Raw genomic sequence first — 144179 nt, forward strand, 5'->3', positions numbered from 1 at the left:
GAAAATTTAAAAAAATTGTTTTTATGATTTATAGTATTATGCTATTTATTATTAATGAAATGTTTATTCCCTTATTCATATAAAAATTATGATAAGTAGGCTTATGCTAATGTAGGAAATACTTAATAATTAATGGGGTTCGTTATTTTACGCGAAGTGTCTTGGAACGTGTTTAGAAACTTATTGTTTACTCTCTTCCTCCTTTACTTTTATTATAGTGTTTCCAAGAAAGGTCGTTCCAGCTTTCTATCTCTGATTGGAAACAAATATAAAATTTTGGCCATTTGAGGTTATTCGTAGATGTAAGACTTCACTTTTTATGCTATTTTTATTTTTACTCTTTCCTCCATGAGGACACTAGGCCCACCATTGACCGAATGGATAAAATCACGCTTGAAGGTTCACGCTTCTCGAACGGGCTGGCCACGTGGAATGTTTTGGGTTTTCTTCACGTTAATAACATCTAAAGAAGGGCTAATTTCCCTTAAGAAGTCCTCCCGGGATGTAACCTCCCCTTCGACAGATCTTCCGATCTACCGCGTTGGTATCCGTCGAGGTCCGTTACGTTGCCATATGTAGATAAACAAACCAGGTGGCACAGTAAAAGGGCTTTTTTCAAACCCTCCATGGGGTCGGCCAGGCCCTCAATGGGCATCTGTATGGTGAGGGCGACTACCTTCCGAAAAATTTCTGGCAATTTCGACATGCCAGATTCGATCTTTGGTCTCCAAAGCGGTGGGCTAAAGTCTTAAACGCTTCGGTCATCCGGTCGGCACTATTTTGATATTTTAACCGTTGACCTTATAAGCCAAGATGGATGCAACTTAAAAATTTTAAATGGTTATCCGTATTTTCTAGCATGTCTTTTTAAAGGACTTTTAATGCTAAATCCGATCGTTCAGAAGTTAACATATAGAAACAATGTGCCGAAGGATAATAATTTTTACCTTAAATATCAGAATATCAAAATAAATGAAAAAGTATTGTTTTTATATCTATTAATACTCTCAAGCTTTTAAATTTCTATGTCCAATAAGACCAGATATTGGTTTTTCTTGAACACGCTAGAATAGTTTAAAAATTGAAATTCAGAATATAGAGTTTAATTCTCAAAATCTTGTTAATTAATGCAAAAATATAAAAATTAAAGAATATAATCTGCGGATAATTCTATTTTTTAACGTGCAGACACGCATATCTCACGTTGTTAGCAAACTAGATAGGTGAACGTGCTCGACGTCTACCCCAGAAAGAATTTTTCAGTTTCTTCAATGATATATATACAATTATATTAGGAAATTTGACAACGTAGAACTTGTTTATTTCTATTCTCTAGATTCAAAATTTATACTGGAATTTTTTCAAATTTTCTTGTTTAAACGAACGAAGAACAATAAATGCATTACGGATCTTTAAATTACTATCATCTTTCAATAGGACAGGGCTAGAATGAAAATGTTTATCGAATTATTCTTCGCAGATGTTTATTCGGAAAGAAGACAATGAACAAATACTAATGTCACATTTACTAGACACGGTGCTATATTTTCTTTACCTCATTTCACTCTTCTGGTTGTCAGACGAGGGAATTTGTTTTCGCCATGAGATTTGTAATCTACTTTGTCTTTTTAAGAAGTTAGATCCATACGTTCTTAATCCTGTTATGAATAAAAGTTTGAAAATCTTCGCAGGTACCTCGGAAAATAACAGTGGGAGTGTTTTCGTTGGCCGACGATCGATAAAAATTACAAAAATACTCTAGATACCTGCAGAACTAACACGGGAAACGTTGGCTTACTAGAGGCGTTAAGAACCCCCTCGAACATCTGGTTCGAATCTATAGAAGGACATAATGGAAGCTGACATCAGACTATTCTACTTCTGTCCGATTTCGGTGGAAATGTAGCGGAGAGGTAGAGAAGACCGAATCAAAGTGGACAGTTTGTACACAACATCCATTGTCACTTAGTCCGAGATACAGATGTCGAGTGGGACGATGTCAAAGTCCACCAACACCGTCGGGATTCAAAGAAATAAGGTTAGACAGCCGTTTTTCGGTTAGATAGGGCGTAAAATCGCTAAACCGGGGATAAGTCCATCTTTAATTCATACGACTTCCACATTTTCATTAATATATGATAAAATCGTTTTTTAAAGTACGTCGAGAAAGAAGATAAATGTTTAAATAGTCCAAAATAAGAATCGAAGGAGGAAAAAATGGAGCCATTCATATTCAAAAAGTCAAACGGAAGACGTTTTCCTCGACGGATCTCATAAATTAAATTGAGGGCAAAGAGGAGGCATCCATCTATTTCTCTCATATCAATCGCAGACTACAATACGAATCTTGGATTCACAAAAGGGAGAAGAATTTCTACGTGGAAATACAATCTTTCTCGGATGGTGACAGACATCGAGTCGTTTGATAGATAACACTGACAATCACTACCGAGGTGAAGATATCAATAAATGGGTTCGCCGAATGGAAAAAGTGATGGCTTTTGTCATTTTCACTAAATCCTTAGTATCAACCATTTGGATGTCACGCCGCACGCAAAATGTCCATTGGGCCGTGAAAATAACTTTTTTTCTTTCTCACGAAAACTATTTTGACAAAGATTGCCAACATTCTTCTCAATTAGGACGAATTGGTTTGGAAAGTTTTTCAAATTCGAGAAAAATATTTTCCGCAATTTCTTTACCTTTCGACAGAGAGGATAATCGATAATTTGCCACGGAGTGTGCCAATCTATTTCCTTTTTAGCTACATTTATCTAATAGAGATCTATGACAAGTCGAGACGTATTTTACATTTTTTATTTTTCTGTTTATTACTTTGCAAATAGTCCCCGGGGCGAAATTTACCGAATTCCAAACGCATTAAGGGTGGAAGTAAATGAAAGAAAGAGGTTGAATAGGGTATCGACGATTCCGGTAATGCCACTAAAAGGAAAGAAAAATCGTAGGAAACCACCAAATCGAAATTTTGGTCGTCCACGTGGTTCCCTTCTGCACAATATCCGAATAGTGGTCTTTGCAATCGTGTCCGGTGGTTCTGCTGTCATGCTGATTGTGAAACTCTTCTAGTAAATGGCCACTTTGTCCTACTCTAATGTTCGCAGTTAATTGGAGTTGCCTGCAAGAATGGAAAACTTCTGAATGCCTTTGAGTGACAAAGATCCAGAAATCATCAATACGACTTCCATTTTGTATAGACACGTCCTTACAATAGTTAGATAGATGGAGTTTCTTTTACAAGAAATTTCCCTTTTTTCTTTTTAAATTATATAAAGTTGAAAAATAAATTAATTTAACAATTATTATTATGAAATCTCGTTAAAATTTTTAAAAAATACGAGAGAATTTTGACTTTAAAACAGTTAATTTCGATACAATATGTAAATTTCCTTGCGGCTGGATACTATGAATTTTAATGTTTTTAAGAGGATTTTACGATGTCAAAGTGCAATTTCACTGTTGAATTAAGTCAAAAAGCGCGTAGAAATGAACGAAACACAGAAAATTGGATATAATGGCGAGCATTCCAACATGGTGATTTCCAATATAGTTTCATTTCGAGCAGAAACATCGCTAGCGAAAATATATCGACGAGATATTAATATCGAAGGTAGAATTTATGTAGCTTTAATATTACGAAATTATAAATGTGCACATTTTGGAACAAATAAGAAAATTGTGTAATAATATTGGTGACAACGTTACCATGGAAATGATGTTTAGTGAATTGTTACTAAAATTCACTCATGTAGGAACAATCAAATTTAATTTGTTGATGTCGTACGATGTTTGCTGTCAGCAAGTATTGTACGTTCGATCTTTAGGTATAGAAGTTGTTACAGTTGATGCGTTTGTATTCTGTCGATTCACGAAATATTATACTCTAACCTGGAATGAGATTAGCTGATTATTCATTCGAAAATTGCTAATTATGTTTCGTCCGTGAGAAGAAACTATTTAAAGACAGAAAAAATAAAAATAAATCGATGGTAAGCGAGGGAGATTACCATAATGGCAATTTTGTATTGCCAATTTTGGTGTTTACAGATAAATCAAAATGTCATCAAGTGGCAAAATCGCTGTGGAAAACCACTTTTTCAACTATAAATTTCTAGGTTTCGGAAGACTTTCATCTGTCGTTCGTTAAAAGTAAGAAGCCCTTTAATCCAATTTATTCGTTTTGACTAAAACAGATACAAACAAAACCCGAGAACAATCCACTTAAATTAAAGAATTCACCAAGGAATTTTTTCTAAATCTGAATTTTTGATTATGTCTTCTCTTCGGGGAATTTCAGCAAATAATCTCTTCTTTTTATATATACATCCCCCTTACGAGGACAGTATCAAATAGCATTAAATTAAAAAAAAAGGTAAAGAAAAACGTAGGTAAAATTGATAAAAATCCAAGTTTTAAATATTGTTAATTAGTTAAATCTTTTATGAAATTCAATTTTCGGTTGTAATTAATAGGATAATAATTTAATAATACTTTTCTCTTTCCGGTTTAAAAAGTACTTAACCTAATTAACGAAATTATTTAATTTGATCATTTCATTTTCTTATCACTTACTTTTACACGTGCAGAAAAAGAAAAAAATGAGAAAAAAACGAAGTTAATGTACAAAAAAATAAAACATTTTTGTCTTTAATTTTATTATAGGAGAGGAAAAAAAAACACTAGTTAATACATTACAGTTGTAATCGAAAATTATCGAAAAAAGCCTTCAAAATTAGATGTTGGAATTTTAATATCACGTTAATACCTGAAAAGAAATTGAATCTTTCTGGTATTTTTTTTAAACCGTGTATAAAAATAGAGAAATTATAATGCTGCAGCTTAAACGTAATGAGAATCTCCAACAAATCAACTATATTAATACATTAATTTCCAAAAAACACGTGTTATTCCTAGTTAAATTGATCGGTTTCCACTTCTATAAAATAGGTAGAAAAATAAAAAAATGACAAGAAATAAAGATGTCACATGGTTGAAGGGGCATCGGATGAGTCCTACTTTTGTTTCAGCACTTTACACTAATTGAATCATGTGATCGCCAACCCTCTATCCACGTACAAACTATCACAAATGGGTCCATTAGTGATATAACACAACCATCTTCATTTCTTCCTGACTCCCCGTTGTTTTCATCTAATGTGTTTTCCAGTTTAGCAAATAAGGAACCAACAATAGTTAAAAAAAAAAAAAAGAGAGGAAGACAAAACTATTAAGTTGGTGATTACACTTTGACCAAGGTTTCAATTATATAGCTACAAACTGCTTTATAATTACTATTCTTTGTGTGCTTCCGAGTTTATCCGTTTCGTGAAATTAGCGTGAAGTTCGTTTCGTGAAAATCGATATCTTCAGAAATTTCCAAGGGGTTAAAGTTCTTCTTTCCTCAAAAAAATCTATAGAATCGACTCGATAAAGTCTGCAAAGGCGCTGTTTGGTTTCAATTAAACTAAGAATTCTTTGAAGTTTAGAACCATCGAATAAAGAATAAATAAATAAATAAAATGTCTCTTTTTTTTAAATTTTTTTCTTCTAGAATTTCTTAGATAAATAGACGAAACTAATTTAGCATTCGCTCTTCATTTGAAATTGTAAAAATCCAGTATTTTTACAGCATAAATTTCGTTTGAAATTGTAAATAAATAAAAATATAAAAGGTAATATTATCACCCGAGGATCAGTAAAGGATAAGAAGACAATAGGAGAAACATTAAACTTCACTTATACCAGACAAGGTTACAATTTATTTTCTTACTTTCAATCGATACATTTCCATAAATCCCGAAGCGTATCTTTAAAAAAAAACGCGACTTAAAAAAATCTTTTAAATTTTATTTCTTGGAATGGCAAATTTGAAATTCTTTTCTTTTCTTTTTCAACTTTAAAATATTAAATGAAGTGAGTGAAGGTAAATTTTTCAACCGAAGAAAAATTAATACATTAATCTTCGTGCTTAAGATTTAATTTATAAACATTCCTAAATATATTATAAAAAAAATTATTTGATAAATAGTTTTCGACTAAACAATTTTTGGAGTTGCTTTATCGATGAAATATATTTTATGTTTCGTGTGGAATATTTTTATTTAAATTAAATAATTTATATCTTTTCGTAAACGTTATTTGTAAGATGTTAATCAAGTGTCGAAATAAAAAAATTCGTATTTCCAGGATTTGTGACGAAAATTCTCTAATTACTGTCCTCTAATTGCTATCCTTCTCTAATTATTACACTCTAAATTCCGTTTTTTTAAGTATGCTTCCTTAAGTACTACTCAATAAATACCTCTTCGTATATCATCATTTTAATTATTATATTCTAAATATTATTCTTTAAGTGGAATCTAAACAGAATTACAAATTTTACGCGAAAATTGCTGGAAATCCTATAAATCCTACTGCAGAAAATGTTTCTAAATAAGATTAAAATTATATAAACCATATACTTTTCGTGTTTCTATCAAATTAACCTTCAAAATTCGACCAAGTTTTCTATAGATTTACCATCGATCGCGATCTACAGTTTGAAAACTTTGTCCTAAAAGGATGAAGATTTTGAAAAAGTTGAAGCTTGTGAGATAGGATTTAAGAATTTTAAACATTCGACTATCACTTTCTAGTTAAAGTACACATCATCTTTTAGGGAAGTACTCAAAACATTCTACCGTGCGACACCTGTCAAGCAGGCGTGACACATCAACGTATGCTTGTTTGACGTGGAGCGTATCGTGTCCTAGATACGTCACGTGATAGTAGTTGGTCCCTTTGCACCCAGCGAGAAAGGGAGCGTGAAATATCTATGACTACAGAAAGTAGAAAAGTTTGTAACATTTAGAGAGATTCGTACCACTGCTTGTTGCTCTCGAATATCCACCATTTGCAAGAAGATTGCAAATTCTATGTAGTAACTTTCGACGTAAACAAGGATTAAGTTTATAATATTTCGGACAGTTATGTTGATTTCTAATGGAATTGCCATTTTCGATGTTAATATATCTTAAAAATTAGATAAATAATTTCGGATTTGAAGAACATTTTCCGCTATTTCAGTGTTTCTAGATTATAATCTAGAAGCATTCGAAGTTCGACGTTTATTTTTCTAAAGATAATCAAGCGCTAAATATATTTTAAATACCGTATATATAATGTGGAGATAAATATTATCAATAAAAAACAACACACTTAATTTTTGCGCAAATTTTGTAATTTGCATAAAATTCATTGTTTTCTCATTCATGTAAAACCAGATTATGATTCATATATAATCTGCCGATAAAACGCCGCAAAAAAAGTAATAATAATAAATGCAAATTAACTAATTTGCATAAAAATTAATCTAAGGCGCATTCGTTTTATGTAAATAATGTACACTTTTACGTCAAATTGACGTCATCATCACACTTTTATCGTAGAAAAACCACAAGAATGACGTTAAATTGACGTAATAGCTCAAATTATTCGAACAAAACGAATGCACCAGTAGATAATTTGGGTTAAACACCAGAAAACAGTTAATTTTTATGCAATTAGGTATCGAAAATGATTTAATTCTTATTAATAAAATAGGAATAAATTCTTCTAAAATTATGATTCATTGAGTAAAAATTCTAATAACAAGCCCAACAAATTTATTTGAATTACATTTAAAGATAAAAAAATTAATTTATCAACGTTTAATACTCTAAAAATATATATAATATATAATAATATATATAATAATATATAATAGTTAAATTTTACTTCAAACGAGCTAATTTTCATGAAAAACGAACCTAATTGAACCTACGTAATTTGGTTTAAACACTAGAAAACACTTAACTTTTATGCAAATTAGGTAGCGAAAATGATTCACTACGAAAAAATAAAGCAGAAGCTTGTAGAAAAAAAAACAAGAGTCATTAAATAATATAAAATTTAAAAAAGAACAACAACGAATTTATTTGAAGATAAAAATAATTTGAAATTATCATTTATTATACCGGACTCGCAACCGTTTAACGAATTAACCTTTTTAGTTATAAATAAAATTTTAAAGTTCTTAATGGTTTTGTGTTCTTATTTAATGATCGAGAAATTATATTTTCGAAATTTCAAACATGTTTAATGGAAAGAAAAATGTTTACAAACAAACACAGCTTTAGGTAATGCAGAAGTTTCGTTTAACGATTGAAAAACGTTTCTCTTCCAACTAAACAAAACGTTCCAGACAATCATTTAAAAGTTTTTTGGTGTATTTTTAGAAGAAGTTTCTATTTAAAAAAACAGCTTTGAAAATAAGTACAGTTGACAATTATTTGATAAAAGGAAAAAAAAATGCCAAACAGATAAATTATACAATAATATCTTAGTTTAACACACGTTCGACGGGACATCATTTTTAGAATTTGGATGAGGAATTTTTAGAAACGAAAATAGAAAATGCATTTCCTCGATTTTATGTAGTTAATGCGTTTCCATTAATGGCTATTGATTAACAGAAGCTGCAGATGTTTCTTTTATATTTAATAAATATCTACAATTTCGATAACGTTTATTTGAAACGTTAACAACCAGAATAATAATAATAAAAAAAACAATATTTCTCCTTTATACCTTCACACTTAATTGGCATTTAAAGTTAATTAAAGATTTAACTAAAAAATTAGGGAAATTAAAGTAGGATTGTTTAGAGAAACCTTAAAAAGATAATACCGAAATTAATAAGTGTATAAAGAATTATTTCATTTCAATAAATATTTAAAAAATTTAAATTGTTGGAGAACTCAATTAAATTTCGAAATGATTCAATTAAATATTTAAGACAGTTAATATCGCAATTTTAAAATTTTATTACTTTTAAATTTTAAAAATTAAAATTTCACTATAGTTAAAGATCAACAACAATTTGGGAAAAATAATATACAATTAAATATAGTTTTATTCTTAAATAAAGCTTTAAATAAATAACGTTTATTGTAACTGATGTATCATAGTCTTGTTAGTCTCTTTGTCAGCAAACTGTTTGCATTTTTTATGACAGAACTTCTGACAACCCCGTCTGAGATCATATTGTGAAGTATTGCTTAGGTTACTCCTCACACTAACCCGAAGCACTAAGCTGAATCAATTTTGCATTGTCTTATAAATGTTATAACAGCTTGGATAAACAACAGAATTATATGTGAATCGATATCTTGAGATTGAAAAGTTTAGTCGAATAGAAAAAAAAACAATTATCGAAAAAAATATATTTTCGATAATTGTTTTTGTGTTAAAATCTTAACTATTGTTTGATTACATTTCGTTCGGTAAATAATCGAGTATTTTTAGTGTACGATTACATCTGTGAATAATCGAGTGTATTTAGTGTTCGATTACTTCTGAATATTTAGTGTTCGATTACATTTAGTTCAGTGAATAATCGAGTGATTTTAGTATTCGATTGTTTTTAAGGGTTTTTTTTTATTTTAGAAAATATCATTGGTTATAGAAAATACTTGAGTAGTAAATAATATTAAACACCGAATTATCTCTTTTCAATTTGAACATTCATTAACACGAAACGAGATTTTGTCGGTTTGTTAATTATCTAACAAATCTGTAGAATAAATGAAGCTTTAGTAATAATTCGGCTATAAATTATAGAAAATGAAAAAAAAATAAGTAGAAAATTACTATGGTGAAAATTTTAAGTATCTCCAGGCCATATCTACTTTATACACTTTTAAACTTTATCATAATTCCATTTTCGGGGTGAACCATTTCTCGTTTCTATCACTATTATTTCTGTCGAGTTTCTTTTTAAAAAATCCACTTTGTTGTCGTAAATTGCGGGAACTCAATTTTCATTTCACTTTTATCATCAGCCGCTCTTTCTGTTATCGAAATTTCACCCTCGAAAAAATTCAAAATATAATTTTTTTCTTGTAGAACCCACACAACACATTCCATCGATATAGGTAAGGAGTATTTTTGGGAAGAAAGAGCTTGTCAAGTAACAAACAACGATCGATATAATAATATAAAGTAATACTTGTAGCATATTGTACATAATGGCCAAGTGACAAATTCACACAAAGTGAGAGATCCTCCTAATCTCCATAACAAGGAGTCACTACCAAATAAGATATTCAACTAATTCTCATTAGTTTCGCGGTGCCTAAGGGAATAATATTCTCCGTTAATCAAGTGGGATTTATTTTATTTTGATGTAATTTAGTTTGAAGATGTTAAATGGGCGCGTGTTTACGCTTTGTAATAAATAAGCTCAAACAATAAAATATATGAACTTTCTTTAACTTCATATTTTCTTCCTTTTCTCGGTGTTTTTAATTAGGAAGAATTAGTAATTCTTATTAATTCCTAAACTTATAAATAATTCTTTTTAGTATGGTATAAGTTAATAAATTTAACTGGGAATTCTTTAAAAATTCAATTATATAAAACAAAAAGATATATTATATGTAATAAAATAAATAACAAATTATTCTCAAAGTTATAATCAATAAAAATATTTTGTACTTAACAGAATTTAATTTTACAATAACAATAATCTTTTATTAATTTTCTCCATTGACTTTTAAACTAATTAATTAATATAATTAATGTTTATTTTTTAAAATTCATTTTTAAAACTTTATTTTGTATATTAATGATGTTTAATAATCAATTTTCTATTTACTTAATATTTGCAAGATTAATTCAGTGAATTATTTTTGTAAATTTAATAGAAAATTTACATAAAATTGATAAAATTTAAGTGAAATTTTCCAGGAAATAGGCGGAATATTTTGCAGTTTTCAATCATAACAGAAAATTTCCTAAGAAAAATAAAGAGTTATTTCCATATCTAAATATATAGAAGCTTTATAACTTCTTCCTGTGAGCTATATATCTAAAAATAGTGAAGCTGTCCCGAGATTTATAAACATATTTACCCAATAGTGTAAATACATTCGAGCAACTTCCGAATTTTCACAAAGTTTATGAAAAGGAATAGATTTAAAGGATTAGAAACTAACTTCCCTATTCAAATTGTAAAGGGAAACATATTAATAAAGCTAAATTAATTAAGTTAAGTAAGGTAAATTCGTGTGGAGGAATATAGCAAATTAAAATAAAGATAATAGAAGCAATATACTAATAAGGATGAAGTCACATAAGAGTAAATAAAAATAATGTACTAAAAAAAAAGACATTACTAAATTAAATTACTTATATAAAATAATATAAACAGAATAAATGAATATGGATAAATAAATTAAATTCGTAAGTGTAAATATTCTAAGATAAAATAAAGCGATAGAGACGATACATTAAATCAAAATAAATTAATAGTGTAAATAAGAGGAGATAAGTAGGATAAATTCATACAAGTAAATTAGTTAAAGGTAAATTAAAATAAAGGCAACGTGTAAATAATATTTTAATAAAGAAAAATTAATTAAGATGAATACGTATGAGGTAATATAAAGTTAATTAATAAGGAAAAGTAAGATCAATTCACAAATAATATCAATGTAGATAAGGTAAATTTATAAAAATGAGTTAAAGATGAATTAATTAAGGCAAATTCTTTAATAAAAATAGTAGCATATAAGGTATTGTAAATAAAGGAAATTAATAAGGATAAAGAAATGAATAAATATGATAAATATAACCTCATAAAAGTGAATTAAAAGTATATTAAAAGAAAGACACTGAAAATATATTAATAAAGATGAATCAATTAAGATAAACTCTGCAGTAAAGGTAGTATATAAAGTATATGTTATATGAGATAAAGGAGAGAATTCTGTATATTTATACTTAACTTATTTATATTACCTTTATATAAATAAGGTAACTTAATTAGGATACGTAAAGTAAATTCATAAATAATATAAATTTATAACGATGAATATAATAGATTAAAATAAAAGTAATAGAAGCTGTATATCAATAAAGTTAAATTAGAAAAAGTAAAATAAATGTTAATAAGCTATATTCTTGTTAGTTAAAGTATTAAATAAAGTAGATAAATAAGGGTAAATGATGTAAATTACCAGATCAAATAAATTCACAAGGGTAAATATCGCAAATTAAAATAAGACTATAAGAGCCATATATTTATAAAGCTATATTAATAAAGATAAATAAGGAAAATTCGTAAATAAGGGGAATGTTAATAAGGTAAATTAAAAGTAAATAAAAATAGAAACAATAAAAATAGTATATTAATAAAATTTTGTCTAATTAAAAATAAATTAATAAAAATGAAGTAATTAAGAAAAGTTCTGGATATATTACAAGTAAATTAATAAAGGTAAATTGATTAGGAGAAGTAAGGTAAATTCTTGAAAGTAAACTGAAGATAATTTAATTTAAAACAAAGATAACAAAAGCAATATATTAATAAACAATTTTTTTTATCGGTAAGGATAAACTGCATTTATAAAGACATAAGAATTATTATTCATTTAATAAAATAAAATTTAGTTTAAGCCCTTATTAACCTGTTTACGAAAAGATCGAGTTACTAAAAATGAAAGTCGATAAATTAAACGGAAATTTTTATTTTAAAAGTTTTAATAGTTTTAAATAACAATAAGGAACTATATAGAAGAATAAAATATATAATCCGCTTATTGAATTATCCTTTATTATGTTTGACTTAATCGGAAATTGGATATGTCCACTCGTATAGATCAGTATCGTTAAAGCTAAGAAATAATCTCAGTCTAACGATATTGATTGTAACTTGTTGGTTAACTTACACAATTATTACTTACTTATTTTTATTTAGGCTAAATCTATTGCTTAACTTATCAATTACATACAATAAAATATTCACGCCTAGAAATAATCCAGGTTTAATGGTCTATAACCCCATTAACTACTGATTAGTTATTCTTACTTAAGAAAAACACCAATGTTACGATATTGATCCGTAACTTACCGTATAAGTTAAGCGTTTAGCAACACGCTTACTGTTAATTTATACTGTTAACTTAAGGTAATTGTATTATCCTGTCGGTTACTATAAGAAATAACGTTATAAGTAAGCGTAACGATTTCCAGGGTATAAGTTACGTTTTCTTATAAACGTTTATCGTCAAACTAACAAGTAAATTTAGTTACGTTCGTCAAATTACGAATTATATTTATCGAGAAGATCAACAGCATCGCTATCATCTGCAACGATCCAGTAAATAAGTACACCAGCAAACTACACAAATAAATAACTAATAATAATAGCGAGCGACTCGTTTCATGCCAAAAAATTTCATATTTAATTTAATAAAGTTGTAAAACAATTTCTAAAATCAACAAGAGGATTTAAGCCGTTTTATACAGGATGCTATTGGAGCGGTTGTGTGTTTTAAGGGAATAGAAAAGAGTTTTTTAGGAAAAGGAACTGCTATGATTTGATCGATCTATATCTATCATGGAAATAGGTTTAGTGGAGATTGCATTCTGAAATCAAATTTGTTGGCACGGCTGACTAATCGGCAGAATATATATCCATCAGCTATTCCCCAATTGCTTTTGAATTTTTATCGACTGACAGATTTCCAACTGATGAATATCTGTTTATATTCTTCTGATGGAATACAGATGGATAAACAGCATAAACACAAAATACTTTATATAGTTTATATACATTGTTATTTTTTGATAAGAGCACTTTTTGGAACTGAAATATTTATTGTTTTTTCTTGTCAAAAATTGACGGATTATCGAGCCATCAAAACACAAAAACAAATCGAATTTTTTTAAAATTCATTTCCATTTAAACAATATTTTATAATTCGAAAATAATGACAATTTATATCATTTTTTAAAATCGAATCCTTGCTTATATAAACAGGATTTCCAAAAGTCAGTTAATTAACTGTGTTTTGTTTCTCGTGTTCCTGTTACTGTAAATCAGTCGATATGAATCGTAAATTAAGTTTAGCCCAAATCTGAACGCAGTAAAAATATGATTAACTGTCTAAATGGTCGAACAAGAGTGTAATTTAGTCTTCTCGACGGCTAACCGGCATTTGAACCAGCTTGTCTTTCTTTCTGTTCTGTCTGATGAAGAATTTCATTAAAAATTTACTTCTGTAGAAAATAAATTTTACGAAATAATTAAATTCCCTCAAATCATTCTTACGTCATAATTGAATTCTGTGTTAATTCTAATAAATATCTTTCTTTCTCTTAATTGAATTCTGTCGAATTTCGCTTTATTATGAGTGTTATTGCGGCTTATAATCGATTGTATTTCATTTAAAATTATTACGTTTCGAGTTTATTTCCTACCAAATCAATATTACTTCATAATTAAATTTAATGAGATTTAAGTCAAATTAAACTGAATTAACCAAAATTATTAATTGCAAACGTAACAAAGGATAAGCGTATTATACAAGGTACAGTGTGTGTGTGTGTGTTTGTGTTTTTTAGAGAGGAAAAAAATAAAATGGACGTCGTCGCGTCTGCAGACAAAATTGTGTTTTTAGAAGAATTTCATAAAAATTATCGTTTACGTCACACAAAACATTTTTCTACAAAACTAATTTCTGTCAGTAATTGAATTTTGTCATCGTTTAGACAGAAATGAAGTTGGAAATTATTGTTAGTCCGCCATTAAATTTCCTGCACGTCATTAAAAGTAATTAACGTTCGAATGTTTTACCCAATTCAGGAATTATTTAAATTCTAAAAAACTCTTTGTAAAAATTTATATGTGTGTTCGAAAATTAAATAAACGTGATTAAAAATCGAACTCGTCAGTTTTGAGACGAAGGCATTTCTATTTTAAAATGACAATTCTATTCACACTCTGGAAAAGTATTAACATTTTCAAGAAGTAGACATGCTTTTTTATAACAAGAAAATTATCCAGAAGGAATGAAATTAAATGTCATTAAAATCTGAATTGTCGTCATCTATATCAGTTTTTAAATGGTATGTTTTTAGAAAGACAGCTTTTACTTTTAGAAGGTTTTAATAGGCACAAAAAATAGACATCCTTTGAATATTTGTCTTATCCAATTAAAAAAACCTGCGTGTCTTATAAAAAAAATATATAAAAAATTTCCCAAAAATAGAGAAATTAAACGTGTTCAAAGTCAAAGTTGTTAATTATGATATCAATTTTTAGATGATGTATTTTTACAATAATAAATCTTATTCTGTAAGGATATTAACATGTTCAAATAGTACACTTGATGGAGTGTGAATCAATTCTTTGGAAATATTCAATTAAAAAATTATAAAATAAGGATAATTAAAGGCAGAATAGCTTCGATAAAATATATATAAAAAGGACATTTTATATATAAAATACATTAATACAAGATTTTAGATGATTTTAAGAATATGAGGAAAGTGAAGAGGAAGAATTGCCTTTGAAAGAAAGACCCCATAAGTATATAAAAGAGTTAAAAGGTTGAAAAAACAAACATGGCAAAGTTTTGGGTCAATTCTTTGCTACATTTAGCAGAGAAAGTTGAATTCCAAACATCATTTAAAGTAGACTAGAGATTCGATTCAAAGCCTGTTATGTTGTTTCAAACGACTTTTTGCAATCAGTAGAGTATTCCTATAGTGTCGACTCCATCCTTAAATCCTCACATAGACCATACACATATTCCCTATGGGTGTTTCTTAAGCGATTTGGCAATTCTCATGCGATCTTTCCTTTCACTATCCCTACATTTGGCAAGTCGAAAATATATCAATTTTCCCCACATCACTTAGATTATTTATGAATCGAATTATATATTTAAAAAAACTATCAAAATTTCATGTTTTAACAATTTACGGTGAAGACGAAAACATAAAATTGAAGCGTGACAAATTTCGAAATAAACAATCGACGGGATTTTATTACTTTTATTTCGCAATTTTATATATAAAATTCATACGGAGCATATCTTATATGACGTAGATTTTCATCACACGTGCGTATAATTTTTGGATATTTCACTTAAATGTGACAAAATATTCGAGATTCAATTCTAGCGTGAGATGAAATTCAAATTAGTTATGGCTCTTTTTTGCATGTCACGTGAGGAATTTTTCTAAAAAAGCACGCATTTTGTTAAACATAAATCGCGAAATCTATTGAAATCCTCATAAGATTAATAATTACTGATTTATAGTTTAAAAGTTATTTATTTATGATTAAAAAATATATATATATATATATCAAAATTTAAAAGGAAAATAAGATTTTCGAGAGAATTCATTGGAAAATCGTAATATAATATGCGCCTAAAATATCGATTCTAAAAAAATCCTTATCATAAAAATGTTTTATGCGCTTTTATAATGAATTTATATATTAAATATTAATATTAAAGAGTTCGTTATAGAAAAATTCTTTAAGCAGATTATATTATAAATTAAATTAATATAAACAATCTTTCGCTTATTTGGCACTTTTAGAAAATGAATAATTAAATAAATAAAAATAGGAAAGTTTTAAAACCTGAATTATACATAACACGAATTCACTTAAACAAATCAATATTAATGTTGAAAAAAGGCAAAATATGTCCCAATAAAAGTGAATTATTGGAATTATTTTATAGAAAAATTTCATCTAATATTCATGTTAAGATGCTCCTTTCTATAAATTTCATATAAATTAAGTCGATATTTATACTTTACCAATTAAAAAGAGGATTGGAATTTTTTTAAAAAGCCAATCTTTTGGAAGAAAGTACACTTGAAAAAACCGAAATTTAGTTGGGTTTCCACTTATTTATTTTGTTTAACTTCATATCTTTGCAAAGTTTAAAGTATTTTTTTTATTTATTTTTTAAAGTGGATGTATAGAGGGAAGTGATTTGCTCTAAGTCAATATCAAAACGAAATGATAAGTTGGCACTCGGAGATGTACCCAAGAGGGATATTTGAACTAAGTCTCTATTGAAGCAGTGAAGATACTTCATCAACGTGATGAGCACGACTCCCTCCGGAGAAAAGAGAGAAATCATTTATCATTTTAACTTGGAAGTTACTAAAGGAGACTCGTGCTAATTGCGTGGGACACTCTATACGCTCTTATATTTTAATATCAAGGAGACAGAAGCAACTAAAGGTCATATCACCTCCTGTCTGCAGTCCTTGCTATTTCTTTATATTATTTTAGGTTTAAAAAAAATATGATTTAATTATCTTAACACGTGTTAATCATTATAAAAGATTAAAAGAAAAGCGTAACTTAATGAAAATTAATGTAACATTTCGTGACGTTTTACGACGCATTTTGAATAATAAAATGTCTGTCATTTATTTCAATATTCGTTTATGTCATAACGTGATTTTATTTGGCGTGTGACAAAATTTTTTTTCCTATTTTTTTCATTTGACGATGTCCATAATTTTGCTGCGAGAGTGACATAAATTCAGTCACGAAGCTAACTATTTTGGTAGAAACGTAAACGTATCGAGCGTAGCCGAGACGTGATTTAGAATTAAGGACGATATAAAATTAAACAGTGGCATAACATTGATTTTGGAAGAGAAATGTCACCAAATTTAATTACTCAGTTAACAAGATTTTGTACCAAAAGTGTTATTATTCCGTATTCAATTAAGTTACCTTCGAGATTTTTATTGAAGTGGCAAAATTTAATTGTGATCAGTAAAGATTTGTTTACCAATAAATCATATTCAAATTAGTTAAAATCGTATAATTTTCACGCCTTACAACTCACAAAAAATCGATGAAATTAAGAACCGAATAGAAGATAAGTGAATTAAGCGATGAAAAATATGATTCTTCTAAGAGGAAACGTCTTAAATCTGTAAGAAAAATATGAGCAACAGTTAATTGATACAGTAGCGGGAGTGTTATAATTCAGTTATCAGCTCGTTAGTACATTTAAACAAAAGGAAAGTAAAGAATAAAGAGCTAAAGACGTCAGAAATCTGTCTTTTAGCAATTCATCAGCTCGTAAGTAGAAAGAAATGATGTGAGCTAGAATTTCCGCCTCTAGGATTAAGCCAGAAAGTAATAAAATATTAATTTATTAGCACTAATGGAGTCAGATGTTGTACACAAATCTTAGAAAGAAGGAAATCCCTGCAAGCGTCATAATTAAAACTAAAGTCATCTTGTTTAGAAGTTTGCAGGATTAGAGAACATCGACGTTTCCTCTTTCTAATTGGTATTCTTTTTAAGTAGCCAACTTACTTATTAAAGATTTCTTATGGATTCTCTGTGGTTTGGGACCTAAGTCGATTAAAAATGACTCGTTTGTTATGAATTTAATTATGCTAGTAATCGCGGTTTTTATCGATTTGTTTCCTCACAGTTTATCAAAAAAATGGAAGAAAAATCCACTAATTAAAATATAAATATTGTTACGTTTTAAAAATAGAAGAAAATTCGATACAAATTGAGGGGGATTTTATTGTTTTTTTTAGTTTTGTTTGAAAAAATTAGTTGAGAAGTGATAAAGTTAAATTTGCAATTAAAAAAAAAAAAAAAACAGAAAAAGAAAACGTTCAAAGTATGGTTTGAGATCTCGAAGTGTAGGATTTTGCGATTCGTGCGTGTTCTTCACGCGTGAATCCACATTAATTGGATATAATGTAACATAAAGCTAAAATTCCTCAAGTTTATACGGTGAGCGTGAAGAATCACAAGCTGAAAAAGTGCTAAGTAAGCGTGAATCTTTATTTTGAATAAGCGAAATACGGATTCGCCCTTTCTAAAAACGTCTTCCACTCATACCAAAGCGAATTTAAATCTGTTAAAATCTTAAACTATAACATATAAGAGGCCCTTTTAATAATAATAATAAGTTTAAAAACACGAGACCCTAAATAGTTTAGTGTATGTATAAATCCAGCGCTGGCTCACGCGAACTTCTATGACTTAGACTAGATAGGTTGGAATGCATTTAATGAACACATACATAAACCTAAATAATTTTTGAACTAATCTGAATATAAAAATGTAGAAAAAAAATGTTATTTTAAAGCCGAAATCGATGGTGAGAAGTAGGAAGCTCGTTTGTTCGAAATTAAATCTAAACGTTTCTTCATACACAAAACAAAGTTCTTTTCATTAAATACGACCGACTTTTTAATAATTTTGAATAAAAAAATTTAAGAAAAACTAAATTTTAATTTTACATTTTTAAAGACGAAATATTTAAATGTATATATATAAATATATCTTTCTTTTTTTTTCGTTTAGCATCGATCAGAAATGACTCGTCAAAGCGAAGACATATTCGGTAATAAATATAAATAAGTGTCAACTGTGATTTATTACTTTTAATTAACAACAATAATTAGAAAGTTTTGCATCCCAAGAACGTGACCGAAATAAAATTTCATCCCTGATAAAAATATAATTAATGTCAAAAATAAGCATGGTAGAAGAGATCGATACAATTACATTTGATGTAAATTATTCCAGTGCAGACAAACGAAAATCGACAGAAGAAAGTGCAATTTCCAACACCCATTTGTTGATCTTAATAAAGGTATTTCTCGTCAATTGAATTGATACTATTGTAGAAGAAGAAGAAAAAAATTCGATTATAATTAATGCAAAAATGATTATTTGATCAATTATATTAAAACTTAAAATTTATAGGCGTATATAAATTATTAAAGTTAAAGCTAACGGTACAAATTATCTGGAAATAGCAAATGTCTGCTGGAAGGAAGTTAAGAATCGATTCTTAATTAACAGTGTTTCGGACAAGCCATTGTTTAGCCACGTAAAAAGTGAGAAAAATATTAATTACAGCGTGATAAATGAACAAAACGATGACATTATATCAGCTCGCTCTTCAAGGTATTTTTCATTTCATTCCAATAAAGTTTGTCAGATTAGAAGAAAAAGAATTTTCAAACCTATTAGAATTACTTATACCCCCCTATATATATATATATATGTATGTATGTATAGTTCTAGTCATTAAGGCGAATAATGTATAGCCTTGTCAACTACCGCACACCAACGAGATTTTCAGAAAATTAAAGATATCAATATTATAATTCTTAATTTCTTGATGGTTATTGGGCGTCCCGAAGACAAAATAAGACTTTTTTTTATGGTGATTAATAGGCATTTTTAGGCGATGAAAAGAATATTTCGCGAATTAAGAAATTCTAGAAGAATGTTATGAGAAAAATTGAAATTTTCAGGTAATAAATAGGAATTTTTTCCCCTAAAGAAAAGTAGGAAATTTTTAAGTTATTTTTTGGGTGACAAATGAGAATTTTCGAGAAATTTTCAAGTATTAAATACGAATTTTCATGGAAAACTTTCGGGAAAAAGTAGAAATTTTTTAGGAATAGGAATAAGAATTTTGGGAGCATTTTCAGATAACAAACGAGAGTTTTTCGAGAGATTTTTTCGGGGGACAAGAATTCTTTTAATGTCTACAAACAGAAGTAATTGCGTATAAAAGTAAGAAATTTCTTTAATTTAAAATAGTTTCGAATAAATGAAGTATTGGAGAAATTTGATAAAAATTCATTAATGATTAGTACTAATGAATGATTCCTTTAGGTGCATGATTTTCATCAACAAATTCGCTAACATTGATTGAGTAGAAAATTGAGTTATGGCGTGATTAGTTGCGGATATCTGCTTTATTGAACGCTTAACTTCTACTCGAATCAAAGAAATTTCTTACTTATTTCATTCATTTTCTCTATTTTTAGATTATTGAACGTAAGGAAGTCGTCATATTTATTAAATGCTAATTACGGAAGAATATATAAATTTACCGTTAAAAAAACAGGAAAAAAAAGAATTCATTTCTGTTGTTCTTTAAAGAGAAATGCTTTAAATTCCAAAAACGCAATGCGATTTTTTTTTTTGATTATTTAAATTTATGAGGTTTTTCCCTTCGGTGTCGTCTTTCCGTGTGAGTGAGTTGGAGAAGCACCAAGTACATAATATAGACACTAAAACATTTACATAACTGTTTTATCAAAGTAAGAATGCGCTCTTCCACCTTCCGTATGGCTGACTACAATAAAGTAGAATCTACTAATCTACAACATTAATTAAAATACTCATCTTAAGATAAACGGTTTCGACGAGGCATAAATTTATTAGCAAAGCAATTTACCGAGTTGTTAGATGTTTAGAAAATTGCTTCCTTTAATACTAGATAGAAAAAAAAAATGGCGTACGAAGGATTAGTATTAAGTACTAAAACTCGAATTTGGAATTAAAAAATTGCCACTTTTAATTATTTTTTTCGAGGTTTTTATTCTTTATATAGAGAATTTAAATATTTTCTTCTTTCGCTCTACAGAATTAGATTATTATTTAAAGATATTTACCTTTGTGTTATTGGAAAACATGGTAAACGAGCATTTTCTTTGTTCCGACTAAATTCTTAAGTGGATTATGGCAAAGTAATCTTAAGAAGATCTAACAAGAAGACTGATTGAGATGGAACCGAAGACAAGAATGTGGATAGATTGGTGATGATGTTGGCTAAAACGGGATGTCACCAGAACAGCTCTTAATCTGTCACCATTACAAGCAAAAAGCACTTAAAAGATAGTAAGATGACTTAATACTAATAAATACCATTACGGACGATCGCGTTACAAGAAAAATAGATTTTTACGGATGACGAGGACGGACAAACGTACAAACAAAAAATAGCAGATACTCTAAGCTACTTTTCGGTGAAAAATCTTAAACGTTTTAACTCTAAATACTTTAAAAGTTAAGCGAAATAAAAGAGGAAAGGAATACGTTATTTTCACGATGTTCATCTTCAGTTGTCACGAGTTCACTTTTGACACAAAGTGATAAGCTACATGTAAGAGTTAGTTGCGTGATTGTTGAAATATGTCTACTATATTGATTTTCTATTAAAGTAGATAGGCTTGCTTTCTTTCGTGTCACAAGAACTTTCCTTTTTCACGAAATACTTTTACAAATCTTTACTAAAACGATTAGAGAATTACTAAAAGGACCAGTCAAACATATTGGATTTGGTAAATGTATAATAGGATATTCGGGTTTACTCGGTGAATCGGGTAGAAAATTAAGCAAAGTAATAACTAGATAATAAATAGCAGGTTCCTATTTTTATAGAGTATGAATTGAAGTTATTTTACGAGCCATTCAATCCAGAGAGAAATACCGGATATGAGATTAACTCTAGAAATATTTAATTACTGTATATCATCCGCTGACTGACTAAAAAAATACGTATTTTTTTAAAAAGTCGTATAAAAATAAGAATCTAATCTATTTAAAAATAGAATTAATTATAAACTTCGACTTAATTAGTATTATTTTTGTAATAACTCAATAACACGCAGCAGCAACTCGAAAGATAAAGACGAGGAGAGAGAAAAAAGTGGAATTTCTAAATAAGGAGTCGAAAAATTGATCAGAAAAAAATCGATAATCGATTTTTCGTTTATAAACTTAAAAGATAAGAATTTTGAAAAAATTGTATTCGTGACCCAAATGACGAGAGAGCGATTAATTTAGTCGAAAGATATAAAAATTGTATATTGCAATGGCCACGTGTTAGAATTGCAAAGCGTATATCTTAGTACAAACGATAGTTTTATGACAAAGAAGCCTGCCTTGGTAGTGAAATTCAAGCCATTGGGAGTGTTGATTCTTAGATAAAGCGAATCCGCGCTATAATTACGCATGTTGCAAATGGAGAATCAACTGCCGGTTGCACAAAGATTACAGTTGCCAACCCGTAGCGCACTCATTTGAACAAGATTGACCAACCGGTCTGGCATCGATTTTCTATTAAAACCCTTTCCCCGGCTAACTTTCTTCGCTTCTAAAAGCTTCGACATATGTTTTCGATACGCGTAAGGATCGAGCAACGGTTTGCCGGTTCCCTATTCACTCCGTTCGCCACTTACCCAAATCTGCTCGTCATCGAATATTAATGATTACGTTGCGTGAACTCGGTAATCGCGAACACGTTTAAAAGTCTAACATCTGGATAAATGAAAGTCTGATATAATTCTTTACCTCACCAAATGCCCAACTCCAGCTATTTAAAATTTTTACAAGAAGGCGTGAGGAAAGAGAAGAAGAAGAAGAAGGAAAAAAAGCGCGAAAATGCTATTACCACCATGCCGTCAGGTGCTCTAATGGTGTCGCTTTTAGGTTGCAGGAAATTACGTGGACGAGTCGATAGGAGAAGTTGTCAAAATTGATCTAGAATTAGATCCATAAGGTAATAGCCTCATTGGTTGTCGACGCTATCCAAAGTTGTTGTGGACAGTAATAGCATCATTTGACGAGCGCGTAATGAAGAAAGTTGGAAAGTAGTAATTTGGTTACGCTATTAACTTATCTAAAGAATGCGGTACGGGGGAATTCGAGAATTCAAACTGTATAGCGATTTGTTTTCTTACTTTATTCGCAACAAAGAAAAGTAAGAGAAATGAGTTCCTCGCAATGCTCCTCCAATAAAGTCCTGGGATGTACCGGTAATAACGATAAATCCTTATATTCTGTCAGGTGCTAAGTATGGCTAGGAAGATAGTGTATCAGGCACGCATCAGCATCTTTCCCTTCCGATATAATCCTACCTGATGGAGAAAGAAGAAAATTATAATATATAGCCTTATTATAACTCGGTATTAAAAGACTGCACTTTTCATAAAGCAAAAAACAGTTACCGAGTCGAAAAACTTTGTCATTAATTTCTTTTTTTCTTATCCATTTTATCAAATGGAAATTCTCGTTGTAGGCACCAGAAAATAAATGGACTTTTAAAATATTATTATGCCTATAATAATTACACGAATTTATTTATTTCTACTTTTTTTCCCCTCTTTCTTTTTACGACTGGCTTCTTCGAAGGGGGAGAGAGAAAGAACTTTCGTGCAAATTCGGTTTCTTCGCATTAATAAATCTTGTTAATTACCGATTGATTGTTCATATTTAGAATAATGCAAAGCAATTAATTTGCAGAATTACCGAATATCTATGTATTAATCAAATGTATTCAAATTTCGTAGACATCTAATCACAATCACTATAATTTACTCTCAAGTTATTAACGTGCTGCGTTCTGAAATCGCGCTACCGATACTAGTCATTAAATGAAACTCTGATAGTAGACTACTAACTTACTTACTGCCCTGGACACCAATAATATCGAGTGACGTTATCGATATAAAAACCGAATACGAAAAAACACTCGTAATGGTTCTCAATTTTTCTTATGTTCCCGTTACTTAGAAAATTATTTCTCCTTTAATTATTTCGGGAATTTCGAGGTCATTTACACAACTTTTTCATTAAATATAACTCTCTCCAATGTATTGCGAATAAGCGGATTTTATGATACGATCCGTGAGTATCTTCGTTTTAAGCATGAGGCTCATTAAAGGATTTATAACTTTAATTTATGAGATAAAATAAGAAAATTTGCAATTTTAGATTCAAAATAAATCACGTGTTATGACTTTTTAGCATTTTTTGCTTTGCAATAACTTTTTTTGAAGCGTACAAAATAAAGTAATAAATAAATGCTCGTACTTATACTTTCTCTGTTGTTCTATTTTGCGTAATAGTTCTATTTTAGATACTCGATAGGTATTATTGTACCAGTATATAAGTATTCTACAGGTATTCGTGCAAAATTTCCATACAAAACTAGCAATTTTATAAAATAATCGAATATAGAATTGTAAGAGTCATTATTCTAAAAATATTCTATAGCTCGTCATTTATTCTAAAGCAGTGTTTCTTAATATTTCCTTAGAAATTGCCCTTTAAAACCTGTTTTCATTGAATATTTTTTTCTAATCTAACAAAATTTAATAGTAGGCCTAATTAGTTTAAAATTGTTATTATTTATTCTCGATACTTAAAAATGAGTCATCACTTATTTATTTGTTATATTTTATTTGATAATGTCACTTACACTTCTGGCTGATATCATTACCAATAGTATTTTGCACCTAAAACTAATTTTCTCTCCCTCGAGAAATCCGTTTTCACCTCTAGGAGAGCGATATCGTCCCCTTGAGAATCGCTATTCTAAAATGTTCTTTATAAACTCTACCATTCGTTTCGGGTTTATATACTATTTTATATTAGAATTAAAAGTGAGGAAAGAACGGAATCAATTAAGAAAAAGTTCAAGCACTCAAAAAATAGCATTTCTTGATTTAGAAAAAAAGTACTTTTGGGGTCGAGATTCTCTAAAGAAAGTGCAGTCTGTAATAGTAAATACTCTGCACTATCTTTTCTATTAGTGAGATATTCAAAACACAAATTAATTTTCAAGAACAAGTCGAGGTGAGGCTCTTACAGTTGTTTTAAAAAAAGTTAGAGGAAAACGTATGCGTAGGTCCTACTTTACTTATCAATACACAATCAGGAACCGGCGACCCCGCCTCCAGCTATCTGTCTCAATTAAGGATTAATCAATACATCGTCGATCTGTCAGGACACGATTGTTAACAACCTCCAATGATTGGAATATAATCGAGTTGGGTGATGCCATGTTTACAAAACTTCACCTCAAACTTAACCGACATCTATCAAATTTACGTCATACCTCGTCGCTTATGGCCAATTGATTTAAACAGCAACAAGACACAGAAAAAATGTCTTCAATAAGTTAAATTTTCGATCGTGTGTACGTATCGGTTAGCGTCATTCTCGACTCGATTTCATAATAATGACTGTTACATATAAGTACTATATCCAATTGCTTTATTTAAGAAGTCTGAAGGGAGATTCCGTTCGAGTTGTAGTAATGTCTTTTGATACGATTTTCCTTATCTTACTGCTAATGAGAAATCGATAATACCACATCGTATGTCTGGTGATGAATGAAAATCTAATTTTGGGTGGACCGACTAAATAGCTACGTGTGTTATTGGCCTTCCAACAATCTGCTCAAAATTGGCAGACGAAGGTAAAGAAGACTTTTTTCTTCTTCCCTTTACACTCCAATTATCCGTTTAAAAAATATCGATCTTACGTCTTCCTCTAGTTACAAAATTGCCATTAAATAATATTTTAACATTTATTAATTACATAAATAACTTTTGCCTAACGTAAAATAATTTAATATTACATAAATTCTCGAGTTTATTATAAAATTTATAAGTTTGGTTAGGCGAAACATTAAAAAGTTACAAAGTTCGCATTGGACACTTAGAAAACTCATTAGAGGGTTGAGGAGTTGCGTGAAGAATAATTACCTGATGGAACTAAGCCCGTAAAGAAGTTAAGAACTAAGTAAAAAGTGAGGAAATATTCTAGTTTAAGTGAAAGAAGTGTAAAGATGACGAAACCGAGAGGGTACTATCTCACGATACGAGCAAATAAACTACAACTAATGCAAATGGCATCTGCCAACGACACCCAACAGACTGTTGTCAATGAAGCGTTTAGGTGTAACGATATTTTTATACTCCGACATAACAAGAGTGTTATCGGATATTTTTGCTCCTCTGTTGACACTAATTGTTGTCTGATGGAAACATACGCTGCATCTATACAGAATAACTTCATTGGTCCTCCCTCCTCCGGCACCTTCTTTAACTTGCACGCTTTTTTTCCGAGGTAGGTAATAAATATAGCAAGTTACGGTATGCAACGTCAGAGATTTTTGTTCCCTGCAAGATATATCGTCACGTATTGGAAATGGTATACTTAAGAGGAAAATATCTGACATAACGAAAGTATGCTTGTAAATTATGCTAAAAAACGAGAATATAAAAATATGTAACAATGTCGAAGAGCCTCCATACAGTCCTTTTACTCAAAAAACACGAAACTCTCATCCTCCTTAATTTAATGAATATTTATAATAAATCTATGTAAACAATATAACGTCATTTAATTTCATTAAAATTAATCATTTTTGAATAAGATTTGTTTAAATATTTACAAAACAGATGTTTGCTTTATTTAATCAAATCAGGGCTGTGGAGTCGCTAGATTTTTACACGACTCTGACCAGGGGCGGACTTGTTAACAAAGTAGACCCAAAAATTCTGACGTCATCACATCACCTCAGAATATTAGCATCAATAAATATAGTTCTAATAAAGATAAAACGTAGAAACTTTTTTATTCCAAAGCTAAAATATGTCTCTGAGTAATGAGTCAAAACGATAATTTTTACTTTTCTGTTGTTATATATAACAGAGGATCGTTCAAAAAATGACCCCACCCAAATTTTTGCATTTTTGGACTCGGGGCACCTCGAAATTTCGAGATATGCAAAAGATTCGGGTTTTTTTCCTGTATATACGAATGTTAAACTGTATGGGAGGCACGATTTTGAATCGGAGTCAGATGGTTTAACACAGGAGTTATTAAGCTTGAAAATGGTTGAACTAAATCGGTTGGTACACATTCTAACATCCGTTTGCACTTGTCTACGTTTCGAGGCTTTCCGAGTCCAAAAGAGTAAAAATCTGAGAAAGCCATTTTTTGACTGATCGTCATTCTTTTCCTTTGTTATAGGCCTATACTGTATAATAGCCGGGAAAGTAATAATGACGACGATTCTAATTATTTTTTAAAAAAATACAAAATAAAACGATTTTAAAAAATTAATTAAACATTAAAATTTGACACATCTACCGAATATATAAGTTCACATTTATTAACTCGTTTGATGATGGCATTGGTATTTGGTAAGCGTGTACGAATAAAAATAGTAAAACATTCTTATACAAACAAATTAGTTTAATAAAAATGTTGTACAGTACATAATATTACGAGTGTATTCGGTAATATATAAGTATACAGATACATTAAACTAAGTCAAGAATGAGAAATATAACATTTAGACTGATAAAAAAGAGGTTACTTATTTTGCCATGTTGATTAATTTATTATTTTTCATCTCTGTTATAAACTGAATTACTCCTTACAAAAAAAATCACTTCTATTAAGTCAGCGTTCACCGAAGCTCTTAAATCATATTTAATAATTTTAAGAGCGGAAAATGAACACACTACTGAAACTTGGTTGGTGACAATGCTGTGACAATCAATGTTGTATTTTGGATAATGTCTGGATAGTGCAGTATTGTGGTTTTAACATCCAAACTCGAAGAGTGGTCAATGTGATTTATTTTTTCCAGTGCATAATAAATATTATCTTCAAATTTTGTAAGATTTCCTTTTCTGTCTGTATCTGTACTCATATTAGAACTCAAGCTTAATTTTGAAGATAGAGACGAGTTTTATAAGAAAAAAATAAAAAATAAAAAACTAGCAGATGAGCCAGATGTTGCTCACGCTAAAAGTAACTGTAAAAGTACTAAATTAGCAAATGAGTTAAGGTGTTTTAGTAATATCGCATTGCAATAGATAAATATTATCAAATATTAAGTATTTATTGGAATAAATCATTAATTATAATAATAAAGAGAACTTATATTCAGAAATTTCATCGAAATTCTGCGAAGATTATGGATTTTTTTCGATATTTTATCGGATGGACTTGGGATCATCGTAAATAATATGTAAACAGTTGGAGAAGAAATTGCTTTATGATTTTGTTGTTCATTTTGGCATTTTATTAGCAATAAAGTTTTGTGTGTTTAGAAACAATATTGTGACGTGAAGAAAGAAATGTAGCGACAAAACATATTTCTTCAAATACAATAACCGAACAGTTATTTATAGATTTTTTTAGACTCACCGAAACAATCTCTTTAATAAATACTAAAATTTTTTTGATGATGGCTTAAGAAATTATTTTTTTATGATTTCAAAATTGATTTAAATATGAATTTACGTTATCATTTATCATTTTTCTTTTTGATATGTTTAAAAAATACATTCGAATTCTCCATACACAATAAACTAGGGTATACAACTCCGAGAAGTATTCTTTTTATTTCTTTGTTTATATTTTATTATCTTTCTATTTAATCTAAGAAAAAATATTTACTCATCCTATATTTTTATTCTTATATAAAATTTATTTATTAAAATGATTTTTATAAATTAATATTTAATTTTGATTAAACTGTAACTATGCTCCTCAAATATTTTCCAATTACTGTATTTTAATTGAGTTTAAATAGTTGCAATTTTCTTACGTATAATAATAAGTTAAATTTATAAAATTCTAGTTAAATAATTTAATATTTATATAGTTTTTTTTTTACTGTGGTAAGATATTGATAATGGGGGATGAAGAAGAGCTTCAGTGTGATCGTATGTGACCTTCATACTTATAAAATACTCAATAAATTGATGAAAATAAATACTATTAAAGTGAAAACAATTTATATCGAGTTTAAAGGTTTTTATAGCTTTCATTTATGTTCAAAGGATTTTTGCTAGAGCAACCATTTACCAGATAGGAGAACAGGATTTGCCACAAGAGCAAAAATCAACCGACCATCATTTAGGATTAAACACCAGTTAGGATGTAGGAATAAAACTTTTAATACTCTTATAATACACTCGGTATACACGAATAAAGGAAGATTTTGTTTTAACATTTTTCCACTGAAATCTTTTTTTACTTCAACGAAACCGTTAAGAAAGAAATCTATAAGATTAGAAAGTGCGCGAGTGTGCGAGTGAGGTCAATGGTTGGATTGGATACGATAGCGAAGAAAAGATAGGGTTTCACGTACAATGAGAAAAGAACCATCAATTTTCTTAGAAAAAATAAGAAAAAACGTTTTTTTTATTTAAAAAAAAGCAAAAGATAAAACGAAGATTCTTAAACGCTTGATTTTTCTTTCTCTATGTCACATTCCTATGGCGTTTGGTGAAGAAAGAATTGGCTTACTTAAGAATTGAAAATGATCAGCAACACTTTGTGAAAAGAACATTTCATGATTTTCTGCAAAAGACTATACAATTTTCGGATATAAAAAAGAGCAAAAAATGTATATCAATCACCAAAAACTTTATCTACATTTGATTTTCTTTCAACTGATTCAATGGAAATCCTCATTGTTCAGATTATCGTTATGATATTTTTAGAATAATTAACTTTCTTTCAAACCATTAATAAATATATTTAAAGTCTAACAACAATAATATTTAAATACACATTAAGTTTTTTTTTCTAAAAATTTCATTTAAATTAAATTTAATTGAATTTCTTTATAAATTACTAATTAAGTGTAGCTGATATCTCTTTCCATCATCAGTTTTTTTTATTATTTCTTTTATTAAATTGAACATAGATAAAGAAAAAAATTAAAAAAAGTAAAACCTTATTTAACTATTCAGTGGTTTTTATTCACATTATCATATTTTTATGATGGATTTTATTCGGGGAAACCTGCTTATTTTCTTGATCGATAACCACTTTCCAGATAGGAATCTTGCATAAATCTCATCTTTTCTGACAGTTGACAAGATACAAAATTATAATTTTGTATCCTGTCACAGCCCCCCGAAAGAAGTTTTCCAATTGTAATAATTGCGCATACCAAAAAGAATTTAATAACTGAAAAAAACGGTATTTTTCCAAACTGATTGATCGAATTACATCCTCATTTGAATTATTTATTAAATAAAGTTGCAATTCAAAGGTTTTTTTCGAATATATTCTCCATTTTTTTTCTAAACGTATGCATCGTTTTTCTGAATATTTGCGACATTTTTTGAAAAATTCGCGCCACTTGTTTAAAATACACGCGCGGTTTTTGAATATTTTCACTTTACTTTTTAAAATTTTTTGAATTTATGCCAGAGTTTTTAAAATATAAACTAGTTTTTAAATATATCTCTAGTTTAATTTGAATATATGCACTGTTTTTTAGAATATTCCTACGTTTTTGAATACGAGCGAAATTGTCTTTTTTTAGAACATATTTGCGAACTTTTAGACAAAGGCGTTCAAGTTTTTTTAGAAAATATTCGTTTTTTTTCGAACATAAAAGCCATTATTTGAAATATATTCATTACTTTTATTAAATGCATAATTACAATTTTAAGAGATATTAGAATTTGTGAATGTGCGGGTCATTTTTAGAACACATAAATTTGTCTGAAATCTCTTTAGAACAAATTTTAAACATATCTCACGTATTTCAATACATGCTCCATTTTTAATCGAGAGTATGATCTTTTGTTTAGAATATTCGCTTTATTTTTTTAAATATATGCACAAAATATTTACTATTTTATGAATTTATTCGAAAGATTTTTTAGAATATAAATGCGAGAAATTTTAGACAAACATTCTACTATTTAGAACATAAATTATATGCCTTTTTTCAGATGTATTCGCCATTTTTTAATGCTGTATTTTGAACATATGCATTAAACTTTTGAATTTTTTAGAATATATGCGCTAATTTAAAAACATATATTTCGTCACATATTCCATTTTCTGAAAGTATTTAGCATTTCCTGGCATTCATGGACAATTTTTTGAATTTATTCAGTCTTTTTTGCACGTTTTTAAAAATATGCTCTATTTTTTACAACATATTTGCTGTTTTTCCGGACATTCGAGCAATTTTTTAGAATACATTCGTCATTTTCTCGAATATATATGTGAAGAATTTGAACGTCTACACTACCTTTTGAATTTTTTTCAGCGAAAGCAGCAGTTTTTTAGAATTCATTTGCCATTTTTTCTGTTCCATAAAGTCATTAAATACGCAGAAAAAAGAATGATTCGCTTAAATATTTACGTCTCTAATTAGAAACAATTAATTAAATTATTTTCTCAAAAAATGATCTTTAAAGCAGCTAAATCAAGTCGAAGGTTAGAGATGAAAGGAAGACGAATGCTCAACACACGACACTAAACTAGGCACTTAAGTATATTTTAATTACGAACAGTCGTCAAGAAACTACTCACCGAATAGAAACAATTAAAGATAGATTTACAACTGAAACGATTCGATAATTACGATTATTTTGTTGATAATCAGATATAATTTCTTTTGATAATTTCGTTCTCTCGAGCGTACTTAACGATATCTCTTACCTTTCATATATTTATTAGATTAAAATGGAAAAACAGGTAAAAGTTCCATTGGCTAATTATACATATTAACAGTTTTAGGAGGGGGTGAGAGCGCCTCACTAGCGGCTAATGATGGAATTGTACGTCCATTTTCTCCACCTGCTTAAAAATATAGTTTTCGTACGAGAAGGTTAATCGTGACACAATGAAAAATCTTCATTTACTCTCTACTTTATCAACTCTACAGCTGAAAATGACGTTCATTATCAAAATAATTTTCCATCTTTACCAAATGAGATCTTTTTCAGTCAATACATTTTTACTAATGACTTGTGGGATAAAGGTAATATCAATTAACGCTGACGTTATGAATCTATCTAATAGTTTATAAAGGAATATTTACTTGCCATTTACTCTATATTTTCATTTTTATTTGTTCCTTATTACACTTTTTCTAACTCGTTTTCGCTCGTTACAACATGAATAAGCTGTGATTTCTCCCGTTCATTAGTCGAAGTTTTTTAGAAAATTTTATATTAAAAAATTGTAAAAATTTTTCTTTTTTAAATTATTAATTTTTCTATTGCTTAAGTCGTTAAAAAGTTATCGGTTTGAAATTTATTTTCTGTTTTTCGCCGATTTATTTGCATTTAAAAATTGTGCCGAAAATTATATTAAAATATAATTGAAATCGCGAAAAATATGGTTGAAATTAAATGTAAAAATATAATCGAAATTATGCAAAAATGTGGTCGAAAATCGCGAGAAAATAGGCAAAAATATGTTCGAAATTACGAGAGAATTACTCAAGTTACGTTCCATATCAAGCAAAATATGTAAAAAAAAAAATGATACAGAACATATAATGAAATATAATAGGAAATCCATAAAGTCGATCGTCCCTTATATACTTTTTGCCATTTTTTACAACTTTATTATCTGGTAGTCGCGTGCGGATGCAACATACATGGAGCATCGACGAGGCGAGGCGTTAATCTGATTTTACAGATAGAGATATACTAGCAGTTAATCACTTGTGCACATATAAATACACTGTCTTACTCGCTACTCAAACAGATACAGTCACAGCAACGTTGCGTATAAATTTATAAATGCTTAAAGTACACAAGAATAGGGATAGACAGCGGCAGAAGATAATCTTCTACCAGTGAAGAAACATTATCCGAAACGATTCAGTTCGAATTTTTGAAAAATCCAAATATCAGTTTCTGTAAAAATCCATAAAAATATCTCATCTGTATACAGTCATGACTGAAAATGCCATCTACAACTTTACAGTTTTCGAACCGATACGTAAAACGATTACTTTCTAAGGACACGTTATTGAATTTCCAAGTTCGTATAGATAAAGAAAAGATGTTTCTTAGATTTATTTATAGGAAAAAAAGGGGTAAAGATGAGATGAAAGGGAGGATTTTCGGGTGTCAGAAAGGCTCGAGTAGATTGTGATATTCTTTAAGTCATTTAATTGATTAATTCAGTATTTATATAAAGAGAAGTGTGTTGACATTAAGCGAAGGATATCTGTTATTGTATATAAAAGAGATATTTATGTATGCAAATTGTAATATTCTAAGTTTGTAGGAGTTACACTTGGGACAATAATTCTACGATTATAATTCTCGGATCACATTCGTTCTGTTTATTAAAGTTATTGTTGTGTAAATTGTATAGTAAGAGTAGTCAACCGTGAGATGTGAATCAAATCCCAAGTCTATATTCAATTGTTGAAAATTAGTTTCTAAACAAATTAATTTGTAAATGAACGTTTATCCAATTAAAAATAATTAATACATTTCTCATATAGAAATCTCTAATTTACATATATTTTCTTTTTGAATACATTTGCATTTGAATCAATGTTTTTAAACAAATATACGAAGAGTTAATTTAATTATTTTCATTCTATTTGCTAATTATCACCGTCAAATTTATAAATTTATGAAAAAAATATGCTTTTATATCACAAATAATTATAGACTAGTATTAAATTTAAGTTTAAAACATGTTGCATTTTAAAACGTTTGTTTTTGATAAGGTGAAGAAAATTCTTCGAATATATAATTAAAGCTATTTATATTAATTATGATATTTTAAATTTAAATAAAAATTAATTTTTTTACAAAAATTAAAGTAAAATCTAATTAAAATATATTACAAATTATCTACATTTGTATTCATCATAAAGCTTCACAACACTTAAAAGCTGTCGGATTCAAGAAGTACAGTACAATTAATTAAATTTTCTTATTACCAAAAAAATTAATATTCTTTAAATTATTATAAACATTAAAAAAATAAACTGTACCTAATAATAATTTAGTAATTGTAATTAAATTCATTTCTAAAATGATTTTTGTACGTGAGTAAACTTGTATATTATATACGAAAGTTGTAGAGGAGGAGTTTTTTGATAGTATTATCAAGCAAGAAATCAATAAGAATAAAGTTTTGCCAGAATATTTCGCAGTTTAAGTGCTGTTGATATCAAACTTAGCAAAGCAGATATCAAAGTGAGCAAGTTCTGTCAAGCGGGAGAGATGGTTGTCGGTGATTTTGGTCAATATTAGTCCTGACCAATATTTGGCCTAAGTCAGAAACACAAGATTCAATAGCATAGCCAAGCAATATAAGAGATTCCTGCACATATGAACAGATATTTCAAACTTCAATACTTTTTTTGATGAATAAAAATCGATTTTTTTACCTTCCTTCCCTTGTGTTTTAAGCTATACTTTCTTAAAAACTTTATATTTTTAGAGTAAGATAATTTTATTTTATTTGTTTTTCTTTTTTTTAGATTTTAGAAAAGTCAAATAATTTTTACCTTCGATTTTTTACGATAATACCAATCTAGAATCTGTCATTTTGGTAGAGGTATGGACGAAAATACGACAACAACATCGAAATGGTTTCAGGTAAAAAAGAGAAACTTTTTAGCGAATGGTTGTTCGAGTAGAAAGTTTGTTTCGATTTATATCGAAAATCGTGATATTCTTTAAGGTATTGTATGATTGAAATTTATGCTAGAATTATTTTAAAACTTGGATTTAAAAAAAGAAGAAAAAAACAGGAAAGTATCAACCACTTGGCTTTATCGTTCCTCTATGGATTTACTATATTATATAAGATATGGATGTGAAGAAAAGTTTAGTGGAGATGCACCATTAGAAATGGAAAATTCCACATTTTTTCGAATTTTATGGAAGATTTTCTTAGAAAATATTCTTAAAAATATGTCTGAGTTGGTGATTTTTTAGAAAAACGTCACTCGTTCGGGTAAATTCAAGACTATAATCTACGTGCTTATTCAAAAAACTTGTGTTAAATAATCGAAAGAATTGCCCTTTTTTATCATTATTGATACACTTTGGGCGTTGTTTGCTTGGTAACAAATATATTGAACAACAAAAATTACAGATAAGTCAGTTCGAATTCCATTCTTTGGATGCTCGAGTGATGTTTTCGAGATTTTAATTCACTTTATGTCTCGAAGGATTTCTTAGAACAGAAAGGAATTTATAGATTTTGTTTGTTTATCCTTTTCTTTATTTATTAATACGTCTCGAGTCGGACAACTGTTAAAAGTTTTGGCAATCGATGCTATGTCGAACATCTGTGTGGTAGTTCTTCGAAATGTTAGTCGATTGACTACCGTATTTACTGATGTATTGTCGTATTATCATTAAGTGTATCAGAAAATGGGCAGTTAGCAGCCAACATATGCTACCGATGAACACAATAGGAGAATGGAATGCATACTACGCTCCACTTTCTGTTCTTTAGCCAATGGCGATGCGCTGAACTGGACAACAGAATATTGGCTGTATTAGATAACTTTAGGACATGTGAAAGTATCCGGAATATTTGAGAAAACCCGTCGAATGTTTATATTTTATATAAAATAATAACCAATAGGAAGGGGTGTCTTGTCTTAAATATTCTTTCAATTTATCGCCCTTTATAAGTACTTACATGATTAGATTTATGACATAAACAGAAAAGAAAGTCCTCGCTAGCTGATAAAGGATACTTATCTTCTTCGATACTCTGCAATGTCATTCTTATCTGCACTACCTGTTCCGTTTTCAATTTATTTTGCTTTTGGTGTCTGGTAAGGAAGCTGTCACTTCTAAGCAACACCTGTCAAAATCTATAAGACGATAAGTCTAAAATACTTACCTGATGTCTTCTAGATTGCCTTCCACAATTATTAATATATAATATAATTCCGCAGCGTTTTTAGAATCTAAAAAAGCAACTTGGACGTTTACGTTAATGGAATTAAGTGATTTTTTAAATTTCTGTCTTTTTTAGATCCTTCGTGATGTATAACTTAAGTTAACTAGGTGAAAGAAATTTATTACTTTTACATATGGCAGCTTCGAGTAAATGACTCCGGTAACAAATTACAAATAGTTGCGAGTGGTAAGCGTATAGATCACAGGATTTCCTGAAAATCAGAAGAGTATTAACACCAAAGTGACAGTGGATATATAAATGTTTACATTATATTATCAAAAGAGGATGCGCTACGTTATGGCACAGTTTGAAATAATAAGATATTATCAAGATACATCACTTTATTCCTCGCTCTCACTACTGATTTGCCAGAGGTTGTGTGTAATAAATTGGCTAAGTAGTGTAATAATTACAATGTTAACACTTATGGACATTACAGGGTTATTGCTCGCTGCTGTGAAAATATTTACGTTTTAATAATGTAAGGAAGTTGTTATAATTTCGAAGTTATAAAGCGTTGTCAAGTTTATCTTAGAGCATGTTCTGGTTTATTATAAGTCGACAGATTACAAGAATATTTGAATTGTATTAGTCGTTGAGGTATTACTTTGTTCATAACATAATTGCCGTACTTACCTTATACGACAATAAAATTAGACTTTAGTAAGTGTAAGTTTCGAAATTTTAGACTAAAGTTTTCGTTGAAGAATCGAATTCGAGTAATTTTACAACCTACAAAAATCTATTCTCCGTTAACTTCTTCTCCGATAGATCGATACTATGCAAAGTTTAACAAGACTTTTTTTGGAGAAGAATTGATTTTGTGTATAAAAATTACATTAATTATCGAATATTTGATGTAAATAACACAAATAAGACAATATTGGAGACGTAAAAAATGCATTTTTCTTTAATGTTTGTCAAATTGTAAAAAGTTAATTATACAGAGAAGGAAAGAAAATCATCAAAAAATCTCGTCTTTTTAGAAAATTTACAATATTATTATTATCGATCATCTTACATAAAATCCAAAATAGTTCAATCGTGAATTCTTTTCGTAAAGAGTCATTTTAGTGTCAATCAATGACAAGTCGCTGTCACATTGTCGTTGATGCATTAACTGATTTTCTTATCTAATTTAACTTTTTAAAAGAATCATTTTGTATAATTCATAAGCATCTCATTATAAAGAATCATCTCGGTTCTATAGAAAAAGAATATTTTAAATATATTAACTTCTCTGTTACGTCATCCGAGATACTAATCGTAATGAATTAAAGTTATACGTTTCCATTGACAAATTATATTGAAATGTCACGCGGGAGTTAAAAAAAATAATGCTTAAGCTCTACTTTTGACAACAGATAAGAATGATATTAAAGAGAAAGGGTAAAAAATTTCAACGGAAGGATTTCATGTAATCCGTGTATAGTTCTTTGAAAAATATTTACAGTGTCTTACGTCTAGTCTTATTCAAGAGTGCATGTTATACTAAGAAGATTAACATTTTTTCTCTTTTTTTTCTTACTATTTCTTCAAAGATTTTAGATATGACAACTCACCAAACTCAAGAGTTTCGTGTTGAAGAAAGTGAATTATTTTATTTTCATGTAGATAGTTTATTTGAAATTTTTTTTTTTTTTTGGACCGTTGCAACGAAATATTTTAAAACCACGCACGACAGTAAACAAAATGTCTCTTGGATTGGTTATTCTATTTTTTTTTTTTTAATTCTACTTCATTTTATTCTATTTTCTTCAATTTAATCTATTGATTTTTATGGCTCTTGATATTCTTTTTTTTTAATTTTGTGGTTAACGCTTTTTAAAAATGTATTTAATTAAATTGAAGTGTTTGTTGAAAGGTTTAATCTCTTTAGGCTATTTTCTTACTCTGTGTTAAAGAATTAAATATATTTTATGATCTATTAGGTTTCTAATTCTTATAAACTTTTCTTTGTTTCGTTTAATTTCAGTTTTATTGATGCAATTCTGATGGAATTTTTTTAATTTATGTACTTTCAAAGCGTTTAAATTACAAGTCTCTTAGTCTGTTTATATAAACAGCTTTATTATTCAGAAAGTTTCTTAATAAAAAACTTCAATAGTCTTTAATAGCAACAAAGATTCTAATATCCTACCGAGCTCTTAATCATTTTCTAATTTCAGCAATTCGTAATGCCAAGAAAGGCTCTGGTTTTAACAAAGGCTTTAATACTTTGATAGTCTCGTAAAACAGGCACTAAAGGCACTAATTACATCAATAGCATCTATCACTACTACAACCTATAATATTAACCTGATAATTAATATCTTTATTGCTCTAATGTTAAAATCGGAGCCTTTTTTACACTTTCACACTGCTTAAAAATGCTCTGCTGAAATTAGAGCTTGTTTTATGCCATTTTTGATATTAAAGGCTAAAAATATAAAAGACTTTCTTAGCATTAGAGCCTTGAAAGATATTAAACTTTATTAATATTAGAGCAATCACGAATATGAGAGACACACATTGTCCGTTTTTAATTAAGAATTAATTTAAAATATATTTTTATGTGCTAGTATTTTAAAAAATTCGCATATAGTTCTTTACATTTATATCTACAGGAATTAAAATTTTAAAGACAAAATAAATTATCCAATAAGAGTCGTGTTTAAATTATAATTTAAAACATTTTATTTGTATAAAATGTAATAAAAAGAAACTTTAATGAGAGATAAAATTAAAAGTTATTAAGAAAAATTTTCAAATGATTTAGATATATTAAATTCTACTTTCCCCCATCATATTTAAATTGTAAAAGTAGATCCTCTGAATGTTCTAATCTAATTATAGAGATACGACATTATCTTCATCCAATTACAACAAGTAAGATTACTTAGAAAAATCCTTTTGGTATCTTTTAAGAAACGACGATCATCATCTGTCAAATAAAGCACAGTTATCAATACGATTTCGGTTGCAAAGATCAAAATAGAAAATGCAATTTTTCCAACATCCCATTTGGTCTTTTTGCCGCTTGGCTAATTGTAATCCACTTTTGTGTTCCAGAAAAAGAATAATTTCAACAATAAGGAAATTCCGTATTATCTGTAAAGTTCAAGTTGCCTACCAACCTAATACACCCCCCCCCTGTATAAATTGAATAAATATAGTATTGGATTAGATTTGCTCTGGCAAATCTCATCAACCAAATGTGCGTAATCATAGCTTTAGGCGTCATAAGATAGAAATTACTTTACTCACCGAAATTCAATGGAGAGTGGCTTGTCAAGGTTGACTAAAAAAGAATCGTCGTATCATTATTTTCCAAAAAAAATATTTAAAAGTCTTCATGCCTCTACACGAAGTTGGAAATTGCATAATAATTTTTCGTAGTTAAAAGTTTTTTTTATATTATTATTATTATATTTTTTTTATTAAGAATAATATCAACCAGACGTGAAGTTGGCTTTTTTTTATTATTTATCGTCTGGAAAATTTGAAATAATTTAATTTTTTCCCTTCTTTGCCTATCAAACGTAGTAGTTTATAGAGTAGTCTATATAGTTTATGTATATATAGATGGAAAGATTCGATGATAAAAAGTAAATTTAAGTAAAAAGCAGTTGAATTTTAGATTGCTCTAAATTTACCAAATTCTTCTAGTAATGCCAAATAATATTCTATGGGTGTCGAATCATACATTATGAATGAGCATTCGATAAACTTTGCATGGCATCCTACACTGTAGAGGAGTCGTATAGAGGAATCTGTACCTTTAAAGAGAACGTTGTAGATCCTGAATGATTTCTTTGAGTTGTAAATAAATATAAACGGATCCATTTTTATAGAAGATAACGTTATCGTCACCGAGAATCATTTCGCGGTCTTCTGTCAATACAAAGATGAAGTGAAAAAATAAATAATTGTTATATCGATTGATTAAAGAATAAATTAGATACTTTTATTTGATTTTTTGAGGAAACGAAAAGATAAGTAGACTTTCATTGATCTAAATAGAAAGACAAAAGCTGTTGAGAAAGAGAATAGCTTCACTGATAAAGTAATTTTAAACACTTTAAGGATTCTTCATTGTTGTTTAACAATGTAACATCGATATCAGTTCTGAAAGTCTTAATTTAAAGTTTTTAAATGATATTATTTAACTTTAAAATTTCATTCAAACTGAAAATAAGTATCTGATTATGCATTAAACCATTTATTTTATATAATTCTTCCATTTAAAAAAGAGTAAATTATCAAAAAAAATAAACGAGTTCCATTCATAAAAATTATTTTCTTTTTTTTAGAATTAGAAAAAAATGGACGTTGGAAAAACAAACGTGTAAAGAGACGAAGTGATTATGCATAAATGTTTATTGATTAAGCTTCTAAGATAGTCTTTAGCCATTTTATCAAGATAAAAATGATAATGAAGAGTAATTCATCCAGTCAATTTGATCAAAGATATCGATCGAAGGAGGAACGAAGTAGGAAAAGGAATTTTTCTATTGAATAAGATATATGTAAATTATTAATATAAAATTATTTTTAATAAATTATTAATGAATTCCATCTCCTCTATATTTTAATCTCGTCTTTTAAGTTTATCGTCTCCAGTTAATCTCTAGAGGAAACTTTAGATCGACTTCGATTTAAACGTCACGATATATCGTTATTACCAGCTGATGTATCGGAAAAAATCGGTTATAACTCGATATAAAAAATTAATTATTGATTAAAAAATGAAAAATATACACATTTATATATATAAATATAAAGGAAAATATAAAATAATAAAAATTTCAATTTTTATAGCACAAGAATGTAGGAGATACAGTATCTAATAGTTTTATATGCATATTTCGTATGGCTAGAGTTATGAATAAGTGAAAGCAACTGGGATGTTGGTAGTTTTTTACTTATTTTACGCGTAGTATAAGAATAACTGTACTATTATGTCGGCTTGTTTGTAATTCCCGTGAGGTAAGGCGTCAAGTTTTCTCACGTCTAGTCGTGTTTCACTTTCAGTAAGTCGACATTGCTGCTGGACTAACTTGTCCCTCGAGACAATCGTAATATACTCACTGTTCTGGAAATACCTCACGTTCTTCACTTTTACTCCTCAGATTGATAGCAGGTTCGTTAAAAAGTCGTTTTTATATTTTTTTATATTTGCACTTGTTCGTCTTTATTTTACTTCTGTGAACTATTTCAGTTATTCTTTACTATTTCAAGACCGTTGAAACTGTAACGAGGAGAAGAATTGTTCTCCTCCTCTTCCTCCTCCCGCTCCTCTTCTTTTTTTTAATATGAAGATTGAATGAGAACAGAGGACGAAAAGATTCTTTAGAATCAAATGGATGGAAAGTTATTTTTTAAATTATGAAGAGACCGGAACCATTTCTGCCCGGAGGAATTCCAAAAAATGTTTTTAATATATAATTATGAAACCATCTTGTTATAAATATTATATATTTTAATATAGTCTCTAGTTTCGACGATAGTAAAATATACATACGGAAAGGGGGAAAAAGGCCTTTAATTTTTAATATATTAAAATATCTATCTATAAAATTAGGTAGATTTCGAATAAACGATCCATGAATGGATCAATAAGAGACTGAATATAACATATTATTGAGTATCTGCGGAACACGGTACAGAATATGATATCGAGCGTTCTGAGGTGAATAATACAAAGAAATCCTCGCAAATATATAAAATTAAATTGGAATTTTTTCATTCAAAACATCTTCGATGTTTTCCTTGTTAAATTTGATGTCTCTCATTAAAATCATTCAAGTTAGGAATAATCTTTATTAAAATTGTTTCTAGAATAACGCTCATCAAAATTATATTTTCAACATGTCTTATCAGAAATATCGACATTTACAACATCCCTCCTTATTAGAAAATTAATTTGGCCATCCTCCATTAAATAAATTATTTTAAAAAATATTATATTACAAATAGTTTTTATTAAAATTATTAAAAATTTCAAATAATTTCCTTAAATATTTCTTAAATATATATATATATATATTCAATATTTCTCGCCGTTAGAAAATTACATTTAGAGAATCTCCCCTTTAATTAATTTATCCCCCTTTACTCACCCAGAAATAAATTGTATTGCAAATATTTATTATTATTTATTTCATTAAAATTACCACAATTCTAAACAACCTTCTTGAAAATACATATTTGTAAAATTTCCCCTCATCTGAAAGATATTTTTAATGTTCCTCCCCATAAAAAGCTGTTTTAGAACGTTATTTCTCATCAAAACACGTATTTAGAATATACTTTCTCATAAAGAAATATATGCTTCACACATTCTTCTTCACCAGAAAAACACGTTTCCTCATCAATAAATATTTCGAATATTCTTCCTCACAGGAAAAATATTTTCCCTCTTTCCATTTCCAAATATTCACAGATATATATATATATATATTTGTAATATTCTACTTTATCAAAGAACATACCTGGAATATTCTCTATTAAAATATAGAAATTTAGAATAGCCTTCATCAAAAAAGTCCTTAGAAGAGTCTCATCAAGTTATTAGGAAAATTTAAAGATGAATAATTTTATCAGGTTATTCGATTCTCTTTAATGTTCTCCACGCATAATTATATCGACTAAAACAAGGATTCGAAACTTTTGAGTCGCCGCTTCTCATTAAGAATTTAACTCCATAAATTGGAAGCTCATCACATGGTTAAACTTATAAAGTGCAGCAGAATCCATCAGATATATTTAAAGATGCACGAATTAACGTTTTGGTGACAATTTACAAATCTATTCTGCACTTTTCCCATTTTCTTTAAAGTGGTTTAGGTCTTAACAAACGGAGAATAACGAGATAAAGAATCAAGTTAGTTCAATGTTAATAATAAATTATAATAATAATAATTATTATTATTATTATTATAAAATATAATTAAATTGAGAAATTACAAAGAACGTTGCCTTTGAAAACATATAGGTCTAGACCTTTATGAATGAGGATAACTCGCCTGTCCAAGTAATTTATTTTAATTTTATAAATATTTAAAAGGGAACTAGACATTAAATATGATTTATTACCAACTAGTTGAAATTTAATCATATTTTATAAGTTTAATTAAAATAATTTTTTTAGTGAGTTAAATTGAATATATCTATGCGTAAAGAGGGGTGCTTTTTTTTAAAATAGAAAGTATCATTATACAAATTATTATAATGCTATTTTTAGTCTGAAAGATGCTCTTTTGAATTAAGGAAGTTCGCACTTAATTCCAAGTTTGGCAAACCAACATTGACATCTATAGACACTATCTTTAGTAATGGGGTGGATGTTATAATTCAGCCACGTGATTGATGTATTTCTTACAAAGTAAGGAAGAAGTAGAAGAAGGATAAAAAAAAGTTAAATTACAAGCTTCATTGATAAATTAGTTCTGTCGATCTAATCGATTTAATGATGAAGATTTTATAATAAAGTTATTTTGGTTCTCAAAAGTTAAATTTTCTTCTTTTTTCCATTTTTTTTTATTGTAATTATCGTTGAAAATATAAAAGAGAAAAGTGTTTTTTAGGAGAAAAATATTGAAAGATTGTCAATATTTTAAGAAACGATTTTATAGATGCGAAAATATGATTCATACTTTCTAAAATAAAAAAAAATCGGTGTATTGTTTGAAAATTTTCCAATAATCGATAGCTCTGTGCTTTTAAAATGATCACGTGGATTAAATTGTTTTAAGATAATTAGTTACTCTTCTATTTGGGGGTGAAACGAAGACCTCTAGCTGCTTCTTATTCAGTGGAAGTAGAAGCGAAAAGAGTTGTTAAAAGTATTTTATATGTATACAAACGACTTCATGAAGAATACTTTTAATTTTCAAAAGTATCTTCCAACAACGTGCCGTTTTTAAATTCAAAGTATTTTTTTTTTTTTCTTAAGAAACGGCATTGAAACCAATGGCTTAATATAGTAACTAATAAATTCGCCTCTCCACTCATCTCACGTTTTCCCATCTCGTCTTGGCATGATATTAACAGCTATTTGTAAAACCAAACAGGCAAATCCAAATTCCGAAATATCTGTAAACACTCGACATTCCGAAACCATTCTTCAGTCGAAACTTTAACAATCTGAAGAGGCAGAAAATGCATTTAAAGTATGGCATTAAGTTTTAACAATTTCTGCGAAAAGAAAAAGGAAAAGAAAAAGCAAAGAAAGAAAAGACAACAGTCTCCAATAAAAGACAATTTGACTGTAAGGCGTGACTATTCCAAATCATGTGGCAAAGGAGACCAGCACGAGAGGAAACGAATAGTTCCGGTATCGGAAATGAACGGTGGCTATAGAACAATGCATTACTTCCACCTCTTCTGGACTGTCTAGCAATTTTTCCTTACCTGTTTCTCACAACTGTCTGAAAGATAGTTGGCTAGAGATAAGGAGAAAATGATCCCTAGAGCCAAACTAACAACATTCACACAATATACTATGTCGATAGGAATATCCATTTATCATGTCGACGACAACCCGAAGTAGATTTAAGCTTAAGTTTTTAACACCCTCTTCTTCTTCTTCTTCTTTATATATATATATATTGTTCTTCTTATCCGCAAGCAACGCTTCAAGGATATAAGCACTTTTGTAATTAAGTAAAGTTTAAATTTATAACTCAACTAATTTCTATCGATTTATATTAAATCCAAACAGCGGTTGAGTTAGAGTTTGTATGCAAAAGATACTCATTTGAGCCTTTTTATTATTTTAAGTGATATTGATATTTGTGAAGTTCGATGCCAGATTGTTTTCATTACTCGAATTGAGCAATAAGAAATGGATCTATAGCCATCTTCTCCGACAATAAATGTCTTATTCTAATGAATTTCTGGAAGTATATCGATGGGACTATAAAGTTGATCGATTGTTTTTAACTTTCCAGTTTTCTAACTACAGTTATTGTTTACAATTCATCGCGTTTTATAGACATCGATTCCCTTTCAAGTTTTAAAACTTTCCATTTAAAAAAAAATATATATATTTAAACAATTTTTTAAAACAAATTTTCCATTCGATATTGCTAAAGTCGTAGAGAGAGTATCGCTTTATGACCCAATTTAGAACGAGCCGTTTATATTGAGTTATATATAAAACAACATTTTAATAAAGGAAGGAGTTTAAAAAAATTAAAAATTCGGCATTTATCTAAAAAAAAGAAAAAATCAGTAATATCTTTTAGATTTTTGCATCAGAAACGACGTCTTTCTATTGATTTATACATCTGAACATTGAACTTTGAGGAATTTCTATATCGGAATAAGTTACTGCAATATGTCGAAAAAGTGTCAATCTGTGATAGCAATACTGTTTAAAGAGTAGACAGGTAAATACTCATAGCGTACTCGTCCTACCTGTACAGATCGATTTTGTTGCAAAGGTTTAGTATCAGTGCACACGCCGTCGTTTTGACGATCTGTAAACATTGCTGCACAGCTTCGTATAAAACTAGATGTGGATCCGACACGAAAATTTTCACCTAATAATTCCACACGATTTTATTTTCCATTGGAAATCGTTATATGTGTACATTTGCTACGAAAAACTTGTTAATATTTGCTTAGTCATTAGATAGAAAGCTCCAAGGATGATGATAATATGTTTGAAAGCTTTAATGGATGTCTTACTTCCAAATTTGATACTATAATAAAATATGTGAATGGATTTTTAATTGTAACTATACACATTATAGACCTACATAAACGAACAAAGTTCTTCTTAGAATTAAATAAGAATTAATTATTTGTTGCCGCCTTGTAAAAAACTGTATTCAAATGATTACTTTTTCATTTACTCGCTTGACAACTTAGAAGTCATTTTATTAATTACTTATAAATTAATTATGAAATTTTAATCCTTAAGGAACATATATGGAGTAGAAGCACGACGTTTTTACGTGATGTAGTAAATTACTATAAATTAATATTATTAATGACAGTATAGTAAATTATGGAACTTCGAAATTAATGTTTAGATATTTAAACTGTAGACACACGAACGTAATTAAAACATTAAAATTAATGCTAATGCCTGGAGTTACAACTAAATGTATACATGAATATTTTTTCTTCCAGTGAATTACTGTATATTAAGGGTAATATAAAGAAAAAATCGATTTATTGTACTTAATATGATCCAATCACATGGACAAAGAAATTACAACTTTGCTGAAAAGTAATCGAGGAAAGAAATTAAAACGGATTCTCCGTTTGAATTAAAATAATAACGTCCAAGTTAAATTCAAAGAAATTTATTGTTTTAAGAATTCCTCTTCTTAATTAAATTATATCGGAATTGTCAACGGGAATAATTTGTTTAGTATCTACAATGCGAAGAACGTAAAAAAATAATTCCCTGCAATTTAAAACCCCTCTTTGAATATGTTTTAAAAAATAATAATTTTTACAAAAATTCAATCGATTATTTTAAATATTGAAAAATTTTTAAGGTTTCGTGATTGATTTTTACATGTTTTTTACATGCGATCGACGTAAAAACAAGAAATAAAAAAAAGACTTATCTATTAGACGAAGGTGGAAGAAGCACCTTTAATTCGCAATCAACAATTGAACATCAATTGCTTCCAATCAGGAGTTTGTACACAAAAATAACGTTTCTGTCCAAGAGCCTATTGGCTAACACATTGCCCATCATGGTTCAATTTTCCAGAACATGCTTCGTTAGTCTCATTCATATCTGTGATATAACGGCATTAACGAAAAGCCTGAGGGACTTTACTCTGGAGAATAAGTTTCTCTAACGTCTGGAAACACGAAGAAAAAAATTAGTAAAATATCTTTGTGAAAATTTTCAAATTTCACTTATTTAAAAAAAAATTAAAATTTCAAATTTTAATCGATTTTTTTTTCCATTTATATCCGACTGTAAGAAGGAGAATGCGGTCAAGAAACAGTATTTTCTTTTTAATATTTTGGAATATAAATCGTTACAACAGTTTCGTATTCTTTACATAAAAAAATATAGTTTTAGTGTGTAATAATATCTGCAAATTTTGGATAATGAGTGGCACAACTCGGACGAAAACGATATTTTAATTAGACGATACAAAAACCGTTACAACTGCACGACTAATTCATTTACTTCTTACTTCAAAAAATAAGTACTCGGTATATGAAAATATTACTGAAATTTTGCTTAATGAATACCGTAACTCGAACGAAGATAATGTTTTCAATTTGAAAATTAATTAAAAATATTTAAAGACAATTAAAATTAGAAACTTTTAGTTTTGTAACTAAATAATTTGTGTAGTTAAATGAAAATTTTGCGTACTGAATGGCATAATTATGAGAAAATAATGCCGTTAATTAAATATTTTGCATACTTACAACAAAAATGAAGCTTAATATTAACAAATTTCGAGTAACGTATGGCACAGTTCGAAAACAATATTTTATCGAACGAAGCGAAAACCGTTACAACCGAACGTATTGTACCGTGCGTAACTAATCGTATTGTTACGTTATAAAATCGAGCTTGGCTTAGTATACGAAAATATTAATAGACTTTGAGTAACAGTAACACAAATTCGCGTAACTAATTATAAAAAAAGTAAAGCTCAGGTACGAAAATATTGGTAAATTTCGAAGAGCGAATGGACACAATTAGCAAAAGAACAATAGTTTCAATGGAAGAAAAGGAAAACAATAAGGACCGCATTCGCGTAATCGAGTAATTTGGCAATTTCTTAAAGAAAAATGCACAAAGTAGGGTATATGAAAATATTAGCAGATTTCGTATAGAGAATGGCACAAGTCGAACGACGTTAGTATAAATAATTCAAGAAAATTAGCATTAAATAAAGTTAGAAGGAGGCGAAGGTCCGACGCAGCAGATTGCGACTCCACCTCACCTGAAGCAATAGACTAAGCCGGTAATGCAGGCTGAACGGTTCGCCAGCAGACACACAACAGCTTTTGCCACAACCGGACGCATAAGTTCTCACTCAGCCTTCGTGACAAACACTCCAATTGATTGTGCCCTTCGACGATAAATACTTATCACCCGACTCGAAATGTATCCGAGACAACCCGTCAACTGCGAAAAGAAAAAGGTATTTTTTTCTAACCGCTATACCAAATTTTCCTATATATATGAATAGAACCTTAAGGTTTAAACGTAAAAGAAAGCTTTTGTACCTTAGCGTGTCACGTGGTCACCTTTAATTGTTCTCGTACGTCATTTTTCACGTTTATTAATTTACCGAAGTTTATTTAATCTTCGATAAACGTTATATACGACATTTTTAAAGTCCATAATATAGTCCTGTCAATTTTCAATGGGAATAAGACGCGTCGACAATGGGGTAGACATTAATCATTTTGGATAAGGCGCAAAACTAAGAGTGGTACACTTCTGCCTTAGGCATTCCCGTGATTAATGTCGTGAAATTGTGGGAACGACATTATTGTATTCGGTTCCTCCGCTCCTATTTTTCCTATCCGATTCTATCGATAGGCCAAATGTATGGCCTATCAACTCGATAATTATTTTTCGAAATCGATAAAAGTACGTGCCTGTATTTAAATATGATTATTTAGTTTAACGTACTTAAGAGAAGCGGAGTACTTTTCAATTATTCTCTAGAAATTGAATGATTTAAATGAAGTATATTGTTTAATTTACCGGATTGTATCGAAACCGATTAATTTATTCCACGGCACAGGTTAACCAATTCTAGAAAATAATATTTTCCAAGCAATATTTTCTATAATATCATCAATTATCTATGCAAAACATAGTTTGCTTCGGCCGTATATCTAGGTCGAAACAGTACTGTTATTATTTGAAGACGTATCGTATGATAGATTACATTATTTTCTCTACCACAAATAAGTTTTGGAATCACTTCTTTCGGAAATACATACAAATATTATTGCTTTTTAAAAAACATTTATATCTTGGAAGAATTAAAAAAAAGAAACGTATTTATGGTATATTTGATAATAGTCTGGTGCAATTAAAAGCGAAATTCATCTAGAATAAGGTAGAAAGTAAACTTTTATGAAGTAAATTTAATTGGTCGTCAATCTGGAAAATCTCGGTTGTATTGTCTATTAAACTAGAGATATTTTAGCGAAGTATCGACTTTATTCTTTTAATCTACTCTATACAAAGACATTATAACCCGTAGACTCCCAACTTTACAGTTTAGTTCCTCTGATGAAACAGTTATTGAATTAGTCAAGGTGGGAGTGGCAAATTTATAGAACTATTCCTCGCCCCGTTGTAATCTATCCGAGATGGAAAGTTACTTTTATCCCATATCCTTAAATCTTTCGACCGCTCTTGGCTACTCTGATTTATAATTATAGTATGTGCTTTCTTTAGACGAAGATGCTACTATATGTGATGACTCTCTCCTTCCTTTACGTATATCCTACAATATGATACATCGAGAGAATTTGCAGAAAATAATATTCTTTTCTACATTTATAATTATTTTTTAAAAAAGTTAATACATTTTTAACGAACAACAAATACAATTAATGTATTTTCCTCTACGAATTTGAGGAATACAAAATAATTTATTACTTCGAAAACATTTATTTTTAGTCAAACAAGGACATTAATATTCTAATCATAAATGTTTTTGAATTAAAGGACAAAGAAAAAAATTGTAGAAAATTGCATTTTCTTCTTCTTCTTCTTCTTCTTCTTTTAAATCTTTATCTTAGTGGGAAATTTATTGAATAAAATTCATAGCATCCGAACATTAAGAATCGCTTTTTGATAGAGTTGCTGAAAGAAGCATTTGGTGGAATAACGTGTCTCTTAAGATTAATTAGACTATAACGACATTTTAAATAACCCAGTTAATTAATTTAGCATTACAAATGTATTCGAAAATGAATATCAAGTTAGAAATGCACTTAACTGGATATTTTTCGGTGAGAGAAGGTAGTTTGCATCTTAGAATATATATTCTTGTGCGTATCATGTTTTCTAATGCTTCGCTCGGTTTATTTTCTTCTAATTTCGTTTGCGAAGATCGGAATAAATCCAATTTTTTGTTGCTAAGTCATATCTGTAGCTTTTTAGGTTCACCTCGGAGACGTGGCCATAAGGATCGCTTCGGTTACGTTCTTAATATCAGACATCGAGCCAATAATAGGGAGTTATCGATGTTACGATCGGGAAAATTGGCACTGGATGTCATTCATTCATATATGTCTCATTAGAAGATTTTTGGGTGGGGTGTGAGGACGATTCTCTAGGGATGGAAAAACGGAAGTGCTGGCGTGTATCTGGATAATGATGGGATGTGAAATTAGCTCACGTGACGGGAAATAGAGACACCATCAAATATCACCTGGCGACCCAATTGATAAACCTGGAAAAGTTGACATCATTAAATGTTATATCGGAATAATCTGGATTCTGTGGAGAGACTATTAAACGAAATATAGTATAAATGCAAAGAAATTCGCTACGCAAAGTAGGAAATGATTACTCGAATTTCTAAACACGGAGCGTTTAAATTACACATAATTGAAGTTAAGAAAGCGAAATACCATTTACCAGTTTACCAGTTAATCTGTTTTACACTCGTTTGAAAATATTTAAATGATTAAATTTACAATTTCTACCCGAAAAGGTCACGTAGAAATGCTAGCTACACTAAATGAATTGCGTATGAATTTTCTGCAATCACCTATCAACCGATGCAGGTGATGGAAGAAAATTGATGTGAACTCGCGTGTTTTTATAGGCAAAGGAGGAGCGGAATAATTAAACAAAATTCGGTTTATTCGACACGCTGTAGACTACTGGCAGTGACATGCGGTACGAATACTCGGTTTGCATCGCCTCCACATGAATGTGACATCTGACGAAGACTTTATTAATTATTAACAATGTATAGTGTATTAGCTTTGTAAAATGTCGAATCTGTTAAAGGCTTTATTAAATTTTGCTCGAATCGCATGAATTGAATTTTATAAATCCATATTTAGGAACAAGCCAGAAAGAATTTAAGATTTGATCTGAATTGACTAAGAGTCAATTCGCCTCAAATCTAACTATTCCTACATATAAAAAGTCATTTTCTTCAAGAAAAACTGTCAAAATTAATGTATTGTGTAAAAGTAATTTCTCTTGGCTGCAAATAGAATTTCCTTTTCCATTCTCCAAGCAAAACGCTTTATCATATTTGCGCATTGAATTTGGTTGGCAGCGTGGCACAGGAAATGACATCCACCCCCCTTCTGTAACTTTCCTCGCTTCTGTCATCCTGTACTTTTCCTCCAAAATGTTTAATATTTCAACTTCTGTTTCCTCCGGCTGCTTGCATTGTTAAATGCCAACAGCTTTGAATTTTCTGCTTGTTGCTGCTATCAAAAGAATTCTTTGCCCCTTTGAAACTTTCACACCTATTCAAGATATCTTAACTGTTCGATATTTGAATCATAATTAGATATCAACAAAACACCAATATTTAAAAAAATAATTTTAAAACTTCGATACTTTTCTTTTTTATATATATAAAATATAAACTGCGCCCAAAGTGTGTGGTATATATTTTGACACGCGAAAAGATTTCGCGATGGAACCTTAAATTAATATAAAATGAAGTCTTTGGAGATCTGAGGATTTTTATGTCTGTAATATAAGAGTTTGGCTGTTTCGAGTTTTCAGGAAATATCTTTGTCCAGCTCCTGCAACAAGATAGTGATCCAATGTGAAGAACCTTCTCCCCTGGGAGTCTCTACGAATTCAAACTGATATCGTTGGGATAGTTATTATCCATTGTATGCTTCACAATAGCGATATTATATTCTTGATTACAAACACCCCCCTTCATAATACGAAAAAGAATTCTTTTAAAGTATATCAACTTATTCCCAATTTAACAGACAAATAACAAAAATAAAACGTTTTGAATCAGAAGTCTTTATTTGTTATTATTATTCTTTCTCTTTCAAAACAATCCTCGAAGATAGGAAAAAAAGAAGAAAGAATAAAATGAATTTATTAAATTATTTATTTATTTTTACAATGATAAAATTAAATAGAACTTATCCAATATAAATTGAAAAGGAAAATCAATTTACGCTAGAAGCTCTGTAGACGAAAATAATAATAATAATAAAAAAGAAAAGCAATATTCACTTCTTTGGGATTTATTTCAATAATTAATTTCGATTTTGTAGCTTTTATTTTCCAGATTTCATTTTTAAAATGGAAATAAATTTTAGAAAACGAGAAGAAATTTTTAAAAATTTGAGTTGCAAAATGTCAATAATCTCAATAAGTCAAACATGATAAAGTGGTGGAAAGTTAAAGACAGGTTTTTGGATATCTAAAAAATAAAACCAATCTATTTATTCTATTCGTTTAGCGATTTTTAAATTGTTTGGTTGAATTTTTCCTGTTGGTACTCGAGAAATGGTTACGTTGTAACCAATAAAAATCCAACGGTAAAAAAAATCAATGGCGTAGAAGGGTCAGGAAACAGACCCATATTCTTATTGAACTGACCAGCAAACTTTGTCTAAATGTCACCAATGAAACTACTAGGTATACCTTTCCTCTACTCTATTGATCATAAGTTTCTGCTAGATTTTCTTCCGATTTCTGCACTCCTATCTCAAACGTTATTTATGGAAAATTTTAGAGTGAAAAGTTAAGAAAATTATTTAAAATCGCCCTCTGGACTTTTTAAATATTTAAGAAATTGAATTACACAAAATAATAATCGGAACTTATGTTAAAGAAATTGAAAGAAAAGAAAAAAGATTGGTTCGACATCCGATGCAATCATAACATAAACAGATATAAAAGTGCAGATTAAATTATTTCGGATCGAAGTAATAAGATTTTAAAGTAATTTAAAATGTAATAATCTAAGTTTAAATATTATAAGAGCGGAAAATGAAGAATTAAAGTAAGAAAGAAAACAAACTGGGCACTTTCAGACTGTCACCAGATTGTCATTTCGTAGCCGAGAGGCTCTTCATTCCAGTTTACTTTAATGAGAGGATATCAGAAAATTGTTGAAGCATGCAAAAAATGACTCCTAGAGAGAGAGAAAAAGAATAGTAGAGATCTTCTCGATCGGCTTTACAACAGAATCGCGGTTGGTTGCTCTACGTCATACACTAACAAACTACTTATAGAAAGTTAAAGAAGAGTCACTGACCAGATACAATAACACCTGGCAGTTTTGGGTGGACCGAGGTATTAAACTTTGCAGAGAGAGAGAGAGAGTATCGAATTTTTGCACGTACGAAGAATCGTTCTCCCCATAATATAAATAAAGCCGGAGGTTCTTCCGGTTTAACGAATAAATTCGATCACGTGATCACCGGACGAGTTATTCCTCGAAAAATCGATTAAAAGCAATTCGAAAAAGTCATAGGGGGGCTTAAAAACCTTGCCTATTGGTTAGCATTTTATGTGCCATTTGGGAATTTAGGCAATTAATTTAGCTACTGTCATTATATCGGCTTTTGCATGGTATCGAGTGCTGTAAAACGGGTTAAAAAACGCAACACTAGTTTAACTAGTCGTGTAATCAGTGGTTAAGACGACGACTAAATTTTTATTGCTCTCTGTTACACGAATAGAACTAGGGGCGGTTTGCTCCTAACCTCCGAAACGATTAAAGAAACAACTAAACTATTTTATAGGAGAAGGGAGGAGTAAGAGGAAACTAGTAATTTTCATAATAGATTTCTCTCGTTTTTTTAATATTATGAGCAATTTTGTATCGTTTCTAATTATGCAGATTGGAATTTTTTTCCGAGTTTTAATCCCGTATTTACTACTTAATCGTATTTTAAATTGCTTCCGACTAACTGATCCCTTCGTTTTTTTACCATCCTTCTCCAATGACCATTAAACAATTTCTCTGGCCATATCGGTCGTTAGCCTCGTATAAGAACCTTCTAAACCGAGAATAATCGTAAGAAATTAAAGTTTTTGATAGTAGTGAGAGGGGGGATTACTGCAAATGTGGTGCCATCTGTTGTTTAAATTAGAAACACTTAAGTTTAAATCTTGTTAAGTACGCTTTGAGAATGTTTAGCGATAAAAAATTTGTCTTTAAATTAAAAATTTGAAAATAAATCTTAGCTCTAGAAAGATAGAAATTAATAAAATTTTATCCAATTTAAATATTTTTGAATATTATTTAATTTGTAATAAAATTTTTATGTGGGGATGCGGAAGGAGAGCGATGAATAAAAGGAACGAAATCAAAATTTAAGTGCGAAAATTGTACTGTAATATGTCTTTAATTGGGAGCGTATGAGGGCTGAAGGGCCGCATATTGAAAGCGATAATAAAAATTGATTTATCTACGCTTCCGTACATTGACGATATTTACCAGTTTCGTCTTATGTGGATCGTAAAAATTCCTTTGACGTTCAATTGGATTGTAGATCGGATTTAAGATACGATCAATTCAACTGTAGGCTCTTAAGAAGGATCCTCAAGATCAATTGGTCTCGTGCGTCACAAGGACACTCTTATCAACATCAACCGGTGATTTGTGCCGTGTTCGGCTCGACACTTGCACTACAGTTGTCAACCTTATCCAATTGACTTAGAAGTGTTGTAAATCTTCCGCTACTATGGAAACTCCGCTATCAAATGAATATTCAATGGCCAACGAGTTACAATGGCCATTTACACCTTTCAACATTGCATTCCTTCAGAAAAATAGCGACAATCTCTTCCAGGCTAAACCAGATAAAGAGCTCAATATCTGTGAATTTACTGCTGAAGATTTCTAACGTTTCCAGCATATATTATGGAAAATACGTGCGCCAAACTTTTTCCAACTTCTTTTTTTTTCTACCTTCTAACTTCGAATTTCGTATTTTGAGCACAAATCATTATTAAAATTGAGTTTAAAATGTTTGTAGAAATCGCTTAATTAAATTACTAATGGTAATAATAAAATTTTACTTCCGTACACCAGCTTAAAGCGTAGGAGTAATAAGTGAAATTTGAAAAGTATATCTTTAATTATATCGTAAACTATTGTGTGAAGTTTTGGTGAAATGTTTGTAAATCCGGTGACCAGCTATTTCGTTCGCACCATTTGCAAAATGTCTCTCCTATATACTCGACGATTGGACAGAGCTTAATGGCCACAGTAATGACTGTAATTATTATATGGAAGAATGGAAATTCCTATTGCAGATTACGTGTACGAATGAAGATAGGCAGCTTAATTGCAAGCCGAATAAAATCGTTGCCAGTTTTTTTTCCTTCTACCTCTCCGTTAATTAAATATATTAAGTTCTGTTGTATGATATTCAATCAACGAGAAAGATTTCTCTCTCGAAAAGACCCTCATCGCCATCGTCTTGTTTGCTGCACAAACTACGATGGAAAAGTAGTGGATGCTACTCTCTGCAACAGCCAGTTCTTAATTGGTTACAGCTGCAACACTCTCTTTTGCAGGTCCCGCATCGGATAATAGCCACGCTGCCTAATTCTCTCTGCACACTGCACTCGGAATTAGGAGGTCGTCTTTAGTTAAGATAAAATAATTGCACCTATCATTGATGTGAAAGATAAGGATTGTTAACTTGTGCAGTCTTTTCAAACTGTAATGACCATCAAAATGTTCTCGGCCGTTTACCGGTTAATTGATTGATTATCCAACGAATTATCTAAGATAAAAGTGGTTTTACTTTGATGGCCACTACCATACTTAATGATTTTGATAGATTTTCTTATTTTTGCCAATACCTACAAATTTTACTTTTGCTTTCTAAAACGTGCAATTTATTTTCAGCACTGTACTGTACAGTACTTATTTGTCGCAACGTTATTTAATAAATTTATAGTTGTTTATTGTCGATTTTATATCTGAATAGTCTCTTCTGATCCTTTTCGATACGAAATTTTCCCTTTTAGCACGAAATTTCCGTTTTTCTAGCATAAAAACTCTTCTTTTTAGCGCAAAAATTTCTCATTTTAGCATGAAAATTCCTATTCAGCACGGAATTCTCTCTTTTCAGTACAAAATTCTTTTTTCTCAGCACGAAAATTTCCATTTTTCAGAATGAAAATTTTCGCTTTTTAGCACAAAAATCTCTTTTAAAGGAGAAATTTTCCCTTTTTAACACGAAAATCATAACCATTGCTGATCCATTCGCGCATCGTGAAAGTAAAAGTTAGCAGGATGGCTAAAACATTTAAATTATCTAATAACAGATATGAATAAAATGATAATGATAGCGGTTGTTATAGTTTTAATGCGATTTTGAGAAAAACCGGATAAAAATAAAGAGCTTGTAAATTATTAATGTATACAATTAAGTCATCCCGAGTGCAACTATTATTTTAATGATGCAGCTTTTCTTATAATGATTATCTTTATGCTTCATCGTTTCTTATTTTCATTCATTAACTTCTAACAGATTTTTCCCCATTCTGTATACGTTATTTAAAAAATAACTACTGCGTAATAATAATAAAGGATACAAAATAAATCTTTATTATTAAATACCTACAATTTTTAATTTTATATTTTAGAAAAATACGAATATAAAATTTTACTTCGCTCATAGAAGAGCGCGGTAATGAAGCGGTCGATTTTTTTTATTATTATCTTACTCTACTCATTATTATCCATTATCCTTAAATATATGATACTTAATTGAGCGATAATTTAGTATTTTAACATAATTAATTACCAGTTTGCTGAGAATTTTTTTAATTTTTTGACGATATTGTTTTGTTTCCTCTACACTTCTAAACGTCTGGGTGAGCAGTACATTAATCGAACATAGATTTGCTCTCTGCATAGGAAGTTTGCGCCGTGCTTTCTACATCTACAACAGATCTAACAAAGTAGAAACACACACAAAGAAGTGTTGAACGTGTCAAAAATACTTTCATTATAGCTATTTAACATGTTAATTAAAACCCGTAGCGTTTAGTGTGAGTAAAAATACTACTCAGAAGAGTTGATTAAAGTTGTGTTTTAATTTTTAAAACAAAGACACGAGAAAATTAATAAAGCTAAAATTAGCTTATACCTATTGAAATTGTTTAAGTTTTTTTTTTTTTTTTTTTTTTTTTTACTGGTGCAGCTAAGAGACACTCTACCTTATGTTTATGTAACTATAGAGTTAAGATAAGAAGTGATGCATGGCGTGACTCGCAACGTTGACTGGCAACTATTAGTAGAGTAAAGACGACAAACTACCCTCGGTTGTCACCTCTAGCCCACCTCCAGTTCGTCAACGTCAAGTAGGCCAAATCTAGACATGTGTCTTATCAGTAGGCGACTCTTCATTGTCTCCAACTGGCGCCTACCAGAAAAGAAGCTTAAGAGATGTAATTCAAAAAGAGAAATTATCCGAATTATTTTGTTAATTTAAACAACTGAAATTTAATAATTAAACAAACGGAATAATCTTACGATGTAAGTTTTAATCGCCTTAAACATCAGTAATATTCTTACATCGCTTACGAAGTTGAAAATTTATCGAAAGAATGAAAGCTTTCTAGCGATGTTTCTCTTAAATAACCATTTTTAAATTAAAATAAATTTAAAATTATTTAATTCTAAATGGATCTATACTCAAATTTTAAGCTTTTTAAGTGTAGAATTTAATAAGATTATAAATTATACACATTTGTAAAATTTTAATACGTAAAAGTTAACACTTTCTAAACGCTCTTAATGAACAGAAATTTATACATAAAAATTTATTTTACGAAATTTGACTTTTATTATCATTTTCGAATAAAAATAAATTGCTATTTTCTCCTTATTTTGTGAAAAATTTTGAGGAATAACACAGCTTTATAAGGATATAAAGGTATAAAAATTCTGACTTAACATTTGGTCCTTGGGTCTTTAGAGATTTCTCATAGATTTAGACATTCTACACATAAATCCCAAGATAGAAATCTGAGTCAAATTAACTTAAGTGAAAAAAATTAACAGAAATTACAAAAAATAAATAGATTTTTCGAAGAAATGAAAGGATAAAATTTAAAAAAAAATAAAAATAAAAGACTATAAGTTTGCTAAACTCCAGCTACCGGGTTGATGCGAGTCAGCCATCTTTTATTTATAAAAAATATTCTGCAGGAATTGGAGTGTTTTTTTTATAAGTTGTGAAAATTGCACCCTTAAGAACTACTGAAAAGCATAAGAGTTTCATTTGTGAGACTGAAACACATCATTAAAAAAATGGTATCCAAAGGTATTTAAACTGCAATCGAGGAGTTGCTAGAGACGAAATTAGAAGAGAATTAATGGGAAAACATGGTTAGAATAATAAATAGAATAATTGAGATGGACAAAACCCCGGGAAGCTTCAACTGACATATTTATAGAGATAATTATAAGAAATTATTCCGTTCTTTCCATTTTTCCTCTTTGCAAAGATAGAAATTGCAACGCATAAAATAATCATTTATTTAAAATTATTCTGTAGAAATGTATGAAAAATAATTCATTGAAAAAATTAAAATTCTCGTAGTGTTCCTCATCGAAAAAAGTATCTCGATATTAATAAAATTATTATTAAAAAATAAAAATAATAAAACTAAAACTTTCCGTTGAATTTATTTTTAAAAAGTGAGATTTTCACCCTTTGTATATATTGTGTATAACAATTTCAGATTCTCACCCTCTTACGGCGCGTATAAGGAAATGAGATTTCACACCCCATACGGCGCGTATAAAACAATGAGATTCTCACTCCGATATCGTGGTTTAGAAAAATGAGATTCTCATCTCCCATACGGCGTGTGTATAAAAGAAAAGTGATTTTCTCACCCTTCTAAACGCTGTGTATAAAATAATGGAATTTTCATCCCCAGATGGGGTATATAAAATGATACGATTCTTATTCCCACACCGTGTGTATACAAATTCAGATTCTCATCCCCCAAACGGTGTACATTAAAAAAAGAGGTTGTCGGCCCCATACGAAACATGTATAAAAAAATAATAAGATTTTTCACTCCTTATTCGGTTGAGTTACGGAATCGTAACTCATCCGTATATGAGATGAAAAAAGTTTTAAAAATTAATTTGGCTGAAAATGTTTAGGAAATTTACGCTAGCGCTTAAAGCGAGAATTTTCATTAAAATAATAGTAATAATCGGAAGGGATAAAAGTTGTGATTCAGTGTTTATGTTAGGAGATGGCAAACAAGCGTTAGAAAGAACACGTAAGAGACGTTTCTCCTTCAAGTAACATTATTACCTGACTGGATGACGGCTGCCATGCTCATGTAACCAAGAGATTGATAGCTTCCCTCTACAAATTAAGCGCGTTTTTCCTGTCACACCCAACCTCAATGTCTATAACTTGAATTTAAACAATTTCTCACAGTCGAGGTGTTGATTTTATTACTTTTTGAAAAATTTACTTTTCTCATATGTCAACTTAAACGCGAAAGAATTAATTAAAGGAAGTTAGATAACGTCGTGTTTTCGTGTTTTCGGTGCTCCCCTCCCTTCTTTTTATACACATATATATTTAATTTTAGTGTCGTGGATCGTGGTAGAAAAATAGTGACGAGGTCGAGTTACGTCGCACTCGAACTGTTTCAAATTTCTCTGTTGACCACGGCCATTCAACTACACGCTGGTTGGATATAAACAAAGAGTTCTTTCAAATGCATTAGATAATGAAGTTTATTCTTTTATTTTAAGAATATTTTCATTATATAAGGGAATATATCTACTTTGAATGGTGTTATATTTCACTACGCTATCTTAAGGTACTGTATTTATCAAGTTTTAATGTTGATAGCCAACGATTTTTCTTGTTATTAAGTGGATATAGTTAAGTGGATGATATTTTCTTTAGAAATTTAAGCGAAAAAGTACCAGCTGTTCGTACGGTAAAAGATAATTTATCAATTTTATGCAAATTATTTTCCTCTGTAAATTTTCTAATACATTTATTTATAAAAGAATTTAATCATACTTTAAATATAAGTTTTAATTCTTATCATACTTAAAATTTAATCAGTTTAATGAATAAGAAAATTGCGGAAGCTTGCAAAATTTACTTCTCTTCTATATCCTCCTTTCTATACCTGCATCTTTAATACTAATACATAATAAGCTCCATACCTATAATTTTATATTATAATATACCGTGAGTTTCACACTAATATTAATTAGTATATAAGCTTCTCACTTAGTTTAGCTAATGCATATGTAATTTCATTAATTTTGTATGCTGATATATATGCAAGCTCCTCACTAATTATGTATAATAATGCACACGTAAATTCCCAATAATTTTATATAGGTACTGATATATACGTAAGCTCCTCATTAAGTTTATACACCAATATAAGTGTAAACTCCTCAGTAATTTTATATACTAATTAGTATGTAAACTCTGAACTAGTTGTATTTACTAATGCACGTGTAACCTATGCTCTCAACAAGTTTATTAACATACTGTGAGTTCTATAATTATATTTTTAATAGTAATAAACTCTAGATTTCATAGTTTAATATTTAAAATGCTGTTAAATTTAAAAAAAAAAAAACACTAATAATGTAAAAATGACTCTAAATTTAACAAAAGTTTTTAGTTTTTCTAATTCAAATTTATCAGAGAAGATCTTCATTAATGCTATTGATTTCAGAATTATAAAGAGAGAATGGAATCTTAATCGAAACAAATGACTAATTTATTAAATTAGAAGTGACAGGATTTCTTTTTCCATTTTTTTTCCGAAATGAAAACACGAAAATAATTGATGTAAGTTGATTTTTCGCTAATTTTTTCCTTATTATTTGTTTTGCGGAAAGATTGGATTCGGTTTAAGAAAATAAAAGCAACAAGAGAAATCAATGTTTTGGACATTCCCTTAGAGAACATAGTGTAAATTGGTTGGATTGTGTAGCAGAGGTGGAAATGCCAAAATAATGAGAACATTGTTGGCAAAGAAAGCATTCAATCCACAGAGGAAAAGTCAAGACTTGACATTTAAGAACTGTCTTTTCAAATATAAGGTAATGGTATTGTTTTGATTAGAAAATCAACAAACTATTTTCTTTTCATTCACATTTTTTTCTTCTTTCCTTTTTAAAAAATAAAATTAATACAAAATGTCTCGAAAAACAGAATATTAAATATCTGCGAGATATTCTAGATTTAAACGTTGATAAATTTGTTATATCAGAAAAGTATTGTAATATGTATGAATCGTCTTTATTATTGTTTGAAATAACAAAATGTATGATTTAATGCCGTGTTTCTCAACCTTTTTAAAGTACTAGACTTTAATATTACTAGGGAATATGATTTATAACATTACAGAGTCGCGATTTTCCGGTAGTCTCTAGAACAGTGTTTCCCAACCTTTTTTGTGCTATGCCCCACCTAAGCCTTTCTAAATTTCTTATGCCCCCCAACATATATGTTGAACTCTTTTGGAAGGTCTCTCGTTGCCATGTTTGTTGAAGTTTTTTCTTGCACTTAATTGTCACACTGTTTTATTGTAACCACGATAAAACTCAATCCTTTTATCAAAGTCTCTTGCACTTTCCAGTCATTGCCAAACGCGACCTGGAACACCACAACTCACGTCTGCCCACTTTGAGGTCTGGGCGAAGAATGTTCTTTCTTCTCTTTCACCGGCCTCAGGGCCTCGTTCATCTCTTTGTTCTCAGTGGTTCCCAGAATTGTTAATCCCACCCCAAGGGAAAAGAGTTATAAAGGAAAGTTCTAGAAGGAAAGGGAAACAAAGAAAATTAAAACTAACTTAAATCAATATTTACAATAAATATGGCATACAGCAGCTATACGGTTAACTTAAACTCTGAATGAGTTTCAAATTGCCCCCTTGTGGGGCGTGGGCCCCACGTTGGGAAACACTGCTCTAGAACTAATCATAGAACAATGAGATATAATAGACTTAAAATTTGACAAATTATGTTCTATCAGGAAATATATTCGAATAAAAACTACTTTATTGGTTACATTTTGAGATAATAAAATGGAAACAATGTATAACAATTTTCTCAATTATTATTATTATTATTTTTTTAAAGTATTGAAGATTTCGACAGTATTTTTAAAGACCCTCATTAATTTTACACACTGATGCAGAAATAAACAGCTAATTTCTCGCTAAACTTCTAATTTCTTGTCGCTAATTTTAAATACTAATGAACACGTAAAATCCTCATTAAGTTTATATAATAACACACAAATAAGCTTCTAATTTTATATATTAATTTACACGTAAGCTTCTCACTAAGTTTATATACTAATGTACAAATTTCTCGATAATCTTATTTACGAGGTATTAACAATATTCGAGAATTTGGATCGCGTTCTACCTGTTGAGTAACTTCTTCTAAACGTATTAATATTTTTATTTAATAAATAACTTGTAAATTTCTTATATATATTTTTTTCTTTTTGAAATTTTAACTGCTGCAACTTTATATTTTAAATTCTCGAAGTGAAGTATCTGTACATTGTAAACACCGAAGATAGATCTTTATTTATATACACTATTACTGTATAACCTACGTATCTATACTTGGACTGTGAAGATACAGAATTCGAAATACTATACTATCTTCACTTATACACGCTATAAAAATAACGAAATGGACTTCTCATAGACACGAATTTGACGACAAATATGAAAGCTTACAGCTTTATACCATAAAGTAAGAATTGAATTTCAAATGTCTTCTTTTCTTTCTCATCTTCAATCCTCACTACTTTATTGAACTTTCAACGTTAAAATCACGGATATAAATAACATTATATAGCAGATTTAACTTAGAATATTTAGTACTATTTTCATGCTATAGATTTAACAGTTTAACTTATTAGTTTATACAAGTGTATATTTATCATCAATTTTTTTTTCTTTTTTTTTTTTGTATTATTTTCATTCTAGCCCGATTTAGAAAAGGGAGTAAAGAAGAGGCATTATCTCTTGTTGGTCACAACTGTATGTGCTTGCTATTATAATGCCCTAGAGTGTGGTTTTGTGTTTGATGACATGTCAGCTGTAAAAGATAACAAAGACCTAAGGCCAATAACACATGTCTCCAACATCTTTTGGAACGACTTTTGGGGTACACCAATTATAAAGGTGAATATTTAAAAAGTTTTTTTTTTTCTATTTTTAAAGTAAAGTTTATTGTTTTAATCGATACTTCACTTTCCAAACTAATATTTTTGAAGAGAAGTTTGTCAATGTGTAAAGATATCCATATGTGAATTGCTCCGTGTCAATACTTATTATCATTTTATTGACGATGGAATGTTTTATGATTGACATTTACTATATATATTTTTTTTATTTCATTAAAGTTTTCTGAATCGTTTTTAAGAAATATCTTCACTACATTTGCATGATATTGGAAGCAAATTCTTTTTATTTTTTTATTTCTTTTGGTGGCAATTTTCAATTCAATGATTTCTACTCATTAAATACGGCTTTATGGAGTGCAAAAAAATGAATCTCGATATTTTTCTATTTTCATACAGATTTATATTGTCTTCCTTTTAAAAATTTGCTGAATTTGCTAAAGTTTTGAATAAAAATTCAACTGTATTTTCTTTTTTAAAAATATTTTTTCTATCTTTTATAATCCAAAAATCGATAGGGATTTCATAATTACTTCTAATATTTGTATTTAATTTAATGAAGAAGATTTTAATTATAATAAAAAAACACACCCTAAATAAGTTAATTATTTGAAGATTAAGGATTATTTTTTTAATTTTTATTAATTTACTAAATGATATATATAGCCAATATATATCTAAGTATATCTCATTATACTGTAATGCAATTTTTTTGTTGCTAGTATTCACTTAAATAGGCGTTAATACTGATATTTAATGCAAGCCTTAGGCAATTGCCATTAGCTATATCTAATGTTTATTTCTAAGTATTTATTATTAATAATTTTACTCATTAATTTAAATGTTTATTATCTTTCTATTCTTCTTCTCAATAAAGTATCCATTTTTTTAGTCTCTAGAAAGTATTATAAATAAAGAAAAGTATTTTAAAAATTCTATTGGATTCTACATAAAATATATATTATATTCTTTCCAGTATATTGTATTGCAAAAAATAAATAAAGAAAAAAGTTTTAGTATTTCAAATTCAAAATGAAAAAGATGGAAAACTTTCTTGTCTATAATATATCTAATTTCACATTCAATGCAGAGAAAATTCTTTATATAGTGGATTTAATACTTTTAGTGTATTTAGTGAAAAAATATACTCCATAGTTTACATAGAATATAAGATTTTTAAAATCTTATATTGTGTATACTCAATGTTCTCAATTGTTTGAAAGAAACCAATAAACCCAATGTTCTCATAATAAATTGTAAAGAAAACAGTAGGGAAAAAATGAATTATGAAAAACAATGAAGAAAAATTGAGAAGAGAATAAATTTTATAAAATCTGTAGTTCTATTTTCGGTCATTCACTTTCGTGATTTCAAATTAACATAATAATTAGAGAGCATCCATCCGAGAATCGAAAATTGTTATAAATTATCTTCATTGAAGTCGTAGATAACACGCGAATCGTTGAATTTTTTAACACTAATAATAAATAACTAACTGAAAAGTTTTATCAGATTATCTCCTTCCTCAATTGCTTGACCATAATTTCTCAATTAAGTCGATTAAAATGTAAAACTAGAGGCATTTTAATGTATATGATATAAATTTTATTTTTGTAACTTCAGACAGCGAAGAAAGATTCGTGTATATATATATAAGGTAAAAAATAAAATAAGAAAAAATGTATGTGAGGCAAAGAAGATGTCACTTCACATCCGGAGTACAGATAGCTTGTAAATGAAATTGGTAGCAAGTAAAGTTGAATGTTATCGCTAAACGTCATGCAACTTTCTCTTTTCTATCAATGCGGAAATTGATAATGCCCTAGGCAGGTTTTCGTCGACTAATTTCCCCGTTATCTCCATATAGCCTTACATAGTTACGAGCTAGTTCATGACTCTTATCTCAACCTGGTCGCTAAGGTCTCTCTTTCCCTCTCTCTCCCTCTCTCTCTCTCTACATACCAAAATCTTACCTCTTGAAAAATTTGTTTAGAAATATTGAACTTTTATTATTTTAAATCTTTGATAATTACTTAGATTAACCGACAATTTAATTAGGCTGTTTTGTTAAATTTAGCCATTACTGTTTAGATTTCCAACCGGTAGTTCGCGATCAACACACCTTTAATTAATAAAGCCAAGTTTCCGGTTAAGAAAATTAGTTTGAAAAGGTTTATTACACGATAAAGTTATTTTTGGTGTGCGGTTTTAGTAGTTTTGTTGGCGAGGAGCTGGAAAAAAAACTTTAAAAAATTTGAAAGTAGATGAGACTATGCGAAAATGATTGTGTAGCGCAACTTCTAAAATACTTCGGATCCCGATGCAAAACCAATATGCCAATATAAAGTCGTATATTTTGTCTAAAGCCGTTATCGTATCTTAACTTTTGGTATCGTATTATGATTTTTGAAAAGTATCACTCTTCCACTTGTATCTTATTGAGACCAAATACATGATATATACGAAGAAAAGTCGCAAACATAATACTATATTATAAATCACTGTAGAAAATAGTGGAATACTTGAATATATTTGAATAACAAGATACGATTCCTGTATTTGTTTTCATACGAAACGAGTCCCCAAAAGTGAGAATACTTTTATTTGATTCCTAATTCATAAATTTTATTTTACTTTTTTCGAACCCGCAAAAATTCCAAAGAACAATCCATTATTTCTCTGTTCTTAAGTTATTATATAAAAAAAAAACTATTCAAAATAATCGTATAGAATCATATTATCATCTCAGAAATCATAAAAACTATAAATTTATTACTTATAAATCATCTAGAATTATCCTATCATCAAAAAATCATATATAATCTATAACTTATTATATAGAAATCCTTGTTTTTTTATCTAAAATAATCTGGAATTATATTATTTAAAAGCGTATAAATTTATTATTTTACATGTAAAAATCACATGAAACCGTCATCTTACTACCTAAAAACTTAAGTAGGCCGTTTCTTTTCGGGATATCGAACTCACTAGCGTTTAAAATTTCCAAAAAAAGAAAGGCAACCGGCATATGGCACAACGTATCGAACATCCGCTCTTTAATAATATCCATATAAATAATACGTAACAATGCAATATTTCGTGATCATAAAATTATGCCCTATATTAATACATAGAAAGCACGCTACCTTATTTCTTACCATTGGAAAAAAAAAGGTAAAGTTTTGCAACGTTGCATTGTAATAATTTCAAGTAAATTATAGATCTATAATTGCATCCACAATGAAGCAATTCAAATCTCGGGATTTTAATATTTTAAAACATCTCTTTAGCGTTAGGAAAGACATAAAATAAGAATTAAAAGCCTGCAATCGGAAGTAATGACGAGTAATAATAAAAAACTAATGTAGAAATTGGAGATTTTTATTATATATCACGAAAATTATTATTATTATTTCTCCTATTATCCAATTGTATGCCTCTGTATAAATGATCTGCGGTTCAATATACGAGAAAAAAATTATTATTCTATATATTATTCATGCTAATTTCTAGACATTTTTTTTAAAAAACATTATAGTAAATAACGCTACAGCATAGTTATAAGTTAGTAATAGTTTTAAATTGAGTTTATCAACCTGGGGTTCTCGATCGACATTTTCTTCTAATATATATACATGAAATAAGAAAGGTTGAAAAGCATTATAATAAACAATTCTAGAAAGTTGTTTTTTACGTAATAACTTTTATATGTAAAAAGAATCTATGGCTCAAACAATAATGTGAGGATTAATAATATATATTCTATTGTCTAAGGTATAGATGGATTTTTTAGTGTTATTTTCAATTAATGATATGTTTAGAAAAGGATATAATACTGAAGGATAATTATAGTTTTATTGTAGTTTTTCAACTTGGGGTTCTCGGGCGAGTTATTTTTCTATTAAGTGTGAAAGAAGTAAGAAAGGTTGAGAGGTGTTAGTATCAAACCTTTATATTTGTGAAGTTAGGTATGAAAATATATATGTTTTATAATAGGAAGAATTGCTACTGACTGAAGGGTATTGACGAAAGTTGGAGTTATTTAAAATTAGTGATACGTTTAAAAAAAAAGAAAAATTTATAATATAACAACAACAATAGAACGTTTCTACAGCAACGTTTTAGTTTATAAGTTATCGTAAATAATATCAAGATATAGAACTTAATATTTCTGATGGTCATGCAACTTGGGATTCTCGTGCGACATATAGTAGAGAAAGTAATAGAACAAGAAGGAAAGATTGAGTAGCGTTAGTATAAATAGTTTTCTATCCTTGATATATTTGAGAAATAAGGCACGAAAATAAAATTTTAGTTTTATATTTAGAAATAATTGCTATTGTTTAAGGCAGTGTTTTCCAATCTACGGGGCGCGCAGCTTTTGCCAAATTATCACTTTTTAATACAAACAAACAAAAGAAAAGTCAAATCGATGTGGAAAAAATGAATCAGCAAAACGGTTATGCCAAATTCACAACCCTCGTCCGAATGACTCGAATACGACCGCTAAAAATCTATCCACACTCTTGCAGAAACGTCTCGACAAGAGTCGAATCCCGGGAACAATATACTTTATTCAATAAAGGTATATTGTTTTGTAGGCCATTAAATAAATTATGAGGACAAAATTTATGAAATTAGATTGTTACGAAAATTGAGGAGGCGCAACAATTTTTTTCTGAAAAAGAAGAGGCGGAGGCACAGAAAGTTTGGAAAGCATTGGTATAACAGACTCGTCGGTGTTATTTTCAATTGGTGATATGTTAAAAACAGGAGAATTTATAGTATACAACAATAGAAATATATCAAGAATTCTCTGGGCAAAATGATGGGTTTTAGGTCATAAATTTCTGCACCAATTTTACTTTCAAGAGTTTCTTGTTTTTCTCATTTTTACGGATTTACAACATTTAAAAATCAGGCGACTCTTATTGTTTTACTCGTGTGATAAACAATATAAATATACAATCCAATTTACTTAAAGTAATTCTTTATATAAATTCGTAAGTGACATTTCTGTCTGTTTAATTTTCATTTCGGCTTTTGTCTTTAAATTGTTATGGGAATAGACACGAAAGCTTTGGGAATAATAATAATGCAGTTGGATAACTGTGAAAATTAATACCATATACTGCTGGGAATTTAAATTCATAATAACGTAGATTAATTTAACTATATGCCTTCAGATTGTATAAATATATGTTGATATGGATATGCCTGAATAATATTTAAATAGTAGTAAACAGAGAAAACAAATGTTTATTCAAATGACTTGTGTTTAGTATACGAGGATATAAGCCCGAGTCAATTATGGCGCATTTATCGTGAGTTTTATGCTATTCTGTGCATAATTACGAGTTACACTCGACATATCTTGCGTGTGTTTGATAATCGTACGCTAAATACGGCTCTTACACTTACATGTAAGGCGTTAAACGTGGCTTTATGGTATGTACGATTCGTCAGAGAATATCAACTCTTGCGTCAATTTTACGTCATTTTTGCACTTAACTATTTAAAAAAAAAGGTGTCACTTACCACTTTTACGCCATTTTTGCGTTATTTTGTTATAAAAATCTCACAATTTGACGGAATTTTTCCATTTATCCTTTTAGAGAACAGGAAGAATAATGTCAAAGAGAAATAAATTAATTCTGACATAATACAACACTCAGAATACACAATAAAAGTTAAGCAGCTTTTTTAAATGGAAGCAGTAATTCCGAAGAAGAGCGAAAATTTATAAAGTTAACATTATTGTTTTTCAGGAACACAGCCACAAGTCATACAGACCCATATGCGTTCTGACGTTCCGCATTAATTATATGATCGACGAACTCAACCCTCTAGGATATCATTTAGTGAACGTTCTTCTCCATGCCCTAGTTTGCATACTTTACCTCAGGTACGTGCTGTTTTCCGAGGATTAGTGGCTATGACAAATAACCCGGAAAAAGCAATTTCTTCCATAAATTTGTAACATTTACAACCTTGATGATGAAAATAATTAATAGCAACAATTTTCCATCTTCTTGATCCCAGCAAACAAATTTTCTCTGAAATTCTGTCAGTGTGTTACATCAAGCGGATTAAAAATAATTGATGGATAGGTACTTTCTCTTATAGGTTATGTTACATGTTTCTACCAGCGGAAAGCAGTTTAGTGGCAGCCATGTTATTTGCCGTACATCCTATACACACCGAAGCGGTAAGTATGATTTAATTATAATTAACTGTTTTGAATTTCTAAATGGATACTTAGCAGACTTATTCTTTAAAATTTGAAAGAATGTATTTAAAATATTTAAAATACTTTCTCCTAACTTTAAATTTAATATTTAAAACTACAGTAAAACTTTACTTCATTAAGTATTTACTAGTTGAAACGTATATCAAGTTAAACATAGTCAAATTAAACAGTAATGATGAATTGTTACATTATCTAGCGGAAAACCTCGCTTATTCTGTAATTATACCATATTCTGGGTCAAATAATACATCATAAAATTTCATAATATTCATATTTACGACGAGTCTTTGTGTTTAGAATAATTGTTTTTATTGAAATGACTTTATATACTTTCAAAGTTTTCGAGAAAATAATTAAAAATATAAGCATTATCATCAACGATACAATTACTTTATTGCTCTTAAATTACGAGTGTCGAATGTCACCCGTAAGCACGTTGCACATAAAATTGTACAGGATACGCCCATACTTTTTGGTGTATTTGCAGATAAAAATGTTATTTTTTAAGAAAACTATTTGAATATTTTCAGGTGACCGGTGTTGTGGGTCGAGCGGAAACTTTGTCTTCCGTCTTTTTTCTGTCAGCTTTCTTGTGCTACATCCAATGCTCTCAATGGAAGTGGACAGGTGAGCTGCGTATCAATAAGAAGACTTTGACTCTAACACGTCAAAGCCTTGCTTACAAATTTGATATTCTATTACGATTTCGCCATCTGTACCACAAATTTGTTCCGTCAGCATATTTTTTCTATTTTTTTGAATCGAAAACAGCGCAGAATACGTTAGAAACAAATGGAATTTTTTCCAATTTTACAATACTTTTTCTCTTTTAATTAATAAGAAAAATCAACTTCTGCGTAAATAATTAAAAATTTAATTATTATTATTTTTTTCTAAAAGTAAAAGATAAAATGATACTTTTTGGTTTTATTATAAACGAAGAGATTCTGCATTTTATTTTCCATTTAGAACGTTATCTAAGTGGAAAAGATTTCCACATAATTTAGTATATATATTTTTCTTTCGAATGAGATTTTCTAGAAAAAATATTCTCGAATTTATATATATATTATATTCTTATTGAAAAACTTTAAACTAGAGTATTTAAAATTGCAACTGTCAATAAAGAATGATTTATAACTGGACATTTTCTTCAACAGCAATTTGACAAATTGCTATTAAGGAAAATATCCAGAAAGTAATGTAATGTAGAGGAAAATTGTTCTTTTATGTAATCTATAACTAGATTGGCCATTCCTGATCAGCTGCTTGCTACTCGTCGTCTTAGCAACTCTGAGCAAGGAACAAGGAATAACTGTGATCGGGGTCTGTTTTATTTACGAACTTTTAATACTTCATAAGGTAAGTCGAAATAACAAAATCGGAATAAAATTCTCAAACGATCAATTATAAATAAAAAACAAGTTATACAATAATTTATTGATAAAATAAATGGTTTTAAAATCCAACAAATTTCTGTTTGCTACGTATGATTTATTAAATGTTTGAATTAATCATTTTGATGGATTTATGAAAAATTTCTTTAGGAAAAAAAAGCAAAAAAAAGTATTTTTTACTATTTTTCTTATTGATAAAATCGAACGGGGTGAGTGAGTGAGAGGATATCGCTGCTATTTTCACCCGATTCATAAATAATATTTCTCTTTGTAATTCGGTTTTTACCACGTAAGATAAATAAATATATATATATATATAATAATCAAAGTTTTAAAGAATAGAAAAAACATAAACTAAAGCCAAAAATTGAAGTGGATTATAAATCTATTTTTTCGTGTCTGAAAGATTTCTTTATGCACTATTTGTAATTTTTTTTTTTTTTTTAAAGTTTAATTTTCTTCTTTTGTTGCATGAAAAATAGATTTTTTCGAACATTTATCTAACTTATTTGGTGCGCAGAATGTTTAAAATTAAAAAAGTGATGGAAATTTTTAGATAAAATCCTTCAAAGTTTGCGAATATTTTAACGGTTTTACATCGTATAAATTTGTTAGTATTGTAAAATATTGAGCTATTATTTTGATATATTGATATACCCGTTACTCTTTATGATGACACGAACTATGTAGATGCCCTGTAAGTAGTCTTTACTCAATTTATATATATATATATAAAAATGGAACATAAAGTTACATTTTTGAAAATTGAAAACAATATAATTGGCAGGATGTTCACGTCAAACGGTCATTTTGGTTTTCTATTGCGTTGTAACGGTATTTTATGATGTTGAGGAACGTTGTAACGGTTTTTTTTTTGTAATGTTAACAAATGAAAGAAACGCTTTTTGTAGCAGAATATTATATCTCTGATACATTTATGCTTAGGGACGTATATGGGAGGTCGTGTATGTCGGTCAATGGACGAGCAAATCGCCACTTCCTGTATGGTTACGAGAGATGTTTCTTCGCCTGTTCGCTCTGATTTTAGCAGCCGTATCTCTACTAATAGCAAGAGTTAGATTGATGGGATCTCAGTTACCCGTCTTCACAAAGTAAGTACAGCCCATCACTTTTAATGATACAATAATCTGCTACAACTAGATTACTCCACTCATAAAACGTGAATAAATAAGTAATGGATATCGTCAAGATTTTCTATTAAATATTATTGAATAAATGGCATACACTTAATTAACATTACGAGATTTCATGACGTTATTTAATTTTCACTTCACGGAAAATATTAAGAATGGGTAATTTATAAACGTAATTTTTGAATGTCATTCGCATGTTCTATTAACCTCTGTTCATTATTATTTAAAGAAATGTAAACAGACATAGTAAAATGTATTTAGTATTTAATGAATTTATCAATTTTTAAAGGAGTACATTTGTACATTTGAAATTATTCAAGTATACTAATGTTACTTGGTTAGAAATTTGAAATTTTGATCGTGGTTAAAATTTCTATCGCACGTTCTATTACTGTAATTAATAGCTAACACCTTACGATAATCTATAGTAAACACAGATAATGGATAATTAATTTAGAAATAGATGTATCATAAACTCTATAAATCATTTATAAACATGTTAATTACTTAAAGGTGTTAAAAATGTTGGCAACTTTGTAAATGATCACAGTTAATCCAGCGGGTTGTTCGCATGATACGGAGGATAATGGAGCTGTAAAACATAAAATAATTAAAAAAATTGGAGTGTATAAATCAAAAGATTGAATAATAAAATGCGAAATTCAATAGATATAATGTTGCAAAAATAATAAATCCTCGAACTTCTTAAGGAAAATGTTCTGGAGTGTGTGGTCGGTTTATTACCCATTCCGTAGTATCTAATAAATGAAGCAGCTTAAAACAATTCATCAAGAGTCAGTCCATTACACGTTTAGTCTGTGGACTACAATTTTCTATTCACATTTTTGAATGATTACAAGCGAAAACGTGTGCGAGACAAGAATGAATTTATTTTCTCACATAAGTCACCGGATTAGTCGATGTTATCAGTAAGTGCGGTTTTAACTTATAACATTTCCACACGCAGCCATTTTTAAAATAAGCCGAGGACGTACACTTTCCCATAATTAGTGTGATTAACTGCTTTTTGCAGACGTGAATAATTATAAAGAAAGACATAGGAGTTCTTAGTATGCCGCGCGGTATTTAAGTTACAGAGAGCAAACCCCTTTAACTGTCTTATTACATATTCAGAGTCAACCTAACTATATTCGATGACGAATACTACCCAATTAGTTGGAAAATGTCGAGTGTACATTGTACCTCTGGGACTTACGTGATGCGAGTGAGCAATGCATTAATCTGTGGTAGATAACTAATATACCCGCCATGTTTTGTTTATTGATCACATGACACGCTTCTCCGGTCGACGTTGCTAAAAAGAATAACAATTTTACGTCAAGATATATTGGCGATGAGTGATGAAGAGAATAATCACAAATGAGTCGAGTAAGGTGAGGGTTATTAAGGTTGCAGCTTTTTGACACGCAGGTAATATTTTAAACGCTTTTCTCTCTTTGCTGTAATTAATTATTAATACGGTCTTAAGGGAACGAAGAAATTAAATTTGCAATTTTTTTTAATTACACTTTTTAAACGTTTTTAGATTTGACAATCCCGCCGCTGTGTCGGATACTCCAACGAGACAGCTTACCTATAATTATTTATTGCCTGTTAATGTTTGGCTACTTCTGTTTCCCTGTGATCTTTGCTGTGATTGGACAATGGGGACCATTCCACTCGTGGATTCTTTTCTGGATCCGAGAAATTTAGCAACCGTAGCTTTATATTTTGCAATAAGTGCACTGATAAGGAGCAGCGTGGTTTCGGAGGCGGAAGGACATTATTCTGTAGTGATAATGGTAAATAATTTGAATATTAATAAAGATTAAACTGTAAAAAATAAAAATTTTTCAAGTTTTCGCTGAAAAAATTACATATATAACGAAAAAAAATTGTTTGTTGTAGGAAATAATTCTTTGTAAGAGGGGGAAAAAAGTATTCTCGCCTCATACAGAAAAAAATTTTTTTACAAGCTCTCATCTGAAGAAATGTATTGTTTGTTCTTTTCTAGAGTCTTTCTCTGATGATGTTTCCGTTTCTACCTGCTTCCAATTTGTTTTTTCCTGTGGGTTTCGTAGTTGCAGAAAGAGTTCTATATACTCCTAGTATGGGGTTCTGTTTACTTGTAGCATATGGATGGCAACTTCTTTATAAAAGGAGGTGATGTCTATAGATCAATCAAACTTGACGTATAGATTATCAAAATTTATTTTTTGAAATTAATAGATTTAAAAAAATACAACTACTGTAAAAAGTAAAGTGTATTGTATATTAAAATTGAAAAATCTCTTCTAAAGCTAGAATTTAATTTTAATTTAGGAGAATCTTATTTTTTACTGCCTTTTTAAGAGTACTTGGAAATAATTTTTCTTGTTCTTTTTTCCCCTTTTATTTGTGTATAGAAGATGGAAGTTAATCGTGTGGAGTGGAGTTTTGGGTCTTCTTTTCATCCACACGCTGAAGAGTGTCCATCGGAACAGCGATTGGTGAGTGATTGATGAACTGTGCTAATGTTGTGTTAAGGCGAGAATTCGAAAGGAAACTATCTAAGATGATATTGCATCAAGAATTCAAATTGATCTTTCGTTTTGTTGAAACAACTATCTAACTGGAGCAGAAAATTGAATTTTTCTTTACGTCTTTTGTATAGAATTTTTGCAACCATAACAAAAGATGTTTTGTTGACTGGCGATGAAGTCAATTTCCGAATCTTTTTTTTCATAAAATAAATTTTTTTTTTGATTAATTAAAACTTTGAAACGAATTTCTTTATTTTCTAAAAACTGCAAAATGAAGTTTTCTAAATGTAATTTTTACCGTAATTAAAATGGAAAAAATATATAAATTACAATTTTAAATCGATAATTTGTTAATTTTTCTACGCAAATATTTCATTAAAATAAATAAATATCGATATATTTAATAAATATTTTGACCAATTGAAAGACGTTTTAAGCTTAAAAATCTATAGCGGGATCATAAATAAATTGTGTTTGCTTCAAGGTGTCATTTATTTTTCATGACAGATAGACTAGGTCAGCGCTCTTCCTTTATATCATAACTTTATAGGGTCTGTGCCATTTGTATCGAAGATTATCTAAAAAAAAAACTTTACTTATCGTTGTTAGATCGATATTTATTTAATAAAATTTTATTTTTTTATATTGTAAACTACAGGAAATCGGAGTATACAATTTTCATGGCTGGATTGAGAGTTAACGATCGCAATGCTAAGCTATACAACAACGTTGGTCATGCGTTAGAAAATAGAGGAGACTATCAAAAAGCTCTGGAATATTTCAGGAAAGCTTCCGAGTAAGTAAAACAATATTTGATTAATTAATTACAAAAATCTTTACGTATTTAATTACTTAACCAAATTTAGTTTCTTAACAATCCTTATTGTTTGCACTTTGTTTTCCTCAGCGGCTGTTTTCTTAAGAACCAGATATGCTAATCAAATATTGAATATCATAAATGCTAAATTATTATTTAACATAAAGAAAAGAGGGGAAAAAATATATTAAAGAATTGAACAAATAAAAGGAAAATAGCAGTAATTAAAGAAAAATCAATAGTCGAAATTGTAATCTAATAAAAGTAATTTTAGTGAAAATGTCATCTTGATAAATTGTTTCAAATACAATTGTTTTATTTAAATGAATTTTTATGCAAAACAGAGTTCAACCGGATGATATAGGAGCGCATATTAATGTTGGAAGGACTTTAAACAACATGAGAATGTATCAAGAAGCGGAAGAGGCATTTTGGAAGGTAATTATCTTCAATTAATGTAAATTTTGTATAAATTATTATTATTATTTTTTTTCCTCCACTCGACATTTTTATACAGTTTAGAAGTCATACATAATGTAAAACATATAAAAATGGAAAGCTAACGTATTCTTTTACTTTTCCGTTTTCACTATTTCCGTTGATTTTTGAACGACTTTACATTTTTATTTATCGTATCTTTTGTTGCTTTTTATATCCATTTTTATCTTTCAGACCCTTTTACTTTTTACTTTGCTTTTCATATTGGTTGTACTTTCACACAGAAAGGGAACAGATGTTACTAAAGCTTCCTCTACCCTCCTTCAAGATTAAAAGTAATATCTTGTCTAACCCATAATCATACAATAGACTAACAAGGAAGTAATAAATTAAAACAAAAGTTTTCAGACGTTAAGGATTGAAGCGGAGCTTTAGTATACACTGATTGTGATTGTCTACAACTAATTTCAACGTTTCGATAGTAAATGAAGCGTCGAGAATAAAATTAAGTCGGGATTTATACGGTATATTAGTATAAGGAGATTAGTTAAAACAGTATTAATTAAATTGGAAGACGTTGGTGTTAATGGCAATCTATAGGATTAAAAAAGTATTTAATGAAGTAGAAAGCTACTTATGTTCCCGAATTGAGCCTCATAAAATAGTTGTTCCGCAATCTTAAGCGAAGTTAGGAGAAATAAAATTGCTCTGTCAATGATTACTTTTCTATGAAGGCGATAAAATAATTTGAAAAATGATAGAGAAGATAATCAGGAAAGGATCAAAGTTAAAATCAAATAAAATTTAAATATTTTATGAGGAAATAAAAATAATAACTTCTAAAAATTCCCCATTTGTTTATTACTTCGTTTCTTTAGGTGTAAAAATATTCATCAATTTATTGGAAAATTTAATAAGCTCAAAATAAGCTTAGTTTGAATGTCTAAAAAGGCTTTTTCGGAGTGATTTAATCATACAAAAAGGTTTCTTTACTGTTAGAAGATTAAGAGCGTAACATTAATTTACCGAAAAAATCCGGTTGCAATTTCTCAGTTTAATTTCCATTTAAACGGTAAAAAAAAGGACAAATAAAACAGATTAATTCGTAAGTTAGCTTAAAAACGACATTTTGAGTAAATTTTTTAAAGTAAATTAGTGTTGTAAATTCTTTAGAAGTTGGGTTAACTCGACCAATAAATCTATTAAATTAATGTCTATTGATAGTCACAACGATTAAAATATTCATCAGGACATATCTTTTGTCGAAAGTGGCTCTCTCCCTCAGGTGACATCACGTCTTTAACCGAAGATTGCAATCCGTCTCCATTAATACAATTTCCAAATTCATCATCTTGAAACGTTTCGTGTCCGCATTAAGACAATGTAAAGTTCGTTAGGGATTTTCATCTTGTTCAAATTAGTGCCAGGAGGGAGAGTAATTACGAAACGCGTAATTTCCTTAACTGGTTCTATCGCTGACAACGAGTGGAAGTAATTTTCTGCATTCGGACGCCGAGGGGATTTATACTTTCCACATATGATTTAAACATGAATTTCCAAACCAAATCTAACACAAAAATAAAGAATTTCCAAACAACTTTATATATATATATTACTTATCCTCTTACAACCATTATCGATTTTCGACTTGTATTTTCTTCAGCGTGAAATTTTCAGCAATAAAAACTGTACTTTACAAGTTAACAGTAAGTAAATTAATGCAGGACATTAAGAAAGCCTCTGTTAACCGAATTTATTTAACGTTTTTTTCAAGGCAAAAAACTTGCTTCCTCGACCTCGTCCAGGTGAACAGTACCAAGCCCGTGTGGCTCCGAGTCATCTCAACGTTTTTCTAAATTTAGGAAATTTGATATCTAGGAATGATACCAGACTAGAAGAAGCCGATTCGGTGAGATTTCTTTGTTCTTTTCACTCGGATAAACGTTAAATAATTGGAACAACCATCGACCAAACTCTCCCCCTTTTCGCTTTGCCATCTCAAAAGTAATGTTTTATCTCATTAAAATTGTATTTTATAAATAAAAGCTGTATTTTTAAAAGTTTTAAGACGCTTAAATGCGTAAAGTTTCTGTTATAACTTTCGCAACAGCCTCGTTATTACTAGGCGATGTGAACGTTATAACAGAAACTCTCCCCCCTTTTCGTTCTAGAATCCCAAAAATAATGTTTTATATCATTAAATGTTTTATTTTATAAATAAAATACGAATTACAAAAGTCTTTTTTTTTTTTTATAAGTTTTAATATGTTTAAATGAGTAGCGCCTCGTTATAACGAGACGATTGTGAGCGGTGTAATGGCAATGCTCTTATTTAACTTAAAATAATTATGGATGGTTACTTAAAAATAACTTTCAAGATGTTTAAATGAGTAGAGTTTCTGTTATAACACTCACAACCGCTTCGTTATAACAGAAACTCTTCCTCTGTTCGTTCTGACATCCCAAAAATAATGTTTTGCCTCGTTAAAAGTGTATTTTATAAATAAAATAAGTAAAACAAAAATGAATTTATAAGTTTTAAGATGTTTAAAAGGGCAGAGTTTCTGTTATAACGCTTAAAACTTTTATTTAAGTTAAAATAAATATAGAATTATTTAAAATTTGTATAGAGGAAGTAACAAAAACACAATAAGCTTTTTTTAAAATTCGTTTAAAGTAGATCTAGAGAATTAAATTCGTAGTTAAAGTTAAGTAGAAGTTATATTAGTGGAGGAGATGATACGATGACGTTATTGAGTAAAATTGATTTGAGAAAGATGCTTTTAGGGAAGAGAAATTCAAGCTTCAGTAAATGTATTATTACGGTCGTGCATTATTCTGAAAAGACCCATTAATGTTGTAGTTAAGTTCCCCCCTTTCAGTTTGCAGTTGGAAATTTGATATGCTATATATTTGTTGTATATAACTTAGGAGTATACAGGCAACATTGTCTTTCCAGAGGCGATTGTTAATCATTAAACGAACGGAAGTGTAAGACTATCCCTTTTGATTTTATAATGCTTATCTCGTAATTAATGATAAAAACTAAAACGAGTAATTATGTGGTATATAATCAATGATTATAAATTTGCGGCAGAATGGGTTAATAAACAATTAAAATAGCTTATAAATTATATTTTCTAACAAATATTCGGCTTAATTTTCTCATTTCATAAATATTCTTGGTGTAAAACTGATTAGTTAGTTAAAGATTTGAAAGGGTAATGAACAGTAATTAAGTAATTTAAACGGCTGTTAAGAGATTTACTTTATCGTCGACACGATTTCTATAAAGCAACCACTTACCCTATATAAATTATTATTCTAATAGAGTCGTAAATACAATTTTAGAATCACTTATATTAACAATTGTGCTATTCCTTCTTACAGCTATACAAACAAGCTATTAGTATGAGGGCAGATTATATCCAAGCTTACATCAACAGAGGGGATATTCTTGTAAGATTAAACAGGTTTGTTGCCATTTTGTCATGTTGGAAATTAACTCCAACGGATTAAAAACGGTTTATCTATTGTATAAATCTAATTTTATTATATCAACCACTTAATTATAATATTCTTTAATACTATTAAATTGTTTGCGTCATCTGAAAGTGACTTCAGTCTTTTATAGAACCGAAGAAGCCAGAGAAGTATACAAGAAAGCCTTAAAATTTGACAGCAATAATCCTGATTTATATTATAATGTAAGTTTTAATCAATTTTTTAAGAAATTTTTTCCCAATTATTTCTCGTTAATTAAATTTTATAATATAGTTAGGGGTTGTTCTGTTGGAACAAGGACGTTCCAGCGAAGCTTTACAGTATTTCGATAAAGCCCTGAAACTAGATCCAGGACACGAGGTATATAAATAACTCGATTATTTAATGACTTGAAATATAATTAACGAACAATTTGGATAATTTTTAGAACTTTTTATAGCAAGCTTTAATGAATTCCGCCATATTAATACAAGAAACTGGAAGTCCCCAATTAAGGAAAGTCGCTCACGAAAGGTAATTTTTTGTTTAAATCCAGTTATTGTTATTTATTTTAATTAAAAGTTTAATTATAATTGTTAAAATAATTTAATTTAGTATATTTATTTAAGGTTGAACGTATTACTACAGAAGGGAAAAGCTAGCGAAAGGGTGTATTTCAATCTAGGGATGTTAGCTATGGACAATCGTGATGTCAGTGAAGCCGAGAAGTGTTTTCGTAAAGCTATTGAGGTCTGGATGATTTTGCATGTTTAAATCACGTAAATACACGCAAATCTTAATCATTTTTTTGTCTTTTTTTTTAGTTACGCGACGATTTTAGAAGTGCCCTTTTTAACTTGGCGTTACTTCTTTCCGATGCTCACCGTCCTTTCGAAGCTGTGCCTGTTCTAAAGCAATTGTTAAAAGTAAGTAAACTTAATAAATTATTTGTTAATGAATAAGAAAATAATGCTTCGTTTTCGTGTACAACCAACAAAAATACATTAAACAGTACTTTGGGTGGAGATTTTTATTCTTTAAATATATCCCTGCACTCACGGAATATATCCATAAATTTATATCAATTTTTAAAAGAAATTCTCTATAGTAAATTTTACGAAATGATTTTCTCATTTGGGAATTTGAAAGTTTTATTATTAAAATTGATTTTCCTGAAAGTTTAAATGTGTAAAAATAGGAGCAAGCAAGGAGGGGAAAAAAATGTTTTGAAGGAGTAAATTAAACAAAAAATCGAATATTTGTGTAATATTTTATTCGATTTATAGATTAAAATTATTTTTAATTACAAACTAATTAGTTATTTTCGAAAATCTTTCATTTATTGATTATTTTAAATTTGTTTTTATGAATTTAAATTAGTGTTTTCCAACCGGTAGATCGCGAACCCTTAAGCATCATTCTCTCTAATATTTATTTGTCAGATAAAAGAAAAGGTTGGGGAGAAAGATAAGAGAAAGGGTGTGATGTCAGATCTAATATATATATATATATATATTTTATTTATTTATTTATTTATTTATTTATTCTACAGAGCGGTGACTTATTCATTTATTATCCGAATTTATTATTTATTAATTTATTCGAATAATTTTACAATAATTATTAGGATAATTTAAGCTAAAATACTTATTTTTCAACCAGTAGCTCGCGAGTTCTACAAGAACATTCCCAATTAATATTCATTTGAGAGATAAAAGGAAAGGTTGAGAATCAATTTCATTTAACAGCTTTTTATTTACAAAATGATTACAATTTACAATTCTTAAATTATAAAAATATTTATGCAATTGAATTTTTAAAAAATCCTATTTGGTTCCTTTATTAATTGAGGGATAAAGGAACGTGTCAAATTATTTGCTAATGATCATATACAGTTTCTATTAATTTATAAAAAAAGAAAAAATAATAATAATAAAAATAATTGGATTATTGTATCATTAAACAGGTCCACATCTTAAAAAAATATATTTGACAGTAATGAGAATGAAAATGATGTTGCTACAAACAAAACAATGACCTACATCTCTACAGATGATTGTCTTTTTTCCTCATTTTTTACTCACAACTGAATATTAATAAAGAAATGATCCTAATTATAATTTAATATATAATTAGGGAATGTGTAGATCATGAAAAATGTAACAGAGGGGGGATCAATATATATTTATATATATACAGAGAAAGGGGAGGGTTTGAGAGTTTAATATCCAGAAAATTATTATTATTTTTATGCAGAATTTGTCATTCTTAATGATAAAATATTATTATTTATCTTCATTAATAAATAAAATTATTAATGAGAGATTAAAATATTATTTCCCTGCAATTTCTGATTGTTTAAATTGAAAAAAAAAGGAAAATATTATTGAATTGACATTAAATATAATCGTTAAAATTGGAAAAATTACAATTAAGTGATGCGGAAGATTTATTATATTTTTATAAAAAATTTTTTCTTTCATACAAAAATTCGATATTCCGTGTGATTTTTTTAAGAAATAAAGTTTATATTCTAAACTATTTCTCAAGTTAAATATTTTTTTTTTAAAGCAAAGGAATTTTTTTGAAGTTCTCCTCCTTTTTCTTTATGGAGGAAAGAGAGATGAGAATTAAAGAAATTCAAAAACAGATATAAACATTGTTTAGAGAAATGATTGATCTGACTACAAGAAATGGATAATTATGTTGTTTTTTTAGATTCTCTATGATCATTATAATTGTTCAATAGTTAAATTGAGAATTTGGTTTTTTAGATGCGCTCCAATCATTCAAAATAAACGAGAATAACCGTGCGAGTCTGTCCCATTTATCGATTTATTGTGCAGACTGTCTTTATTTTGATTACTGCACTTCCTTCGAGAGTTAATCGGTCGATATGGATACAAATTTATGATCAAGATGTTTACTATATGGAATTAAGATAGAAACCGTAGTATTTTAAGATAATTAGAAAAGTTTTACTACATCCTAATGAGTTGTTTAGCTTAAGAAAGATAATTAAATTTTATTTAAAACAGCATTTTCTATATTTAATTTAGAATCATCCCGATCATGTAAAAGGTCTTATACTCTTGGGAGACATATACATTAATCATGTTCGCAATTTGGACGCTGCTAAACAGGTGATAACAATCAACTTTATTAAATATTCATTCTTAGTTTATTAATCACAATATTCGAATAATTTAAATAATAAACTAATCTCAATTTAATATTTTATTAACGTTAACGTTTAATTTTATTGACTTTCAATGCGCGAAACTCGGGAGGATTTTAGTGTCTATTGTTGTTATTCATTTGTTATCGTGTATATTTTTTTCCTTTGTTTTTTTATAGTGTTACGAAGATATTTTATCGTTGGAACCTTCCAATATTCAAGCGTTACATAATTTATGTGTGGTGTACGTGGAACGTGGACTTTTATTAGAAGCCGAATCGTGTCTGAAGAAAGCAGTGAGTATAGCTCCACACGAAGAATACGTCCAACGTCATCTAAAAATCGTTAAAGATCGTCTAAAACAGCAAGAAGATAAACAATCGCTAAATGGACGAAACAGCAGTTATTCTAGCAAATTTTCGCTATTAAATTAATATATATAAATATACCAATCGTTCGAGTGACGAGTGACAGAATCATCAAAGAAGTTCCTAGAAATGATTGATTATTGGTGCTATCTGGTCCTTCACGGGATACCTAATAAACATCTATGCTATGTACTAATTAAGTAGTAATATCCGTGTACATACAGTAAATAGGACCATTATTTTTATATGTGCACCTTTTCTGTTTAACAGCGAGGTGTAATCATTGGTGTTTGTGACGAAGACAATTCGATTATTTTCTGTGATAAACGGAATTTAGAATATATTATAATGTATTATTTTACAATTTTTTCTTAGTTTCAGGTATGTACATGTTTATAATTTACATATTATTTGCTATATATAATAAGAAGAGCGCGATTATGTTGTGTAAATGTTCAATTCCGCAACAATTCTACGGAATAGAGTTCTATTTTTATTGTATATTCATTAGTTTGCGTATACCAAAGATATCATGTAATGTGTTCTTAGTTATGGGCATATCAAGTATAATTACATCCTGTGATCAATAAATTACAGTTCAATTTTTTAAAAAATTAACGAATATTTTAATCTTTTAAAATCGCTTGGATACAAATTCAAGAACAATATAAAAGAACAATAAAGATGGCTCAGAGGATTTGCGGGCATTCAAAAAGTACTTTTCGTATCAATGTTTCCGAGTGAAAAATAATTGAAAACAATTTTCTTTAATATTTAAAAGTAATATTTTATGAATAAAATTGGATAAAAGGTAAAAACTTCACGGGTCATCAACTGCAAAGAAAGAACATAATGACTCTTCATTCATCCATGAATTTTACAAAACTAGAATAATTTTTGATTCAATCGACTGTAAATTCTTTCGGAATTATTCGAAGCAAACTCTTCGAATATTTCCAATTTTGATATTAGAAAAAAAGAAAGAAAAACTCAAGTTAATCGATAATATAGGTAATGGCGAAAACTATTATCTCTCTAGCAAGCCATTAAGATATAAGTCAATAATGAATATCTCATAAAGAACGAGTGAAAATCTATGCCATTACTGAGGTATATTACGTGATAACAGTACAGACAGATATCAATTTGTTCCGCATACAAGAAAGTACCGTTATTAGATTAATTGAGGACCATTGTACGGGGTCATACGACAATTTTTTAGAAGAAATTACTTTATCACACCAACTTCTTTCTTTGAAACTTTAATAGGAAATTCCGAATCTCGTTCTGCTATGCATCCATAATTCATTGGAAAGCAACTGCTAATGTCTTAAGTTTTGTTGCTAAATGTCTGATGTAATTGCCAACGTACCCCCAATTGTTCGACTCGTTAAAAGTTTAAAACCATCGCTAATATATCATTTGATTTTGTTAATTAAGTAATGGGTATTAACCTTTACAACTCCGGAATATATTATATACTGATTGTTACCATCTCTAGATATTGGATTCGCTCTTGGAATTCTAAATGAATACGAGGTTTTGGTATCCTAAGATTGTGCTTTCCATCCACGTACATTAACCAATGAGTACATGGAATATTTTATATCCCGACAAATAACAGTCAGTAGCGTGTGGCAAGTCGTAACATTTAAACTTCACTCCGTCTGACCCGAAGGAATGTAATTTGCTTAATATAGACTGGTTTAATTATTAAAGCAATAAATTCTTTAATTTACTTTATATTGATTTTTATTTTTGTTTGTTAACGTTATGTCATAACGTTATGTTTCCAAAGTGGAAACGTACAGGATATATCAAATTTGTACCTTAGGGATTTGAAACGTTGCCAAATACTAATTCCGAGTTTAAGTGTAAATTTATTTGTATATTAAAAATGATTACATCTCGAAATTCTAGAATACTTCTTAGGGTTTTCATTAATTAACAATCAACGTTTCTTGCCACTTAATTTTTATTAGTGTTACTTAATCCAATATTTTGTATATTTAATGTTGGAAATTAATTCTACATTTTTTAAGAATAGTTTCTTACGCTGAGAAAACGATGCTTTTGTTAATTTTAACAATAACACAATGCAGAAATTCCATTCAAAAAAACGGAAAACGTTGACAGAAACTATTGGTAAAAATAAGGTAGAATTTAAAATAATCAAAAAAATAAATAAATAAAGATGAAAAAAAGAGAGAAAATAATAGAATGTGCAAGTTTGTATTTATAGTGTCAAGTGAAAAATCACGCCCTTTGTATAAAAGTAGAGTGAAGTCAGCCTTTCAATAACAGAATGAAAGCTTCTATTCACATTCCATTGAGATCAACCTTATCGCTTACTACGAAGGCAGAAACCGGACTTTATTCCATTTTTATTGAAAAAAAATATATATATAGTCATCTATCTCTACTTCCAGTAAATTTATGCCGTTTTGTGAATGATATAAGCTGAATAGTAGTTCATCTAGCCAATAGAATGCTATCATTTGACCATTTTATGATCTGCACAAAATAGGTGTCTGAAACGATCGATGTCGATAGATATCTATTTTCTTTGAAAACTAATCTGCTATCGCACTAAAATGGATCGAATTTCGTACATCTAACTCAACTGAATGCTAAAAGCCAGAGAATGTCACCATGACTCACTTTTCCAATACGCTTATTCATTGGAAACCATTGATAACGGAGAGTATAAGGACACCAGACATAATTTTTAAACTGTCAAAACAATAGGAAAAAAAATATTTCACCCTCGAAAACTTTTAAAATTTATGAAATTTCAAACTCGGATTATTTACTGTTTAATTAAACGTATAAAATAAAAGGAATTTACGTAAGAAATGTATATATATGTGTATGTATGTAACCCCTCTATTCAAACTCATTACTTACGGTTTTATCTTCAATGTGTTTGCATAAATCAAAGGATTGGAGAGGTTCTTGTAGTATAAGCTCTCGTCACATCGCATCAAAGAGGATTCAAACGCCCAAACTAAAACTAATCGCTTCTTTGATACCGAGATATTTCAAGTTGTCATGAAACTTGTCGCGATGTCTCCTCGCGATCGATATTTGTCGTAAAGATGTTCTGTTGCTTTCTGATAACACCTGGAATTGACCATAGCAAAAATTTACAACTGTAAATTAAAGGAGATTATGTCAAAATACATATAACTTCACATAATTAGCTTTAAAAAAAGGATTTTTTTTTCTAGCAGCAGTAATTTAAAGCGAGTAGAAATAGATTTTTTTCTTTTTGTACACGTTTCCTTACAAGAATTTTGTATTGTATCCATTACTAAACTATATATATATATATATATATTTTCTAAAAAATTCGAATTTGTACTTATAATATAATATAAAGTTTGTTAAAAAGTAGTAATAATATGTTTAAGGTTAGAATTTAGTATGTAATGATGGTTTAGTTTTCCTTGTTCTTTTATTTGACTTTGGAACAATTGTGTGCTTGTACTATGTATACAAACGGGTATTTTGAAAAGTTAACGGAATTCGAGAGAAAAAAAATTCCACTAAAGGTTTATTTTGTTGAGTTAAAGAGGCGGAACAAACGGTTGAAAGACTCTACCCTTAACTGAATTTGGTATATATTTCTGCTTCTAAAATGTTTTCTGAAATAACAATTTATATTTTTATTCGAAGGAAAAACAGATTTAAAGAATTGTTATCGTTGAAGGAATAATTTCGATTCTTTCTTTCATAACGTATAACTTAAATTTCGAACTTATGGAAACTAATAAAGGTATTGTCTGATAATTAGATTTCATTTTGTGGAGTAATTCCCACCATACCACTAACCAATCAGCTAAATAAGGAAACGTGACGTTAACTATGGAATGTATCCCTATCGACATTGTATGGGTGTGACCACAGATCACTGTGCAGCGATTGACCCAAATACCACTCAGACTCCGTAATTGGCTCATCTTATCCTGAAAATCAGATAATTCTATACCGCAAGCCGGGGAAATCGCGAAATGTGCCTAAATAAATGAGTAGAAAGAAATCATCCAAAAATCACCATTTTCTTCTGTACCAATTTGCTCTTAGTGCAATTTTTAAACAATCGTGTTTTGAAGTTAAAATTATTATATAGAAAAAGTTACTTTTATGTGAATCTCTAAAAGAAAAGCACTACCAAAACGTGTATAAGAATATTGCAAAATCTCTAAATGAGTCCTTTTAGAGTAATTAAAACAGTAATTTAAGTGAAGAAGAATTAAATGATATCCTACGACATGGGTATTTTTCCTCTTCAATAGGACAAATATGCATTTTCTTCGAAGGTAAAGAAACCAAAGATTCCTTTCTTTGAAGAGCTGTCAATATCGAACCATCGCCTGTGTAATATGAACTCAGAGAATCTCGCATTTCTCCTTCTAAAATTCTAACTTGGCACATCAACCAAATATAATATCAACCAACAATTTTGCATTCGAGCAAAGTTTTCCCAACTTTACTCAAACCCTACTTAATTTTCGAGAAACTGAAATATTTTATCCCTCTCCTTTTACCTTTCAAAAGTATATTCCTCTACTGAGGTTTACAAAATACACTTTTTTCTTATTTTTATTTTTCAATTTCTAAAATATAAAATATATTACTAGGAAATTCTCTCTCTGAGGTTTTTGCATTTTTATAATAAAATATATTTTCGTAATACGTTTCTACAATAAAAAATATATTAATATACCTTTGGTAAGAGGAATGTCATACATTTTTCTTGTTTAAACTATTCAATTTTGCATGCAAAAACTATATTTTAGCTTCTATAATGTTTAATTTATAAAATGATTCCGTTATATAAATCAACGTCATTTATTTTATTCTTCGACATTTTCTTTTCTTTGCTTTTACAAACCCATTATCGGACTTACTTACTTCTTATTTAAATTAATCATGATGAAAATTGAAAAATAATTCAGATTAATACTTTTATATTATACCCTTAACTTAATAAAAAATCATATAAGTTTAATGAAAAGGTCACATATACAAAGAAACTATCAAGAAGTAAGAAACAATGAATTATGACAATGTCATTAATTCTTCCAACTGAGAGGTATATCAAGTGTTGTGAATACAATTTCTTCGTATTTTTTCCCTTTTAAAGTCGTTTCTTTTTACACATCTGAATAATACATAGGTTAAAAGTAACTAGTATACGCAGTAGCAAATCACTTTTAAATCTGCACACAATTTTCTATAATATTTAATATCATTCTGACTCTTTTATATTCATTTAATCTGTCAGATGATTGATTACTTTAAGAGAAAAAATAATAGTTTCAAATGTTAAATTTTAATAAGTCGAATTGATATTCAGCATAAGTCAATTAATATATTACATAATTCTTTTTTTACAGTTTCTCTTTCTTAACTACATTTTTAATTATTAGGATATTAATAAACTTGTAAAAATTGTAAAACTAAAGTTTAACAAGAGTTAAAAGTAAGAAAATATATACTTTGATGTCGTCGATTCTTAGACTTTTGTCTACCCCAGTCTAATTATCACAGGCTTTTATTTTTGTTGTAGTTCTTCCCCTTTGTAAAGTATGGTCTCCAGCCGAATCCCTGAGGGAATGGATGCCTCATCTAGTAGTAGCTAATTGAACAACTTTGCGAAATGTTAAGTAGGCAGTACTCGAATTAATAATTCTTTTATATTTTACAATCTTACATATTTTTCTTTAACAAAAGCATAAATTACATCTCATTAATTGTAACCTTCATTTTGCGCATTATCTTTCTTTTATTAAAAAGTATTACAATCGACGATACTCTTAAGAAAATTTGCAACTATTAAATGAATATCAAATCTCTCTTTAGTTTTAACTTTGATCACTCCGCTGAAAGATTTTTATTTCCATTGACAAAAGTGTAGGAGCAAGTTCGATTTACCTTACTTTAAACGTCTTGATTGAGGCAATTTAATATACCTCAGATTGAGGAATTCCTCTTACCATCTGCTCAACTTCATTAACTTTACAAGGGCGTTTCTGCCAATTTTAAATTTAAGTAATTTAAAATAATAAATAAATAAAAAAAGAATTTTCATTTAAATTCCTGTTTACATTTTCAGTATTTTGGAGTACATAAATCGTTTTTTCTGCCATCATTTTTGAAAATATAATTATAAAAGAAATTTAAGAGGGAAAAAAACCATCATTTTAACTTTAAAGAGTCAAGCATTTCTAGAAAAGTTTATTATATATTTCGTCTAAAAAATATTTAAATTATTAATGTTCCTTGTTATAAATAAGAAAAAATATATAGAAATTTTATAAAAATATTTAGCATATAATAAAATTATATTATTCACTTTATACGTAAAAGTTGGAAAAAAGTTTTCAACATTTACTAGTAATTGCATTTTCTATTGAAAAGTATAGAATATTTTTTCATTTTTATTTTTGAAACTTCTTTAAAGGAAGGAGTTTCATCTAGTGGCTTTGTTAAAATATTTTATATATTTTATCTCCATAATTATTATCCGAAAAGCATAATAGAAGATTATAAGGTAAGCTTTTATAACTCCTTATTGCTGTAAAGAAATTGAATTTATGTGACAAGAAACATCGTCAAAATTTAATAGACAAGTCTACAGAGGTAACAACTGAATTATTTGATGCACACATTCATCATTCTCTAGATAACTCGTGATGAAGACATAACGTAGAAAATTTAATACCCCAACTTTATTTCTCAATTATGTTACACGTGCTGTTAACTGATTATAATTTTATGTTTTCCCGAAAACATTTCCCTCTTAGAAACTTAAACTTTCACTTATTGTAAAGTAATTTTGCACGAAAAAAATTTAAATAACTATCAATTTTTTAAACTTTTCTTTCTCCACTGATCGATACTTTTTAAAAACGTTATATCGAGTATTTAATTTTGGAAGAAACTATTCATTTTTAAAATACTATTGAATAATATAATTAAGAAAAATATGCGAGGTATCGTTTTATAGCGAAATGAGATATCATGCATAAGGTATCAGTTAATGTTATACGGAGGTGTCATTTAATGTTATAGTGAGGTGTCATTTAAAATTATAGTGAGGTGTCTTTAATGTTATAGTGAGGTGTCATTTAATGTTATAGTGAGGTGTCTTTAATGTTATAGTGAGGTGTCATTTAATGTTATAGTGATGTGTCTTTAATGTTATAGTGAGGTGTCATTTAATGTTATAGTGATGTGTCTTTAATGTTATAGTGAGGTGTCATTTAAAATTATAGTGAGGTGTCTTTAATGTTATAGTAATGTGTCTTTAATGTTATAGTGAGGTGTCATTTGATGTTTTAGTGAGGTGTCATTTAATATTATAGTGAGGTATCTTTAATGTTATAGTGATGTGTCTTTAATGTTATAGTGAGGTGTCATTTAATATTATAGTGAGGTATCTTTAATGTTATAGTGATGTGTCTTTAATGTTATAGTGAGGTGTCATTTAATGTTATAATGAGGTGTCATTTAATGTTATAGTGAAGTGTCTTTAATATTATTGTGAGGTATCATTTAATGTTATAGTGAGATGTCATTTTAATGTTATAGTGACGTATGATTTAATGTTATCATTTAATGTTGTATGAGGTATCATATACGAATTATCACTTAAAAACGAAACGTCATATATGAAATATTGTTTAATATTGAAGCGAGGTGCATTTATTAAGTGACACTGAATTTATAAGACTATACTTAAAATAAGATGTTATATATGAGATATCGTATTTCATATTGATTTGAGGTATCATTTAACATCAAGAACTGTTAATAACGATGTTACTAGAATAAACCTTTATTGGAAATTAAATAATTAAATTTTGAATATTTTGATAAATTAAAGATAATAAAATTACAATTCAATATCTCATAACTAATTTTAAAAAAATTTAGACGGATTTAATAAAAATGTTTGAGAAGTTTTCCATGTTTTTCCAAATTCTTTTCCACTGTGAAACTTTTTAATTAAAAACAATTTTATTTTTAAATTTTGTAAATTTTATTTTAAAAAAGTAAAAAAAAAATTGTGAAATTTATATCAAAGAAATTGCGAATAAAATTTTTCTCGCTTAGATAAAAGTACTTGCCAACCTTTTCAATTGATGTACTTCTCTTATCGCGTTGAAAACCGTCATTAACTAATAATGGGGTTCGCGATCTACTTTTTGGGACACGCGACTTTTTATTCACTATTTCCTGGAATTAAACTATTTTTATTTAGTATATAAAGATAATTCTGAAGAAATTATTAAAAATTATCGATCTTAAATGAAGATAAATGACAAAATAATGTAGAAACATCTAAATATTATGATAAAAATAAACCGTCACTTGGAGTTTAATTTTATTAAAAGTATAGAAATATTCGAAATATTCGATTAAAGTGAAGGATTAGATCTAACGTTAACTTTATTATCTTTAAAGAATGCTAATGAATTGTCAATTAAACATTTTCTTAAGACAAAGTAATGAGAAAATTGGAAATAAATTTTTAAATAAGAAAAAAAACAAAATTCAATTTCGAATTTTAAAAATGTTATTTTTATAAATTACAATCACCAAAAAATAAATGAAATATTTCTAAATAAGTCCATTATACTTCACGAGCTTTAAAATTTTCGTAACAAATACCCGCGGAGTTCAAAGGTCAACAACGCTTCTATTCATTAAAACACGAGCCGAGTTTTATTGACCTTTGAACTTAATTTCGTTTAATTTTTATAAAGATTTAAAATTCGTATTTATCAAAATTAAATGATGCCAAAAATTATGATTCCAGTTCATAGGTTATTATTAAAAGATTTTACACATTTATAAAAGTGTAAAGTAAGAAAAGATTTACATTCATTGCGAGATTTATTTTCGAATTTTTTTAAGTTATCAAAATATTTATTATAATAATATATTATAAAATTAATAGATGAGAATAATAAAGTTCCGAGAAATGACACAAATGCGGAACGAATATATAATGAGGTTGTGTTTATTTGTATAAATAAATAAAGACGTTACACAGAATGACTGAGTAAATAAACCAAGTGGTTTTGTTCAAATATTTACAATTTTATATTAAAAAAAAAAAAAAATATATATATATATAGTTTAAAATATTAATTGTTATTTACTCTGTTTCTTTTTAAACATTTTAAGTTAATTTTACTGAAAACAGAAATAAAACGTTGTTTAAAAGACGTATAAGATGTAAAAACACGCGCGTATTTGGAAGATTTTTGTATAAAATTCTTAATAAAAGTGATTAAATGTAAAGAATTAATGTTCATACCTTTTTAATATTCGTTTTAGCGTCGTCTATATTAACGCTTATGCAAGTCGTAGGTGTGGAAGTTGGCAATGCAAACAGGTCGTTGTCGCGTTAAAGTGTCAAGGGTGATTGAGTGAAAGGTTCCCATTAGGAGACACTTCCTCTCGCAGAGGACATTACTCGTTTCTGTTTCTCTACATCCCGTGTGAGTGATCAATTCACACGAAAGGACAGAACCATCCCGTCATCACTTAACTTCAAATCTTGCACTCCCCAATGGTAATTCCTGGTTGTTCGTATCAAATGGATGTCGACGTTCGCTAACAATTATGAAGTCAACTCTTTCACCTTTCGATGAACCTTTAGTGACAGCTTTTCTCTCCAGGGATACTGCTTTTCTCAACGCTCGATTAAATATGGCGAGAAGCAATCAGTGTAATTATACTACTAGAATAGATAAGTCGCAAACCGATGACAAGAAAATAATTAAAACCTTAAATTTTAACTCGAAATTAATATATAATTAAAGTTTTACATATTTTTTTTCTTCTACGTTTCCTGTTAAATTTACAGAATTAGCAATTTATCTTAAATATATTGTAAATTAATGAAGCGATGAATGTAAACTATATTTAAATATGATTAAGTGAGTGATAGATCAATTTTTTAAATGAATTTTAATATAAATTAAATTAAATAAGGACATGGATGAAATTCTCGAAAGTCCAGCCGTGAAATTTACAAGAATTGCCAGCTATTGAAAGGAAGATATTAGCGTAAAGTATTCACTATTTACGCATAAGATGTTTATTAGCTGAATAAATGCAATTCATAGAAAGAACTATTGAGGTAGTTAAAAGCCATAGAAACTTTTGTGGTAGTAAAATAGAGAGAAACTCAAGACAATTTTATAGATGTGCATTACACCAGTCATTACTTTACTGAAGAATTTTCTTTTATCCCTATTGCCTGGAGGAACAGAAGAACTTTTAGAGACGATGAAGAAAGCGTAAAGTTCATTAAACTGACAAAAATGTGAATGATTCTAAAACATTATCCTCTAGGGAAATATGAATTTCAAAGACAAGACACTTGGATTTTTTAGATTTTAACAAAAACTTAATCGATGTATCGCTTATACTTTTAATGGTAGTTGATATATATACAATAATAGCTGACGTATAAGAGAAACAAAAGAAAATGTCCGATAGTTTATACAAGTTGTATGAGGATGGTAGAAGCGACGACACTTGTTTGGTGTGTGACAACTGGGTAATGTAAGCAATTCAGAGTCGAAGAGTGAAAATCGGAATGGGGTTTACACATGGGTCAAGTAAGGTAAGAATTTTCGGGAAGCAAATATTCCTTGGTATTCCGAAGACGTCCTTCGATATCATGATGTAAATATTGGATAAAAATAAATAAATGTTAAGCGTAAGAAACGGGCTATAAAAATAGGAACAACGGACACTTATTAAGGTATATATTTAAATAAAAATGTGGAAAACAGGACTGGATTTTTTCTAATATTCGTGCCTCATAATTATGAGGAAAAAAGTCAGTTATTTAAACATCGCGTTAGCATTTTTTCGCATTAAATTCTGACCTATTAGTAGAAAAAAAAATGTCTACTTTTGGCTAAAAGAAATAACTATCCTTTAATTAGGTATTGTTTGCTTAATAAATGATTTTTTTTCGTATTTATTTAGAAAGTTTGTTTGAATTCTAATGAATATTTTCTTTTTTAAATGATGAATTAATTAAGTTTTATCATTAAACAACTCGTCATTATAATGCTTTCCTCTAAATGAATAAAAATAATAACAACTATATCAATATGAAAATTCTGTATTTGTTTAATTATAATTAAAACTTTATAATACCCATTTACTAATTCAAATTTTATTTTTTTAAAATAATAAAAAAGACATTTTACGTATATTTTATTATAGAGATTCTACAATAGGCTACAATATCTTAAAGGTAAATATATGCTGTTTTAGAATCAAGTAAATAAAAAAAAAGTGCATTTGGAAAGGATCTTATTCAATAATTTAAACTTTACTGCTCTTGTGCTGCATTCTAAAGTTTATTTTCATATTTATACAAGATGGTGATGTCTTTATCAAGGGATTCAAATATTTTTCATGCTTATATTACCAAATCAATGAAATTTGTGGGGAAAATGCATTCCCTTGACAAGTCAAACTTCTCACATCCATTTTGATTCAGCCTGGGAGCTGTAAAGTATAGTAACTCACAAGCTAAAACATTACAAGATGTATGATATGTACTGTAAATGGCAGTAAATACAGAGATTCTACGTAGACATGCTTCATTTAAAAGGTTATTACACTGGATAGATATCTCTTTTTTTATGTTCTATATAAATATTTAAGAATAAGACAAACTTTTCTTTATCATTATTATTATTATTTTTATATATTTTAAATTTAAAAATGTTTTTTTTTCCTTACAAAATTTCCCGAAAGAGAAGAAACGTAATTAAAATAGAAATAAGCTTTTTTGTTTTTCAAAACGCAATTTAAGGTAAACAAACGTTATTCTATAGAAAAAATAAGATTAATAATTAATTTCATAACATTCGAATTAAAGAAAATGTAATTAATTTTATAACTTAACATTAAATGTGTCACGTTATTCGTGACGTTTAAATATTCGTTGCGTGTTACGTAATGTATGTAAATTATCATTAAAACGTTAAATTACATTTTAAAAAATATACATGGAAGTAGTAGTAAAGTATATTGTTAACCTGAACAATTTAAATTCGAATCAAACGAATTACAATTTAGATCATGAAATTTGTTACAGTTGTTTTAAAAATTTAAAGAAAACAATTGTTTTCTTGACAATTTAAAAGAAAACTCTAGTGGTCAAGAATAGAAATCGATCGTATGGTACCTTAGTCTACCAGCTGTTCTCTTTTGACAGCCAACTGAAACTCTAATCTTTGCACTTTCATTCAGCAGCAAGTGGAGTGTAGACACCAAAGTCCAGTTACTTTCTCGGTTTAATAGCACTAGTGGGGAGCTACCTAACAAAGAAAAAATATATAAAAAAATAGCCTGCAGCCTTAAGATGAAATTTCGGAACTTATAACAGGTACTACGTGCTATATTAACGCACACCTTTGATAACAATTCCTTTAACCTATATATATATATATATAGAAAGATAGACAGGAGGAGTAACAAGATCACATAATGTTACTTTATAGGAAACTGTACAATTATGACTTATTAAAAGTTTAATATCGCCTATAAAAATTTATTACGCATTTAATTTTTTAGAAAATTAAAGTTTTTTGGCGTAAGTGTGCCAAAAAATTTAGATTTTCGCATTTTTTAGATGCTCTTTTCAATCGGTATTTTTTTGAATAATTTAATATCCTAGGAAGCCTTCTTTATACAAATATCAAATGTATCAAACGTATGATTAATTCTATATTTTTAAGGATGATTAATTCCATTATTTTTTTGGATACGTATACATAAACAAAAAGATTACTTAGATACAAGGAATATATAAGAATATATATTATTAAATTAAAATAAAATCAAATATAAAAAAAATCGTTTCTAATAAATTACTTATAAAGCAAAAAACATCCTTTTAAGCAATAAAAAGTTTGTTTATTAAGTTAAATCTTACAAAATTATATTTAGTTTTTCAAAATGGAAATCCATTTTCTAGACTTGATTATAGAGTAACTTTTTTCCTTCACTTACAAAGTATGGAATTCGCTTCTTATGATCTTTATAATAAAATTTATCAATTCTTTTCCCCTCCGATGTACATCAGAAACAATAAAGAATGCCTTACTCTAGAAGATATGACCTAACCTTTTAGTTTTTTTATAGAAAGATTTTACTTGACTGGGGTCAGACTAGATTTTGTGATTCGTAACTGAGTGAGAAGATCGATATTTTTGGTTACTGATGAAAAACAGCAGAGTAAGTGGACAAAAGACATGTATTATGGAATGTGAGATTCTATTTTCTTCAGAAATTGTTTCGTACAAAGTCTACAAAAGGTCGAGATGGAAGATAAAAGCTTTCGACTCCTGAAACAATTGAATATATTCTAGTAAAACGTATAGAGGAGAAAAAAAAGCATTAAGAAAAGCCAACATTGAAAAAGAACTAAACAATGAAACTGCGTGTAAAAACATAAAAATGCAGCTATTTATTTGGAAATAAGTGAATTTTGACTATTTTTATATAGAAATATATGTATTCGAATAAATTCTTCTACTGATTTTTTCCTAAGAGAGGTTATTAGACGACACTTCATACATTGTTAATCCTGATTCTTTCGTTTTTAGGCTATATATATTTTTAAAAAACCTCACGAAAACACAGAAAACACTTTCATTAAATGGAAGAAAAAGAAATATTGACATTTCTAAACGTTTCGGGGTACAAAATTCCTCAAGAAAAATCTTATAACTATAATATTTGTATCAATCATAGATTTTAGTCGCATAAAGAAGAAAGAATAGAAAAAAAATTTTTATGATCAAACTCTGAAAGTGAGATGAAAAGAAATTCACTTAATCCGATTTATATCGTTAAAAGCACATCAACAAATGTGAGACTCTCAGCAAAAGAACATCCACGATAGGGTCAGGATCCATCTCCATTTCCTGGTTAAAAAACATGCTATTCATACGAAACTTTAGAGATAAAAAAATGCTGAAATATCCATTTCGGTTTATTTTTTGACAATATGTCAAATATATACTAAAGAATTTAAGAGGCAAGTTTTGAAATAAGATATAAAATTTCAGTCTAACATTTAATGTAAACTCTTTTTATTTTTATCCATGAATGTTTTCGAAATATTTCGAAATTTTGGTAAAGTCTCCCTCTCTATATATATATAAATAGATAGATATATTTATAAAAATCATCCGTGTATGGTGTTAGAATTTATAATATAGAAAGTATCTGATCGAAATAGTCAAAAGATACTGAGAAACAGCTGCTACGTGAAAATTTCATCTGAATTCGAGTATAAATTTCGAATTTCTTTATTATTCCCCCAATGCTTTCTTCTTCTTGGTAAACATTGGACGAAATTTATATTCGCTTAAAACAATATTCCCTTTTATAAAACTCAAAGTTAATCGTATCTATCAGTATTCTTGTATTTGATAAGAGTAGATAGAATATAGAGAACGATGTACAAAGAATACTAATATCGAATATGCAGATAAGATTTAATAATTCAACCGGCCATGTGTTGACACAACAGAACACATTAATATTCTAAAGGGAAAGAGGACTCATTCTTCAAATTTTAGTCCCGGTGTCAGTAATTGTTCCAGTGTGGATGTATACCGAAGGATGTAAAATTTAGATTAATTATCTTTTGTAACTATCGAGTATACGTATATATATTTTGAATTTTATCTTATAAATTTATCTTTATGTCTGAATAATGTATCGTTTAGCATTCGCTTCTTATATCTTAACATAAATTTCTTATTGTAATATAAAGTAAAAAAAAAAATAATTTTTATACGTCTAAAAATATGCGAAATAATTTATTTAAAGCTTATTTTCTTTTATACATTTAATTGCTATTAAGTGTACGTATTCTTGATTCGATAGAACAGTTTAAAGGGTTTATCTGCAAACAGCAACACATTACTCTAAGAAAATCGATTTTTAGCATTTCCGAATAAAGTAACATATTTAGTAAAGCGAACTGGAAGAAGACAAATAGAAGGTACTCAAGCTAAGAGTGGGTCTCTGACGTCATCTGATGACAGTCCAAGAAGAAACGACTATCGTTTTCACATTTGTCATCAGTCCTCTGAGAAAATTGAGGTCAACAATACGCACAAAACACAAGAATAAGATACTTTAATTTTCATTTTTTTAAAAGAAAGATGAAAGTAACTCCAACTTCATTATGCAATCTTCTTTTTATTTATATTTTTACTTTCATTAGCATACTTTTATTCATACGACTTAATTACAAATGAAAATTTTCCGTAATAAATAATGTTATATATTATATATTACGAATTTTTACAGTTATTTATTTCAAAAAAATCGAAAAAGAAATCACTAAATAATTAATCATTTTTCGTGTATAAATTACATAAAATTAATTTTATTTCCATTTATTTTTAAATTATGAACGTCAATAGAATTTAGAACATACAGAATTTTTTAAATTATACTTTCATAAAACAAACAAAAAACGAACCTCAAACCGAAGAAATTTCTAAATAAAATAAATAAATTTTCTTCCTTTTAATCCGTAAAACATCAGTCAATATTCTATGCAAAGTTAATTCACAAACCGAGAATTGGATTGTATTTTCTCAATAGAAATATTTTCGAAATAAAATTAGTTTGAAAATTAAAAAAAAAAAAGTGTTTAGATTTAATCCACCTTTAAAAAAGAAAAGGTTTTTTTAAATAAGATTTGCCAAATTTAACAGAAGAAAAATATTCAAACAAAAGGAAAAAAATCACAATTATAGAATATAAAAAAGGGGTGAATAAGGAAAGTAAGAGTTTTGTCAACCCTTACCTTTAAAACCATTCTATCGACGCAAAGGAACAGCTGTGAAAGCTAGTTAGTCCCTAGAGATGTATGATCAATAATCCAATACCGGAATGGAAAAAAAAGGGAAAGCATTATTGAACGTTATTGAATGGTATGAAAATATAGAAATATATAAAGCACTTGTCTACGAAGTGCGCTCCAACATCGTGTACACATACAAATCCGTTGTTATATTTTATTTTTATTCTTTTATACACTCGAAAATCGATCATAAAAACGCATCTCGAATACCATTATACATATAAATTAATACATAAAAAATGTCGAAAACATTTCTTATACTTGAAACGCCAGGGGTTTTGTTGGAATTGATAGAGTAGAAAGTGATTTTCTGTCATTAAAATGACTTATCTTAATGTATTTACTCGAATTTATTTATTAATATAGTTAAAAATCGATCATTAAAACACATTCTAAATACCTTTTTACATGTAAATTAATACATATATCTTTAAAAAAAAAAAACAACTCATTTTTGTACTCAAAATACCACGGCGTTAGAATTGGTAGGGTTGAAAATGATTTGATGTCGTTAAAATTGCTTATCTTAGTGTATTTACTTAAAGAATTTATATATTAATGTTTACGATTTCCATTAATCATGCTCCCTGTTTAGATAAGTAAAGTTAAATTAGTCATCGGATTAATAAGAGGATTAACGACTATTGATCAAAAGTGAAATGTAAAATTTGATAACTAAACATTGATTTGGTCGTGTTTGAAATATAAATTTGGATAAATGTTTAATTAATGGGCTCACTGATGAAATTAATTGTGTAATAATTGTTTGCTTAAAACTTAATTTTAACAATTTAGTTATTTAAATTATCCAAACTTTTCCCGACGTTTTCTTAATATCGAGTGACCTATTTTTGTACGTGGCAATGCAGTGCTTCCCTCTAGTAACCAGAAATATTACAAATAGACCCGTTTTGAATTTTAATTTTGATCGATAGGACCACTTAGAGTGATATTTTTGGATATTTTAACAGTTTCCCTACGTTTTATAACTGTTATACACACCTTTCACATTCACAGTTTCGGCACTAGTTGCTCACTTTCAACGCTATTTTAAATTGTAAAAATATTTTAAAAATCGATTGTAAAATGTTCAAAATTATTTATTTTTATTTTAAAATATTAAAAATAATCATTTAATTTCGATACTTTTATATGCAGACAATTAACGAGTGTAAAATTTTACAAACGATTGCCATTCGAGATATTTGTTGATATAACAGAACAAAGAGAGATTTTTCAAGAACAAAGAGATATTTTTCAAGCAAAATCTTACAGCCTTATATTAAGTCATTTCGCATTTAACTAGTGAATCGATATCGTCGTTGACCCGAGGCTGTTATGAGATATGAAAACTCTATAATGTTCTTCATTTCCGACCTGGACGAGTTTGGATGGGTTGTGGGTCTATTTGGCTAGATGACACAAACGTGTTCGGTAATGTGCTGCTGGATCAAAGAAGAAAGATAAGCGCTGATAGAAAATGCTATTCTAACACATAACATCGACCAACATCAAAAAAATTTCTTGCTGAAATTGCTCTCTCTCTCTCTCTCCCTCTCCCTATATGTATACATAGGAAGCACCTGTACTTACACCTTCAATCTACGTATTAAATATTTATTAAATTCTAAAAAAATCTGTAAGTGTTTCTTTTAATGAGTTAGATATTTTATTGATATTTCTAGTAACATCGTAATTTTTAAAATTTTTAATGATAATAATCAACTTTTTGGATACTATTTTGGAATGGATTAGCTATTTCAAGAAAGTTAAGTCAATTATACACATAATTACCAATCATACATTCTTTATCACCTCATAATAAAATTTATAAAGTGAAAACATTTGATAACAAGCAACCCGAGTTGATAAAATAGCTTCGTCACGAAAATCTCCTATATTAAAAACACGCAAGTTATATTAACTATGGAGGAATTCGTGCGGTAATTTATGTCCAAATTGTAAATAAATTATCTAAAAATACTATATTTTAATTATTTACACTCAAATTATTATTTACTAAATTAAATTTCTGTTTTAAATGTGTTAATTAGTATTTTCTCCTAATGCTTTTTAACATTAATCATGACTAAAAGTGTGCAGTTGATCCGTTTGTCAACAATTTTCTAACAATGTAAGGATGATATCAGTTACCGAACACATTGAAAATTTTAAGCCATCTTCTAACTCTTAGCCAAGTTAATACCAGCTTAAAATTCGATAACCCATAATGTGAAGGATGAGTTTCGGTACTAAATTCCCTTATTCGATTTTTTATTTTTATGTGAAGTATTAAAATTTCTATTAAATTTTTATGCTATAAATCGTTATAATTTAAAATTTAATTTATAAAAATATTTTTAAACGTTCTCTCTTTAAAAAAAATTCTATACTGAATTCATTTGTATACATAATAACGAACATAAAAAAGGTTATATGATATTGATCAGCTGTTTAAAGCGAAGTAAAATTTACTATCAAACACTCATAAAAATTGAATTATTCATCAGATATAAAAAAATATTTTTTGTTATGTATATTGAATAATATTCAAATTTGCAATTTATTTCTAAATAAATGCGGTCATTAAATTCAAATTTTACAAATCCATTTTGTCGTTACTAAAAATGGGTTTAAAAATAAATAAAAGTTTGACTTTGTTAAATATTTAATAATATATTTTAAGTAAATTAAATTTTTTTATAATAGTTTCGAATGAAAATATATGAAAATTTTAAGCATCCTCGACTGTTGAAGATGTGGAAACTGAAGCATCTTATTGATGAAGATGTGAACCCTGCAGCATCTTTGATTATTGTTGATGCGGAAAGTACTGAATATTTATCAATATCTGTTAAAGATGTGAAAATTCTGAAGCATATTTTACCCATTGATAGTGAAACAACTTAAGTCTGTTGATAAAGATGTGGAAATTCTACAGCATCGTTTCCTATTGATGAAAATGTGGAAAACTGTTTCTTTTACTATAAAACGCTCTTTTATTATGTTAATGACATAATAAAAGAGCGTTTTATAGTACAATTGCTAATTGATACGTTCATGCATAATTGCTATTATTTATACACTACATCAACTTCCAAACTACAAACAGACAATGCAGATGTCCAACTTGAAATTTCTATTAAAAATTTTAATTTAATTACTTAAATTTTCTTATTATTTAAATAAATACAATTTAAATTTTAACTAGAGAAGAGACTTAAATAGAAAAAAAAGTAGAAAAAAGCAAGTTATACAATAATTATTCGTATCTTGTTCAGTGTTTTTAGTGTATAAAAATATATATTAGTTAATGTGTTGTGTGCAATTGAAAACCCGAGTTTTAATTTTGAGTTTTAAAAATTAATAATTTTAATTAAAGAAAGACGAGAAACAAAATTAATTTTCCTTTTTGTTTTTGTGTTTTCGAAATATTAAATTTTCGAAATGAAAGAAATTAATTTTTTCTTTTCAAAGACAAACAATTTTTTAAAAAATACAATTTACTTGTTTCATAGAAACTCTTTAATGCATAAAAACCACGTTGTTATTTAGAAAACCTATAAATAAAACGTATTTACTAATTATTTAACGATAATTTATTCTTTTTATCTTTAAAAATATGGTATATTATTTTTAAAAAATAATAAATTAATTAAATTTTTTATTCGAAAATTTACTTTAAAGTACTGTACAAGATGTTTGTTTTTGGTACCAAGTTTTAGATTTTTTTATGGTGGTAAATATATATATTATATATATATATATATATAAAGAAAAACCTTAAAATTTCTTAAAAATAATTAAGAAAATTATAGATAAAGTAAAAACAAATAAAAATAGAAACAACATTTTAATTGGTAGTTTGTACTGTACGTTCTCTGGAATGAAGATCTCAAACTACCGATTGAAAGAAATATCTAAAAATAGGAAATATTTTATTTTTTTAAAAATATCCAGAAAGGAAGTCACTGCAACAAACCATTTCATTTGTTCAAAAACTTACAAATAAATAAGTTTTTTTTGGTATCGAAAAAAAGCTTTTTTGAAGAAGTCTATAAATTGTTTTTGTACGGTAAGTAATAGTAAACTATGACAAGAAATATACTTAATTTTCGCGTAAAGTATTCTGTTAGAACGTTTTGTAAAATTATGAAACTAATAACTAATCTGGTAAATCTCTAAAACTTGGTTCTAATTTAAATTTATCCATATTTTTTATGAGAAGAAACTCAAAAATTATGAATAATTTTTCTCCTGCACATGGCAGATTTAAAAAAAAAAGAAAAAAGACAGATTAAATCAAATATATCTTTTCTTGAATCAATCAATAGATAACCTTCATTTGTAGTTTTAAAAAATTGAAAGAATCTCCTCGAAAGTAACGAGTTTTAAAATGATTTAGCGAATGCAGAATGATGCAATTTCCATCTTACATTTGAAAAGTAGTCGCTTGTCAGAGACAAAATTTCAGCATTTTTGCAACTAATTGGATCAAAATAATAAACTTTAACTTTCGAAATATTCTTATTGCATAATAATAAAAACATTACAAAAAACAAATCGATTAAAACTAAACGTCAACGCTGAAAGTGATATTAATTCCATCATCATCATCTGTAATGATATCCCACAACGGTAATTATCTATTTTTCTTGAGAATAAATAATATATCTATATATATATACACAACATATTTCAGAAATATTTAGCAAAATTTTACAAACTTGTAGAAGAAAAACCTGAATAAAAATCGAGGTCGCTTGAAGCTTGATTAGCAAGTTAAATGTCAAAGTAATGGCGCTTAAACCATTCCACTTTTCAAAGATGAACTATGAATGTATGACTAATTAAATTCGTTTAAAAATCACATCACAGTTTCTTTATTAAATAGCTTAATAATTAATCTTTACTTTTTAAATATAAAGAGACTTTTCAGAAAATAGTACGTTTTGTATAATTCGTTACATTTGGCTCTTCCAATCGGAAACTACCTTACAGTCTAACATTCATAAAATAGGAATTAGCCTGAGATAATTTCCTATTCAGCTTAAAGCTAAAGCAACACACGTTAGGACCAACTCCAATCACATCTCATTACAGAAAAATGACATTCGCATCTATTCCAGTTTAAACTGTAAAAGCGAAACCGCATCCCTCTGCTTTTTTTATTCGGATCTTCCTCAAAAGTGTGAAATTTGCAAAATATTTCTGAAACACCTTGTAACAAGTAATATATATATATTACTATTTCATTTATTTTTAGTACATTATATGTCAAGAATGTTGATAGATATAGAAATTTGACTTTTCGAATCATTTCCTCTGGCAAAATTCCAATATCGACATTATACATTAGCTAAACAGTGTAAAGAACTTATAATGAGATAATTTTGCAATGATTTAAAAAATATATTTCGTTCAGAGCATATTTATAAATATCTTGCAAGCATTTCTATTAATTTATTTTTCGAAAACTGCCAATATTTTGTAAGTTAATGATTAACACATTTAATGATTTTCGTAAATTTGTTTAACTTAATAAAAAAATAATTTTATGAAAATATCGATTAAAAACAGCGGTATTTTATGTATAAAACGCAAATTATAAATGTCTTTGAATATCTTTTCGAATGTTGTATCAATTGATGTATGATCAGTCCAGCCAATTTTATTTCATAAATAAACGAAGATCAGAAACTTCGATTTCACTCATTTCTAAGGATTTAATAGCTATAATACAATAGTAAACCCGAAGAAACGAGCAAAATAAAAAGCTTTGCATGTTTAAGAAACTGAACTTTGAATTTCGCCGATTTTGTAGTAAAAGATGACATTAACGAAGTTTGATGTGTAATTATTGCATGGAAAAGTCATTTATCTTTAACTACACTTTATCGAATTTGACTAATGGAAACCACTCTTTTGACTTTTGTTAATCATTCCTCCGGCAAAATACAAATATTGACATTATCCAAGCAGTATAGAATTGCCAGATATCCCGAATTTTTCCATCTAAAGGATGAACTTTATTCTAAAAACTGTTCCTACAATGAAGTATCTTTTTCTTTTTCCACATTTTAAATGTATTTCTGTCACCGACAGAGTAAAAATACACATCTATTGCACGTCTTGCAATTGAGGCGTCCCTGTATCTTTCGATAAGAATTCATTTTGTCCCGGATTTTATTCCCAAGAACTTGGAAACTCTAGAAATACTCTCTATAAAAAGTAAGAAATATATATTTATTCTTAGTACAGTACATTTTATTCCCAAAATGTTGATAGAAATCTTAGAAATTTGACTATTTCTAATCATTTCCTGTGGCAAAATATGTCGTTATAGGCTATAAATAACATATAGCAAAGAGCATATTACAATAAATATTTTTATTCGTTTATTTTTATTGAACTGCGGATATTTTGTAAGTTATTGTTTAACATATTAACCAATTTCGAAAATAATTTAATAAAAGATTTAAAATTGTTGAAGTTAGAAAAATAATTCTATTAAAAATTGATTAAAGAAAAAAAGCACCAGTTTAAGTGTCAAATGCAAATTACTAATGTTTTAAGATAACTTTTTTACATTTGGATATCGCTTGATGTTGACGAGTTCAGTCTGTTTAATCCCTCAAGTAAAGATCAGAAACTTCGATTTCACTCATTCCTAATGGCTTACTAATTCGATACTCCAGTAAACCCAAAGGAACGAGCAAAATAAAAGAGTCCTTATGTTTAGGAATACTCAAGTTGAATTTCGTCGGTTATGTAGAAAAAGAGGTACGTACAGTACGTTTCGAGCCATACAAAAAATACATACATCATATACTATGTATAAACGTACTGTACAAGTAATAAAGATCATGCTTAAAGTCATTTCATCATCTTAATTGCGATGATATTATTTTAAGCAAGATCACTATTAATGTTGAATCAATAATAACAGTGTTTTTTTTTCATTAATTAAACTTAGTTTTCGAATATAAGCTAGGAAAATAATAATAAAAGGCGTTTTTTATTAGGGGAAATCATACAGTACCGACCATTACTAATTTTTCGCTACTGGAGCTAGGTAGCAGCATTCTACAAACATACACAGAATAATATCATCGTCATAGGTCATATTTTGGGGACTATTTTGTTTGGTTCGGATTGCGGGAACCACGTGCCAGAAAAGGTTTTTGTTGGTATTTAGTGCATCAAAAGTTATTTTCGCGGCTTTCATTCTACTTTGGAAATGAGTGGTTGATTCTGTTTAAAAATGTACTTTGTCTTAAGACAAATCGTATTCGTTTCACAATATAAAAGTACATACAATGGACAATTTCCAAAATGGCACGTAACAGTCGTCCAGTTTGGTCGACACTTACCTGTCGTGCAGTGTCGACCAAAAATAATTTTTAAGGAAAATGCCTGTTTTCTTTCTTCTCAATTTAGAGAGAATTGCGGAAAATGAGAAAAAGAAGAAAGTAAAATTGACCAAATCAAGCCAGAAAATGGCAATAGATGAAACTCTTGTAAACAATATGACTCAACGAAAGGCAGCTTCAATATTTTCAGTTCCAAAAACATTAGTAGATCGAATGAGAGCAATCCAAGTTGGTAAAAATATGAGTATGGTCCCTCAGATGGGTAAACTGCAAGACTTTCGATGGAAAAACAGCTATTTTTTAAAAAAATATAGATCAGGATTAAAAGTTCATTCAAGAAGACTGGGTACACTGTATTGCATTTAAGAGATGGACACATAACAGATGGACAAAGGGGCCGATCAATAAAATATTTCGTATTTTATTTGTGACATTGTGAACATGTCACGAATAATGAAAATTTTTGAAGATTTCTTATGTTTTCCTAGTATTCACTTTTTTGAATAAATGTTATTATTATTGGTTTATTACAATAGTACGCTATTCTACTATTGTCAAAGAATTCTGTACTTTTATTTGCTTGAATAAAAATTACTAAAACAATTTATAATATCATTTTTAAGATCTTAATACCCTTTAAAACAGTAACTGGTCGGTACTGGACGATAATATTTGCACTGCCCGAATTCATGATATTTTTATTTTAGATATAATTAGTAGGCTACTTTAGGGAAAATTTTAGAGAAATCTTATCTTATACTTTATGAAGTACTATTTGAGGTTTCATATTACTGTTGTAAAATTAATTTTTCCCGAGAATTACATTAGTTAAGGCCAAAAATGTTACGGTGGTCAGTACTTCACGACTCTCCCCCGTTTTCCGACTGTATGTGTTATCGCCATACCTTTTCTCTGTTATATGTTATATATAACAGAGAAGAGAAAGTATGGAAATTGGTCAAAAAATGACACCCAAGATTTTTATATTTTTGGACTCAGGGGACCACGAAACGTCCAGAAGTGAATAAAGCTTTTTTCTATATGTCTGGATGTTTGCCTGAATGTAAATGTGTATGGGATACGATTTTGTTCACCTAGATCTTAATAACTCCTGTGTCTTTTGTCGAAAATTTCTAAAAATTTGCAAGAAGGTTTGTGTATTGAAGATGATACTATTAAAGTTTGGTGGTTAAAGATCAAAGAATGGAGAGATATAGGGGAAGTTACTTGTCATATCTCGAATGAGGTCGGACATGACGAAAATTTTTACTTGTTATTAGCATTAGTATTTTTTTTTTAATATAAAACTCATCTCTACCATCAAAATTAAACTTTTCGCCATTTTACAGTAATTAATAATATAAAAAGTTTTAAAATAAAATATCATAACAGATGGTGCTACATACAATTTTAACTCTTGCAGGAAAAGTTACGCAACTCGTTGCTGGATTTCTTTTACATATGTAAACGGTTTAAATTTCGAAATTTTCTTGAAAATATTTATATTCAACGTGTACCAATTTCTATTAATACATTCTTTTAAATAATTTTAGTGCAACTTCCAAATATACTTGATTACATAATGCGAAATTAGTTTTAGTAATTAATATTTATCAAATGATTATCTTCTATAATTAAAACACACTGGAAATTTTGAAATGACAGTTTCCTATGGAACAAATCAACAGTTTCCATAGGAGACAAGCTATAAGACGAATAACGATAAATAGTGGACGATAATATAATTTGATTGCGATCCTGCTCGTGCAATTTAAATTATTTGATAGTTTAAAATTTTATTATTAATTTAGGACTTTAAAACATATTTAAAGATGAAAAATCACATTTCACTTCCTGATTTTGCCCGCAAAATACCAATATATAAAGAGAGTAGCAAAGAACGTATTACAAGGTAACTTTCACAGAATTTCAATTAAATAATTTCATTTACGACATTATTTATTACGAATATCTTGCAAATATTTTAATTTATTTAGTTTTAAACAGATAAATTGTAAGTTACTCATTAACCTATTTAACAATTAAAACTATTTATTAAATTAATTTTATTTTTATAACATGTTTTTTAACTCACAAGAATAAAAAAATATTTGAAATTTTACAAAAAATCGATTAAAAGAACATTATTTTACTTACAAAATTCAAATTACCAATGTCTTTAGATACCTTTTTAGATTTGGATATCGATTGATTCCGACGAAGGAAGTCAATTTAATCTCATAAGTGAAGATCAGAAACTTCGATTTCACTCATTTCTAAGGGCTTACTAACTTAATACATTCGTAAACCGGAAGAAACGAGCAAAATAAAAGACTCCTCGTGTCTTTTATTAGGAATTTCGTCGGTTTTGTTGTAAAAGATGTGCGATTCGAATCCTACAAAAAAATCTTTTGTATATCCTCGCATGGTTAAAATCGCAATACTTCAACAACATTATCCTAATTTCATAACAGTTATTTTAGCAAAAAAATAAATTTTCTGTCTCCTCGTCGTCATCTCTTATGTTATCAATGATTTTAGGGTTGATATAACTGCTTTTTGTAGCCCTAAAAGTAAAGATCTCTGTCTGTAGGGTGCCATTTTCTGGCCACGACTCCACTATACGCGAAGCTTATAAAATCCAATCTTTTCAGTAAAAAGTCTTTTTCTTTTGAAAATCGTCTCAAATAATTATATACTATATTGTTCAATTTATTAATATTTTAAAATATATTTCGTCAAATGAAATTAAGCACAATATAATTTTAAATATAGAAAATTACAGAACTATAACACTCACTTTATACAATAGATTGTTAAGATAAGAGAACGGTAATGTTGCAACCGATTAGAGAACAGTAATGTTGTTAATTAAGTTTTAAAATTATCATCAAAAATTTGCTGAATAGTAAAAATTAAAAGTATTTTTCTTAATTAAAAGTGTTACTGTTGGCACTCGAGCTATTATTATTAATAAATTTAGCATTTTCCAGTTTTGTATACATATAAATTACTGTGTATTTAAAATTTTATTTATGTTTATACATTTTAAATTGTAATTAAAAGAACTGAAATGTCTAATTTAATTCAATTGAATACAATAAAAGTTTACAAAATTAATAATATTTCTTTAAAAAATTTGATATGTGCTAAACCAGCGGTTCTCAACCTCTTTTGTCTCATGGCTCTATTGCAGTTTTCTCGGCTCTGTGGTCTCCTTCATCCAGAAAATTACATTTTTACTGAAGGGTAATCAAAGGTTGGATTGTGAACTCGGAAATGATAACTAGAACTGGAAGATAATGGAACTGAAAACGTTTATTTTCAAGTCAATAAGTGTCATTTTCTTTCGAGAGGAAAAACCCTTCATTTAAAATAAAAATAAAAAATTTTCATAGAACGTAACAAAAAAATAAAAGCTAAAAAAATTAATAATTAAAAACTAGGAAAAAATTTCACGAGTATTTCCCAAGTTTGTAAAAAATGTATTATATATTATTAAAATAAATTTAATTTTAAAATAGGTAAATGTTTAAAAATATAAATCTTCAAAATATGAAAACATTAACTTTGGGTTAAGACTTTGAGTCTTGAGGTTGATGATAACAAAGAAGTTTTTGTATATTTGGCTAGAAATTCATTAAACATAACCAAAGATTTCCCGTGTTCTCAATATCCAATCTGTTTCAAGCTTTTGATTTCAGAAGAGTTGAGATAAGTGGCTCTACTAAAGCCCAATTCAACCAAACAGAAACTTGGAAAACTTAAAAATTTTTTTTCATCTTGCATCAATACTAAAAAATTGTTTTGGTTCTTTCTGAATCTTGTTTGAAATGCCGAATATCTATCCACATTAGCCACATTTATTCTAAGTGGATCCATCATTCATTCTGAGATTTTCATTTCTAGTGGATCTCTAAACTTTAGCTTCATTTCTTTATATAATTTTTTCCGACTGTTTTCCTTGCTATTAGATTTTCGATTAGGGTTTCTGAATATAACACTTAGCAAATAACTTTTTATATTCTACTTTGCTAATTAAGATGATCTCTTATAGTTCCTGGTACAGTTTCTACGACTATCTAATCTTTCATGTGGCCTCTGTAAAATTTCTGTGGTCCCCTGCGGGATCTTATGGCCACTGTTGAGAACCACTGTGCTAAACAAACACGTCTTTAGAAAGATCATTTTTTATTATGACAGCATATTTATAAGAATTGCTTAAATACAGGCTCTAAGTTATGTTCCTGTTCACGTAACATGCGTTACAGGAATAACACTTCATACAAGTTCTTATTTATTCTGTGTCTACGCAATGCAAAAGTTTCATCAAAATCACAGGTATAAATTAAAAACATTACTTGTTTTTCGATGAAGAAAATAAATAAAAATATTTTTTTTAAATTATTTTTTTATTATTAAAGTATAAATTTTAATTTGAAAGTTTGGATTCGGTCAAATACGAATCCGATTAATCTATTAATTTATTACTAACGTATTTATGTTGATTGCGTGTAATAGTAACATTGAAAGAGATAGAAAATAAAAATTTTAAAAATTGAAATAGCAACTGCACAATTTATTACAGTAAATTAATTCCGGTCTTTCCTCTTTCATTTTATTTTCGTATTTTCCGTTTCGCTTTATCATTGTTGTCATGACTCTGTTTCCGTTTTTGTCGTTTGCCCTTGTCGTCGAATTCAACACATTTTGATATAATATTTTCATATTTTTATTCATAGTACAGGGATATATTATATAAGAAATAATAAGTATATTAAAACAAATAATTATGGATGGTCTTTAGATTACACAATAATATATTTAACAAACATGGTCACAATTCCGGGCGGCAATTTTTAATCATATTTTTAATTTATTTAACTTAAAATATACGCCCTCCACCTCAAATTAGTAGTGGCTTGCCCCTGGGCATCATACTTTTACTTAAAACTTAATTAAAACAAATATTTTAAGAATAAATGAAAGTTAAAAATGCCTTTAGATATCTTTTCGGATTTGAGTATCAATTAATACTGAGAGTCCATTTTATTTAATCCCATAAGTGAGCATCAGAAACTTCGATTTCACTCATTCCTGTAGGTTTACTAATTCGATACAATAGTAAACCCGAAGAAACGAGCAAAATTAAAGAGTTCGCTTGTTTAGGAATAGGCATGTTGAATTTCATCGGTTTTGTAGTAAAGGATGTGCGATTCGAGCCGTACGAGTAAACCTTATGTAGCCTATATCCACATATTAGGTTGAATTCGCGCTACTTTAACCACATTTTATTAAATTTGATCCGCAGAAGCCATTCTGAAATTTATATATTCAAACGTACTATCAGAGTAATTATAACAAAAGTTCTCTCCGTAATAGGAAAATTACTTACGTATGAAACTTTTACAGTTTTTTTATACTTAAAAATCGTAATATACAATTCTATGATTGAGAATTTTAGAATTATTTAAGTATTTTTAATACGTATTTCTGTTACAATGAAAGATTTTGTATTGATATTTAGCCGTAATTTACGTTAATTTAATCAATATTTTCTATAATTTTAATTATTAATATTGTCGTATTTAGCAACAAATTCAAAATTCTGAGATGAAAAAGATGAATTTTCTATTAAAGTTAAAATTTACAGAATTGCTTTACTTTTCAAACATATATTTATATGTGGGCTTAACTGTATTTTAAAAATCTAAAGAAAGAAATCTAATTTTGCAGTTTGAATTTATCGTTAATTTAGTAAAGAATGACGAAAAATTTATTGAATTTAAAATCTAAATTACAAACAATTTATTAAAAGATATTTGCAAAAGAAGTTTGTTATACATTTGCACCAGTTGTCTAGAAAAATAATCTTGTTTATTTGTATATATTTATCTTCAAACACGCAGTATAACCTAACTTTCGTCAGAGATTCCATCGACACGAAATGATTATGTAAGTTTCTAAACATTATTTTACTGTTAGATTCTAAAATAATAAATAAATGATATATCTTATACAGAAATTTAAGTAATAAAACTCTAATTTATAATGGAATGATTTTAAGCAGAATTACCACATAAATAAATTATGTCCAACGAGTTTACGAATTAAAATAGTTTTCTAATCTATTTTATTTATTTATTTATTTTTTATGAGTAAACAATACAAATTTCGATCTTCTAATGAAGATAGACCCTACGTTAGTGGCGCACTGAAGATTTAATCTTGGGGAACCCAGGTGAATAAATAATGTTTTTACGCGAATTTAATAAAATTTCTACTTTATGTGGCCGCTAATTCATAGGTAGTATAGACATAGAAGACAAGACAATTTAAATACAAAAATAAATTTTAATTAGGAAAAGAGTTTTGGAAAATTTTCTAGTTTTTTCCCCCTTTTTCTTTCGGGGGTGCCAGCACTTGGTCGCATCTGAGTGCGCCACAAGTCATCTCTGATAAACTATTTTTACCAAATATATTATTTTTAAAGGTTTCGTATAGTCTTTAATGAGGTATGCGACGTTACAATTTGTATAAGTTACCTAACTTCTTAAAATGTTTAAAGAAATCTTTATACAATTAAAAGATATCTTGAAAATCTGAAAGATTAACTTCTATAGAAAACCTTGACAATTTACATAAAGAACAAGCATGCGAATCCGGTAGGCCTACCATATAAACCTATAGATTTAATAATACTGCTTTTGTACTATTATTAAATAAGACATTTCGAGCTCCTGTAGATAGCCGCTTAATTCAAAAGACATCAGTCATTAATAAGCTGAGCTGTTTCGGTTTGTAGAAAAAAGAAAGAGATGTCTGAAAAAAGGAGAAGAAACTGTTCGCTAACAGTCGCCTTTATTTGGGCTATTAGAGGGAAGTTCCATGAAAATGAAAGTTTGAGCATTTTGCTTGCAAACATCTAACGTGAAAGATAATCCGCATGAAATAAGTATTCAATTCACTTTTCAAGTGCGATCTCGGAATGAAGTCACAAGCCAAAAATGTCTACTACATATTAGTATGTATACCTATACGTCGAAACATTTTTTGTCAATTCTTATTTCCACTCTAGCAGTTTGTTTATCTTGGGGAAATAAGCATTCTTATTTTACCTGAAATTGCTTTACTTTTCTATTGTGGTACACTGCAATATTTCCTACTTCGAGAAATTTCAGTCTCAATATTAAATAGAATGAAAACTGTTATACTGTAAAACGTTCGTTTTACAGTATAACAATATTCTATTTAATAAGTTAGCACTTCTACTCTTCTGTCCTATTTCTTCTCAATATACAATATTACATTTAATAATTTACCGTTAATTAAATTAAAAGTTCATAAGTATAAAAAATGTGTTGAGTTTTTTAATATACAGTACGAATGAATCATCCTTATAAGTGTTTCTCTTTATAATTTACGAGAGCGCATCAACAGCTAAATACAGTCTTCTTGTAGCATTAGCCTTTTCGCGTAGAATATTTAATCCGATAGTCTAGCATTTAGTAGCTTTATAATACTGTACATTTTAAAGGTAGGTAACGTGCTTTTGAAAATTAATGCTAGATCATCCTACAGCGTATTAATGTAATAATTTAACTGGATTTAATAAATACAAAGAGCAAGTTTTTGTGTCCAGTTATATATATTCGATAATAAAAGCTTACTAAGTGAACATTTTAGACTTTGTAGCATATTTTCTTGAAGTAACAGATGATATGCTTGATTTACCATAACTGATTAGTTCAAATAAATTAGCTACTGATCTGACATTAATTGGAAATATCTAATTAATAATCAGGAAAATAAGTCCTGACAGTAATATCAATATTGCTGCTACCTGCTGACCTAAAAGTTGCCCGAAATGCCTTTGTTATCTACGAATAGATCATATTCATTTAGGAAATCTTCCAGTATCTATGATATCAAGATTCGGAGTGATAATTGCAGTCTACACAAATCAGCGTGTTCTTACAAGTTATTTGTTAACTTATTAAATATTGTATCTTTTTTTAGATATTCAAAATAAACAGAAAATTTAAGCTGTTGATCAAGGTAAGTAGAGCAGACAAAACTTTGATCATTCTATGAAATTTGTACAACCACTATGTACAGCCACCATTTGTCTTTATGGGATGCATATTCTATATTGAGTCATTTTTAATGCAACTTTTGAGCGTAGCATTAAAATTGTTGTATAACAAACTTCTAAACACTTCTGATATTTGTAGATGTTTCCCTCATATTGAAGTTACTCTTGTATACAGGAAAAAGCAATGTTTTTTAAATTATATATTGCCCAGCAAAATTGTCTTAATCGCACTTATCTGCGTTAAGTTGCAGATACTTAAATACTGCAGTCAGGATTTTTTCCATAATTTTGTGGTTTTGAAAAAATTCGGACATTTCCTATTAAGGGTCTAGCTTACTAGCCTATTCTTTATATCAATTTTTTTTTGTAAGTGCACATTTTACACAATGCAAGCAACTCTCTGTGGTACTACTACAGTTTTTATGTCGTGCTCATCAGAATATTTTCTGCATACATTGCTTTCTATACACATCTATACTGTGTTTCTATCCTGTACACTTAAAGCTGCACAAAACTATTGTTGTCACTACATATTTCATCTATTAACAACAATAGCCTTCAACACGACAAAAAGACCATTTGAGATTAATTTTCCCTTTTACCAACGACACACGACACACGACGGAGTTTATTTGTCACCTCGAAACCAACCTTTCTTAAAATCACTTTGTTCCTCTTTGTTCAAAGTACCTTTTCCGCCCCAGAAAGACTTTTGTGAATCTCCAGATTTTCTCTCTGTATAACGTCGACGATGTTTTTTTTTTTTTTTTTTTTTTTTTTTTTTTTTGAACATCTATAGGGACATCAAATACTCGAACTATTGGATTAAATTCCTTGGGACCAGTTACAATAGCATCGCTGTATTTATTTATGATTTCCTGTTCTAGATTCAGTTTGTCTGTATCCGTCTGACACTCGAACACAATGCTATTTTTAAAGTTTTATTCCATTTTAAATTTTATTCCATTCTAGACAACACTGATTTTTGACTATACTGAATTAAGCTCTCCAGCTTTTAAAAGTTTTTGTACACTCCATTAGTTAATAGAGCCATTTTCATCTTTAACAGTGACTAACAATATCGGTTCTTGACTAAATACATGCTTTACCGTCTTTGTGAAGGTAGCGACAAAGATGCATAACTGCTATTTGTGCGCTATTTTGAAAGTGACATATTAACTTTGATAAGACCATAGAAAACTTTTCTAATGTGTCTAAACTTCCCAGAAGCTCACTCATCTTGTGCTTGGCATTTTCTTTATTCAATCTTTATCCATGTTATTTCTAGAATTCAAAGCATCCAGTAGGTGATCTTGTAGCCATCTGTCGGCTGTTCTCCCGTAATTACAGTGTGTTTTCTGTTTCTCTTCAATAACTTTTTGCTATATCTTCATTCCAAATTTTTAAACTTCACTTCCTATTCCGCTTTTTCTTTTCTCAACGGTTTCGTTAGCACTTTTTGTTATAGCTTACTTGATATGAGACAGAATGGAATAATTTCAAGTAAACTATATTCGCATCTTTAGGAGTTAGTTTGAGTTCTGTTACTAGCCTCCTCTGATAGAGCTTACTAATGTTTTGAAGCAGGTAAAGTTTGTAAATTTCTTCAGGTTCATAATTTGTTATACGCTTGAGTTTCCTCCATCTAGCAAGTATTTCGATTTTAGAATTCGCCAAGAAATTGTTGAAATAAGTATCTGCTCTCTTAATATTCGTATAACTCCAAACTTAAGATAATGTCTTTTGATGGGAGCTGACATTTTCTATAATAGTTCTCGACTCTCTGGCTTCTCACCTGAATTTTTGTGTATCTCGTTTTTCTAATGCGTTGGTTATTTTCAAGTTGTTAATTGTTGAGAAATTTTGCAATTTACGCTCATTTTCATAAAGACGTTGTTCTCTAGATATTCCTAATACGTTTTGTTTTATACAGTCACTGGCCAAATTATTAGACGCACTACAGATTTTTCATAATTCAATGTTTTATACCCGGTCTGGTGTAGGCCTATCTTATAAATCATAATTTTGATAAACGAAACTTATTTTTTAATGTCATTGTATACCTATATTGTTATATTTCATTACAATGTTAATTTATTGGTAAGTATCAGAGCTTAGATATTGAAGGGTAGCGTACAAGTACTGTACAAACGTGTTTCAGTCGCGTTCTCGCTTGCTACTGGTGTGAACGTGTTTCTGTTCACCTCTTGTATTTATGTCGTGGTATACAATTACGCAAGTGTTTGTTTTCTTCGATAGTAGTATTTTTACTAACCAGATATAATAAATTGTGATCTTTTGACATGGGCAAAAAGGGGGACCTTTCACCACGTAAAAAAGCTGAAGTCAAAGCCCTCGTTAATACAAAAATGTATTCCAACTGTGAAATTTCACGAAAATTGAAGGTGTCTGAAGCTAGCGTACAACGTATAAAGAAAAAAGTTGAATCAGATCAAGATCTGGGTTCGAAAAGAAAAAATAAATGCGGCAGAAAGCCAATTTTCAACCCAAGGTGAGAAATATGCCTTAAGAAAATTTGCTTAGAAAACAGATTTGCTACCACTAAATCAATAAAATCTCAACTGGAAGATGCAAACGTGAATGCTTCTGAACACACTGTTCGCAGAAAATTGAAAGATCTGGATTTTAAGGCTTACCGACCTGCAAGAAAATCCAAGTTAACAATTGCAATGAAAGCAAAGCGTTTGAAGTGGGCCAAACAGTGGCGTGATAAGGATGTAGACTTCTGGAGATCGGTAATTTAACATTAAATAGATTATTTACTATAAAATAGACAAATTAACAGTAGATACTTGATTCATAAGATATGTTTTTTTTGTTTTCTCAGGTCTGTTTCAGCGATGAAAGCACATTTGAAATTTTAGCCAACAAAGCTCATTTTGTCCGTCGTCGTAGAAACGAAAAATTTCATTCTGACTGCGTCATTCAGACTGTTAAGCACCCCACGAAAGTAATGATTTGGTCTGTCATCAGTGGCAAGGGCACTGGGCGCCTGTACGTAGTAAAAGGCACCATGAGGCAAGACCAATATAAAGAAGTCTTGCAAAATCGGTTGCTGCCACAGGTTAGAGAATGGTTCTCAAATGGGGAACCATTTATTTTTATGCAAGATGGAGCTCCCTGCCACACAGCCAGGTCTGTAAAAACATATCTACAAGAGCAAAATATCCCTCTGTTGGATTGGCCGAGTAATAGTCCTGACATGAACCCCATAGAAAATGTGTGGGAGCTCATGAAGAGGGAAGTGGCCAAAGAGGTCATCACAACCAAAACGCAGCTTTTGGAAAAAATCATCCATGTGTGGAATCATCATCCACAAATGCAAGAGACAGTCCAGTCTCGCCGGATTGAGGCTCTCATAACTGCAAAAGATGGCTCAACAAAATACTAAAATTTATATGACAATTTTGTATTTTTTTACTATGTTAATAAAAACAAAAATTTTCAATAAATATAACGTTTTATTTGTGTTAGCACCTATGTAATAAAGTAAACTGTACATTACAGGTCAAATTCATTGGTAATAAAATATTCAAAGACCAAATTGTAGTAGCTGATAATTAAAATTTGCATAAAAACTATAGTGCGTCTAATAATTTGGCCAGGGACTATAGTTATTCCAATTCGTGCATTTAAATCTCCTAAAATTAACAGAGTATTGGCCTTGGAACGTGTGATCATTTGTGTTTATAAGTTTTCATAAAATATATTTGTGTCAGCATCTCTGCATTCTCTGGCTTATAAACTGCATAAACACCTAAGTGTCCTTTCTCTATTTTAAATCTTTCTATCAAAATGTGTTCATTTATCCTTGATTTTCAATTAGAATCCATTAACATGGCAACTTCTCAACAGGCTTTTTTTTTTGTTTTATTGCACCCCCCTCTATATCACCGTATAGTAATCATAATCCTTCAACCTTTTCAGTTTTTACTTTGCCTATGTTAAAACTGTGGTATTGATCTTCCTACTCGAGTTGGTGGTCCTACTGCTTCCTTAGACGTTAATCCTCCTCATACGTTCCACGTACCTATATGTAATCCTTTAATCCAAATCCTTTGCCCTTTTTTCCTTGTCGTTTGACTGATCTTCTGAAAAATTATTTCTTTGAAGCTTACGAGTTGAATGTTTTTTACTTGAAAGAGTAACGTTACTCTTTCAAGTAATAAACAAAAAAGCTTTGTTAATTCGTATTTTGTCGCCCTTTTCGCAATTCCCTTGACTTTTCTGGTTGTAAAGGTAATAAATAAATGCAATAAATACATAAGCCTAAATGACTTAAAGATCATATTATTTTAAAGATCTCTTTCATCTTTTAAACTTTGTTAATTCAATTAATATTTTCCACAATTTTAATTATTAATGTTGAGATATTTAGCAACTTGAAATCAAAATTCTGATTTACTTATAAAGTGATATAAAAAACATAACTTTAATTAAAAAGTTAAATATTCCAGACAGTTTTTTAAATGATTTAAATATATATGTAAGTAATATTTTAACATCGATTAAATTATATTATAAAAAAAATTATAAACTGATAATTTACTTGAGAATAATGAGTATTTGTATTTAAACTTTAAATTACAACCAATGATTTTGTCGAATACACTTTTATGTCTATATATGTATTACAACTTGATAAGAAGAAATAGAGGAAACATATTAGAGAAGGAAATCCCATGCAAACATGGAAAAAAGGTGAAGATAAAGAAGAAGCATGCATTACAACTTGCACCAAAATATCCATCAGTGATAGAAAATAATTGAGTTTTTCAGAAATTCTTTTATAATTATAATTTTTTTAAAAAATGCATATATTATATGTATAAACGTAAAAGTATAAGAAAATCCGCTTAAAGTCTACCACTAATTGCAATGAGATTATTTTAAGCATGATCACTAATGATCTCGAATCAATAATAATAATAATAATAATACATTTCATTTCATTAATTTGACTTATTTTTCGAACATAAGCAGCCTTTTATTGTTTTTACACAAGCAAACAGTATAAATTTCGACATTCTCTAGAGATATTTATATTCAATGTATACCAATTTCTATCAAACCATTTTTTCAATCTTAGTGCAAGTTTCTATTATATATACTTGATTAGAAAATGAAAAGTTAGTTTTAATAATTAACTCTTATAGAATAATTATCTTTCTTAATTAGAACACTCTGAAAAATTTGAAACGACAATTTCCTATGGGATAAATCAACAGTTTCTGTAAAAAAAAAATAAAAATAAAATAAAAACAAACGTATAAGAAGCACGCGAATGGTGCACGCGAAATGCCGTTTTCGGTAATTACGGGAGCAAAGGTTTCTAAACTGCTTGCTGCAGTGTGGATGGACTCTTGGGAAAAAATTTCTTTTGGGGATTTAATGAAAAAGTAGTTGGAGTTTTGGGGCATGTATTTTGAAAAAAAAAAAAAAATGTAAATTTGAATAAAACAAGTTTAGGAAAATAACAAAAATAGATGCTGTTTTCACATCTCAACTACTGTATTTACACGTTACGTCTAAAAGAAAATTTGCTGCCATGGATAACAAAATAAGCGTTAATAAGTTGGTTTTTTTCATGCCCTTATAAACCAAAGTTAATGGCTAACAAAGTAAACTTTAACGAGTCTGCTTTGTTTATCTGTATTTTGTCGCACTTTCCGAGAAAACTACTGTATAAGAACAGCTACCTCACAATCGTATGAATACAATATGTTAACTGGATAACTAAGATGTTAATGCTTTGAAGATTAGCGAAACAAACTATCTCTGACAACTAAACAATAACTATAATGTTAACAGGCATCTTTCCGATAAATTGCTGCCGATTCAATAAATAAAAAATAAAATAATTTGAACTTTCCGAAGTTAAAAGTTATAGTAAAACAGGAAACATTTTCTTAATAGAACTTTTTCACTGACATCACGTCACACGAACGAAACTGCTCCGTAACCACGTTGGTGCCGATGCCGTGGGATAATGAAAAATTAACTCTTGTAGAAAAAAAAAATTCCTAAATGATTAAATAAAACTGTCATGGATATTTCGTATATAGTTAGCCTACAGCATTTCAATGGTTATTCCTTAGGTAAAGATGAGAAATAAAATGGATTCAATTAAATTAAAAGCTAAATATTAGAAAAAATTTTAAAAAGACTAATTATCAATTACTTACTAATGATTGCAACATAATTAACAAAAACATCGAATTTGCATAAATGAATATTTTAAGGCATATTGTCGATTCGATTAATGCGTGGCATATCCGAGAATCTTCTGCCAGGACTTCTTACCGAGTATTAGTGGAAAAATATGCATGCTGACTAGACATTTTAGCTGAGATAGCTCGTCAGTTTCCTTTGATTTGATGTATTTTTGATGTGTTTTTGTGCCTCTTTTATCAAAACTCTTTTGTATTTTTTGTATAAAATTTTGTAAAAAAATAAATAAATAAATAAAAATTTCGAATGTGGAAACTTATGGATTCGATTTCTCTCGTGTGGAAACGTACTATACTAATACCAGATATCTTTTCGGATGTGAGTATCAATGCTGACAAGTCCAATATATTTAATCCCATAAGTAAGGATCAAAAACTTCGATTTCACTCATTTCTAAGGATTTAATAATTTATTACAATATGAAACCCTAAGAAACGTGTAAAATAAAAAGCTTTACATGTTTTATAAACTTTATTTTGAGTTTCGTCGATTTTGTAGTAAAAGACGACATGACTTGGAACGTACAATAAAATTCATATATAATTATTGCACGGACAAGTCATCATTCTTTAATTACACTAAATAAATTTGACGCATATAAACCACTCTGAAATAATAATTTGCTTAAAAATCAAGAAAAAAAAAAATATTTTAAGCGAGATATTTGCGATTTCAGATCCGATGTCACATCATATTATAAGAAGTAATAAGTTATTTGTAAAAGGTGATGTACAGTACAAGATGTTTCAGAAAGACTGTATTTGTCCAAATTTCAGAGGCATGTAGAGAGGGGGAAAAACCTTCATAAAAAGGCCAGAGATGTTTTTATTCTAAAGCTTAATTAACCGATTAAACGTAAAAGTGCAATGAGGTCATTTCCGTTTTTAAGTTAACTACAAGTGTGTAATGTATCAGTAATTAAATTATTAAACAGCTCACTGTTAATTAATCTCTATTTTTTAAATATAAATATTGTTCAGCAAATAGCATGTTTCGTATAATGCATTTAGAGTTGGCTCATCCGATCAGAGACTGACTTCCCATCTATAATAGGCCTATTCTTAGTGGGGTAATTAGCTTATCAAAATACTAGACAATTATCGACTGAGCTAAGATTAAATGAAACTAAAGCAACATAATCAGGGTCGGCTACAGATGATACCTCTCGCCCCTATTCCAGTTCTACCTGTAATTTAATCAGATACAGAGAAAAAAATCAATCGTAATCGTGAAATGTCTTCAGAAGTTCGATTTCGTACTAAGCTACTATACAGTATTTACAGTACTGTATAACAAATGCTGTAAAATTTGTTGTGTTCAATCGTTTTTCTTATAGCACACGTGCAATTAACAATAATTTAAATCTGGAAACTGGCAATAAATATTCGTATTTTCGTTGGTAAACTGTAATCACATTATTTATTAAAATTACTGATATCAGAAAATTTTACGACTAACATACAGGCGAAACCGAAATCTCCGAAATAACAAGCGATCTGTTTAATGAAGAAATTGTGATTAGTAAGCAAATTTAATTACTGATATGTCACAACATTTTTACGTTTAATAATTCGCTGATTAAGCTTAAAATGAAACACCGGACCTCGATTTCTTCTTAAGGTTTTCTTCAATACATACCATGAAATATGGCCAAGAATTTCTGAAACACCTTCTGTAAGAGGTAAAAATATATATTTCATTTATTTTAAGTACATTTCTACTCAAAACTGCTGACAGAAATCTCAGAAATTTGGCTTTTTCGAATCATTTCCTCTTGCTAAATATAAATATCGACATTATCTAAACAGTGGAAATTACAGCAAAGAACATATCATTAGATAAAAATTTCAAATAAAATTTCATTCATAATCATATTCATTATAAATATCTTGCAAGCATTTCTATTTACTTATTTTTCGAAAAATTGCGAATAGTTTGTAAGTTACTGATTACCATATTTAGCAATTATACTTTTACTTAATTATATGCATAAATTTGTTTAACTTGTAAAAATAATTTTATTAAAATATCTATCAAAAACCGCAGTATTTTATGTATAAAATTCAACTTACAAATGTCTTCAGAAGCATCGATTTCGTACTAAGCTAAGCATGTATCGAGTTAGAATGCCAAATGACTTACTAACTCTATATATTAGTAAATCCGAAGAACCGATGACATGACTTGGACTATACAACGAAATTTAATATGTATATGTTATTGCATATGCAAAGTAACCCTTCTTTAATTATACTCTACCAAATTTGAGGCACACAAACCTTTCCAAAATGAACATATTTGCATAATTATCACTTCATTTTCTCACAACGATATTTACAGTGCTCACACTTTTGCACAAAATCTTATACAAAATCTATAACTGATCACAAATACTGTGATCAGTTATAGTTTAACTTTTTGTTGTATTTCATGTAACTCGTTACATAAAGAAATACAACAGTATAATCCACGTCAATATAATTTATATACTCGTATTCCCATGTCTGTCCTTCGTTAATCTCGAGAACACAGATAATGAAAAGCTTGGGATTGAAACCTAAGCTTTTCATATTTCCAGCTCGATTAACTATATTCGAACTTCCGGTTTAAACCGAAACTCACATGATTTCAATTGAAAGTTTTCTCGAGAACGGAGTTAGCTAGATGGCAACATGACTCGATTGTTATCAGGAGAAATATAATGCACTGCACAAGCCGCTACTAAAATCCAAACCAGACGTGGAATCCCCGATTAACTATATACGAATTTTCCGGTCTCGACCGGAAGTCACGTAATTTTTTAAAATTAAAAGATGATTAAAAATTGCAGCCCGGTAGTTTATACTTGAGTTCTATGGAACATTCATCTGCGATAATTAGAATAGATTTTCAAATTCTAAGACAACTTCCTACAGTAGCATGTATCTACTATGTATTTTTATGTACGTACTTCTGCCTGGCTGTGCTCAGCGGTGCCAGACAATAACGATTATTTTGACTGACTGAATACAAAATGGCAATTGTACAGTACAATGAAGAAACACAAAAACAAGATACGTAATAAAAAAAATTCAGCAAAGAGTTGTGTAACTGTAAAATTGTGTATGGCATCATCTGTTATGAGATTTTACTTTAAAACTTTTTATATTATTAATTATTATAAAATGGCAAAAAGGTTAATTTTGAGGATAGAGATGAGTTTAAAAAAATATTGTAAATGGCGAGTGAAATCTTCATTAAGTCCGACCTCACTCGAGATATGAAAAGTGACCCCTCCTATATTTCCTCCCCCTCGACTTTTAACACCAAAATTAAACAACATCAATCCTTCTAATATACAAACCTCCCAGAAAAATTTCAGAAATTTTCTACAAAAGGTACAAGATTTATTAAACTACAAAGTAGGTGAACAAGATCGTGTTCCCACATACACACTAACACTCATACATACAGAAAAAACCCCAAATTTTTCGACCGATCGCCATACATTCTCTCTATTATATATAACAGCCAGAAAAGTAATTAAACATAATATATTCATTATAAACATCTTTCAAGTAGGCCTATTTTCATTTAGGCTATTTCTTTTTATAAAATTTCGAATAGATTAATTTACTCATTAAGATATCGGTCATTTGCTGCAACAATGACTAATTCCAAATTTGCCATTTTTGAGTTCTTGATATAGAAAGAACGGTTCTTTCTTGTATTTTATTTCCTACTGAACGACATTATCGAGTTTCCAAAACTCACCATAAGAGAGAAGTTGTGTCACTGTGTTATCACAAAATTCTAGACGAGTTTAGTAAATAGACTTACGTATCAATATCATCTCTTTCAGTGCACATGAAATGACGTAATAAGCCCTAGAGCAAAGGATTACTGAACAATTATTGTGTGCTTTCAAAGTGTCGGAAAAGCTTCAGCGTTTTACAAGGTTTCGCTACTATTCCGAAAAAGAATATTATACAACATTATTCATATAACATTGGCATTGCTTTAATTGCCCGAGATAATTCTTTATCTAAAACAAAGGAAATTCGTACTTTTCATAACGAAATTAGTAATATATGGGACCAATCATAGTGTTGCACTTATGGAAAACTGAGTTTAATTAAACGCAGTGCTCCTAGTGCACTGGAAGCAATCGGATTTTTTTCCTGAAAGCTCCACTTCCTTTGCTAAAGGATCGGTATTGCACTGATTCACTTTGTTCATTTACTGAACTCGTCTTATAATGGTACAAAATATTCAAACTCGTTATTTAGAAAATCGTGATTTCTGAGTTATTTTAAATATTTTTATTGAAAAATCGATTAAAATAAATATTTTACGAATAAATTGACAATAATCAATTTTTTAGATACCTTTTCAGTCGTGGTATCGATTGATGTTGACAAATCCTATCAATGTAATTTCATAAATGAATGTCATAAACTTCTATTTGACTCATTTATAAGGGCTTAATAATTTATTACAATAATAAACCGAAAGAAGCGAAGAAAATAGAGTTTTTCATATATTAGAAACTGCCCTTTGAATTTCGTCGATTCTGTAGTAGAAGATGGGGTGACTTAAGCCGTAGAATAAAATCTGATATATAATTATTCCATGGACAAGTCACCGTTCTTTAACTACATTCCAAGAAGTATAATCCGTACAAACTATTCTAGAATAATAATTTTCTTAATTAATACCGGTAATAATAATAACAAGAAGAAAATAAAAACAAAAACATTTTAAGTGAGATATCAGCGATACCCAAGGGAGATATCCTTATTAAGAAAAAAATTCGACTTTTCATAAGACTTTATGGATTTTGATATTAAAAAATCTATAAGAAAAATTACACGACTGAGAATTTTTTTTAAAAATGAACGATCATTTGTGAGAAAATGATCATCTATTATATCGTGTTTAAAATTAATCTGGATTCATTTTACAATTTTAAATTCTAAATTGCAGTCTGAAAAAAAAAGATTATTTCACTGATTAAGCATTAATTAATGCAGTTTATCAACAGCAACCATTTTTAATATCAGAACTAAAAGATTTATGTCTGTCATCATCTTCATACCGACTTACATAATAAAGAAGTATTTAAATAAAAATTTTGTTTTTAATAAAAGTAATTTTTAATTAATTTATATGTAAATATATTTTAATAATTTATTTTTCTCATCATTAACCATAAAACTTTTCCAATAAAAATTTCAAAAAGTAAATATCGATCATACTTCCGTCATTTTATTTAATCATTAAGTATTTAAACATCGTTTAAATTCTTTGATTGTTTGTTAAACGCTAAAAAAATATCGCATAAATAATTAAAAAAATATACAAAAATTGATATTTTTAGAATTTCCGATAATTTTTCCAATATTCAATTTTTTAGAAGAACATGTGATGCGAAGTTTCTGAATAATTAATGAAAGTTTGTTTTGGTTTCGAATTTCATTCTATAATAACATTTTTTTTCTTTTCTTTGCTTTTAATAATATATTTTTTGTTTTTTTTAAACTTAGAAATATGAGAAATGTCGTATCTGTTGCTCTATTCTGAGTTTAGAATTAATTGTCGAAAACGAGATAAATTATTAAAATAATCGTTAAATTTAAAATACACAAATAATACAAATAAAGTTCAAAATAAAGGCTTATTATATTTTGAAAGAATAAACTATTATTTTTTTTTTCTTTGAGATTAAGTAGAAAATTAATTTTTCCAACATCCGCATCACCCATTTCGCTCTTCTTCGTCTACAAAGGATATAATCTTTTAAGCTCTTTTGATTAAAAAAAATTATTATAATTAATTAAAATATTATTCTTAACATTTGGAGAATTTAAACTTTGAATAAAAACAACAACAACAACAAAAAAAAAAACCATTGAAAAAACTTCGTTTCAATTGACAAAATGAATAATTCTTTTGAGCAAAAATTCTTTTGGAATTAATTCAATTTATTAACTTCGTTCATACATATAATTTATTAAATTAATAAAATTATTCTTTTAATATTTTATAAAATGACAAATGAATTCTAATAATTTATGAAATTATTCTTTTCGTAAATATTTTACTACAATTTATTAAAAATTTTACGTAATTAATTTCGGTTCGTTCGAAAAAATACTTTGAAATTTTAAAAACTAAATTTTCTGATTTCAAGAAGAAACAATTAAATTTAAAATAAATAATGCTAATTCTGACATTATTATTATTCATATATATGTACTATGTATCGATTTATTATGTTAGTAGCTACTCGAAATTGATTAGTTCTCAACTTCACCGAATGAAGCAATTTTGGCGCTGTCGTATGGCGTAAAAACCGTATGCAATTATGAAGACTTGTCTCAAATTGTGATTGTTTTCTTCGTATTCTGTTCAATCTAGCGTTTGCTTCTATAATTAACATTAAATCAAATTCTTAATCATTGAAAAATCTCAAAGTAACTTTGATTTTAATGTTTAAGGATTTCATTAAAAAATCAGACTTTGTTTTAATAAATAAGCATGTTTACAATATACTATAGCAGTGCTACTACTGTATTTCAAGGCTTTAAACATAGGAATAGTAAAACTTTCTAGGGGAAAATTAGGTTAAATAAGGAAAATTTAAAATTAGCCGAAATCTTCACTTAGAGGGGGGTGTTGAATAAAATATCATAATAAAAGCAGCCTATACTATATTTATTTGATAAAATAATTTTTCATTAACAAGGAAAGGAAGTATAGAATTAGCTTAGAAGAGAAACGCGAAAAATATACATCGAAAAAATAATCAATGAGTCTTGACGACTTTTCACACATCGAAAAATAGAATAAACGAGCTAGACAACTCAGCCATTGCCTATAATATGCTTTATATTATTTATGACATTCAAATCAGTTTTTTTTTAAATAGTTTACTTACAGAAACAAAGAATTTTGAAGAAAAAACCCAATACTTATATTGGGAGGCAATCTCTATAAAATGGCATAAAATTCATTAAATAGTGGAATTGGTAATTCCCTATCTTTCCTTCTTAGTATAAACCGACAATAGAACCCAAATATCTAAGCCCTGATTAACCAAACTTCCATATTATTATACATACTACGATAAAAGCTTCCTATGAGGGAAATCCTACAAGAAGCATATAATGGCTTGCCTCTGTTGTAATTTATTACCAATGAAATTCATTCATTTACTTAACCATGCATACAATATAACGAATACGCTACAGATTGATTTTGTCAACCAATCTGTAGCATATTCGTTATATTGTATGCACAACATCGTTTATTACGGTATATTACTTTATTAAGAATTCGTATTGTATATTTTGGTTAATGTTACCTATGGTTCCAAAATGGCGGCTCGTCTCTGATTCCAGCAAATAGAAGAAAGAAACTGAATTTTAACTGAATTAATCCTTTAAACTTTGAGCTTTTCATAACCATCTAAAACTTCTGCATGTAAGAGAAGTCCCATTATACAGGGGAATCCCACGTCTTGCTGAGACAATTAAATAAGAGTTTGATAAAATTTATCACAGAAATTGCTTCTAATAGTATTTTATTCGGTTTAGAATGAAGTTTTCTAAACCGCACTGCATCATCCGCATAGAAGCACTCGTTGCTTCTCTATGGATGATGCAATGTGTAAAAAATACAGTACTTCGAAAACACCATTTTTTTGCTTTGATCTTGCTTGTAACAAGCTATTAATTTTTTCTCTGTCGTAGTGGCTGTACCACTGGTGCATATAAATTTACCAAGTTTCTCCATTCGAAATTAAGTTTATCAAACAACTCTCTCAATTTCAAAAAAAGCAATTTCTCTTCCCATTGTTTCTTTTAGAGGTCGATAAAAATAAATTCTCATAAAAATTATCATTAGAAACAATAACGCATACAGGATATACCATATACCAAATTCGTAACTTCTGTAGTTTCATCAAATTGAATAGAAAATTTTGGACTCTAATTCAGAGTATTAATTGTAACAGATCATATCTTATTGCCTCTATTCTTCTACTTATTGTATTATTTGGCATTGGAACCTTTGTTCAGATCGTCTACATATTGCTTTACGTGAATTATTTCATTCAATTTCACTCCAAAAAAAGAATTAACTCCTCCCCAATTCTATCTGGCTTTTTAGCTTTTGCCATCAAATATTCAGTTTCGTAAATGCAAATATGCCATTATTTGCATTTTTTTTTTTTTTTTGTCGGTTATATGTTTCGCTAGCACTGCTTTTTGTTGAGTAAAATTATTTAAATTTCTTTAACAGTAACAGAAAACAGATAACAGAAATGTAACAGACTTCCGATATAAATTGATTTGTTAAAAAGTGTATTTTAACTCTCTGCGGATTTCATATACTATAAGTATATCCATATCGATATATATTATATTTATAGGATTACTTAAATTCGACATAAAGTATGCTTATTCGAAGTCTTAGATTCGGAAGTATTCTCAGCAATTCGAATTATGATATCTTATTTTAAAGCTAAAACTTTTAATAAATATCCGTAAAATTTTTAACATAAAACATTAGAGCATAATTTATAAGTTTTATTAAAAATCGTTTAGAAAGGCGCTATTTTTAAGTATAAATTAAACACTTTTAACGTATTTAGATACTTATTGAATTTTTTATGGTAGCTGTATTATATGTTGATCTAGTAATAGTCTCTTTAATCCGAAAGGAGTTTGAACCTGTTAAGCTGTGAGACAATCTACCGTCAATATATTTTTCGGATTAAAGAGACTATTACTAGATCAGTATTTAGATACGTTTTCAGATGTGAATCGATCAATTTAATTCCAGAAATAAATGAGGATCATAAGATTTGATTCGCTCATTCATAACGGGCTTAATTTATTATTGCAAAATTGAGTAAATTAATAAAATAATGGTTTTTGAATTTTTAAAAAACTGCACTTTGAATATCGTAGATTTTATAGTAAAAATATTACAACAGGTGATATACAAGAGAATCATATACATGGTTCATAGGAAAGTCCCTTTAACCGGAAAATTCTTGCGAACGGAGAGAGCTGAGGTAACGGTAAGTAAAGTGACTATGACTATGGTCGAAATCGCTATGCTGTAATCACTCTTCATTAAGTTTGACCATAGATACTATGTTACTGGATTAAAAATGTGTGTAAATAAGACAAGAAAAACATATTTTTTTCAACGTAATATTAGCGAAAATCAAAACAAAATCTCTGTTTTAAAAGAGGAATTTGATTTAGTATAACATTTGTATACATTTATATTAAAAAGTTGTAAAAATAAATAATTGAGAATTTGAGTTTAAATTTGTTAAGAATGGAGCCTTAAATAAACACGAGAAAATGATCTTTTTATCTCTTGTTGCTAACTTAAAAATACAATTTCTTTCTATCGTTTATTCAATTAATTCGTTTGTTTCTCTTTGAAATTACTTTAAAGTTAGAATATATATATATTCTATATATAATATTACTCTCCATTCTTTCCAGAAAACGAGAAGTATCGTCATTATTTCTCTCTCGCTTCGAAGATTTAATTGGTGATTTCAAATACTTACAGCAAATTTTGATCAAAAGTTTGTCGTAATAAGCATATATTTTGATAATAATTACATATTTAATAAATACTTTCCTATTCGGAAGATAGTAATGGTGGCGCATCTGGTTCCGTTAGCGTGGTTCTATTTTACTTTCTAAAGTTTATTTTATTAATTTTTAAAAATATATTTTTTTACTTTTTACATTCTATAGGTTTTTCCTAAATATCTTGTTACGCTCATTGCCAATCAATGCAATTAATTCAAAGTTATTCTTTGTTTTATTAACAGATATTGATTCTAAATATCCTTATAAATATAACAAAACCAAATACGTACATTACAACATAAAAGGATTTTCATACATACTGTATGTATATAAATTAATATAATTTCATAGCATTAAACTGCATATGTTCTCAAAAATTTTAACTTATAAGCTAAATAATGGCTAAAGAACAGAGGCATAACCACGTAATTAAATTTGGCAAGAGATGATAAATTTAGTCCTGTGTTCTTATAAATTTAACAAAGACGTTTTAAAAAGAAAATACACTTAAAATTAAAAAAAAAAGAAAACTACATCTCTTTTATATTTAAATTAATATGATATAAAAAATTAAATTTTATTTTAATTATTCGGTTTGGGGGCGATAAACCATTATCCATCCCTGGCTATACTCCTGTGTTAAAGAATATCAACGAGCTTTCATAATGATATAAAAATTCACTTATATAATTTATTATTCTATTAATAAGGATTAAATAAAACTGTTAATATACATCTATTTTGATTAGTAAATAATGAGATTACTCTTTCAAGATGTTTCATGTAAGTGATGATATTTTAATTAACATTTATAATCCGTTTAATTTTTTAACTATTTGATACGGTATAAATTTTATAATGCTAAATAAGAAATAAATATTAAAAGCACTTATTAATTTAAGACATTTTTATATTGTTAATAAACATTAATAGGCTCGTAATTTATGCCAAATGTACTGTACGAATCTGTGTAGTCCTATAAGGTTTTACGGAAATCTTAAAAATAGTATTTAATTCCAGTTTTAGTAATATCTAGTAAAATAATTTATTATTCAAATAAAAATAATCACTAAGTCATGTTGCTGTTGTTCATTTCCATGAATAAGGTGCTAGAAAGAAATGCGAAGTCAAACGAGAAACATGTAATTCTATTGTACGAAGAAGAAATTGACACGATTCCGCGTATTCATTTTTACAAAACATTTTTCGCTTTAAGTTGTATATTTGTCCATCATTTCAAAGTAGTTTTAACATTAAAATACAAGCGATGGGAGGGTAGAGACTGCTCTGTTGTCAACTGTGCAAACAGCGGACAGATAAATAGAAAAACTTTTTCTTTCTATTTATTTATTGTATTATTAATTAATGATTTATTATTTCTAATGTTTGTTGTAAGCTAAATTGTATTTATAGAATAAATTATTTATTCAAAATAATTTAACAAGAGATTTATCGAATAAATCTCTTGTCAAATTAATAATATTTTGTGGCTTCGCTTTTATGCCTGGATAAATATATATATAGTTTTTGTAGCTTTGCATTTATGTCTTATATATATATATATATATATATATATATATACAGTAGAGCGTCGAAAATCGGAATCAATTGGGGACTGGGGTTGTTCCGATTAGTCATTTGTTCCGATTACCGACTTTGTACGAAAAAATATATTAACCTGTCCGATGTTCAAATTTTTCTCCGTTGAGTATCGCTTCGTGTGGAATTTTTCTCCGTTGCGTGTCGCTTCGTGTTGAATTTTCGTCGATTTTAAGCCTAACGAAAATTTTTATAATAATAATCGAGGCTATCGTATCGTTAAAAATTATTTCTGCATTTTGTACAAACAAAATAAATATATTGAAGAATATAAAAAACATGAAAATTATACTTTAGAAGTAAATCTAGTATCAAAAACGTTCGATTCAGCACGACACAGTCCGACTGAAAATCGTTCCGATTAACGACGCTCTACTGTGTATATATATATAAATGCTTATAGAGTTTGGCTTGTAGACTTCATATGGAATGATCTCTCTATTAAAACTGTATAACATTTATTTAAAATAATACTAAAATAATAATTTTTATTTCAGATGTAGAAAATGGCTAAATGCATATCGTTACCCTGAAGTGGTAGAAAAGATTCTTGGCATTTAAGTTAAAACTGTAGATTATGCGGTAACCATTTTAAAAACGTGTAAAGGCCTGTTCATACTTCGTAAGAGTATAAACGAGAAGAGAATGTGTTTATTCTCTTCTCTTAAGCACCTGCAAACTAGGCAATATCGAAACAAACTAGTCGAAAGCGAAGTAGAACGATCATCCCCGGTCGACCATCGATTGGCCGGTCATCGACTCAACATCACTCTACGTCATACCCTTCGATGGAAATTAGACCTTTCAGATTCGGAAAGTTGGATTTTTCGGGCGACGATCGGCGACGATCATGCGCATTTGAAAGTTTGCGGAAAAGGAGCATGCGCTATAGGCCACAAAAAAGAAGCGCAATCTTTCTCACGTTTCGGCTATGTCTTCGCTACGCTGGGATTACGAAACATAAAGCTGTTTGATAAATTTTCATAGATGTAAGAATATATTGAGATATAATATAAGAATATTCGTCTTCGTTTATTAAATTTCTGCCAAGCAGACAGCCGAAGCTAACATCAGCAATCTTTGTTGCAGGTTGTGGCAAATTAGAAAATAAACTACGGTAGAGGGGTTGACGAAACGTTTATTGGTTCTGTAGAACTACGTGACGAGTGATATCGTGCTATCTCAAGCGGCGACTTGGTGATGAGATATCTCAAGCGGCGACTTGGTGCTATCTGAAACGGCGAACATAATTCTAAAAATTTCAGTTTTATCAGTCTCCATGTTGAAGGACACAAAGAATTGTGGGCCACCAACAGAAAAAGAAAGTATGTCACTAGTAATGAGCGAAGTAATGCCCACTAAACGTATTTAATGTCGTTTTCCTTTCTCTTTTCCGTTTTCTGAAATACAATATGAACCGACCTTAATTCTGATATTTTTCTTAATTCTTTATGATTAGTTTTTGTTACGTAGGCTTTACAAGATTACACGTTACATTGTCTCATATTACATATTTAGATACTTAAAACACTTATCTAAAATTTTTTAATTTTCCCGGCAACATTTAATACTGCGTATGTGGTGCTATCGGTTACGTTATTTTATTAAAAACTTTTTATATTTTTGATTATTATAAAATGGCAAAAAGCTTGATTTTCAGGGTAGGGATAGTTTTATTTAAAAATTGTAAATGTAATAACGAGCAAACTTGTCATTAAGTCCGACCCTACTCGAGATATGACACACGAACCCCTTTATCTCCCCCACTCCATCGACCTTTAACCAACAAAATTTAATAGCATTAATCCCTGTAATACGTAAACCGCCCTGCAAAATTTTAGAAAATTTCGACAGAAAGCACAGGAGTTATTAAACTTCAAAGAGGGTGAACAAAATCGTGTCCAACATACACACACGCTAACATTCATACATACAGAAAAATCCCCCGAATGTTTTTGCATTTCTCGACGTTTCAAGGTCCAAAAATCTGGGGGGGGTCATTTTTACACTGATCGCCATACTTTCCCTTTGTTATGTAGGCTATAACAAAAGGAAAATAAAAAGAAACAATTTTCGATAATAACTTACGAGCTTTCGCCATCTTAGCTAGAAAAGCACGTTAAGAAAATCGAAAGAAAAAGACATTCAGATTATCCTCTGAATTGACGTAAACAGTTTCTTTTCACGTCACTCAATCAGATTCGACTCAGACAGATCTAGGGTTTGATTAGGGGATTTTTCCTAAAATTAGGGATTTTTCAAGTCAACTGAGAAAAATAGAAAAGAGATATTTCTGGAGAAAAATTTTGGGGAAATTCTATATTCTCGAAGGAAAAATTGGAGAATTTATAATTATTTTTTATTTTACCATAATTTAACCTATTATTATTAAAAATTAATTGTTTTTAAACTTTTTTTATTGCATCTCATTTATTTATTGGCTTGCCTAAATAATAAAATTTTTATTAAGGTTGTTAAAGCATCTACAATTCTATCAAAATGCTATTATATTTTATAACGACGTCCTGATATAACTAGAGATATAAAAAAGTAAGAAAACTTTGACTTTGTCTTTAATTTTAGATATTCCTTAATTCTTTGCTATATTCCTTTGATATATTTGCTTTTTTCTAAACTAATTTTTTATAATTAAGGACTGATTTATAAATAATAATGCTCTTATTTTTAAATTATTTTGATTTATTTTAATAATAAATCAATTAAAATTGTTTCATTGATTATTTAACCTAAATATCCAAAGCTTTTCTGTAAAAGTTTTAAATATAATAATAATTCATCCCTCTAATAATTCATCAAGCATATAATTCTTAATACAATATTATTGTAAACTAAAAATAATTGAAAGTCTGTGTTTACGAGTGAAAGTATAATAAAGCAGTTGAAATTTACGATATTTTATATTATTACAGTATATTTAAAGCATACGAATAGATTTAAGTAAATTATTATAATAATATGTACCGTGCATAAAATGAAACGAAAAGAATGTGACAATCTCTTTAAGACTTTAAAGTCAAGCAATATGAACTGAAACTACATGTTCTGTGTATGTTTTTCCTTTTTCCAACTAAGTTTATACAGTTTTAGGTATCTTTACATATTTTCAAATTATGAAAGAAGAAAAATCAATAAGTGAGCATTCAATAAATAGGCTAACTCTCCAAAAAACATTTCAATAAATTAACGAGTATTGGAAAATATTAAAATTATATCTGCAGGGTTTGATATTATTGTGAGAATTTTTCGATAAAATTCCTTAATTTAGAGAAATTTCGCAAACAGTTTGGGGATGATTGACTCTATCTGGAATCTTGGGCAAATGACTTTTTCAATTGGCCCTCTCACCTAGTTTTCACAACGCCATTTTTCTAACAAAGAAATTTCTTAAAATAAAACGATACGTGTTTATATTAAAAGCGTTTCTGTTTAATTTTGATAGAATTACCAACTAATCTAATTTGATAGCAATTTATAAAAAATTAATATGCTATTTTTGCTAATAAAATGTAATAATAAAGTTAATTTAGACTCATAGACACAATTTAAAATTTTATATATATGATATAAAAATATCGTTATAGACGTCGTTATTTTACACTTAATTTCGATTTTCGACACGAATATTTAATATTTTACTACATTTCACAACGATGACTTTCCTTAAATAACATAATACAATTTTAATTATATTAATTTCTTGTGAATTTAGTAAAAATAAATTTAACATAGTTTTAAAATAATTCTATTATTACTTACAAACGATATATTTGATTTAAGCTGTCTCAAGGGAAACAAGGAAAACTGAACTTAAACTGGACCGTTACTTCAACCCAAAGTACATCTTAACTCTTCATGATATTCCCAAGAGGGCTAAACATCACGTGACTAACATGTATCGGTGGAATGGTCTAAAACGGCTATGGGCCAATACGCAAGTCATTATATTTGTTTTCGGATCAAACTATGTATTTAAGGCACACCAATGACGTTACAAATAGAGGTGTTTGTTCATTTCTATGTAGATGCACCCCAGGTCAAGTAAATATAATAAATGCAAAACTTCAAAGTATGTTAACGTTACTAACATAAATATATATTTTAATACTATTTTAAAGCCGCTTTTATTTAAATAATTCTTGTTAAAATAAAGAAATTGAAATTTAGCCTGAATGAATTTTTTCTGTTTCCTTCCGTAAAGCCTGCACAGTAAACTTTAAATAGGATTAATATTTAAGCAGAATTAAGTCGCATTACCGAAAACAATGTTTATTATACAGAAGCTCCTCGACTTAGGCTGCGATGTTTCGATATAAGATATTTCGCACATACGATGGCCGACGTGAAGGAAGCGGAAACGCAAAACTGTTATTAGAGTACGTGGCAGCCTCCAGCAACCGCGAATGGAAAGAATCCTTGTACGCGCTTCGAGTTGGCGAGACCATTGTCCAGAATGGACACGTCTTGTTTACAAAATGGCGGCGAGACGATTTCGTGGAAAGCTTGCCACAACAATTTTCTATACTGTATTAACGGAACTTCTTATAAGCAGAAGTTATCGATAGCCCCATAGCCATAGCATCTCCTTCGACTTATTTCGTGTAGCTCCTCGAGCGATTATCTTCAACATTACGTTTTAAATAAAATTAAAGTTTTGCTTATTTTCGAAAAATCATTATAAATTAATTTATTTTAAGCAATTTAAAATATAAGTACTCAATTTCAAAGAATGATTTTTAATTGATAACATGTTTTAAATAACATGACAAGTTTTATGACGTCAAAAACCGACTTAAGCATATATTTGAAAGCGAATTAAGCTGATCCAATTTTTAGTATTTAAATTGGTTTCGTTCACACTGTATTAATTAAGTCGACTTTATCATTTCAGCGGTTTAAAATGTAAAATGTGAATGGGGTATAAAGAAGGATGCACACATGCGGCGTGGCAAGAAAAAGCGGTGTCGCAAACGCGTCTTCGCCGCGCGGCAGCACAACCACACAAGTGGAAATCCGTTTACATTTCAGCGCATGCGTTCAGTATTCAAGATGGCGAACGATAGCGACATTGCTTCTATTTACGTGTTTACAAATTTTGTTTTGTACGGCATGTTTCATTTAGCTAGAAGATTTCGTCGAAGATTCGAGTGAAGATTTTGGATTAGAGATATCATATTGGCAAGAACCTTGCCGAGATATTTTGTTGGATCGATAAAGAACTGATGTACAAAATAGGCTTATTCTTCGATTAAGATCTCTCGATAAAGAATACTATTTCGAGTAAGATTCGGTTATTTTGTTCTTTGAATTAAATAATATATGATTATTGTATATGTGTAGAATTTGTGTTAAATTTATTATTCTTTCCTCTTTATTCTGATGTTCATTATCTCGGTTGACCACGTCGAACTTTCCGCTATTAAAACACCACGTGATTATATTTTCTCACGTGACTGCCAGACGAATTGTTATTGGCTGATAGAAATGCGTCTTGGCGTAACGCTTGAATAGATGCCATAGATACCCTTATAAAGACCTCCCGGAAGGCAACCCTCTAGGCAGATCGCCCAAGTGTTGCGTTGCCATAACTTAACTAAACAAACAAACAGAAACAGTTACTACCCTAAATTTCCAACTAAAAACAATATGGCGGCGCCCATGAACTAGTCTTTGGGAGATAACACATAATTTTAAAGAACATATCGATATTCTTAAGAATTGATATTAAAAAATGCTAAAGTTTTAAAATAATTTTCCTGGTATGCTTTTGTATTTCGGACTTAAATGCAATTTTAGAAGTAGATTATAGAATGCTTCTGTAAATTGGAGATTCCTAAAGATAAAAAGTTATTTTTTCAACCGAAAAACAAACTTCTGAAGTATTTTTTAAAGCTATATTGATACAGACTGACAAATGTATATAACTGCCATATATTCTTAGTAAATTTTATTTTATTACAATAGCGATTAAATAATTTGAAACATGAATAATTATCGAAACAAAATCTTAAATATTTCCGAACTATTTTTTATGCAGTATAAAAGATAAAAACCCAGGAATTTTTATTAATTCGATAATTAAATTCTGATTTAAATATTTAGGCATAATTAAAATCGATATCCGATCAATTGAAGATTTAAATGTTTTTACTGCAAACTTTTTCCGAAATTTACAAAAATTAAAGTAAATTAATTACATATACTGTGTTTAACTAATAAAATAACAATGATAATAATCTAAAATAATATATTCAAAACAAAATTTGGCATTCAAATCATATAATATTAGATAAGAATAGGCTAGTTTTTAAAATTTAGAAATCTATTTTAAAAATACTGTTTATAAAAAAATCATTTTTTGACCGATCGTCATACTTTTCCTCTGTTATATATAACAGCCAGAAAAGTAAAAATAAAGACAATAGAAACTATAAGGACATACCCGAAACAAAAGGAGATACTTTCGGCACTGATGTATTGTAGTAGTCTACACTAAAAGATCTATTTTAAATAATTCATTAGACTAGAGGTCGTAACCTTTCGCTTGCATTGACCCACATAAAGAAAATATTTTTTTCAATTGATCCTCTTAAAAATTTTAAGTTATTTCCCAAGACTCCATTGACCCTCAGGTGATCTATGACCCCGTTACACTACATTACACTTTTACCTTTAACTTTTCAAAATTTCATTAACGTTTCGTAGGATTAGCCTCTCCAAATAATTAAATAATTATTTCAATAATGACAAATTATTTGGGGAAAGAGTATATTAAGAGCACGTATTTAATGGCTTAATATATTGAAAATGTTATCAATTTGTTATTACTGTACTATACTATGAAGTAGATTAGGAGAAAACTAGAAGCAAAACGTACGATCTATTAGACGTATGTTTCCTCCTGTTTGCCCTGCTCTTTTTGATTTTCGTAAGATATTTTGTGATTTCTAGGTCACCCAAAAATATTTATAAATTTATTTAAATACAGTAGATGTATTGTGTTTGAGTTTAGCATATATTGTCATATTGTACTTGTATACAAATGTTTATACAACTGTACAAGCATATTTTAGCTGTAATACTGCAGGCAATTTAAAAATAATTGTAACTAATATGATTCCAAGGTATAGGTAACAACACAACTGTGCTCTCATAAAGTAGATTGATGTATAATGAATACAATTTGAGTAATTTCGACAACAAAATCCTACACGTTTTTCGAATTTAGTCATTGTTGTTAATTAGTTTAACAATTTAAGTTAAAATTAAAAAAAATTATTTTCTCTAGTATAGGATAACTAAAAACACAATTACTTTTATTTAAAATTAGTTAATTAAATTAATATACATATACAAATCATTTGCTTTCCTCCGTTTTCGTACTGTTTATAAATATTACAATTGTATAAAATGCCAAATTTAATTACCAAAAATAAAATGCCAAATTTTTCTGGTCATTTCGATGTGGAATTAACACAGTTCGAAGTTTATCATTTAAATTACCACGATTCTTCAGAAACCCATCAACTAAATAAACATTCATTAATAGTTCATTAAAAAGACTTTTCATTGTCGTCGCCAAAAGACTTTTTAACCAATTTACATTTTTTACAGAGGCATAGCCTCAAATGAAAAGTCGTCTCTGTAAGTGAATAATTGTGTATTTTTGATTTTTCACCGGTGACTGTGAAACGACCTATTGTGAAGACAAATCTGTTTTTTTTTTTTTTTTTTTTTTTATATTTTTCTTACTATATAAATTAATACTATTTCGAAATTTCTATAACGTAAAATTATTTTTAAATATCTAATATTGTATTTTATGCAACAATTTCAGCAATATAGGAAAGAACACATACTGGCATTTGTCACGGGATCAGCTGATGTTTCTAGTAGGTCTACTGCATTCAATATTATTCTACAGGGCAAGAGTTCGTAAAGTACTTGGCATCGACATCAGGAATGGATAAAACAATTTAAGAGTTCGATAAACACTAACAGTTTAATCTGGGTTAGTTAAGTTTTTTGGGATGAAAAGTTTATAATCAAAATAAAAGTTGCGATGGCCGGATAGCCAAGTGATTAATGTATCAGGCTGCCGCTCTAGAGGTTCTGGGATCAAAAACCCTAAGAATATTTTGAAGTGATCTGGGGCTCAATGTACGGCTATCCCATTGTGGGCCTAGCGTAACCCACGATGGGCTTGACATAAAAATCCTTAGTGTCCACATAGGACGAAAAGAGTTTAAAAAGTCATAAAGGTTTATACACATCCAAAACTTATGAACTAGCGGTGAAGCTAGAAAAACGTTGTGAATGCTACATCGCAGTTCGAGGTGGACATATTCCACACTGACAGATCTCTTACGTGGATATTGGTAAGCACTTTCCATCTATTCTCTACCTATGTCCAGCTGCCATATGTATCTTTTTCACCAAAGAGTTATTGCTTTAATTTGTAACATCTTTCAAGTTGTTGTGTTGTGTTTACGTAGACATAAATAATCTCTAAAACTTACGGAAAGATTTTCAAGTCAATTGGATTGATTAGCCATATTCGCCAAAAATAGGAAATTAATTCATTGAATCTCATTTATAAGATGAATTCATTGATTTGTGTGTAGATCTCTAAGTTAAATAACTTCAGAATTAAATACCTTAGTAATTTTTCACAGGTGACCTATCATAGTATTATATCGGAATCGACCGAGATAAGTCCTTCATCAAATGATCATCAATAATCAAGAATTCAATAAAGAGGTCGACATTGGGTACATGTAGCCCTGAGAAACAGTGAAAGAAATGTGTAATAGCTGCCAAATGTAATTTTAAATTAATATTTAACTCAATTTATACCTAGGCAATTCAAACTTTTTCACATCCAAGTCTTTCAAAGCTGCTAACTTTAATTTTTTTAATGGGTGAAGACCCGGGTTCAGTTATTTTTAATTTGATTTTTTTTTAATATTATCTATTGTTTAATTTAGTACCTATACTGTTAAATAAGGAACGTAGTACTTTAAATTGCAATTTAATAATTAAAAATCAATGATAATAGAGCAATTTTTCAAAAGTTTTATTCACAACAGTGATTTAATAATGTTTGAATGCTTTTAACGTACGAACATGACACTGAGGTGTATTATTTTTAAATTTCTTTATCAAAAATCATTATAACAAAGCTTATATATACTATATATTCTTCAATAAATTTTATTTATTTATAATTAAATAACAAAAATTGAAGAATTGATGGAAATTTCACACATTTATATAACGATAAGCATTGTGGGATGATGTGAATTTATTTTAAATCTGATTATTGTAATGCTTTCTATTCATCACAAAACATTATTTTTATTCCAACTAATTCAAAATTCATACATTTCTGAAATTATTTATTCACAATATTAATTTTTTAAGAAAAACATCAATGAGATTTCTTAAAAGATTGATTATTTCTGAGAAAATTATATTGTGAGTAGAAAAAATAAGAGGGCAGTTTGAAATAAGCCTAAAATCTTAATAGTTTTGCACATTGCAAAAGCATTGTACAACAAGGACATTAATAATAAAATAGTTGGGTTGCAATTTGAAAAAACTGTAGATCTATAAATTCCCACTGTCGGCCAGTCCGTTGTCTGTCTTTCCTTAATCTCATGAACAAAGTTAAATAGATGAAAGAGTGAATCAGATACGTAAATCATGGGGCAAGAAACACCGATTAACTATATAAGAACTTCCGAAATTAGAAGTCATGTTATTTTAATTCAAAAATCTTTCCCTGAAAGCAGTTAATAGATGACCAGCACGACTCTTTTGTTAAAGGAAAAGTATGATGTACAGGGGCAAGCTACTACTAATTTGAGGTGGAAGACATATTTTAAGTTAAATAAATTAAAAGTATGATTAAAAATTGCAGCCTGGCTTTGTGACATGTCACAATAAATAATTGTTCGTTTGTTATAAATATTTATTGATTAACTGTAAATTAAAAACCATTAAATAGACAATAAAAAAAATACTGAAATCGCTTACTTTTATATTCAATTCATAAGTAAATTACTGTGATATCGTCACAATGCTGGGCTGCAATTTTTTAATCATCTTTTAATTTCAAAAAAAAAAAAAAAAAAAAAAAAATACGATCCAGTCTAGAAGAAGTTCATACATACTTTTATAAGAACTTCTAAGCTTTCTACATCTGGTCTCAATTTTTATTTATTAATATTTAACTCAGTTCTCGAGATTAATGAAGATCAGACAGCTGGACGACAGTGAGGATGCAATTTGAATATTACAGCCCAATTAGGTTTTAAACTCAATGTTAGAATTATTACCAAATGTTTTTCACAAAGTCACCCTAATTGAGTTTCTAATTTTATTTTCTTTACCGACTCTGATTAACAGTAACTTTGGGATGTAATTTTCAAATTGCAGATCTATACATTTCCAATGGCGTCCGTCTGACTGTCTCTTCCTTAATCTTGAAAACGGGGTTAGATAGATAAAAATCGAGACCATATGTAGAATGCTTAAAAGCAGAAGTTCTCGATTAACTATATATGAACTTCCGGTTTGGACCTAAAGTCACGTGATTTCAATTCAAAAATTTTCTCCAGAACGGAGATTATATATTTTAAATGAAATAAATTAAAAATATGATTAAAACTTGCAACCAGGCATTGTGACGATGTTACAATAATTGCTCGTTCTCTTTACGTTATTCTAGTGAGAGATAAAGACAAAGGTATTATTGTAGAATAAGAAAATAAAATATTGGAACGTCGTCTGTCGATAATATTTCAAAGATAATATGGCAAAATTAATAAACAAAAACAATTTACATTGTATCCAAAAGGAGTACATTATTGGTAAAAGGAAGACGGGAGGAACGAAATGATTGTTGTAACAATTTTCGAAGATGGTTTTAAAGCCACACACGTATTCAATTGCGAAATGAGAGCTTTCTTCGAACTGACATTACGGACTTTAGCAAAGTCGTTTTTCACTCCATGAAACGAATACGAGAACGAACGATACGCTCGTTTCGTATTGAGAATAGTAAGCACGATTTTACACTTTCAACAGAGTTTGCGAGTTGATAACTCGTTTTGAGATGATAGCCGATGGCGTCTTCTAATTTTTATGCAAAATTTTCGAAAAATAATAAGTACAGAAATAGTCTACTTACTTTCGAAGATTCTCTGTCATCTTTTTTAAATACGTTCAACAAGATTCCAGTTCCGTCCCGATGGCACGCAAAGTAAATTCCTTTGTGGTAGTTTTAAGAAAATCGATGTAGATATGCAGCCATTTTTTCATTAAATTATCTTCGAATAGATTCACAGCTCTTTCGCTTGTTTTCCGCCATCTTATTTTCTAAATATAGCCTACCGTATTCGGCTCGTTTCGTTTAATGTGAATACGAACGATTCCAGATAATCTCAAAGCAGATGCGTATTACGTGGTTTGTCTTTCTCGTGTTCGTTTCGTCAAGTGTAAAACAACTTTGCTAAAAGTTCCTATTAGAGAAGTTGAGGCCGAAGTTTTAAATGCGAAAATCTGTACGTCGGACGTTCAGCGCCGCGTTCCTGTAATTTTAGAAGTTTGACAATGGCGTTTGGAATGTCGTGCATAATTCCGCTGACTTTCCAAACACCATTGTCAAACTTCTAGGCTTACAGGAAAGTGCCACTAAACGTCCGACGTACACGTTTTCGCGTTTAAAACTTCGGCCTCAACCTCGCTATTATCACGACATTCAACGTCAAGTGTCAAAATTCACCTCATCTATAGGTTAATCGATGGCATCAAGCCGCATAGTGCTGAGATGTAATGGATGAAAACAAAGTTAAGTTGTGTATTAACAGTATGCACGTTTACTCGGGGGTAAATGCCAAAAAGTTGTGAAAAATAAAGCGATTTCTCATATTTTTACTATATGAGGCAATTAGTTTACTTATTGTAGGTATTGGTACAGGGGCAGCAATTTAGTAAAAGCTTCGCATCATGTAAGATTTCGGATTTTTATATGAATCTTTAAAAATTTTATGAACAACGAATAATTTTTTTACACGTACTAATCATACTATACCAAAATACATGTAATTATATCATTGAAAAGTTAGTAATTCTTACAACGATGGGTCATTCCATACAAAATCAACAGAAATGTTTTATTTTTTTAGTGACTTCTATTTTTGTATGGGAATTTACAATTTTTAAACTCTGTTTGTAATTACTATAAAAGAATATTCTATTACTTATCCTTGCGGAAGATAGAAAACATTTAAATAATTTTGTTGTCATTTCTGTAATTTCTCGTAAAAAGTCACTTTTATTTAATACACGAATAAATATACAAATAATAAGTCTCG

The 144179-nt window shown here is 28.8% G+C and overlaps 1 protein-coding gene across 3 annotated transcripts; it reads left to right on the plus strand.

Moving 5' to 3' along the window:
- The first annotated feature begins 48121 nt into the window (after positions 1-48121).
- Positions 48122-83531, plus strand: LOC136972753 (protein O-mannosyl-transferase Tmtc3-like). 3 transcript variants are annotated; one of them, XM_067267369.1, is made up of 22 exons: positions 48147-48291; positions 61000-61203; positions 63111-63308; positions 69079-69215; positions 69437-69518; positions 70091-70187; positions 70807-70922; positions 71903-72069; positions 73658-73913; positions 74126-74274; positions 74517-74600; positions 75292-75429; positions 75795-75888; positions 77663-77797; positions 79279-79361; positions 79523-79595; positions 79666-79752; positions 79832-79905; positions 80001-80121; positions 80196-80297; positions 82431-82514; positions 82729-83531. In XM_067267369.1, exons 2-22 carry the CDS (start codon positions 61117-61119, stop codon positions 82981-82983), a joined length of 2619 nt encoding a protein of 872 aa, XP_067123470.1. In that variant the 5' UTR covers positions 48147-48291; positions 61000-61116; the 3' UTR covers positions 82984-83531. The 3 variants fall into 3 exon arrangements, with proteins under 3 accessions (XP_067123473.1, XP_067123470.1, XP_067123471.1); XM_067267370.1 differs by having other exon boundaries at positions 74520-74600; XM_067267372.1 differs by lacking the exon at positions 61000-61203 and having other exon boundaries at positions 48122-48291.
- The last annotated feature ends 60648 nt before the right edge of the window (positions 83532-144179 follow it).

This window comes from Centruroides vittatus, unplaced genomic scaffold (assembly GCF_030686945.1).
Source record: "Centruroides vittatus isolate TY-2023 unplaced genomic scaffold, ASM3068694v2 contig_301, whole genome shotgun sequence".
In the NCBI taxonomy this organism is placed as follows: domain Eukaryota; kingdom Metazoa; phylum Arthropoda; class Arachnida; order Scorpiones; family Buthidae; genus Centruroides; species Centruroides vittatus.

Bases quoted from the DNA above. Each gene is read 5' to 3' on its own strand.
- LOC136972753 (XM_067267369.1), top strand. From the start codon at position 61,117: ATGAGAACATTGTTGGCAAAGAAAGCATTCAATCCACAGAGGAAAAGT. The intron at 70,923-71,902 runs GTAAGTCGAAAT...ATTTATGCTTAG, and splicing joins AACTTTTAATACTTCATAAG to GGACGTATATGGGAGGTCGT. The intron at 75,430-75,794 runs GTAAGTAAAACA...TATGCAAAACAG, and splicing joins TATTTCAGGAAAGCTTCCGA to AGTTCAACCGGATGATATAG.